At 43.9% G+C, this 144,179-nt stretch overlaps 1 protein-coding gene across 1 annotated transcript; it reads right to left on the minus strand.

Annotated features, from left to right (window-relative positions):
- Positions 1-102,645: 102,645 nt before the first annotated feature.
- Positions 102,646-103,593, minus strand: LOC140127863 (vomeronasal type-2 receptor 26-like). The gene has a single exon (XM_072149049.1). The coding sequence runs from the start codon at positions 103,591-103,593 to the stop codon at positions 102,646-102,648; it is 948 nt and encodes a 315-aa protein (XP_072005150.1).
- Positions 103,594-144,179: the final 40,586 nt, after the last annotated feature.

Raw genomic sequence — 144,179 nt, forward strand, 5'->3', positions numbered from 1 at the left:
AGAGCTCAGCAGCAACCTGACAAGTGGTTTGTGACTCTGGGAAGGGTCCAGAAAACAGTTCCTCAGAATATGCCGGTTCAAATGCCAAATTTTCCTGGGAGGGGGCAGACTGGGGGGAAGGAGGCTGAGGTGGAGGAGCTGCAGGAGTGCCGATTTCGGTGACATGGGTGGACTGCGTGGAAGACTGACTGGTGGACAAATGGCTAGAAGCATTGTCCGCAATCCACAACATCACCTGTTCGCACTGTTCTGGCCTACCACGAGTCCCAGTAACTTGAGACATGAACCTAGGGAGTGTAGCTCTGCGGCGCTCCCCTGCTCCCTCATCAGCAGGTGGTGTCTCATCCCGCCCAGGACCACGGCCTCTGACCCCTGCAGTAGTTGGATGCCCATGTCCACGCCCTCATCCTCTACCCCTAGCCCTCGGGTTAAACATTTTCAAAATTAAAGTGTAAACTTTTTTTTTTTAACAAAACGATGCTATCCTATTGCTATGGCTAGTTTCTAACCTACACTGACAGCACACAACTGGATTTTGTGCTGTGCCTGATGACTTTGAGTTATAAAATTAAATAAACGTAAAAAAAAATAAATCAGCAGACTCTGCCTAATTCTAATCAAACCCCTAATAAATTGTCCCACTTCAGTGTTTGAGATGGATATGTGTGTCACTAAGAGCTAAACACAACAGTCGCAAGTCTCCCTGCAAATTCCTCACAATATGGTACTAGCTGCACTACTAGTGCCAGCAAGGCCAGCCACAAGTAAATAAACAAAAAAAATAAAATATATAACACTATTGTAGGCCAAAGTAAGCCGTTTGGGTTCTCCTATGGCTATTTTCTAGCCTACACTGAGAGCACACTGCTATGCCAGATGACTTTGAGTTTTAAAAAAAAATAAACGTAAAAAAAAATAAATCAGCAGACTGTGTCTAATTCAATCAAACCCCTAATAAATTGTCCCACTTCGGTGTTTGAGTTGGATATGTGTGTCACTAAGAGCTAAACACAACGGTAGCAAGTCCCCCTGCAAATTCCTCACAATATGGTACTAGCTGCACTACTAATGGAAGCAAGCCCAGCCACAGGCAAACCAAAAAAAAATAAAATATAACACTATTCTAGCCCTAAGAAGGGCTGTTGGGTTCTTGTAGAATCACTCCTGCCTAACACTATTCTAATATAACACCCTAACGCTTTCCCTGACCAGCAGCAGCTCTCTCCCTAGCGGCATCCAGACAGAGAATGATACGAGCAGTGTGGGCAGCGGCTAGTCTATCCCAGGGTCACCTGATCTGGCCAGCCAACCACTGCTATCGACGTGTAAGGGTACCACGTCATGCTGGGTGGAGTGCAGAGTCTCCTGGCTTGTGATTGGCTCTGTTTCTGGCCGCCAAAAATCACAACGGCGGGAGCTGCCATTTTCTCGAGCGGGCGAAGTATTCGTCCGAGCAACGAGCAGTTTCGAGTACGCTAATGCTCGAACGAGCATCAAGCTCGGACGAGTGTGTTCGCTCATCTCTAGTTCCCAACTAAAACAGTTTTACTCTTAGATAAATATAAATATGATAAATCTCCCCAACAGCACATATGCAAGCAGGGGAAATGAATGACTATGAAACCTTTTTTCCACACTTTATGAAAAGTCACAAGTTATAATTCTGGCTAGAATTATGTTGTATTGGAGGATGAGGATGTGGACAAAGGGCCATCACAGGTCATCTACCATGATGAGGATGAAACTTAAGTGCTGCAGCTTTTGGCAATGTGAAGTAATGATGATGTCCTAGACCCTACATGGATATAAGGCAATGAGAGCTCAGAGGAAGAGGTGATGGTCATGAAGATGCAGGTAGCCAGCAGAAGATATGGAAGGGTGAAAAGGTGTAGCCTATTACCGCAATGATGTCTGCTACTGCCTACCCTTTCCAGGCACTGAGCATTCAAAGGCTGGCCCCTGGGTGTTTGTATTGTGTAAACGCAATGCTAGTGCCAATTGTGACTACAACCTTTAGATGCTTTTTAAATATTTTTTCTGTTAATTAAGTGAGCAGAATATAGCATGGGGTATAGGTAGACAGCAGGAGGGGCGGCATTTTCATTTTCACCTCAGACAGTAAAAAGGCTAGAATCTTCCCTGACCTCTACCACCACCTCACGAGTGACAAGTCCATTTGTCTCCCTGCAAAGAGAGGGTGTGACACCAATTGCAGCAGCACCACCATCACCAGGCTGCCCACACCATCCCAGGGTAGCATTCAGCCTTTTTTATCCCTCAATGGATAAAAAGCAGATCCATGAGCCCTGATCCTCACTTTGAAAAACTATGAATCCGGATGGTGGAGATAGAAAGCTTTAAAAATCTTATGACGGTGGCTGTCCCACAATATGTCACTCGCACTCTCTACTTTTATCTGGAGGCCAACCCTGCCCTGTACCAACAGGTTGTTAAAAAAATCAGGAGTGCACTGTACAATGTCAGAGGTCAGAAAGCATGGGAAGGGAAGTTGCATCCCTTTAACTGCTGTGGGAGATTTGGCCCAGTAGAGACCGTGGTAGCGGGGTGCTGTGATGCAGTTCAAGACAGTGACACCAAAGTACAGTCCAAAACAGGTCTCGCCTGCGTTTATTGTAGCAGCAAAATAAAACAGCCTTTACATTCAGGCATTAAATAAACAAAAATCCTACCCGTCAGGGTGCTAACTATACAGGTGTTCACTAACTCACCACTATACAAAATCACTTGGCTGCTCCAGGCACAGAGGTCAGGGCTGTGTGCTCTCCAGCCTCCTTCCAGAGAGAGACAACACTTCCAGCTCTGCTGAGCGGTTTAAAAAAAAGACTGATTAGGCTGCTCCCATCACCTGTGTCCAAGGTGCTGGACACCCAACCTCAGCACTAAGGCCTTGCATAATAGCAAAACCTAGGGGAAACATACCGCCCATCCACAGTTAACCCCTTCAGTGTCTCACATACCCTCCCCCTCTGTTTGACCCTGTGGGGGCGAACACTTTTGGCCATCAGACAGTGGGTACGAGACAGGGCATCGGCATTCCCATGCAGCTTTCCTGCTCGATGTTCTACCGTGAATTTGAAATTCTGCAACATTAGGAACCACCTTGTGACCCTGGCGTTCCTCTCTTTGGCCTGACTCATCCAGGTGAGGGGAGAGTGATCGGTCACTAGTGTAAACTGTCGCCCTATCAAGTAGTATCTCAGGGATTCCAGAGCCCATTTTATCGCCAAGCACTCCCTCTCAACTATGCTATAGTTCTTCTCAGGAGGTGTGAGCTTGCGGCTCAGGAATGTCACGGGATGTTCTTCACCCTCCACTACTTGGGACAGGACAGCCCCTAAGCCCACGTCAGAAGCGTCAGTCTGCACAATAAAGGTCTTGGTGAAGTCAGGGGTGATCAGTACCGGTCCCTCGCACAAAACCGTCTTAAGTCGCTGAAACGCCCCCTCAGCCTCTTCACTCCACTTTACCATCACCGCCCTGCTACCCTTGGTCAGGTCAGTCAGGGGTGCCGCTATGGTAGCAAAATCGGGGATAAATCGGCGATAATAGCCCACTATGCCTAGGAAAGCCCTCACTTGCTTCTTGCTCATAGGTCGTGGCCACTGCTGGATCGCCTCCACTTTATTTACTTGGGGTTTGATGACACCTCGCCCAATACGGTACCCCAGGTAACGGGCCTCTTCCAGACCCAGAGCACATTTTTGGGGGTTCGCTGTCAACCCTGCTGCCCTCAGGGAGTCTACCACTGCTTGCACCTTGGCCAGGTGACTCTCCCAATCGTTACTATAAACTATGATGTCATCCAGATAGGCCGAGGCATATCTCCGGTGAGGTTTTAGCACGAGATCCATTAACCTCTGGAATGTGGCGGGAGCCCCATGTAGCCCAAAGGGGAGTACCACGTACTGAAAAAGCCCATCAGGAGTAACAAAAGCGGTCTTCTCTTTTGGCCCTGTCAGTAAGGGGTACCTGCCAATACCCTTTCGTCAGGTCAAGGGTGGAGAAGAATCTAGCCTGTCCAAGTCGTTCTATCAACTCGTCAACCCTGGGCATGGGATAAGAATCAAATTTGGACACCTCGTTCAACTTCCTAAAGTCATTACAGAACCGTAGGGAACCATCAGGTTTGGGAATCAACACAATAGGACTCGACCAGTCACTTTTAGACTCCTCGATAACCCCCAGGTCTAACATCTGCCTGACTTCTTCGGATATGGCAAGCCGGCGCGCTTCAGGGACCCGGTAGGGTTTTTGGTGTACCCGGATGTGGGGTTCGGTTATGATATCATGCTTGATGACTGAAGTACGTCCCGGTAACTTAGAGAACACATCCACATTTCGGAGCACAAACTCCTTCGCTTCCTGAATCTGGGCCCTGGAGAGGGACTCCGAGATCCGTACTTCAGGCACCTTGGCATCGGGTACACCTACCTCCGGTGTCCCCTTCTTGGAGACAGACGCTTTTTCTACTCCCACGGCCATCAGGGACTCCCTTTCCCTCCATGGCTTTAGGAGGTTCACGTGGTATATCTGTTCGGGTTTCCTCCTCCCCGGCTGAGATACCTTGTAGTTAACCTCCCCCACTTTCTCCATGACCTCATATGGTCCTTGCCATTTTGCCAAGAACTTGCTCTCAACGGTGGGCACCAGAACTAGCACTCTGTCGCCTGGGTTAAAGGTCCTGAGTCTGGCTGACCTATTGTAGACCCTAGACTGGGCCTCTTGTGCCCTTGTCATGTGCTCCTTTACAAGGGGCATTACCGCCGCTATGCGGTCCTGCATAAGGGAGACGTGTTCTATCACACTACGGTGGGGGGTCCTCTCCTGTTCCCAGGTCTCCTTGGCTATATCCAAAAGCCCACGTGGGGAACGGCCATATAACAGCTCAAAGGGTGAGAAACCCGTGGAGGACTGGGGAACTTCACGTATGGCAAACATCAAATAGGGCAACAAACAATCCCAGTCCTTCCCATCCTTGCTGACCACCCTCTTTAGCATCCCCTTCAAGGTCTTGTTAAACCTCTCGACTAGGCCATCTGTCTGAGGATGATACACAGAGGTGCGGAGCTGTTTAACCTGCAGTAACTTACACATCTCCTTCATTACCCTAGACATGAATGGGGTACCCTGGTCAGTCAAGATTTCCTTGGGGAGGCCTGTGCGTGAGAATACCTGGAACAGCTCCCTAGCAATATTTTTGGAGGAGGTGTTCCTTAATGGAATCGCCTCGGGATACCGCGTAGCGTAGTCCAGGATAACCAGGATGTATTGGTGCCCCCTTGAGGATTTGACTATGGGGCCAACCAGATCCATTGCAATCCGTTCAAATGGCACCTCTATGATTGGTAGCGGGACCAAAGGACTCCTGAAGTGGGACACCGGGGCAGTAAGTTGACACTCAGGGCAGGAGCTACAATACCGGTTTACCTCCTCCCACACCCCGGGCCAGAAAAATCTCTGCAGGATCCTCTCCCGGGTCTTCTCAGCACCTAAGTGCCCTCCCAGCACATGTTTGTGTGCCAACTCTAGCACCAGCCTACGGTGAGATTGGGGTACTACAAGTTGCTCAACCTCCTCACCCCGTATCTGGTCGACCCTGTATAACAGCTCCCCAACAATCACCATTCGGGGGTATATTTTGTCAGCCCCTGGTATTTGGAGTACCCCATTTATCACCTTAACATTCTCCCGTGCTTTAAACAAGGTAGGGTCCTGTAGCTGTGCAGCCCCAAAATTCTCACGGGAAAACTCAAGGTCCGGCATGTCGGCCACCTCCTCGTGGCCCTCGACCTCACCAGCTAGGACCTCTAGGGGAGAGAATTCATCACATGGGGTCACCCCTACTGCTGGTGTGGGTACATCGGCCTCAAAGGGTTCAGGGGCCAAGGCCGGACATACCTGACGTCCATTATCTGCAACAGCACCTGAGGTGGGTCTTCGTCTCCAGAGGTCCCAAAACACCGGTAAGTCTCTGCCGATAATAGCCTCATGAAACAGGGTCCCCACCACCCCCACTTCATGGGTAATAGTACCACAAGGTGTATGTAGGTTGATGACAGCAGTGGGATATTCGCGAGTGTCCCCATGTATACACAACTCTCCCACTTTACGCCCACTGTACAGTCCAGGATCAACCAAAGTTCCCCGCACCAGGGTAACCAGACTCCCTGAGTCTAGCAAGGCTTCCACCGTGTGACCACCGATTGTGACCATACACACTTGGGGTTCTGCATCCGTGACTGACTCGGCAGCCAGAACCGGCCGGGCAAACAGGGACATTCGCCGGGTCTGGTTGCAGTCCATTGGCTCCACTGACAGGGGACAGTTGGCAGCAATATGGCCCATTTCATGGCATCGCCAGCACTGGATACGGCTATGACCTCTGTCACGAGCCTCACTGGGTTTCTGTGTATCCAAGCCCCCCAGTGTACCCCCTCCCAACCTGACCTGTTTCCCTTTTTCTGCAGTAGCAGTCCTACCAGATGGTTTAATGGCCTTGTCACTGGCACTGCTTCGTGTGGGAGGGATAAGTAGAAGATCCTCCGTAGCCCGATATCTCTCTACTAGGGACACGAGTTCCTCAGCATTTGTGGGACCGGCCTGTCCAACCCACCGCTGGAGCCGAGAGGGCAGAGAACGGGTGAACTTGTCAAGAACCACTCTCTCGACCATCTGTGCTGGGGTGCAGTCATCGGGTTGTAGCCACTTCCGGACAAGATGGATCAGGTCATGCATTTGGGAGCGCGGGGGTAGTTTTTCAGAGTATGCCCACTGGTGGACCCGGCTGGAACGAACTTGAACGGTGACCCCAAGACGAGCCAGAATCTCCGCCTTTAGCTGGGGGTACTCACGGGCCTCCGTTTCACTCAGGTCGTAGTAGGCCTTCTGCGATTCGCCTGTCAGGAACGGCGCCAGGACATCTGCCCACTGCTCAGCAGGTAACTCCTCTCGCTCAGCTACTCGCTCGAACACAGTGAGATAAGCCTCCACGTCGTCGGTCGCCGTCATCTTTTGTAAAGCCTTCTGCACTGCAGCCCGTGCGGAATGCTGGACAACCGGGTACCCTTGCAAACCAGTATGGGACCCCTCAGTAGTCGTCGCTTGCGGTGCTGCCATAACGCCAGAAAACTTTTCCATCATCAGCTGGAACATGGCTCGGGACTCTGCCTGCTGTTGCTGGAGCATGGCTTGCTGCTGTCGGGACCTCTCCTCCTGCTGCTGGAGCATGGCTTGCTGCAGCTGTCGATTAGCCTGGGACTCTTCCTGCTGCTGCTGCCGATTAGCTCTGGCCTCCTCCTGCTGCTGGCGGGATCTCTCCTCTTGCTGCTGGAGCATGGCTTGCTGCAGCTGTCGATTAGCCTGGGACTCCTCCTGCTGCTGGCGGGACCTCTCCTCCTGCTGCTGGTGCATGGCTTGCTGCAGCTGCCGATTAGCCAGGGACTCTTCCTGCTGCTGCTGCCGATTAGCTCTGGCCTCCTCCTGCTGCTGGCGGGATCTCTCCTCCTGTTGCTGGAGCATGGCTTTAATAAAGTCCTCCATCTTGGCTTTATCCTGCAATTTGCCTGCTGCTTTCACCCAGGCCATGCAATGTTGCAGGATGTAGCGAGCCTTTCAGGTGTGTGTCTTTTGAACTGCCCGCAATCCAAAGCACCATATGTGGGAGATTTGGCCCAGTAGAGACCGTGGTAGCGGGGTGCTGTGATGCAGTTCAAGACAGTGACACCAAGGTACAGTCCAAAACAGGTCTCGCCTGCGTTTATTGTAGCAGCAAAATAAAACAGCCTTTACATTCAGGCATTAAATAAACAAAAATCCTACCCGTCAGGGTGCTAACTATACAGGTGTTCACTAACTCACCACTATACAAAATCACTTGGCTGCTCCAGGCACAGAGGTCAGGGCTGTGTGCTCTCCAGCCTCCTTCCAGAGAGAGACAACACTTCCAGCTCTGCTGAGCGGTTTAAAAAAAAGACTGATTGGGCTGCTCCCATCACCTGTGTCCAAGGTGCTGGACACCCAACCTCAGCACTAAGGCCTTGCATAATAGCAAAACCTAGGGGAAACATACCGCCCATCCACAGTTAACCCCTTCAGTGTCTCACACTGCCTAATTGGTTAATGTGGTAACAACTGGTCCTAAGGCAGGAAGCCTTATACTGCCCCCATACTGACACAGAAAGCTCTCCTGGTCTGGCCCTCCTCCTCCCAGGTCTAGCCCTTCCTCCTCACAGGCAGCAGCAGCCCTGTTACCTTGTTGTTCTACATTGTAGAAGCTGGCGAATCATGTGATCATCAGTTCAAAAAAATGTAAAAAGTCTGCTCAACAATACCAGCTTGTGAGTCTTGGTCCGTGCTGAAGATCCCTCCTGGACTGGAGATGAACCACAATCAAAACTCACATTTGTTGATCCAGCAAACAGGACACTTGTACTCAAATCTTTGTGCAATTAAACTTCATGCTTTATTTCTGGACCTTGATCCCGTTACAATCTTTCCATGTTACAGCTTAAAAATTGCATGTTCAGCGACGCGTTTCAAACGCACTATGCGTTCTTCTTCATGACTGTGTTGCCATTAGCTAGCAAGCTACACATATGTATTCCTCTATAGCAGTGATGGCAAACCTTTTAGATACCAAGTGCCCAAACTACAACCAAAACCCATGTATTTTTCGCAAAGTGCCAATGCGACAATTTAAGCAGCAACTTATTACTCCGTGCTGTGTCACAGGTTTGAATTGTGTAGGCATCTGATGACACCAATACAGAAGAAACAATGAGAAGAAGTTTGGATTATCATTGTAGCTTCCTTCTAGGGTCCTGGGCTGCCTGGGACCGCAAGAGGCCTTAAGTCCTGTCTGGCGAACTCTGCCATTGGGTGATGGCAAGGGTGCCCATAGAGATGTCTCTGAGTGCCACCTCTGGCACCCGTGCCATAGGTTCGCCACCACTGCTCTATAGGAATACAACTGCTACCGCACCCTGTGCAGCAGGACTTTGAATGATGCGTGGGCAGCAGGGTGTGGTCTACAACTAGAGGCTCTACAAACCACCGGTTGGGCACCACTGCATTAGGTGGTGCTGTTGTTACACACATATGCATGCTACTCGGGAGGATATCTAGACATTACATTGGACAGCTGGATTAAACTTTAGGAAAGCTGGGCTTCCTGAGTTACAGATAATGAAAGGTTGATCAGGTTTGCAGTGTCCACTCCAACCAGATTACCAGGCAGAAAATTTGTAAATGTCCAAACTCCAGGTCATTACATAGCAGCCACTGAAACTGGCCACAGCTGCCGGTCTCATCAAGCAATTGTATTCTGGAAGCTAATCCTGTATTTGTGAAGTGGTTGGTTTGGTCTTCCCCATTACCTCAAGTGCCATCGGAAGCAGACAGCCAGAAACTGGGGAGTTCATCACGCTTATTTGTCAAGGCTCATGTACAAGTTCTAGGCCCTAACATGTCCTTCAACTGTTCATAATTTAAAATGTGGTAAAATTGACAAAAAAAACACATTTGCACCATTTTCTTGTGGGCTTTTACGTCTTTCAATGTGACCCAAATGGCATCTCGAATATATTATTTGGTTAGGTACGATCACAGGGATTCCAAATTTATATAGGATTTATTAGGTGTTAATAGATTTTAGAAAAATAAAAGCTTTTTAAAACCAAAAAAAAAACTTAAAAACCTTTTTTAAAGCAAAAAAATCTTCATTTTGCCATATTCTGACTCCAATAACTTTTTCATACTTAATAGTATGGAGTTGACTAAGGTGTCATTTTTTTCTGGAACGAGCTGATGTTTTCATTGCTACCATTTTGGGGACTGTGCGACCTTCTTTTTATGTGTTGCAAATCTGCCAAAAATTGGCGATTCAGACATTTGGGTGCATTTTTCTGTTATGGGGTTCACTGCCATCAACAACTGTTTTTATATTTTTATAGATTGGGAAATTTGGGAAGTGGGAAAACCTAATATGTTGTGTTTTTTTTTCCCTTTTTTTAAACTTTTTAAAATTATATATTGTTTTATATGTGTTGGAAGCTTTTGGGACATAATAATGAATTTTATTTTAAATTTCTATTTATTTTTAATTTTTTCGTGTGTTTTTTTACATTTTTTAAATTTTGATAATGGGATCACTAGTTCATACTAATGCACTGCAATAACCATGTACAGGCGGTCCCCGGGTTACATACAAGATAGGGTCTGTAGGTTTGTTCTTAAGTTGAATTTGTATGTAAGTCGGAACTGTATATTTTATCATTGTAATCCCAGACAGAACTTTTTTGGTCTCTGTGATAATTGGATTTTAAAAATGTTGGGTTGTCATAAGAATCAATATTAACACTAAAGCTTCATTACAGACACATTTGATAACTGTTATAGCTGATTATTGTAGTCTAGGGCTAAAGTACAGTAAAATACCAATATCCAGAGATCCGTTTGTAACTAGGGGTCGTATGTAAGTCGAGTGTTCTTAAGTAGGGGACTGCCTGTATTGCAGTGCATTCGAAGTGTCAGTATATGCTTAATCGACCAGGTTCTGCCTTGGACAGACCCAGCAACCTTCATTAAGTCCTCGGCTGTCCAGCAAAGAAGATGGCACCCAGCTACTGCATCGCTGGATCCCGATAGGATAAGGAAGGGAGCGCCCTCCTTCGGCTGTGTGCCGGGATCTAAGGGATTAAACAGGCTGGGGACTGTTAGAGCAGGGGCCCAGCTGTCATAGGACAATTGGGTCAATATTTTTCTGTTTCCCATGCAGAACTTGGGTTAGGTCACCAGAAAAACTTGTCGGGCTAGCCCAAGGCCCCTTAGTGACCAATGTAGTAACTTAAGGGGTTAACACTTGTCTTATGACATTTTCTGATCACTTTCCAGATGATTTAGGTCGAAATACCCCTTCTGCATCCTGTATCAAACAGCTTTTAAATTTTAACACATTTTAGGATCTCTATCCCGATTTCTTTGATTTGAACTCTTTTCAATTTTGAGTTGTCTTACGTTATAAGTAACGTCTTCTACTACCTGTATTACACGATCATTACAAATTTAAAAACTTGTCTAATGACATTTTGGGATCAATATTTTTAGGTTTAGAACTCTTGATATACTTTTGGCCTGTGAGCAATTCATAAAGAAAACTTAGCACCAGTCTACTGCGGGGACTTCATAGGGACTTCATGATTATTGGCTATTGTGGGCACCATGACTATTGGCTACTAGGGGCTGTGTGACTATTGGCTACTGTGGTCTTCATGACTATTTGTTACAGGGGGCTGTGTGACTATTGACTACTGTGGGCACCATGATAATCGGCTTGCAAGGTCTGCAAGACTTTTGGCTACTGTGGTCTTCATGACTATTGGTTACTGGGGGCTGTGTGACTATTGGCTACAGTGGTCTTCATGACAATTGGCTTGGAAGGTCTCCATGACTATTGGCTACTTAGCACTATATTAGCACTATATTAGCACTTTATTGATTGGGTTATACACCATTTGAAATTTATTTTATATTCAAGACCTATAAGTTTATTGTATTATTTATTGTATTATGATGTTTTCAGTCCTGACCTATAAGATTATATGTATAAATTACAGTACAAGTTCATTACATTATTCACTGTATGAGATGTTACACTGAATCCTCCTGTATAACCAGATGAGAGATCAGAGCTGCGGTCCCAGCTGTCGCACTGCGCCCCCCCCCCCCCTCGCTACACCGATAGATGTGTAATACATCCAGCAGTTACCTGGATACATAATTACACAGGACAGAGAGTGACCTAATAGTAAGAAATAACCAGAGGAGCGGAGCGGCCCCCTCCTCACATCTCAGCCCCGGTGCCGCCCCGTGTAGAATTATCCTGCTCCTACTATTCATTCACAATCATAATTACAGGATAGAACCGAAATGTCGCTGACATCATAGACTCCAGAGAACACGAGAAACTTTTAGTTATTTACAACTGGTGGGAATTAGTCTCTGAATCTTTCCTTAACCCATCAGTAACGAGAGAGAAATTGATGAATGAGGCTTTACAGCAGAAATCAATGTAATGAATAGGTTTTCATCTAAATGTAAGGATCCTATTGGACATGAACATAAGGACCGCCTGCAAATAATATTCTATGTTTTATAGTATATATACAGGAGAATTCAATTCACATATAAAAAAAAATAAGGGAAACAAAGACAAATTGACACAAAACACAGCAAGACTGATTCCATGCAAACCCCTGCATCAAATTTATTTTTATATTTTATTATTAAATTAATATTAATAAAAAATAACCAGAACATCCAAACAATATGATATGAATGTGCGGCTGCTTTGGGTGAAGTGCAAAGAGTTATGAAGTCACAATATTCCTATAATTTTTATGGTATGTGCAGTATCTACAGAAAAGGATGACTGGCTGATTGTTGGGTTTCCATCCGAACCCCTTCCTGATATACCCACAAGAGGCTAAAAGAGGCTTGTGCACACCATAAAAGTATTGAGCAGGAAACACTGGACTTGGTCAACTGTATATTGTCAGAATACTGGAGCTAATTTTTTAGTCACTTCTAATAATTATAGTGAACCTGTCAACAGGAATGTCATTCTAAGCTGGTGACAGGTTTCAATAGCCCTATGTTATGCTGATTACCTTTGTCAGTATTCTAAATATTCTCATTGCTTAATAAAACTTTTAGTTCACATTACCTGACTCCCTACAAGCAGTGCGGGGTCTCCTCATATATTCTTCCTCTCCTCCAAACCAACCCCCTTCCTCTCCTACCTGTTCAATACACATGACAGGTAGAGGGGAGGGGAAGGGAGGTGGATGAGTACGGAGGAGAAATGTATGAGGACATTGAGACACATGTCCCTGCCCGGGACTCAAAACATGTTGCTGGCAGGGAGCCAAGTAATGTGAAACAAAGTTTTATAAATTAATGGCCATATTCAGAATGAGCTGAGCTGAACTGAGTGATGTGTTTGGCATTGAATGGGGCAGCAGGCTGCATCATCAAACTGTCACTTTCTCATGCCCATTCTCATGATCGTGAGGATCCAAGTAGTTGGACACCCACCAATCACTAGCAGTTCTAAGTGTTTAACATGTTTGCCGTTCTCCATTTGTGTGTTTTCATCTCTGTCCACTCCTCCTACATTGGATCACATTCATCCAGGATCATTAAAGAATTGCATGGCCAAGAAGCAAGTTTACACAACCAGCAATTCAATGGTGTGCAGATTTATCTCCTACCTGACCAAGTTGTGAGAGCTCCAGTCTCTGGTTCACTGCATATTTTATCTATGCTGGAAAGGTTAAGGAGGCTGTAATAACAGGGCAAATGATCTGCTAAAAATGGGCTTGTAAAATACTTAAAATAATAACAATAGGTAAAAATGTAATAAACAAAGAAACTACTTAAAAAAATAAGTAGACACTTGATCCCTCTGTGCTATGAGATGCTGTGTGCTGATAGTATGCATTGATTATCAGGGTACAGGGTTTATCTACACTTTCATTTAGCTTCTAAAGATTCTGCTAATGTCTGACACATGGAAAAAAAAGAGATGAGACAGTTCAGAGTTATGAAATGGATATAAGGCACAATGGGGGGGATTTAACAATGTGTCTCAGGTTCCGCCAGTTTCTAGCTCAAAAACACTAGCCTTTTGTTGCGCCAGATTTATCACTGTGATGATGAATTCAGGTTCAGTATAAGACTGTCGTTTCCTACTTTAGACCTACTTTTAGGAGGATTACCTGCACTCCCCTTTCTCACAACCCCACACACATTTTACTGAATGCCACGCCTCTTAATCAACCAAGTCGGAAAAGTGCCAAAAAAAGTCTGAAAAAGTTCAATGCCCTTTTCCAAGATGGCCGCAGCAATATCGGGGGAGGTTTGCACCATCTCACTTCGGCAGTGTACCACTTCAGGATGCTGGGTCGAGATGAGAGGACCACGTCACTTACGGTATATGCACGAACCTCCACCGAGATTGCTGCGGCCGTCTTCGAAAAGGGCAATTGAACTGGCAACCTTATAATTCATATAAATATTATATATGGAAACAGCTGGATACAAGGGTAAGCTATCATTTGTCATTATAAATCGTATAAACTGATGAAACTGATCGTGTATACCATATTATGGTGTTTATTCAAATTCAGACAAAACATCTTTGTAGAAACGTAGATACACAACATAATGGGGGTCATTTACTAAGGGCCCGATTCGCGTTTTCCTGACGTGTTACCCGAATATTTCCGATTTGCACCGATTTCCCCTGAATTGCCCCTGGGATTTTGGCGCATGCGATCGGATTGTGTCGCATCGGGCACAGGCATGCACGCATCAGAAAACGTGGGGAGGGGGGCGTGGCCGAACGAAAACCCGATGGATTCGGAAAAACCGCCGCATTTAAAAAAAAAAAAAAGTGTCGCTGGACTCACGCTTACCTTCACCAGGAATAGGCCGGTGAACTCCAGTGCATTCCGGCGGGCCTCGCTGGACTTCAGCGCAGCAGCGACACCTGGTAGACGTCGGAGGAACTGCCTTAGTGACTCGCAGGAAGACCTGAATCCACCGCAGAGAACGCGCCGCTGGATCGCAAAGGGACCGGGTAAGTAAATCTGCCCCAATATGTGAAGAATAAGAACACGAGAAGATATATGATGCAACAATAGGTAAAAATTAAAAATTGATTATTAATAAATAATAAACTAAGAAAACTATAACTATTATTATAAAAATGTACGAGCATTTTAAATGTGGACAGTAAAAGTGCATGTTTGAAAAGTGCAAATGTGCCTAATAATTAAATAGGTGTCATTATGATGAACAATGAGTTCAATAAATACAATACCCACTATAGTGTACATTGCCAAATAATATAAATAATATTGATAATACCTGTGGAATTTTTTGATTGCAGTTTATTGGGCAATCCTTACAAGCCAGTGGGGCAGATTTACTTACCCGGTCCATTCGTGATCCAGCGGCGCGTTCTCTGCGGTGGATTGGGGTCTTCCGGCGATTCACTAAGGTAGTTCCTCCGCCGTCCACCACTGGATTTGTTTGACATAGATTTTAGAGCCCACACATGGAAAATCTTGTTGCATTATGCTTATGTATGACACATTAATCTATGACATATTGGGGCAGCTGTGTTAATGTATCTGAGCCAAAAAGGTGTCGGAAATAGGTTTTTTTTGTAGCGCATAATGTATGCGGATCATTTACAACACGTTGACGCCCAAAAGAATGGTTTCTAGTCTGGGTTTTTTTGGGCACAAGTAGGAGTGGCCCGATATCCTGCATGTGTCACTTCCCTGCCCAGGTCCCACCGAGTCCACCTTCTTCTCCCTGTTGCATGTAAGTGCTTGGGCTTGCAACACAATTCGAAAGTTAAATCCCGGGCTCGGTCCATTTTGGAATTTATGTTGCTCTACTTTGTCCTCCTCCACAGCAGTAATCTGTGGAAAAATTAACATCATTATTAAGTGATTATATTCAGTGTCTAAAAACATTAAGAATTTTTTGGTTTACGTTCTAGCCATGCGGCTCCAGGTTTGGTGGAGTGGGCCATATCCTTCTTTTTCACCGCAGCATCAGCAGAGGCACCTTTCATGGAAATTTCCATTCCTTGCTCATCTAAGATATAAAACAGTAACGGTGCGTTGTCTGATGAGGATTCACTAAGATTATGAGCCCAAGCTCCTGCATCCATCGCTTCTGTGCCGAGGTCCGCCGGAGTTTACCTGCTTCTTCCAGGTGCTTGTGAGTGCTTGATCTTGCGACACAATTCCGTTTTTAAACTCCACAGTTCAAATCCGTCGGGTTGTCCGACGACCACGCCCCCCGATTTCTATTGCCTGCAAGCTGGCGCCGATGCGCCACAATCTGATCGCGTGCCCCAAAACCCGGGGCATTTTGACGCAAAATGAAAATAATCACAAAACCCGGCGAAAGTGCGGCGTTCGGACCCTTAGTAAATGTGCCCCACTGTTTTAGTTTCTTTCCTTTGCCTTCCGACATTTCTCAGGAACTTCTTTTCCCGGACATAAATGTCGCTGAACCGCTTTTGTAGTTGCCTGGCAGAATGGAAATTTTCGTACTTGCCTTTCTGATGGGCTGAGAGCTGCTCCATGATTTTTGTTTTTGTGTTATAACTTCTTGCATCATGGAGCAGCTCATGGCCCTGCTCATCGACAAAGGTTATTACATCAATGAGCTCTGCACGATGAAATGGAAGGGACCTACGCTGGATGGTGCTGCCACCCTGGTTGTCATCTGTAAAATTCAATAAGGCACAATATGTGTTAATGGTTTGTGTGCATGATTTGTGATGCAATGTTCCCACTAACTTTCATTTCTACTTTCCTGGTCTTATTTTATAAAGTGAATGTGAACGGCAGATTCTTGTTGCTTTGAAATTATACATTCACAGCTAAATAAAATTAGTGTCATCCATTATGTTTCATGACACAGGTTTGCGTTCCTCTTTTTATTCAATTAAAGGAAACTTACCGTCACGGATCTACATAATAAGGTAGGTCCGGTGGCAGGTTCCTGTAATACATTGCAGACGTGTCCTTTTTTTATAAAACTTTTAGTGGCCCAGAAATTTAAAAAGTCTTGTTTTATGTATATATTCAAATTTACTTGAGAGGTTACTGGGGCGTGGAGTAGCCACATGGTGGAGCTGTGGCTACTTCATGCCTCAGTAGCCTCTTTCGATTCCACCTATTGCTTCTTTTCAGCATGCAGCTCACAGTAGCTGTGCACACTTGTCTGTGAAGCATGAGTTCTGTGCAGGCTACTCTATTTAGGCCATAAGCTCAGGGCAAGGACCTCAAAGATAGCTTTCTCTGAAATGCTGCCTGTACCGTGTGCCACACCAGAAAGGCAGTGGGAGATCAGGTAGGTAAATAAGTGGCTCAAAAGTTGGTGTAGGAAGGAGGGTTTTGGTTCATGGAGAACTGGACTGACTTTGCTGACTGCTACAGGCTGTACAGTAAGGATGGGCTGCACCTCAATGCCGAGGGTGCAGCTGTTTTGGGGGAAAAATAGTTACAGGGTTGGAGGAGTGTTGGGGGGAAGGCAACTACAGTGTGCATAACAGGAAGACAGTGTAGATAGTGACCTGGAAAGCATCCTAGTACATGGGGGAGGAAGGGGGACCAGTATAAGGGAATTTCAGGGAATAATAAACAAAGGAATAGGGAAGGCCATATAAAGTGCATGCACACTATTGTATATACAGTACTAATATATACTGGGATGGAATCATTGCTTCCCACTCTTTAGTCTCACACAACTTGAGAAAGGAGTCTTCGCTACTCCGAAACGCATTGTGATCCGTGATTATCAATAAATGTTAACCTTAATATGATGTATCGTTTCTGAACCTGTGTGTGCGCCGCAACAGACAACTCCTGACCCTCTGCATATCCATGATTGTGACAGTCTTGGCAACCGTGTCTCGATATTCACTGTCTGAAGGCAGCACCTCTACACTCACCATACTTAACATACAACCAAATGTTAATTAGTGTTGTGCCTAATATAGCACAACCCCATCTGGTGAGCCCCAGTACAATTGTCTATATTTATCACCTCCATCCATGTTTGAATAAGAATACTACTCTATGAGCGCTATTCAGTCTCCCCTTGTTTGCCTTTCTATCCTCAGGCTGCTACTATAGACAGCCATGGGGTCCTTATCGGAGGGTCAGATCGTCTATAGACTTAAACAGGTGTAATTGCAACAGTTGCGATCCTGGCAGATACTGTGGGATCCCGGCTACTGTGTACTGCCGGGTTACCATGGTGATCGCACTAGCTCAGCTTTTGAGCCTGGGTGATCACCATGACATAATTCTACATCAAGGTGGGGGAACTACCCGCATCCTATGACGTAGAATCACGTCAGGGTGCCGGAAGGGGTTAAGGACACCACTAGTTACAGACTGCCCCCTCTGCCCCTCTGCCCCCTGTGACCTCTGGTAAAGCTCTCTGGATGTTACTATAGTCCCAGACTGCAATGATCCGCTGTAAGGAGTCTGTAATGAAGCTTTTTTGATAATCCTTGGTCCCATTACAGAGAAACATTTTGAAACTCCAATTTTCACTGGGGCAAAAAAAAGAACTAACCTATGGAACCTATCTTGTATGTAACCCCTTTGAGGAAGAGGGGGTTCAGGTTTCTGGTGTATTGTACCAGACCTTTGTATTTGCATGTTTCTTTCATTCGTTTTTTAGGAGAACTTAAGTTTTGTATACCCATTTTTTATTGACTTATGTTGGGCATTGCATATACACACCAGTCTTTTTCTTTGTATTTTTGGCATATTCATTTATGGTGTGTGCCCACATAGGTATCTTTGGTTCAGCCATTTTTGCATATAAAAGACAGAATACTGTAGATACTGAGGGAGTTGCATCAATCTGTCCTTTCTGGTGTAATTTCCACCTGAAATGCAGTGCTCCACATGTGTTATGGGTTTCTGACCATTTTTGACTTGTCCAAAAAAAAGCGTGGCCTCGGGAAAAGAGGGCATGGCCTAGCTTAAATGCCAGAAAATTTTGTTGGGTGCCAGATTCAGGAATAGGCCACAAAATTCTGGTGTAAACTAGACCAAATAATTGCCGGTCTTAAGCCAGACTCCACAGTTTTAAACTGCACCAGATAAATCAACCAACGTGATTTATCTGACACAAAATATGACTGTGGAATCAGATTTTGTACAGATGTATTCAATTACACCTTTGATAAATCCCACCCTCACTGTGTAGCGTCTAGTGTATGACATTTAAAGGGGTTTTCCCACAAAGAAAAGTTAGGCCCTATTCACGGGAAAGGGCCTAACTTGTGGGGGTATCAGTGCCGAGCTCTGCGTTCGACGATCTCCGAGATTAATGGAGCAGAACGGTCATGCGCAGCGGTCTGGTCCATTAGTCTGATGGAGCAACAAGAGGTCCAACGGACACCTTGTTTTAGCGATCTCTGGGGGTATCAGCACTGAGACCCCCCACTGATCAGCATGTTAGGCCCTCTCCTCTAACTTTTCTTCATGGTTAAACCCCTTCAAAGCATATGGAGCTGCCGTAGTGACCTCTTCCATAGATGATCTATCATAGAGTTAAAATACATGGATTTTGATTGAAACTTTAACTAATTAAGTAAGGAATTAAATTATTGAAGAAGAAATTAACACATCTACTTTATTCTTATAAAGAAAATTTGTGAAAAAAAATTTACCAACAAAAAATAATGGCTTCTCCCACAAATGTTTTAGCACATTATAGATGGTTCCGCTCCAACATTGATTTCCTGGAGTTTAAATTAGGTTTGCAAATAAGAATATATAATTTTGGAAGAAATATACAACCAAGAATGCCGGCACATGAGGTCAGGATGGCAAATATCTCCACAGCCACCATGTATTTCCCTCTGGTGCTCAGATAAGCCGGGATCATAGCGATCCAGACACTGCAGAACAGCAGCATGCTGAAGGTGATGTACTTGGCCTCATTAAAACTGTCCGGTAATGTCCTCACCATGAAAGCCAGAACAAAGCTCACAGAGGCCAGGAGACCCAAATAACCCAACATGGAGTAGAACCAGATATCTGACCCTTCATTACACTGGATGACGATCTTCCCAGAATAAGTTTGAAAGTCAAATTCTTGATATGGAGGTGAAATTGAAAGCCAAGACATGCAGAAGAGAATTTGTACTGTAGAACACACAAAGACCACATAATAGGACACATTGAATGAGGTCCACTTCACCCAGAGACTTCCAGGCTTGGTGGCTTTGAAGGCAATGCAGACTGTGATAGTTTTAGCCAGAACAGAAGAGATGGAAATGGTAAAGAAAATACCAAATGATATCTGTCTGAGTAAACAGGTTATGTCTGTGGGACGACCAAGGAAAAAGAAGATACAGAGGAAGTTCATCAGGATGGAGACCAGAAGGATGAAGCTCACAGTCCGGTTATTGGCTTTCACAAGTGGCGTGTCCCAGTAACAAATAAATGTTATTAATACAAACAATGTTACAATAGAAAAAAATATGGCCATTCCTAAAAATATTGAGGAAAACATTTCCTTTTCATAAGATAGAAACTCATAAGCTTTGGGGATACATTTCACTTTCTTCTCATCCGGCCAATCTTCTTCTGGACATTTGTGGCAAATTTCACTGTCTAACATGTAATATAAAAAAAAATACTTTTGAAGATGATTATTATCATTTGTTAATTTATAGCTAATGATAATACCTGCTATAGCCATCCAATTGAAATACCTTGTTACCATTTATTGCCCCAAAGAAATGTGCACATATATTTGAGTATGCCTGCCACTGAATAGTTAATGTGTTGACACAATTGTATTCTTTCCTGCAGAAGTAGGGTATTGATTGGTTTGTATCTTGGGGGGTCAACGTCTGCAAATAGTTTGAATGTTCTCTCCGTGTTTGCGCGGTGTTACATATTAGATAGCTACAATATTCATTAGTATTAGACTATGAGGAGTTAAAGTGATAGCACCCTGCTGACAAACACAATCTATATCGGGGTAAGGGATGTGCTACTGTAAATCACATCAAGCCTAAATATATAGGAATACCATATAAGAGACACAGAATATCCAACACTCCAAGACACACCTCTAGGCTTACTATATATGACAGACAATGTTATAGAACGGAGAGGCTGGTACGACGAGGCTACAACAGCTAGGCCAGCTGGACGTCTCTCACTGCTAGAACTCCTGTGCTCTCATTTCTCGAATGTCTCTCACAGACATTTGGAGAACATACACATACAACAGGTGAATAAAGACAAATGAAGAGCTACTGGAGAAGATGGAAACCTCCCGGCCACCTCCAGAACATAATCTCATGGAACGACTGACCGACATGGACACGTGACTGATAACATATTTATTTTTTATCATGTATTCTTCAACCTGGATGACGGCAATAAAGGACACTTTTTATAAGAATTACCCTGAGTCCTTCTGGTGTCACCAGTGAGGTAGTTTGGGAAGAATCAGTTTGACACCATAAAGTTATCTGTATCAAATTACATTTAACTATACATAGAATAATAGAGATTTTTGACATCATTTAACACGTGAGTTTCCACCAGGTCCTCCAGTTTCCTCCAACACTACAAAACATACTGGTATTTTTATTAATATTATTATTGGAAATCCTCAGAAAGTCTATAAATTACGTCTCTGCCTAGACTTCTCGGTTTGTTCTTCTTTTGTGTCACCATGACTAGATTTTAGCCAGCATTGCTGTGAATGATGTAGAGCCTCATTGCTCCTATTGTCAGCCATCTTACATCAATCTCATGACTGAAGTACTCCTAAATACTCCAAAATTTCTCCTCCCCAATCTACTATTCCTGGCCTGTCTCTAACATCTTGGGCTTCACCTTCACCATCTGCATTTGGATCTGTTACCAAGCACACACACAGTGTCCTGAGGGGATCCCTTATCTACATTGCAGCCTCCTTCTCTTCTTGCAACCCCCTGCTGGGCTTAACTGGCTTTGATGGGGCATGTTCCTGTACCAAGCCACAGTAACACACTCTGGCACTAGGCCACAACTACAGCCAGCAACTCTGGTCCATCAGACTTTAGCCCTCTCCACACTGAGTTTGGGCCCTGGTGGGGTAATGTTGCACCCTTTTATTCCCATCTGTTCTATAATGAGGCTTGTCCTATGATATTCCAGGTAGTCATATTCCTCTATCCACAGCGCACCATCAAAGTCATTCCTTCTGTACCATCTCTCACCTTTTCTTCTTTTGAGATCCACTCCCTCAGGATATTCTGACTTTTCTCCCTTTGTGTGGCTATAGTTAAGCCTCTTCCCTACCAGCTCCACGACCACTTTGCTTCTTGGCTTCCTAATTTTCTATCCAGTGATAACACTCATCATGGAAGACTTTAACATTCCCATTATTCTCCCCTCTTTGCCCCTTTCAACTTTTATCACTAAATACCATTTTGGGTCTCTTACAAATTTCCTAGTGTGACTCACTCACCTATGTGTCATTTGAGTCACCTCTCGTGATCTGCCCCCTCATACTATGGCCCTCTTTTTCTGCCCATCTCATCTCCTGCCTCTCATAGTGAGCCCCCTCTTAGTGTGGCCCCATATCCCTTTGCAGTGTAATTAAAATTAATAAGCACTATGTACTCACCTGCCCATGTACCCCAGCAGGTCTTCTCTCCTTTTCTTTCTATGCTGTTGTGAACAGGCCAACAGGAGATGACTAGAGATGAGCGAGCACTAAAATGCTCGGGTGCTCGTTATTCGAGACGAACTTTTCCCAATGCTCGAGTGCTCATCTCGAATAACGAACCCCATTGAAGTCAATGGGAGACTCGAGCATTTTTCAAGGGGACCAAGGCTCTGCACAGGGAAGCTTGGCCAAACACCTGGGAACCTCAGAAAAGGATGGAAACACCATGGAAATGGACAGGAAACAGCAGGGGCAGCATGCATGGATGCCTCTGAGGCTGCTTAATCGTACCATTATGCCAAAATTATGGGCAACAGCATGGCCATGACAGAGTAACCGAATGAGGCTAAATAGTATCTAAAACATGCAATAATTGACCCTTACACTATAGGGGACGGCATGCAGAGGCAGCGGCAGCAGCGCTAGGCTAGAGAGTGTCATGGCGACATACCCTAAATGGACTCAGGCTTCAAACCAATGGGTGGCAGAGAGGAACCAAAGGAGGTGAGCAAGAAGCGCTGAAATGATTTCCTATGTCAACAAAAGGTTGACGGTATATTTAGTTGATAACACAGCAAGTTCCATAACTTGCCGCTCCATAACGTATCTGGTGACGAAATGGGGACGACATGTGGAGGCAGCCATGGAGACGACTTCCATGATTAAGAGCGACAGTATGGGGCATCCATATTGCGCTGCTATGATTGCAACTTCAGGTCTCCAGCATGGCGGCGAAAGATGCGCCGAGTTCCATTATGTATCTGGTGAAACACCTGAAAATTCTGCCTGACACAGCTCGTTTGATAAGGGGATGATGTGCTGCATATCCACTCGTGCTCCAGCGTCTGGGGTATAGAGAGTTGAAAATTGCGCATGGAGACATTGGTGGACGCTGTGAAGGATCGTGGAGGCAAAATGGACAGGAAACAGCAGGGGCAGCATGCATGGATGCCTCTGAGGCTGCCTAATCTTGGGATGGAGCTGGCGGTCCGCTGCCAGGCGAGCTTTCGCCTGTCCAAGCCCCTGTCTCTCGGCTCCTCCCCACCAAAAATGGGCCTGGGGGCCAGAAGCGTATACTTTGAAAAAATTATAATTTTCAAAGCAGACGGGGTCGTTTGAATATTTCACCTAGGAATAATGGAATAGCATAGTGGTTCTATTTTTAATTGTTTTTTTGGAAATGGTTCCATGATTAAGAGCGACAGTATTGGGGATCCATATTGCGCTGCTATGATTGCAACTTCAGGTCTCCAGCATGGACGTGGAAGCCATGAAAACAACCCAAAATTCTGCCTGACACAGCTCATTTGATAAGGGGACGATGTATGGAGGCAGCTATATGGACAACGTGTGGAGGCAGCTAAAAAGACGACGTGTGGAGGCTGCTATGGAGACAATTTAATTTGGATAGTGCCTGTATGTGGCAGTCCAAAAAGTTTTCAAACCAGAGGAGCAGGTAGGTGGTCCTGCAGAAAAATTTAGTAGATTGAGTGCCTGTATGTGGCACTCCTGAAAATTGTTTAAAACAGAGGACCGGTTAGGCGGCCCTCCAGAAAAATTAAATACATAGAGTACTATAGCTAGAGCCAGTTGGGCCTGGCAAAAAATAGCCAGTTTCCTCTGCTTTAGTGTACAAAGAGGAGGAGAAGGAGGAAAATGAGGAGAAGGAGTGCATAAATTATACAGGTTAAGCTTCCTTCACCTGGTGGAGAAGGGAAGTCCTGAGAAATCCAGACTTAATTCATCTTGATAAGCGTCAGCCTGTCAGCGCTGTCAGTCGACAGGCGTGTACGCTTATCGGTGATGATGCCACCAGCTGCACTGAAAACCCGCTCGGACAACACGCTAGCGACAGGGCAGGCAAGAATCTCCAAGGCGTACAGTACCAGTTCGTGCCACATGTCCAGCTTTGAAACCCAGTAGTTGTAGGGAGCTGTGTGATCATTTAGGACGATGGTATGGTCAGCTACGTACTGCCTCACCATCTTTCTGTAAATATCAGCTCTACTCTGCCGAGACTGGGGACAGGTGACAGTGTCTTGCTGGGGTGACATAAAACTGGCAAAGGCCTTGTAAAGCGTACCCCTGCCAGTGCTGGACAAGCTGCCTGCTCGCCTACTCTCCCTCGCTACTTGTCCCACAGAAGTACGCCCTCTGCCGCTAGCGCTGTCAGAAGGGAAATACTGTTTCAGCTTGTGCACCAGGGCCTGCTGGTATTCATGCATTCTCACACTCCTTTCCTCTCCAGGGATGAGAGTGGAAAGATTTTGCTTGTACCGTGGGTCCAGGAGAGTGAATACCCAGTAATCGGTGCTGGAATAAATTCTTTGAACGCGAGGGTCACGGGATAGGCAGCCTAGCATGAAATCTGCCATATGCGCCAGAGTACCAAAGCGCAAGAATTCACTCCCCTCACTGGCCTGACTCTCCATTTCCTCCTCCTCCAACTCCTCTTCTTCTGCCCATACACGCTGAACAATGAAGGACTGAACAATGGTCCCCTCTTCTGTCTCGCCAACATTCTCCTCCTCTTCCTCCTCATCCTCTTCCACCTCCTCCGATATGCGCTGAGAAACAGACCTGAGGATGCTTTGGCTATCAACAACGGAATCTTCCTCCCCCATCTCTTGTGACGAGCGCAAAGCTTCCAACTTCATGCTGACCAGAAAGTTTTTCAACAGGCCAAGCAGCGGGATGGTGAGGCTGATGATGGCGGCATCGCCACTGACCATCTGTGTTGACTCCTTAAAGTTACTCAGCACATGACAGATATCAGACATCCACGTCCACTCCTCATTGTAGACTTGAGGAAGCTGACTGACCTGACTACCAGTTCTGGTGGAAGTTGACATCTGGCAGTCTACAATCCCTCTGCGCTGCTGGTAAACTCTGGATAACATGGTTAATGTTGAATTCCACCTCGTGGGCACGTCGCACAACAGTCGGTGAGCGGGCAGTTGGAGGCGGCGCTGCGCTGCCCTGAGAGTGGCAGCATCTGTGCTGGACTTCCTGAAATGCGCACTTAACGACGGTACTGCTGCTGTGCCTAGAGCTACCGACTGATGGCGCCATGCCCGCGGATGGTAATTCGGAGGAGGAGGTGGAGGAGGGGTGGGAGGAGGAGGAGGCATAGTAGACCTGAGAGACCTGGACCGAGGTAGGCCCCGCAATTCTCGACGTCGGCAGTATATGACCAGCTCTAGGGTCAGGCTCGGTCCCAGCCTCCACCAAGTTAACCCAATGTGCCGTCAGCGATATATAGTGGCCCTGCCCAGCAGCACTCGTCCATGTGTCCGTGGTCAGGTGGACCTTGTCAGAAACGGCGTTGGTGCGGGCACGGATGATGTTGACTGATACGTGCTTGTTCAGGGCTAGGACGGCACATCAGGAAAAGTAGTGGCGGCTGGGGACAGAATACCGAGGGGCGGTCGCCGGGATGAGGTTTCGAAAGGCCTCGGTCTCTACCAGCCTATAGGGCAGCATCTCCAGGCTAAGCAGTTTGGAGATGTGGACGTTGAGGGCTTGGGCGTGTGGGTGGGTTGCACTATACTTCCTTTTGCGCTCCAGCGTGTGGGGTATGGAGGGCTGAACGCTGGTGGATGCTGTGGAGTATCGTTGAGGCGAAGATGGGGTTTTCGCACGGGAGGTGTTTGGGCCGGGTCCTGGGCAGGGGGCTGACTAGCAGATGACACAGGGGAAGGAGCAGGGGTGTGCCCGGCCGGAGGTGAACGGGCTTGTTGCCATTGAGTGGGGTGTTTAGAATTAATATGCCTGTGCATACTGGTGGTAGTTAAGCTAGTAGTGGTGGAACCCCTGCTGATCCTGGTTTGGCACAGGTTGCACACCACAGTCCGTCGGTCATCCGGTGTTTCTTTAAAGAACCTCCAGACTTCGGAAAATCTAGCCCTCGCCACGGGAGCTTGACAACGTGAAACATTTGGCGCTGATGCACCAGCTCTGGCCCTGCCTCTCCGTCTGGCCCCACCACTGCCTCTTCCAACCTGTTCTGGTATAGGACTTGCCACCGTCTCAGAAGCACTGTGTTCACCCGGCCTATCAACCCAGCTTAAGTCTGTCACCTCATCATCCTCCGATCCCTCAGTCTGCTCCCTCCTCGGACTTCCTACCCTGACAACAACTTCACCACTGTCTGACAACCGTGTCTCCTCATCGTCCGACACCTCTTTACACACTTCTTCCACTAAGTCAACAATGTCATCATCACCCAAATACTGCGACCGGCGGAAAACCTGGGCATCGGAAAATAGCTCAGCAGCAACCGGACAAGTGGTTTGTGACTCTGGGAAGGGTCCAGAATACAGCTCCTCAGAGTATGCCGGTTCAAATGCCAAATTTTCCTGGGAGGGCACAGACTGGGGGGAAGGAGGCTGAGGTGGAGGAGCTGGAGGAGTGCTGATTTCGGTGACATGGGTGGACTGCGTGGAAGACTGACTGGTGGACAAATGGCTAGAAACATTGTCCGCAATCCACAACATCACCTCTTCGCACTGTTCTGGCCTCAACAGTGCTCTACCACGAGTCCCAGTAACTTGAGACATGAACCTAGGGAGTGTAGCTCTGCGGCGTTCTTCTGCTCCCTCATCAGCAGGTAGTGTCTCACCCCACCCAGGACCATGGCCTCTGACCCCTGCAGTAGTTGGACGCCCACGTGCACGCCCTCGTCCTCTACCCCTAGCCCTCGGGTTAAACATTTTCAAAATTAAAGTGTAAACTGTATATTTTTTTTGTTTTTTTTGTGTTTTTTTTTTTTTAAACAAAACGATGCTATTTTATTGCTATGGCTAGTTTCTAAACTACACTGACAGCACACAACTGGATTTTGTGCTGTGCCTGATGACTTTGAGTTATGAAAAAAAAAAAAATTAGCAGACTGTGCCTAATACAAATCAAACCCCTAATAAATTGTCCCACTTCGGTGTTTGAGGTGGATATGTGTGTCACTAAGAGCTAAACACAACGGTCGCAAGTCTCCCTACAAATTCCTCGCAATATGGTACTAGCTGCACTACTAGTGCCAGCAAGCCCAGCCACAAGCAAACAAAAAAAAAAATATAACGTTATTGTAGCCCTAAGAAGGGCTGTTGGGTTCTTGTAGAATCACTCCTGCCTAACACTATTCTAATAGAACACCCTAACGCTTTCCCTGACCAGCAGCAGCTCTCTCCCTAGCGGCATCCAGACAGAGAATGATCCGAGCAGCGTGGGCAGGGGCTAGTCTATTCCAGGGTCACCTGATCTGGCCAGCCACCCACTGCTATCAACGTGTAAGGGTACCACGTCATGCTGGGTGGAGTGCAGAGTCTCCTGGCTTGAGATTGGCTCTGTTTCTGGCCGCCAAAAATCAAAACGGCGGGAGATGCCATTTTCTCGAGCTGGCGAAATACTCGTCGGAGCAACGAGCAGTTTCGAGTACGCTAATGCTCGAACGAGCATCAAGCTCGGACGGGTGTGTTCGCTCATCTCTAGTGATGACATATCATGCATGATAATACTCCGCTTTCTGCACACAGCAGCATGGAGGCACAATCAGGTGTGTAACTAAAAGAGACAGGGCCCCATAGCAGACTGCTGAAGTGGGCCACCCTACCTCCACAAAAAATATTCATATCTGCATACTCACACATTTATACACTCACACACATATTCATGCACTAATATATACATTTATAAACTTACACAGATCTCTCCCAGTAGCTGATGACCACATGAGGGAAGTACAAGGCAGGAATTAGACATAAGAGCTCCCTAGTCTTGTCATTTTGCTGTTCCGTCCCTTTACCACATTTCTTATCTGAGCTGTAGCTTCATGTTGTGTACTGTGGAAGATGTGTGTCAGGTTGGATGCCGAAGCCCCCTAACACTGTGGGCCCCATAGCAGCTGCTACGGTGGCTACCGCTGATAACCACCAATAATGACATTGACAGCAATCTGCAACATTATTGTTTCAACTCTCTCTGTGGAGTTTGGAGGGGGTGTAATCATCACAATGGGGAGGAGTATGGGGGGGCAGAATCAGTGGGTGTTGTGGACCCACCAGTGGTACTTTTATGAACTTAGATTATCTTAAATATACTACGTGTAGTATTTACCTGTAATATTGGACACTTCTCCCTCAGAGCACGGGACACAGCCATAGCAGCATTCTTTATATCCTCCATTCAGAGCTTTCCTTGTTCCAGGAGAACATGGATCATTACACCGAGACTGAGGCATCTCAAATATAAAGTAAAACATAAGTAGCATATTAAGTCTAAGAAAATCATTATCATTTACATTGTTCTGAACTTCCACAAATAAGGGAAAACTCATGTTTAAGTAAAATTTATAACACAGTAGAGGTCCATGCTGGCTTAGGGTCTGTGCCGTAGATCAGCAAGTTATTCGGCCTTTGGATTCAGCGTTCAGTAATGTGGGGAAAAGCTGGTTACCCAGTATGATCATGGCTGTGATTGGACGGGATGGACAAATAATCCTGCTGTATAACAGGCAAGTTTTCATGTCCCAGAACCACTACAGACAGGAGACAGAGAGGGATATGCTTCTGCTGGAGATAAGGACAGTAAAGAAAAATTTAAGGAGTTATAATTTAATAATTAACCTTTTGAAGGAAGGTAGGGACGGAAGGCTGTGAGGGACATATAAAAATAATTGCCCTTTTCAGGGCAGTCTGAAGAACTGTGACAGTGAGATAACTTACTGCATCCATATATTCCTAGAGTGCAGTGTCTGTGTTAACTGCATCTGTTTTCAAATAAGGTAGGCAAGAATTAAGGGACACGGGCTTGACTGTGGTGCTGCTGATGCTAGTGATAGCTGACGCTGCAGGGGGAACACTTATTATGTCTGCACCTTCTACAACTTACTTTGGTACAAGCAAAAGCCAGGATGTGTTGCATAAACATGTAAGTTGAGGCATTGGTCAAATACTTGGTAGACGGTGCCTCAACTTCCATCATATTATTTTTTGTCATGCTCATTCTCAGTTGGAAGTACAGAGCCCTCCATCTCACCCCCCTTTGAAATAGTAAAGCCATTTCAGATAATAGAGCAGTCACTAATGCTCTGTAAAGACTCTCCTAGCTGGGATTCAATAGGCCATCCATCAGTATGTAATTTCCAGCTAGTACCCCCGCAGGAGGTGGTACTAGACAACACCTTGGACCGGAATCTCAGTGGCACCTGGTCTTCACAAGAGCCCGCCGCAAAGCGGGATGGTCTTGCTGTGGCAGGGTACCACCAGGTCATTCCTCAGGTGCCACTAGCCCGCGGGGTTAGCCGAGGTCAAGGTAACTTAGCGGAAGACAGTCTCCTGGTCAGGTTCAGGCACAGGGTCAGGGCACGCGGCAAAGATGCGGGGTCAAGTCCAATCTGGGGTCAGCAACGGGAGGTCCAGGCAGATGGGAGTGGGAACACAGGAACCCAAGACACAGGAACATTGGCACACAGGAATGCAGGAACCCAGGAACACTCGCACACAGGAACACATGAACACCAGAACACCGGAGCAAGAACACAAAAGAATGCATGAGCAGGAACGCAGGAGCAGGAAAACACAGGAATGCAGGGATATTGCATGGGAGCTTTCTCTATGGTGTAGGCACAAAGATCCGGAAAGGGCTGGAATTTAACTAGAATGGCTGGCCGGCTAGCGCTAATTATTGGTGCGCTGGCCCTTTAAATTTCTTGAAGCAGCTGCACACAGGAAATGAGTCGCAAGAGCACCCGTAACACCAATGAGTGGGCCAACAATAGGCTTTAAATATTATGAGCTTTAATGATGCCACCATCAGTGCTAACATCACCTTATTTTGCCTGCTCATAAAAGCTCTTCAGGCCATAACGGAGGATGTATTGTGGGCATAGGAGGAAGAAGAGGAGAAACAGGTTTCCGTCCATACAAGGCTGATGGATTGGGTTTTTGGACCAACAGTGATCAGGCACTGGCCAGATAGAAGATACTTTTGAACAGGGGTTTCCACACAGCAAGGTGACACCCAGAGAAGCGGATTTCCTATCAGACATTGAAAGCTCGGTGGCAGCACAAGAAAGAGGAGGAGGGAGTTGTCATGATTATCAATACTATGGTTGTCAATGCAAAACGGGCATTAGCACCACCTCAGGAGAGTTAGCGTGACCACAATTTGGAACATCATGTTAAAAAAAATTAAAATTTGGCATGTGTCCACATCTTGCCCTCTATTCCTTGCAGATGCTTTCCTTCCCTGTAGAAAGTGTGCTGTCAGAGGACATGTGCAACACTTCTGGGGGTGGCATCATAGACAAGAGGATCCACCTATCTGCATCCTAGTTGAAAAGGCTAAGCATTGGCTAAGTCTCACTTTTTGTGTAGTTTTAAGTTTAATGTATTTTGTAACGAATACACTGGACCAATATTATCTTGACGTGCCACATTAGTCCATCAGATCAATGAATATAGATTATTGCAAGTCTATCCACCTGGGATTAAATTATGTGCCTCTACTGAATGCCCTAAGTGAAGTAAAACTTTTGGGGAAATCAACTCCTTGTTGGGGAGGACCTTGTTATAGATTAAATAATAGCATGCATTGTCAAGCAGCCGATTCTCAAATCAGAAGGGTTGTTGCTGCTGTTGTTACATTTTATATGTATGATTCTTGTTGATCAGGATGTAATATTACTACTTTACAAATTAGTGGCTTGGCCACATGAGGAGTACGTGGCTTATTTTATGACTTCAAATTGAAAAAAGGTTTCTCTTAGATTTAAGAGGGCACAAAGGATAGCTACACAAATCATAGTATCATGGCTTATACGGCTGAAAAAAGACACATGTCCATCAAGTTCTACCAAGGAAGGGAAGGGATTGGATGAGGAAGAGATTTAGGGGAAAGAATTCTATATAAGATAACTGTCAATGTTATTTAGGTGTAAAAAGACATCTAGACCCTTCTTGAAGCTCTCTACTGTCCCTGCTGTGACCAGCGCCTGAGGCAGGCTATTCCACAGATTGACAGTTCTCATAGTAAAGAAGCCCTGTTGTCCCCGGTGATTAAACCTTGTTTTCTACAGATGGAGACAGTGCCCCCTCATCTTTTGATTTGATTTAATCTGGAACAACTTTCCACCATATTTTTTGTATGGACCATTCATATATTTATATAAATGAATCATTTCCCCTCGTTATTGTCTCTTCTCAAGTCTAACATGAAAGGATGTTCTCAATTATGAGGAAATATGAAGAGAAATAAATTGTTAGTCTTGAGAAGAGACAACTATGGGCCATTCTGATCAAGTCGGATGCAACTAATATGCATCAAAAGGCCTAAATGATTTATAAATATAAATGGTTCATACATAAAAAATAGTGAAACGTTGATGCATGTTAAGTTATCAGCAGACAAGAAGAAACTGTCTCTCTCTGTGGAAAAATGGTTTCATCTGCAGAATCCTGTGATTGATGCCAGACATTACAAGCAGAACAGTCCCTTCAATCATGATCAGATCACATATGATTGCAGAGGACGGGCTACATGTATTTATCTGATTGAAAGATCGGCTAAGACATTACCTAGATTGTAAAAAGATATTCAACAGCCTGCCTTTTGTAGATAGATATTAAAAAATGTTAAAATTATTATTTAACATTTAACATTTTTAACACCTTACCAGCATGTATATCTCTACATCACATCTCTGTTTAGTATGTATGGATCGGGCTCGTAGGCTGAATCCGCTCTATACTCATCGGGTGTTAGCTGCACGGCCCCTCAAGTCAAACATGATGACACTTAAGTGATGGCACTGCATGAGCGTCACCATCTTGGATCCGGTTGGTGCCGCAACTGACCTCATAGGTGGACCTCTGCTGGTTGCTATGACAGCCAGGACCCTAACAGAGGGTTCCCTGGCTGTAAAAGCAGGATCTGTGAAGAAACCTGCCATCAGGAGGTCCTTATACAGATCCAGTCAATTTACACTGCTGTAGAAATTCAGGACATTTTAAAGTGATCATATCCCCTAGGGTCATCGAAATTTAAAAGAATATAGATAAAACTTTAAATCTTCCCCTTCCCTTATAAAAGAAAAATAAAAAAAATTAACTTGTGAGGTATTGACACCTCTCAAAATGTTGCTTTATCAAAATATATAAATGTTTATGATGAAAGCCGTAACAGAAAACACCTCCCAAAGGTCAAAATCGACACTTTTTTGCCATTTAACAAAACATACAAATCTGAATAAAAGTCAATCATAAGGTGGTAAAAATGCTAGATAAACATAAGCTTGTTCTGCAATTACGCCTTGTACCTGATTAGGGTGAAAAAAATAAAATCTAATAAAACCTTAAAAAAACCTATACAAATCTAGAATATACATGTTTGTAGCAACTCAAGGATTAAATTAGAGATGTCATATGGAGCTTACAGTAAAAGAAATATAAAACAAAATGGCACAAATGTGTTATTTTGTGAATTAGAATGATAAATTATCAATTATTATTATTTGGCATTTAGAATTATTTTCCAGTTTTCCAGTGAAGGGCAAAATACATAAAATGATGCCAATGGGAAGGACACTTTGTTACTCAGAAAATAAGCCTTCATACAGCTCCGTACATGGAAAAATTAAAAACGTTATGGATTTTCAAGGTGAAGAGTGAAAAACAGAAACAGAAACAGTCTATTGGTGGGAAGGGGTTAACAATTGCATTAATTCATTTTGAGAAGCAAACCTTTATTCGATAGAAAAAAAAAACAATTCATTGCCATAACCATAATTCTAAACCTATTTTGACATTAAAGGGGTATTCCCAAGAAGACAAGTTTCTAATGTGTACTCAGAGAAGCAAATAACACATTCTCTAATTCACTGTTATTAACAAAAATACAGCATTTTTTTCTGTATAAGTAAGACTTTTGTTAGGTCTTTTTTGCACCTTATGTATTTTCTTGTCTTTTTGCAAATGTCCCAGAGAACATCTGGAAAACAAAGCTACATAAGGCACATTGCGCAAAGTGCCTACCAAGGTATACTTGAAAAATGAAAGCAAAAGTGGCAGTGAAAAAATGCAAAACAAGGCAAAGTCAAAAAAATTTAAGAAAAAAAACAGACAAAATAAAGAAACCTGTTCCCCAATGTTTCCTAAACCTGTTAGCATGGGTAGAGGAGGATGCTGGAGAAGATGTGACAAATTATTTCCCTAAATAGATATACTTTTTAACTACCCCATGAATGTGTAACTTGGGCGTATGTTGGCATCCTGTTTTTAATAATACACTTTTGACACAAAATCATAACAAAACATTCCGATTTATTGTAAATTTGATGACACTGCACCAGGATATCACACAGCAATAGCTACTGAAATCAATTGAAATATTTGAGCTATGTTGGTTCTTAAAAATAATGTCAAACTTGGGTCAAATCTTTATTATTTTTCATTTATTTAATTTAAGTTGTTTTTTTCCCCTTTTTTTTTCTTTTTTGTGAAAAAAACTGATGTTTAATATTGTTTTCTAGAAAGCATTTTGCTTTTAAAGATAAAAGCGATTTTCTGTGTCATAAGTGGGTTATTGCTCCCAGGTAACTCAGATTTCCACGAAAAGGTTTAAAGACAATCTACCATCAAAGATCCAGGATGTGGTAATCATCTTATCTTTGTCATTCACGGCCTCCTTTTTAAATAATAAACTTTTAAAATGATGAGCCAGAATGGCTATGGGCATGTTATAGGAGATCCTCTATGCTGTAGATTCATAGACTGCTTCATTCTGAATGAGCACGGCCCCCACCCACTGTGTGCTTATTGCTGCTAAGGTTACAGGATGTGGAGGGGGGAGGGTGAGACTCAGGCGTGCTTCTTCTGTGTAAAACAGCTTGTGAAACCAAAACAGGGAGGACTTCTGTATTGTGCCCAAGGCTTTTCATTAGCATAATTGTAAAAATTTATTAGGAGGACTTCCAGTCTAAACCAAAACAAGAACCGCCAAAAAGTGCCCCTGCTTACATTATAGGGTCAGGGGGACTAGCTCTTATCATCTTTGCAAATTTTGAGTAGGTAGGACTACTGGACTCGACTCTTGTCTGAGGTAGAGGGGAAAGGTAATGAGTTGCCCAGTTAATTGGAGGCAATTGTGCAATTATGCCAACCTTCTTCAAAAAAGTAACTTAATAAGAGTAGGGGTACCATGTGTACACCCTCCCATCATTGTCATCACAGTCATGGGGTGAGAGCAAAAACCTACTGCATTTAAAATTCTATGAAACCCTCTTGGTCAGTCATTTTGGAACTTCATCACCACCTGGAAAGCTGTCCGAAAATTCTACACCAGATACTAGTGAGATTTATCATTTTTTATCTCTTTTTATTTTTGTAACTGTTTATGTATGTATTGTATGTATTTTCTTAACATTTTATGTTTGCACTGCACATCCATGTATTAAATGTTTAAAAATTAAGTCTCAAGCTTGTAACCTTATAAAACTTAAGTTTCCAAACAGATAGAATTACCAATATTGATTTAAGGACTTATTTAACTTATTGCCTTTAATTGACTGTAAACTGCTGAAGGAATTGTGTAGAAAAGCCCCTTTTTGCCTTCCTATTATATAATAATAAGGAAAGTTTAGGAGGTGGCAATTAATATTTGTGTGTATCAGTGCTAGGAGCTTAAAATTTAAGGTGCCATCTTGCATAGGTGGGCAGGGCTTTTCATAAAAACTGTGTGCCTCTTTAGCTTAAAGGGGTTTTCCCATGAAAGAAAATTCTCACATTTCAATCCCCTAGTGACACAATAAAGATCAACCCATTACTTTACAATGTTACTCAGTGTTATTGCTGTTTTTGCTCCTATCACTCCTTCGGCTGCTCAGTGCAGAATTCAAGGGTGTGGGCGGGGCCTCTCTAAGCAGACACATTATGATCCATCTAGTTCTGTGGGGTGACAGTGTGGTTACATTATCAGAGTACAAGTGTATTTGCACTTTCATCTGGTTTCTTATATTGTACTAATATCTGACACATAGAAAGCGAGTTGAGACAGATGAGAGATGCATGCGATTACACAGAGGCTGACATACTTTTACATTGTTACACTGTGAGCACTGCTACATTTCACAGATATGGGCCTTCCTCCCCCTTCCCCTGAATCACTTCTCTGCTCACGATCTTCTGACAGGATGTGAATCATTCAGTGTCTCTGAGCTCCTTGGAGGAGGCGTGGTTACAGGCACTGAGAAGAGAGGGACACAAACTCAGCTCCTTGATCTCACACAGAAATCCAAGATTATGCCTGACCCGAAGTCAGAATTTACAGGGTCATGTCTAGGTCAAAATTAAATTGTGTACACCAGGATTGATAGAGACAGGTTGGACTAATATCTGTGAAATGTTGCATTTATGTTAATAACAGTGAATTAGAGAATTAGAATTTAGAATTAGAGTGTTATTTTGTTATCCTGAAAACATACAAGAAACTTGTCTTTGTGGGAATACCCTTTTAAGTGTACAACGTGACGGGGGTTCATTTTACTAAACTAGGAACAGAATTCACACAAAAAAGTGCAGAGCACAGTTAATCAGTACAGCTTTGCCTTGAAAAGAGTAACCATAATGCACAGTCATTCCCCCAAGGGTGAAGATGGTTTTCAAAAACAAGGGATATGCACTGCAACAGGGGACATAAGGGTAGAGTGCACTGTGCCTTTAAGTTACTAAAATTGGCATGACTGCAGACAGTTGGAGCCTGGAGTTTCTTGTCAGCAGAATGGAACATATGGCTAATACCCTCAAAAAACTGGCAGGGTACAACAGAAAGACATCAGGACGGGTGGGGTCCTGTGGGGTTTTATACTTATTCACACGTCAGTTTATGTTATTATTATATCATGTTTATATATTTCCGAGATTCCTTCTATAACAGTAATGTACTAATCAGTATGTGATTTCTTACCCTGCCATTTTTCCACACAATGTTTTTGAGGTCAATATCAATCTTCTTGATATGTCGTGGACAATCATCAAAGGTTGCCAAAATGGATGCATGAATGAAAAGTTCATTATTTTCATCTCTCATTAATGCCCAATTTTTTAATATCCACTTAGATCGCAAGTCACCTCTCCCATTAAAGTCAATCATATCTCCATTATCATCAGTGTAAGCCATTGTTTTCACAATTTTAGACAGCTGTGAAAAAGCAGAATAATTCTTGAGACTTTTCAGTTAAATTCTCGAAATAACAAGTCTTTAAAATTACCAAAACACAGCAATTTGAACCATATACAATGCAATATGAGGGTTACGGTGTGAACAACGGGCAGATTAAACACTTGGACATTTGTCTAGAAGGTCACTTCCTATGTTGCATGCAACATTCATAAATTTTGGACAGGCAAAAGACAAGTTATGCAATGGCGTCCCCTTTGCCCCATCCTGTGGTCATATATCAGTATTTTATTTTAGTAAATGATTGCTCTGTGCAAACCCATGCTGACATTGGCTGTGAAGGGATACTATTTTTAAGTTTTAGGTCCTGCTTTGTAGAAGGTAACTATGCTACCTGAGGCAAGAGTTTCAAATTGGAATGGTCCAAAAGATGAATTATTGTCATGGGTGCACCTGCAACCCAAGACCCATGTTCCTATACAAGCCAAGGGTTAGCTTTAACCCCTTAAGGACCAAGCCCTTTTTCGTTTTTGCGTCTTTATTTTTCACACCCCACCTTCAAAAATCCATAACTTTTTTATTTTTCCATGTAGAGAGCTGTGTTATGGCTTGTTTTCTGCGTAACAAATTTCACTTCATAGAGATGGCATTTAATTGTCTATGCCATATACTGGGAAGCGGGAAAAAAATTCTGAATGCAGTGAAAATGGTGAAAAAACGCATTTGCACCGTTTTCTTGTGGGCGTGGATTTTACGTCTTTCACTGTGCGCTCCAAATGACAGGTCTAATTTCTTCATTGGGTCAATACGATCACATGGATACCAAATTTGTACAGGTTTTATAATGTTTTCATACATTTACAAAAATTAAAACCTCCTAGCGCATTTTGCCGTCTTCTTGCGCTAATAACTTTTTCATACATTGGTGTATGGAGCTGTGGGTGGTGTCATTTTTTGCGACTTTTGATGACGTTTTCAATACTTTTATTTTTAGAATTGTACGACCTTTTGTTCACTTTTTATAGAATTTTTTATATTTTTCAAAATGGCAAAAAATGCCATTTGCGACTTTGGGTACTATTTTCCGTTACGAGGTTAAACGCAGTAAAAAAAACATTCTCATATATTGATAGATCGGGCATTTTCGGACGCGGCGATACCTAATGTGTTTATGATTTTTACTGTTTATTTATATTTATATCAGTTCTAGGGAAAGGGGGGTGATTTGAATTTTTAGGTTTTTTTAATATAATTTTTTATTTTTTATTTTTTTTTTATAAAAATTTTTTACTATTTTTCAGACTCCCTAGGGTACTTTAACCCTAGGTTGTCTGATTGATCCTACCATATACTGCCATACTACACTATGGCAGTATATGGGGATTTTGCACACCATCTATTACAATGTGCAGATCGCACATTGTAATAGATGGTCTAAAACATGATAGCCTCGGATAATTGTGTGATCCGAGGCTGTCATGGCAACGGATCGCCGCTCCCCGATGACGTCACGGAGCCAAGATGGCGGCGCCCACGCGCCGCTGGCTCGCTAAAGCTGCCGGCGGCGATGAAAGGGCTAACACCCGCGATCGGTACAAGCACCGATCGCGGGTGTTAGCAACAGGTGCTTGCTTCATTGTGAAGCAAACACCCGGCGTGTATGAAGAGGGCTCAGCCCGTGAACCCTCTTCATACTACCCCATGCGCAATAAAACGTACAGGTACGTCTTATTGCGCTATGGGGTTAAAGGACTAGCTCGCTGATAATTGGCACTGGCTGGCTGCCAATTTCTGATAAATCCTCAGCCCCTTCCTGTCTTTGTGCCTGGTTGCCAATGAGAAAGCTTGTTCCTATTATCTATGTGTTTATAGTGATTTTCCATTGTGATCTCGATTCTGTTCCTGACTCCAATCCCGTGCTGCCTGTCCAGACCTTCTGCTACGTCCCTGATTCTGATTCCGTGCCGCCTGTCTCGACCTCCTGCCTGTCCCCGACCACGAGTTGCCTTCCGATTCTCTACTTCGTCTTCAGCAAAAGTCACGCCTGTGGAACGACCTGGTGATACCACGTCACAGCAAGTCCAACCCGCTTTGCGCAGGGCCCTGGTGAAAACCGAATACCACTTACACTCCGGTCCCAGGTGTCGGCTTACTTAATCGTCCGCGGTTGTACCGAACATCCACTACCACTGATCCTGACAATTATCTCTTTTTCTTTTGTACTTATAGTTTTCTGCCAGTTGTACACCACCAAAATATGACTAAATTGTATATAGAGGGAAGGGGCAAGTAAAAGTAGCAAGAGGAAGATGGCAGTAAAATATAACTTATTATTTAAAAAGGTAAAAAGGTATGCACAGAAAAAAGTTAAAATAAAAATTTATAGGGTGAAGGGCGGGAATATTGTCCCCTTGTATGCAGAAATGGACCCCCATATGGTTTAGTATTAGAAACCAGTTATTTATTATCAGATGACGCACACACTGTTCCAATAGAAAAGTTGTACAGACATTTTTTAATTCTTAGTGGTGTTATATGTTGAGACTTAGAGCGTTTCGCTGCCATAACGCGGCTTCATCTGGGCGCCTGTTTTCTGGCGCTTTTTATTGACATGTGATTGACATGTGTCATCTCCATTCCTGAACATTTGTATGTACAATAAATTTTAATAGTGGCTTTTAGGTTAAATGTGTAATGGAAGCACAAGATAACTGACAGTATCATTAGTTATTCACTTTTTTATCTCCGTTTAGGAGATTTTGTGACATTACAGAGTTTTTTTATTGTTGGACATTATATATTGATTCATTGTGGTAGTCATTTGTCTGTCGCTTATGTTGCATTTATTTTCAAACATATATAGAGAATACATTAAATGACATATATGTGATATGCTATGTTCTTATATGTTATTTATTATTCTCTGATGCACAAAAGTCTCAGAGCACAAAGATGTATATTATTTTTTGGTTTTTATTTATTATTTTGTGCTATTTTTATTTATGTTATGTCAAGTTGGAGTCATTTATGGTCCCCTCTTGCAAGAAAATTAGCAGTAGACTGGATTGTAAAATTCCGTTATCCTACAGATAAGCAAGAGATTGTTTTTGAGAAGAGCATCCGCGGAAGCCCCATCCAAATTCCAACTCCAATCCAGGGTCAAGAGTAAAGGTGGGTTCATTTTTTATTTTTTCATTTTTATTGCTTCATTATGTATTTTCTAGTCCTATCCTAGAAAGCATCCAAAGTTAAAGGACTCGTTTGAATATCTATTCACTTTCTTTCTGATGAAGGATTCTATCTAGGTTTCCTCCTCTGATATTTAGCTTTTTTTTAAATATTGCCCATCCCTTTAGGTCCCTGAGTCTACCTTAGTGGACCATGTTCATATGTCTGGCTACTGGTGTTGGCCAAAAAATGGTTGTCAGGCTACGGGATGTGGATCCTCGAGACCACTGCAGACGATGACTCAAGCCACTACCTGGGACCGGAGTCTAAGTGGTACCCCGTTACCACCAGGTCGTTGGCTAGTCTGCAGTGGCGGCCAAGGTTGCGGTACAGAAAGAGCAGTCTAACTCGATTTCACAGTCCAAGCACAAGGTCAGTGCAGGCGGCAGAGATCCAATCCGGGGTCAGCAACAGGAGGTCCAAGCAGAGGTGTGCGGGAACACAGCACGCAGGACAGCAACACGGAGGAACACTGGTACACGGGAACATGGAGGGACTCAGGTTACACGGGAACATGGAGGGACTCAGGTTACACAGAGACACGGAAGGAGTCAGGAACGCAGGAGACACTGGAACGCAGGAGACACTGGAACACAGGCAATTCGCAACAGAGCTTTCTCTAAGGCTGTGAAGCACAAAGATCCGGTAGGGTTCGATGGGAGAGGCAGATATAAATAGCCTCATGGGAAATGATCAGCGCCAATCAATGACGCACTGCACACGGAGCGAGGCCAGGACTCGGGAGCGGGGAGCGGGGAGAGGTGAGACGTGCTGGCGCGGCGCCTATGGGGAGCGAGAGGCACAAGTGAGCCTGCGACCCACATCGCGGGTTGCCCTGTGACAATAGTTTTATCTCACTTACATTTTTCTTCATCTATTTTATAATTCTTGATCTTATTCAGATGTTCCCTTATTCTTGCTTTTAATTCCCTCTTTGTTTCTCCTACATAGTATAAATTGCATGTGTATTGTTGTAGGTAGATAATTCCCTTAGATGCACATGTGATATGTTTCTGTATTTGGATCAGGTTTCCAGTGCCAGGGATAGAAAATCATTCTTGTGTTATTTGTTGATCGATGTGTGTAATTTATCAGCTTAGGGACACAGGTGCGCTTTCACAATATATAGCGCACCTCGAAGTTGAACACTTCCGGAGCGAGTCGGGCCGAAATAGCTTGTATCTCGCCTAATCTTCATACAATACCACTCCAGCACAGGGCCAGGACAAAGGCCACCTGGTACACTAGGCAGTAAAAAATAAATGCGCTCTCCCCCACCCTATTCCTCAAACAGATAATAAATTATTATTTAATAAACATTATAGAACCAGGGAAGATTCAGTCCTGAATGAGGTGAAAAATGAAACCATGACACCCTCACCCTAATCGTTAATCAAACTGTCAATCACCATTGATGCATTTATAATAAAGGAATTCACATTCACATTTTGCAAAAAAAAAATAGAAATACACAATAGCAGTAAATATACTACACAAAATAACACATCTTTAAAGTCCGTATTCCATACATATAATTGTATCCCTGCAATCCCTATGCTGTATACATATTTCACTGCAGTCACATATCCTTACAGTCACTACATTGTCCTCACATAGGTATATAAATGCTGCCGGCCACCTGACCTGATAAGTAGCCAGCCCCTTTCTTTGACCCCTGCTGGATCTTTGTCCACTTATGCAATTGAGAAAGCATTCCCTGACTGGTTGTATATTATCCACTGTGACCTCTGCTATGTTCCTGACCTCGATTCTCTGCCACCTCTCTTGACCTTCCGCTATGTCCCCAACTCCTGTGCTTCCTGTCCTGACCTTCTGCCTGACTACATCACTCAGTATTCCCTGCATGTCGAATTTATTGCTACACAGTTCCCCATGGAATGGTCTAAGGTGGCATTCATGATCAGTCTTATGGAAAAGCCCTGGCATAGGTTACCCCTCTCTGGGACAGGAAGACTTTGGTCACAGCAAATCTCAGTGTATTCCTTGCTGTCCATCTTTGAGGAACCAGCCTGGGCATCTTGTGCTGAAATCACCTTGCTGCATCTATATCAAAGGGACTCTTCTGTTGGTGACTACGCATTTCAATCGGGCACCCTTGCCTCCGAGCTCTCTTGGAATGAAGCAGCCTTGGTTGCCAACTTTATGAAAGGTTTGGCCTGTCATTAAAGATGCTATCTATGCACGGGACCTGCCATTTACTGAGTGACCTCATCTCCCTGGCCACTCAGATCGACACCCGGTTCTCTAAGCGCTTGGAGAAGCAGCATCTAAAGCAAGCGCAAATCAGGACCGGTTGACTGCCCTGCTTGTCTCCAACTATACAGAGACCACCTCAGCTGCCCTCCGAGTCTGCTGCAGAGGAGCCCATGCAGGGAAATAAGGCTTGTCTGACACATCAAAAGCATCATTTTGCCACCCCAGAGCTCTTCCTCTGGACTTTTCCACTCTGTTCACAGTGAAACACACCTAAGGTTTACTGGGAGAAGCGTCTCTAGGCGAGATCAAAGGTTTTCCACACCTGAACATACCTGTGCTACTCAGCTCTGGGACAGGTAGCCAGTTTCAAGTTTCTGCCTTCCTGGATTCCAGCTCTGCAGAAAACTTCATGGATGCTGTCTTGGTCTCCCAGAATTGTCTTCCTTTGGTCCGTCTCGAGAAGCCGCTGATCATCTCCTCCATTAGTGGGCATATCCTTTGCAACCTGGTCCAGTACCGCACGAGCCTCTGTGCCTGCAAATTGGGGAATTGCATATGGAGACACTGTCGTTCTATGTGCTACCTTGGTCTATGTCTTCCGTTATGTTGGGTCTTCCGTGGTTGCGATGACAAGCTCCTGTGCTCCTGTGGACCGGTGAAATTCTTCACTGGGGACTAGAATGCCAGTCACACTGTTTGGTGGCACTTCATCCTGTATACAACATGGCTCTTCTGGTGTCCTCCAAGCCTGTGGTGGGTCTCCCCGCTCTATATATGTACTTTGTGGATGTCTTTTTGTAGAATCAAGCGGAGACTCTGCCACCACACCATCCCTACAACTGCCCTATTGACCCAATGCCGGTAATGTCTCTTCTCAGAGTTGGGTGTATCCCCTTTCTGTGCCTAAAACTGCGGCTATGTCTGCCTAAATGAAGGAGAACCTACAGAAGAGGTTTAAATGCAAGTCCTTTACTCCTGCTGGTTCAGGTTTCTTCTTTGTGGCTAAAAAGAAGAACCTGACCATGCATACACTATTGTGGTCTTAACCCCTTAAAGACCTTTCCTATTTTTGTTTTTTCATTTCCATTTTTCACTCCCCACCTTCAAAAATCTATAACTTTTTAATTTTTACAGGTAAAAAGCTCTCTGACAGCTTGTTTTTGTATAACAAATTGCTCTCCATAGTGATGGTATTAAGTATTCCATGCCATGTACTGGGAAGCGGGAAAAAAATTCCAAATGAAGCGAAAATGGTGAAAAAAGGCATTTTGCATCATTTTCTTGTAGCCTTGTATTTTACGGCTTTCATTGTTCGCCCAAATGACATGTCAACTTTATTCTTTGAGTCGGTATGATCACAGGGATACCGAATTTGTATAGGTTTTACAATGTTTTTATATATTTACAAAAGTTAAAACCTCCTATAGAATTTTTTAAAATTATTTTGTCATTTTCTGGCGCTTATAACTTTTTAATTAGTTATTATATTTTGATAGATCATGCATTTTCGAATGTGGTGATACCTAATGTGTTTATGATTTTTACTATTTATTTATATCAGTTCTAGGGAAAGAGGGTGATTTGAATTTTTAGGTTTTTTTATTATAATTTTTTTCAAACTTTTTTTTATTTTTACCTTCACTACAATATGCAGCAAAGAAGCTCATGAGCCCTCTCAATGTACTCGATGCGCACCGTACTATTACGGCACATGTCGTGAAGGGTTTAACAAAATTACCATGAAGAATCGCTACCCATTGCCTCTGATCACGGAACTTTTTGAGCGCCTATGTGGAGCCAAGGTAGGGGAAGGTATAACCTGATCCGCATCTCCGAAGGCGATGAATGGAAGACCACCTTCAATACTCGTGATGGCAGTGTCATGCCGTTTGGACTATGTAACCAGCCATCTTCCAGGAGCTTGTCAATGATATATACCTGTGTTATGGTCTACCTGGACGATATCCTGGTGTTCTCTATTGACCTTGAGTCCCATTAGACCCATGTATGACAAATCATGTCTAAGTGCCAATCTCCTTAATGCCAAACTCGTGAAGTTCCAGTTCCACCAAAAGAGTCTTCCTTTCCTCGGGTAAATGATCTCTGACAAGGGACTACAGATAGATCCCACTAAGTTGTCTGTGGTACTTCAGTGGCCTTGCCCAGTAGGACTTTGTGCTATCTAGAGATTCCGGGGCATTGCTTATTACTACCGGAAGATTTCTCCAAGCTCAAGTCTGCCAAGGCTATGCTCCCTTTCTCACCTGTCCTGATACTGACAAACTGTTCTTGCTAGAGGTTCATGCCTCCTCTGTTGAGGCTGGAGCCATTCTTACTCAGAAAGGGCCCAAAGGTGGAACCATGACATTTATTGAGGATCTTTTTTTTTTTTTTAATTTCTTTTTAATGAAAATTTCAAAACACTTTACAATTGAAGCATCTTCTTATGACAAACTATACATTAATACGTTTATAAATACTATAATACATTAACGTAACAGTTCCATCAGTTTAACTAAGTAGCCTCTATAATCCTCTATATATCATTTGCCATATATAATTCCAAAAACAGGCAGCATTGCTTGAGAATGGCTCTGCGTGAGCTGAAACATAGCACATGGAATAAAGACACCCCATCTTTTTGAACACTATCTCAGAGTGCTGTCTGTTTTTGGAATTATACATTTGGGGCACTCCAGTAAGAGTGCTTATGGACTTTGCACCCAACAACAATTTGCTGTGCTGCTCTGAATTTTCCGTTTTTATTCATTTGCCATATAGAGATGTGCTGCTTTACACAGGTACATATTTCCAGTTACAATTATACATACCCTGGCCCTCCAACCCCCCCCATAACTCCCACTCCACCGTCTCCCTAGCTGGAAGGGGACCCACTGCCGGGTCTGTCGTTAGCTCCTCTGGCCAGCCAGTTCTTCCTCCACGTCTTCTGGCTTCATGGACTTTCACAACACATCGCCTCGTACCGAAGGGGCCAGTTTGCTCCTTACGCGGCCAACTGCAAGATAAGCTGGACTTCTCCTCTGCATATCATCTGCAGACTAACGGACAAGTGGAAAGGGTCACCTCTTGTCAGGACGATTGGTCTACCCTCTTAACTGGGAGGAATTGCCATAGAATTTTCTGGACTCTGAATCTGCCGGTGCTGCTCCATTCTTTATTGTCTATGAACAACATCCACACCCACCTCTCCATCTGTCAGTGCCTTCTGATGTTCCTGCCATGTAAGAATTGGTTCAAGACCTCAACTCCATCTGGGATCAAATGCATCAGTCTCTATTTCAGGCGTCCGCCCGCACCAAAACCCAGGCCGACAAAAAGTACAGGCCCCCTCCGATCTTCTATCCAGGTGATAAAGTGTGGCTGTCTTCTAGAAACATCCAGTTGAAGACTCCTAGCTACAAACTTGGTACACATTTCTTGGGTCCATTTGAGATCCTGAAGCAAATAAACCCTGTGGCTAATAAGCTTTGTCTTCTTCCCACCATGTGCATCCTGAACTCACTCCACGACTTTCATCCTGAACCACCTCCTCCTCCTCCTGAGGCTGATTCCACCAATGTCTTAGAGGTAAAGAAGTTCCTGGACATGAAGTCAGTTAGAGGGAAGCGGTTCTTCCATGTCGACTGGGAGAGATCCTGTGAGCATGAAGACAATATTCTGGACTATACTTTTCTTCAAAGATACCTTAAGGCCAAGAAGAGGAAGAGGCCGAAGGCTGGGGGATACTGTCAAAGGTGCCCCTGCGACCAATGTGTCGGGTCACAGGCGCACACGTGTTCTTCAGTGTGCCCCTCCATGCCAGCAGCAGTGTCACTCACCTGTCCACACTCCAGCAGCGGCTCCTGCAGTCTGGCAGATGCGCCCCTACCTCCTAGTGTGCATGCACGCCCGCTCTGTGAGATTTTAAGATCCAGTGCGCCCCTAATTAGTGCTGTCGGACTTCTGACCTGAGTAGCCTGTCCCTAACTTTGACCCCTGTCTGATCTTTGTGTCCTGAGAAAGCGTCCTCTAAATGTCTGTATATTATCCGTTATCCTGGTATCCTGGTACATTCCTGACCTCGATATTGTGCTGCCTGTCTGGACCTTTCCTTCAATCCGGATTTGTCTGCCGATCCTGTACCTCGCCTTGGCCACCATCGCGAGAAAAGTAATACCTGTGGAGTGACATGGAGGTATCCTGCCACAGTAATTCCAACTAGCTTGGTGTCGGGCGCTGGTGAAAACCAGGTACCACTTAGATTTCGGTCCCAGGTTATAACTTATGTCTTAGCTCATGGTGGTTGAGTGGGTCCACTAACCCCTGATCCTAACAATATCCCTGCAGCCACTATATACTGTACACATAAAAATATTCCTGCATTCACTAAACTGTACACATAAACATATCCCTGCAGTCACTATATACTTTACAGATAAATATTTCCCTATAGTCACTATACTGTATACATAATTATATCCCTGCAGTCATCATACTGCACACATAAATATATCCCTGTAGTCTTTTGATATATGATGCACAGAGTTCTTGCTTTGCCAATATGCAGGAGAGCCGCCACTGCAATTATGACAGTTTTTGCTCTGCTGCATATCAGGGAAGCTGAAACTCTGTTCACATTCAGTGATCACAGACTGTTTAGTGAAAACGTAAATCCACCCTAGCACACATACATTACATGTTGAAAACATATATGCCCATGTTAAATACTTATATACACATTAATAAATGTTATGTACAGAAACACATGCACTGACCTTACATTTGAGACCATGTGGAAGGACAGGAGATCAGGAAGAATACCCTAGGGACAAGCTTGACAGATGAACAAAAGGCAGAAGCGGCTATGCTTCCTATGTGCAGCCCCTCCCCTCCACTCTGGCCCGACTAGACAGGAAGCAGGAAGAGATTGATTCCAGGTCCCAGGTTGGTGGGTGGAACTACGATCCCCATTTCAGCTAATCACAAATGACTGTCTGGCAGCCCAGCTCTCCAACTCGGAGCAAAAAAGAATCACACCTCCCCATCACTGCACTGTCTCTAAGAATTTCTGCCTAGTGCAGAAGCATCTGCCTTTCCTCTCCCCTGCTTTTCCATCCTTCAATGCAGGGGACACAGGTAAAGCAGAGCCCTGTAGAGGAGGAAATGTCTGTCAGCAATATGGTGGCTGGGCCACCAGTTGGACCCAGGCAAGTGACAGTGAGTCTGGGCGCTGCATTGTCATGTTTCTCCACATTGCATCAGAATGGCTGCTTTGTTCTTCGGCAGGTGGCGCCAGTGCACACTGAAAGTATGTGATATTTTTTTTCCTTAGAAGTTTTAATTCTGTCCCCTACATCGCCTATCTTTGCCTATCCCTCCTCCCCGATCCTGCTCCAGCATCTCACAATCATATCTCTAACATTTACTGTGACAAGAAATTCAGTAGACACAGGAACTCTACAAGTACCAACCATAAACAAAAAGATAAAAAACATAAACCACTAGAATCAGAAAATGGAGAATTTCATTGTATGTAGAAAAGGTACAGAAAATGTTACTTACTTCTTGTCTTAACCCATTTGTCCGGGCATTAGTTCTTCTTTGGGTGATTATGCTCAGTGCATAGGCCAGGATATTGACTGATGTGTACACAAAGAACAGATTATTATCTTTGTACCTTTCTTGTGGGAATGCATAAATCTCAGTGCAGTTAATTGCATTAGTAATTCCATAAAATATTTGAAAAAACTTGTTTTTAATTGGATTTTTTGTCAAGCATCTAAAAATAAAGTACCACAGATCTTCTAGCAGTGGGTCGTTTGGATAAGTCATGGGGTTAAAATTGTGAAATATATTCAAATTAGGGACTCCTCTCCATGGTAACATAAGCATAAAGCTGCAGTTGATCAATTTGGAATATACTATCCCAAAATCTAGGATACCAATCCAAGACTCATGAATGATCAAAGTAATATTTTCTGTTTGCATTGTATAGAGAAATTGTGCATACCTGATATGATAAAGGCCACAGACCACTACAACTTCAGCACGTGATTGCCTGATCTTGGCAATCCACATTTTATTCTCACTGGGGTCACGATAATCAAATTTAATGATGAAGTCAACACAAATTCCCTGCTGCATCATCATTTTACTAAGTATTTCTGACTCTATTTCACCAATTCCATAGTTTGGTGTAATGATCCCAACCCAGTTCCATCCAAAATATTGTAGACATTTAATAATAGCTTCATAGCGAACCAAATCATCAGATGCAATTTGGAATAGTGTTGGATGCGAGATTCTATCACTCAGGAGAGGATCAGCAGGTCCATAATTGATCTATGGAAACAACATACATATTAAAGGTCCTTATATTTGAATGGATAAGCAAATAAAGTTACTAGTCCATTAAAATTCACATTTTCATAGTATATAAGGCTGGAAAAAGACGCAAGTCCATCAAGTCCAACCTCTAAGAATTAAATAAATGTTTTATCCCCATAACCCGTAATATTTTTTCTCTCTTGAACATGTACATAGAGTCCGCCATAACAACCTCCTGTGGCAGAGTTCTATAGTCTCACTGCTCTTACAGTAAAGAACCTTTCTCTATGGTGATAGTGGAACCTCCTCTCCTCTAGGCGTAAAGAATGCCCCCTGTCTATGGTGATGGTAGAACCTCCTCTTCTCTAGGTGTAGAAGATCCCCCTGTCTATGGTGATGGTAGAACCTCCTCTCCTCTAGGTGTAGAGGATGCCCTCTGTATATGGTGATGGTAGAACCTCCTCTCCTCTAGGTGTAGAGGATACCCCCTGTCTATGGTGATGGTAGAACCTCCTCTCCTCTAGGTGTAGAGGATGCCCCCTGTCTATGGTGATGGTAGAACCTCCTCTCCTGTAGGTGTAGAGGATGCCCCCTGTCTATGGTGATGGTAGAACCTCCTCTCCTTTAGGCGTAGAGGATGCCCCCTGTCTGTGTTGATGGTAGAATCGCCTCTCCTCTAGATGTAGAGAATGCCCACTGTCTATGTTGATGTTAGAATCGCCTCTCCTCTAGGTGTAGAGGATACCCCCTGTCTACGGTGATGGTAGGTCTAGAGCAGTGATGGCGAACCTTTTAGAGACCGAGTGCCCAAACTTTAACCAAAAACCGCTTATTTACCGTTAAGTGCCAACATGGAATTTTATACAGTAACTTATTGCCCCCTGTTCTTTCAATTGGCCCCCTAAGGCCAACAGTACAGGTGAAGGAAGGCAAATTCAAACTATCATTGTAGCTTCTCTCCATGGCCTCTCTGTACAGGAAGAACAGTGGGTCCAGCAGGAAGACCTACAAAGATAATGCAGTTCTGTCAACACCTTCTTACTTTCCCTGCAGTTCCAAAAGTGTTGCTTTAAAATAGCACTGAGAGCAGCATCTCTTAAGTTGCCTGGGACTGTAGGAATATTCAATGTTTGGTGAACTCTGATGGCCTGAGTGCCCACAGAAAGGGCTCTGAGTGCCACCTCTGGCACCCGTGCCATAGGTTCGCCACCACTGGTCTAGAGGATGCCCCCTGTCTATGGTGATGGTAGAACCGTGTATCTTCTAGGTGTGAAGAACTCCCCCTTGTCCTGGTCCCAGGCCTAGGTATAAAAAGATCTTTGAAGAGATCCTAGTACTGTCCGTTTCGGTATTTATACCTTGTAATGAGGTCTCCCAATTTTTGTAGTCTGTCATTGTATTCTAGTCCCCCATTCCCCTAATAATCTTGGTTGCTCTCTCTGTACCTGTTCCAGCTCTACTATGTCCTTTTTATACACTGGTGCTCAAAATTGTACACAATATTCCATGTGTGGTCTGACCAGGGATTTATCTAAGGGCAAAACTATGGGGCACATTTACTTACCGGGTCCTGTCCACTATGCTCTGGACAAGGTCTCCATTCCCTTATACCAAGCACTGCGACCATTGTGTGCCTAAGGCCACAACAATCAGCCACTCTGGTATTCAGGGCCCTGGCTTTATCCAGGACACAAGAAAGGCTAGGTCCCAGCAGGGGATGTTGCACAGGTGACTCTGCCCCCTCCTGTTTTTATCCCTCTGCATGCCCCGTGTGGTATTAACTGAAGCAAGGGGGAAGCATGACTCCCTGTATGGAATCACATTGTGGCATACCTGTAGTGGCAGCTAGCCAGCATTGGCAGTATTGACACGGCTAAGGGGCTGCTCCTAAAGCCGGGATCAAAGGTCTTTTAAACTGTGGTCCCTGACACGAGCCACAGCTAGAACAAAGTAGTACCAGTGGAGTAACTCTTTCTGTTGCTAAACACAGCAGTGGTATCCATATACCAGGCCACACTGCCCTTCACCATGCCCTGGTAGAAGCAGTCATAGGCAACAAGTTTTTGGTGTAAAGTAGCTCAGGATTTGAGCCTGTTATATGTACATACATTTCTATACACAATAAATAATTTTAAACAAGTAACCAAGTGGTTGGCACTATGGTTTACAGCTTATATCTACAGCGTCCACTTGCCGTATTCTAACTCCCAGTTCACACAAATATTCATTGAGAAAGCACACGTGGAGAGGATACTGTTCCAGATCTATGTGGAGACAGAACAGTGTGAATACCATTAAGAACGTCTAAAATGCGGAACTGTGGAGACCTTTTCCTTCCTTCATTTGAGGTACTGCACCACGTGGATGTGGTGAGATGGAGTGGAATCTTTGATTATATACTGTTTAAGGAGTTGAGCAGCTTATATTTTAGACATTGGCTTTGGATATTGGTGCATTTGGAAACGTACCAAATGCTCCTCCAAAATAACTTTTCACCGTATGAAAAGACCACATCAGGACTAAATATTTTGATGTTTTACTGCATGATAAATGTGTTGCATGGTCCAACTGAGCACCGGAGCGCCCCGATAAGTGCAGAATTTTGTGTTGCGTCGGGTATAGTGCAGCTGCGACACAAATGTGTTGTGTGTAGAGATGAGCGAGCACTAAAATGCTCGGGTACTCGTTATTCGAGACGAACTTTTCCCGATGCTCGAGTGCTCGTCTCGAATAACGAGCCCCATTGAAGTCAATGGGAGACTCGAGCATTTTTCAAGGGGACCAAGGCTCTGCACAGGGAAGCTTGGCCAAACACCTGGGAACCTCAGAAAAGGATGGAAACACCATGGAAATGGACAGGAAACAGCAGGGGCAGCATGCATGGATGCCTCTGAGGCTGCTTAATCGCACCATTATGCCAAAATTATGGGCAACAGCATGGCCATGACAGAGTGACAGAATGAAGCTAGATAGCATCTAAAACATCCAATAATTGACCCTGACACTATAGGGGATGGCATGCAGAGGCAGCGGCAGCAGCGGCAGGCTAGAGAGTGTCTTGGCAACATACCCCAAATGGACTCAGGCTTAAAACCAATGGGTGGCAGAGAGGAACCAAAGGAGGTGAGCAAGAAGCGCTCAAATAATATCGGTAAATGATAAAAGTTTGCCAGTATATTTTGTGGATTACACATCAGGGTGGCAACAAAGTTAACAAGTTTGATGTGGAAGCCATGAAAACAACCCAAAATTCTGCCTGACACAGCTCGTTTGATAAGGGGACCATGTATGGAGGCAGTGAACTAGTAGTATATTAAAGGTGCTGCAGTTAAAACTATGTTAGTTGGATCTTGGGATGGAGCTGGCGCTCCGCTGCCAGGCGAGCTTTCGCCAATCCAAGCCCCTGTCTCTAGGCTACTCCCCAAACAGCACTTCTAAGAACCTTTTGTATAAGATCAAGTGTAGTAGCGTTCTTATAAGTTTAGGATATGGCGGGTGAGGGGAATGTAAACAGATGCGCAAGAAGCGCTGAAATAATATTGGTAAATGATAAAAGTTTGCCAGTATATTTTGTGGATTACACAGCAGGGTGGCGACAAAGTTAACAAGTTTGTTGTGGAAGCCATGAAAACAACCCAAAATTCTGCCTGACACAGCTCGTTTGATAAAGGGACCATGTATGCCTACAGTTCATGCCAGTCGCTGCACTGGCTGCCAGTCTCCTTTCGAATACAGTTTAAAATAATAACCCTCATCCATAAAGCTCTGTATAATGCTGCACCCCCCTACCTCTCCTCTCTTATCTCAGTCTATCGCCCAACCCGTGCTCTTAGATCCGCCAGTGATCTTAGATTAACCTCTACCCTAGTGCGGACCTCCCACTCGCGTCTCCAAGACTTCTCTAGAGCTGCACCAATTCTATGGAATGCTCTGCCCCGGACTATCAGACTAATACCTAACCTCCAAAGTTTCAAACGTGCTCTTAAAACCCATTTCTTTAGGCAAGCCTATAACACTCATTAACTGCATGAAGTTTTAACTCTTCTACTAACCCGTCCTGTGTCGTCCTCCCATCTGTTATCCAGCAACCAACAGGCACCAGACTTCTCTGCAGTCCCATTCACCCTGGACCTGGTATATAAGATGACGGCTGAGTGGTTCAAGCGACAGCAATTCCATTTATTATATTTTGTTCTATTCCCTAAGAAGAATGGCTTGACCATTAAATATTCTTTTACCTCGTGTTACCCCATCATCTTCATAAACCGTAAGCTCTGGCGAGCAGGAACCTCACTCCTGTTGTTCCATACAAATGTTGTGCTCTGTTACATTACATTTGTATTTGTTTCCTATGATTTGTAAAGCGCTACGGAATATGATGGCGCTATATAAATAAAGATTATTATTATTATTATGGAGGCAGTGAACTAGTAGTAGATTAAAGGTGCTGCAGTTAAAACTATGTTAGTTGGATCTTGGGATGGAGCTGGCGCTCCGCTTCCAGGCGAGCTTTTGCCAATCCAAGCCCCTGTCTCTAGGCTACTCCCCAAACAGCACTTCTAAGAACCTTTTGTATAAGATCAAGTGTAGTAGCGTTCTTATAAGTTTGGGATATGGCGGGTGAGGGGAATGTAAACAGATGCGCAAGAAGCGCTGAAATAATATCGGTAAATGATAAAAGTTTGACCGTATATTTTGTGGATTACACAGCAGGGTGGCGACAAAGTTAACAAGTTTGATGTGGAATGCCCTGTAATAGCTCTTGGGCGGTGTGCCTTTTATCGCCTAGGCTCAGCAGTTTGAGCACCGCCTGCTGTCGCTTAGCGACGGCACTGCTGCTGTGCCTAGAGCTACCGACTGATGGCGCCATGCCCACGGATGGTAATTCGGAGGAGGTGGAGGAGGGGTGGGAGGAGGAGGAGGTATAGTAGACCTTTGAGACCTGGACCGAGGTAGGCCCCGCAATCCTCGGCGTCGGCAGTATATGACCAGCCCCAGGGTCAGACTCGGTCCCAGCCTCCACCAAGTTAACCCAATGTGCCGTCAGCGATATATAGTGGCCCTGCCCGGCAGCACTCGTCCACGTGTCCGTGGTCAGGTGGACCTTGTCAGAAACGGCGTTGGTCAGGGCACGGATGATGTTGTCTGACACGTGCTGGTGCAGGGCTGGGACGGCACATCGGGAAATGTAGTGGCGGATGGGGACCGAATACCGAGGGGCGGCCGCCGCCATGAGGTTGCGAAAGGCCTCGGTCTCTACTAGCCTATAGGGCAGCATCTCCAGGCTAAGCAATCTGGAGATGTGGACATTAAGGGCTTGGGCGTGCGGGTGGGTTGCACTATATTTCCTTTTCCGCTCCAGCGTCTGGGGTATGGAGAGCTGAACGCTGGTGGATGCTGTGGAGGATCGTGGAGGCGACGATGGGGTTTTTGTGCCAGGGTCCTGGGCAGGGGGCTGACTATCAGCTGACACAGGGGAAGGAGCAGTGGTGTGCACGGCCGGAGGTGAACGGGCTTGGTGCCACTGAGTGGGGTGTTTAGCATTCATATGCCTGCGCATACTGGTGGTAGTTAAGCTAGTAGTGGTGGAAGCCCTGCTGATCCTAGTTTGGCAAAGGTTGCACACCACAGTCCGTCGGTCATCCGGTGTTTCCATAAAGAGCCTCCAGACTTCTGAAAATCTAGCCCTCGCCGCGGGAGCCCTCGCCACGGGAGCTTCACTACGTGACACATTTGGCGCTGATGCACCTGCTCTGGCCCTGCCTCTCCGTCTGGCCCCACCACTGCCTCTTCCAACCTGTTCTGGTCGAGGACTCTCCTCCGTCTCAGAAGCACTGTGTTCTACCGGCCTCTCAACCCAGTTTGGGTCTGTCACCTCATCATCCTCCGATCCCTCAGTCTGCTCCCCCCTCGGACTTCCTGCCCTGACAACAACTTCACCACTGTCTGACAACCGTGTCTCCTCATCGTCGGACACCTCTTTACACACTTCTTCCACTACGTCAAGAAGGTCATCATCACCCACAGACTGCGACTGGTGGAAAACCTGGGCATCAGAAAATTGCTCAGCAGCAACCGGACAAGTGGTTTGTGACTGTGGGAAGGGTCCAGAAAACAGTTCCTCAGAGTATGCCGGTTCAAATGCCAAATTTTCCTGGGAGGGGGCAGACTGGGGGGGAGGAGGCTGAGGTGCAGGAGCTGGAGGAGTGCCGATTTCGGTGACATGGGTGGACTGCGTGGAAGACTGACTGGTGGACAAATTGCTCGAAGCATTGTCGGCAATCCACGACATCACCTGTTCGCACTGTTCTGGCCTCAACAGTGCTCTACCACGAGACCCAGTAACTTCAGACATGAACCTAGGGAGTGTAGCTCTGCGGTGTTCCCCTGCTCCCTTATCAGCAGGTGGTGTCTCACCCCGCCCAGGACCACGGCCTCTGACCCCTGCAGTAGTTGGATGCCCACGTCCCCGCCCTCGTCCTCTACCCCTAGCCCTCGGGTTAAACATTTTGAAAATGAAAGTTATAACTTTAATTTTTTTTTTACTTTTTTTTGTGTTTTTTTGTGTTTTTTTTGTGTTTTTTAGTTTTTAAAACCAAACGATGCTATCCTATTGCTATGGCTATTTTCTAGCCAAGTATGATAGCACACTGCTATGCCAGATGAGATGACGCTGAGTTATTAAAAAAATAAACGTAAAATAAAAAGTAAATGGCAGACTGTGCCTAATTGAAATCAAACCCCTAATAAATTGTCCCACTTCGGTCTTTGCGATGGATATGTGCGTCACTAAGCGCTAAACACAACGGTCGCAAGTCTCACTACAAATTCCTCACAATATGGTAGTAGATGCACTACAGCAAGGACAGCCACCAGCAGATCAACCAGAAATAAAATATATAACGCTATTGTAGGCCTAAGTAAGCCGTTTGGATTCTCCTATGGCTATTTTCTAGCCAAGTATGAAAGCACACTGCTATGCCAGATGAGATGACGCTGAGTTATGAAAAAATAAACGTAAAATAAAAAGAAACGGGCAGACTGTGCCTAATTGAAATCAAACCCCTAATAAATTTTCCCACTTTGGTGTTTGAGGTGGATATGTGTGTCACTAAGAGCTAAACACAACGGTAGCAAGTCCCCCTGCAAATTCCTCACAAAATGGTACTAGCTGCAAATAAAAAAAAAAAATGTATAACGTTATTGTAGCCCTAAGAAGGGCTGTTGGGTTCTTGTAGACTCACTCCTGCCTAACAGTAAGCTAATAGAACACCCTAACGCTTTCCCTGACCAGCAGCAGCTCTCTCCCTAGCGGCATCCAGACACAGAATGATCCGAGCAGCGCAGGCAGGGGCTAGTCTATTCCAGGGTCACCTGATCAGGCCAGCCAACCACTGCTATCGACGTGTAAGGGTACCACGTCATGCTGGGTGGAGTGCAGAGTCTCCAGGCTTGTGATTGGCTCTGTTTCTGGCCGCCAAAAAGCAAAACGGCGGGAGATGCCATTTTCTCGAGCGGGCGAAGTATTCGTCCGAGCAACGAGCAGTTTCCAGTACGCTAATGCTCGAACGAGCATCAAGCTCGGACGAGTATGTTCGCTCATCTCTAGTTGTGTGTTATCCATTTTTGTCAAGGACACTAATTAAATATCAGTGAAAGCAGTTTGCACTGAAATGAATGTGCAAAGTTAGACAGAAAACTGGCGCACAAGCTTTAATATATCTGGGCATTTGAGAGCATACACTTTTCCCCTGATTTATAGTAATTTTACTGGCACATATATCCTCACAATTGTTTTTTAAACGTGTGGATCTCCTTATCCACTGCTTTAGTCCCCCCACCGCCCACCTCACCACATACCAATATAACCTACCCCCTCTCTGACCTGTCTACCCCTGGAGTGTTCACCTTTTCCTCCTCCCCCAATCCTAGTTTAAATACTCCGCCACCCCTGCTAGGATGACAGCAGCCCCCCTTCAATTGAGGTGCAAGTTATCTGTGTAAAACGGCTTGAACCGCAATGAAAATTCATCCCCTTGCTCTAGGAACCCAAATCCCTCTACTTTACACCAGGATCTGAGCTCCCGCTGTCTGCTCTGTGTAGCGCATGGCACTGGTAGAATTCCAGAGAATATAACTTGGAGGTCCTTCCTTTAAGCTTTGAACCTAATCTATCTATTCTGTCATTGATACCAACATGGACCACGACAACTGGGTCATCCACAATCCCTCCCATATACATCACTTATACATACGGCAGAGTGTGCACTGCAGCATACCTCCAATCTTGCTAGTCATATCCTAGTTACAAAATTGTGAAGAGTGTATAAATCAAAAGTTATAAAATGCGGATAACTTACAGTTCTGTGGTACCCTTTTTTTTCGAACTCTGCTTGTTTTAACTCCACTTATGCTTAAAAGCCACTTAGAAACCCAAGCCAAAATAAGAAAGCGCAAAACTGAGTTGCTATCCTTTAATTTATCAGCTGTGCATACTAATCCCTCCTCCCAATTAGCAAGTCAGGCAACGAAAGGAAAAAAACTATTTAAATGATGACACTAAGAAAAGTGACTTGCTATTACTTATATACTCAATCCACAATCACCCAGACCACAGATTCACTGTTAGCACACAAAATCCGATTGGTTTAACTCCACTTATGTCCTCAAGCCACGTAGCCAAAGTATGCAACACAAGCCAAAATATGCAAGCTTAAGATATGTAAATAAAATGTGAATATTTTTTAGAATGGTGTATTACAGTGATGGCGAACCTATGGCACGGGTGCCAGAGGCGGCACTCAGAGGCCTTTCTGTGGGCACCCAGGCCATCACTTCAGCACACCAGATACGACTCAAAGGATCTTCCTGCAGTTCCAAGCAACTTGAAAGATGCTGCTTTCAGTCATATTTTGATACTTACTTCACTACTTGGGACTTTAGGAAGAGGGAGAATTAGACAGGGTCGAATTATTTTGTGACCCCCTGCTGGCCCCACGATTCTGTGTACAGAGGGAAATTGGAAAGAAGCTAAAATGATGAAAATGTTCCATCTTTCTACTGAGTTGCTGTCCTCAGGAGGCCAATATGATTGAAAGTTGTTGAACAGGGAGCAATAGGTTACGACTTTAATTTTTTGTAGGCACCTCGCAATAAATAAGGGGGGTTTTGGGTTGCAGTTTGGGCACTCGGCCTCTAATAGGTTCGCCATCACTGGTGTAGTATATGACTGTAGTTACTTTGCGATATAAAAAAAACAAAGAAAAATTGTGCATACTTCCTGAGCAGTGCAGGGGAGCCAGATTCATGAAAAGTACCAGTTTTGATGAATTTGCTGCACTCTGCAAACTCCACAAGCAAATTGTGCTAGTTTTGATAAATTTGTGCCATTGTGTTTTCCGGACTTCTATAGATCTTCCCAGTTGGGAAGAAAGAGTTATACGGATGTGCAACTAAGAATGAAGAAAGCTGAGCTTAAATATTCACTATTTCCAGCAAAACTGCAGGTCATCTCACAGGAGAAAAACTTGAAGAAGGATTTTATGCAGTAGTTAGACTCTTTGGATTCTGACTGACATCTGGATTTGTATTATGGCATTGCGATAATTTAACAGTAAATAGAGCCAGTTCCAAACTCAGTGTAAAGGCTTTAGTAGAATAGAATCATTGGGGAAATATGAGATAAAGAATATAGTTGAATCATTTAAGGGTTAATTATTGAATTTTGTAAAGGGCATCTCCATTGTTTTTTTTTTTTAATTGTTAGGAGCTGTGGTAGGGGGAATGGAGGGGAGTTAAGGTGTTAGAAGAAACCTATATAGACCCGATGTTCTATGGTGGGCCGTAGGGATAATATTGGGTAAATAATAGCCAGGGTTTTTTTTGAGGAGGGGAGCTTTGTTTTATCCAATACCTCCATGGGGGACATGTATCCGCTAGTTCATTTATCTCACTTTTGTCGTTTTTGTGACTTTTCACTGCTATGTTTCCTGTCGTTATTCAAGTACACCTTGGTCTGCACATTGTGCCTTATGTATCTTTGTTTTCCGGATGTTCTGTGCGATCTTTCACTTATGTTACTTTTTTTTTCTTATTTTTGTGACTTTTAGGCTCAAATCTGCACTTGTTCCAGGGCAGGCTTGTATGCTCTTCTGCATTTAACACCCTCACATAGCTTGTTTCCTCTCCTGTATATAAATCCTCACATGGCTTGTGTCCTCTCCAGTATATAATCCCCTCACATGGCTTGTATCCTCTCCTGTATATAACCCCTTCACATGGCTTGTATCCTCTCCTGTATATAACCCCCTCACATGGCTTGTGTCCTCTCCTGTATATAACCCCTCACATGGCTTGTATCCTTTCCTGTATATAACCCCCTCACATGGCTTGTGTCCTCTCCTGTATATAACCTCTCACGTGGCTTGTATCCTCTCCTGTATATAACTCCTCACATGGCTTGTGTCCTCTCCAGTATAAAATCCCCTCACATGGCTTGTATCCTTTCCTGTATATAACCCCTCACATGGCTTGTATCCTCTCCTGTATATAACCCCCTCACATGGCTTGTGTCCTCTCCTGTATATAACCCCTCACATGGCTTGTATCCTCTCCTGTATATAACCCCCTCACATGGCTTGTGTCCTCTCCTGTATATATCCCCTCACATGGCTTGTATCCTCTCCTGTATATAACCCCTCACATGGCTTGTTTTCTCTCCTGTATATAACTCCTCACATGGTTTGTGTCCTCTCCAGTATATAATCCCCTCACATGGCTTGTATCCTCTCCTGTATATAACCCCTCACATGGCGTGTATCATCTCCAGTATATAACCTCTCACATGGTTTGTGTCCTCTCCAGTATATAATCCCCTCACATGGCTTGTATCCTCTCCTGTATATAACACCCTCACATGGCTTGTATCCTCTCCTGTATATAAACCCTCACATGGATTGTGTCCTCTCCTGTGTATAACCTCTCACATGGCTTGTATCCTCTCTTGTATATAAACCCCCACATGGCTTGTATCCGCTCCTGTATATAACCCCTCAAATGGCTTGTGTCCTCTCCAGTGTAAACCCCTCATATGGCTTATAATATCTCCTGTATATAACCCCTCACATGGCTTGTATCCTCTCCTGTATATAACCCCCTCACATGGCTTGTGTCCTCTCCTGTGTATAACCCCTCACATGACTTGTATCCTCTCCTGTGTATAACCACCTCACATGGCTTGTATCCACTCCTGTATATAACCCCTTCCCATGGCTTGTATCCTCTCCTGTATATAACCCCCTCACATGGCTTGTGTCCTCTCCTGTATATAACCCCCTCACATGGCTTGTATCCTCCCCTGTATATAACCCCCTCACATGGCTTGTATCCACTCCTGTATATAACCCCTTCCCATGGCTTGTAATCTCTCCTGTATATAACCCCCTCACAAGGCTTGTATCCTCTCCTGTATATAACCCCTAACATGGCTTGTATCCTCTCCTGTATATAACCCCTCACATGGCTTGTATCATCTCCTGCATATAACCTCTCACATGGCTTGTATCCTCTCCTGTACATAACCCCTCACATGGCTTGTATCCTCTCCTGTATATAACCCCTCACATGGCTTGTGTCCACTCCTGTATATAACCCCTCACATGGCTTGTATCCTCTCCTGTATATAACCCCTCACATGGCTTGTATTGTCTCCTGTATATAACCCCTCACATGGCTTGTGTCCTCTCCTGTATATAACCCCTCACATGGCTTGTATCCTCTCCTGTATATAACCCCTCACATGGCTTGTATGCTCTCCTGTATATAACTGCCTCACATGGCTTGTATCCTCTCCTGTATACAACCCCCTCACATGGCTTGTATCCTCTCCTGTATATAACCCCTCACATGGCTTGCATCCTCTCCTGTATATAACCCCTTCACATGGCTTGTATCCTCTCCTGTATATAGCCCCCTCACATTGCTTATATCCTCTCCTGTATATAACACCCTCACATATCTTGTATCCTCTCCAGTATATAATCCATCACATGGTTTGTATACTCTCCTGTGTATAAAACATCACATAGCTTGTATCCTCTCTTGTATATAACCAACTCACATGGCTTGTATCCTCTCCTGTATAAAACCCCCTCACATGGCTTGTATCCTCTCCTGTATATAACCCCTCACATGGCTTGTATTCTCTCCTGTATATAACCCCCTCACATGGCTTGTATCCTCTCATGTATATAACCCCTCACATGGGTTGTATCCTTTGCTGTATATAACCCCTCACATGGCTTGTATCCTCTCCTCTATATAACCCCCTCACATGGCTTGTATCCTTTCCTGTATATAACCACTCACATGGATTGTATCCTATTCTGTACATTACCCCTCACATGGCTTGTATCCTCTCCTTTATATAACCCTCTCACATGGCTTGTATCCTCTTCTCTATATAACCCCCTCACATGGCTTGTATCCTCTCCTGTACATAACCCCTCACATGGCTTGTTTCCTCTCCTGTATATAACCCACTCACATGGCTTGTATCCTCTCCTGTACATAACCCCTCACATGGCTTGTATCCTCTCCTGTATATAACCCCATACATGGCTTGCATCCTTTCCTGTATATAACCCATCACATGGATTGTGTCCTATTCTGTACATTAACCCTCACATGGCTTGTATCCTCTCCTGTATATAACCCCCTCACATGCCTTGTATCCTCTCCTGTATATAACCCCTCACATGACTTGTATCCTCTCCTGTATATAACCCCTCACATGCCTTGTATCCTCTCCTGTATATAACCCCTCACATGACTTGTATCCTCTCCTGTATATAACCCCTCACATGGCTTGTATCCTCTTCTGTATATAACCCCCTCACATGGCTTGTATCCTCTCCTGTATATAACCCCCTCACATGGCTTGTATCCTCTCCTGTATATAACCCCTCCATGGCTTGTATCCTCTCCTGTATATAACCCCTCACATGGCTTGTATCCTCTCCTGTATATAACCCCCTCACATAGATTGTATCCTTTCCTGTATATAACCCCTCACATGGATTGTTTCCTATTCTGTACATTACCCCTCACATGGCTTGTATCCTCTCCTGTATATAACCCCCTCACATGGCTTGTATACTCTTCTGTATATAACCCCCTCACATGGCTTGTATCCTCTCCTGTATATAACCCCTCACATGGCTTGTATCCTCACTTGTAAATAACCCCTCACATGGCTTGTATCCTCACCTGTAAATAACCCCTCACATGGCTTGTATCCTCTCCTGTATATAACCCCCTCACGTGGCTTGTATCCTCTCCTGTATATAACCCCTCACATGGATTGTGTCCTATTCTGTACATTACCCCTCACGTGGCTTGTGTCCTCTCCTGTATATAACCCTTCACATGGCCTGTATCCTCTTCTGTATATAACCCCTCACATGGCTCGTATCCTCTCCTGTGTATAACCCCTCACATGGCTTGTATCCTCTCCTGTATATAACCCTTCACATGGCTTGTATCCTCTCCTGTATATAACCCTTCACATGGCTTGTGTCCTCTCCTGTATATAACCCCCTCACATGGCTTGTATCCTCTCCTGCATATAACCCCTCACATGGCTTGTGTCCTCTCCTGTATATAACCTCTCACATGGCTTGTGTCCTCCCCTGTATATAACCTCTCACATGGCTTGTATCCTCTCCTGTATATAACCCTTCACATGGCTTGTGTCCTCTCCTGTATATAACCCTCTCACATGGCTTGCAACCTCCCCTGTATATAACCCTTCACATGGCTTGGACCCTATCCTGTATATAACGGTGGTGATGAATACTTTCGTCCAACCACCCACTACCTGTAAAGTGACATGTACCACGCCCCCTTCGATTCTGCCCGATTTCCCCTCCCTCCCTTTTTATCGAGTGTTCCTGTATTGGTTTAAATTCATGTATAAATTGAATGCAAGTATACATTTAATGTTAATTGAAATTGTGTGGGATCTGTAGCATATTTATATTACCTTGGTTGTAACGCAGGGTTTAATATGAACTTTATTGTGTGTGAAGAAAAAAAACATTTTTATATAATCACAGATAAAATAGCAGAGTAAAAGCTTTATTTAGCAAAAATGGTGCTATGTTAGCAAAGCTTTGCAAAAACAGATAAGTGGTGTTTAACCCCTTAAGGACGCAGGGTTTTTTCGCTCATTTTTAGCTCTCCACCTTCAAAAATCCAAAACTTTTTCATTTTTCCATGGTCATAGCTGTGTGAGGGCTTATTTTATGCGTAACAAATTTTTACTTTTCCATGACATTTTTTATTATTCCATGTACATATTGCATATCAGGTCTACATTGTTAGAGCCTGGGATCACCATGTATTCTGAAAGAACATCAATTACTGTTAAAATACATTTCAGGCAATCATTTTCTTATGAATAGTCGATCATGCTAACAAGATCAGCTCGTTATTGAGCATCTATATCTGAAACAATAACCTTGTTTCTTACAGATTTATGCAGGTTTACCCATCTTGATACGTTAGCCATGCTTATAGTTCTTTTCTGTTTGTTCTATATTTCTTTACTTTTCTGTATAAGTTTTCAACACCCCTAAAAGAACCCACCGCTTTAGGGTCAAATAATGTTCACACAGTGGGGGTCATTTACTAAGGGCCCGATTCGCGTTTTCCCGACGTGTTACCCGAATATTTCCGATTTGCGCCGATTGTACCTGAATTGCCCCTAGATTTTGGCGCACGCAATCGGATTGTGGCGCATCGGCGACCGGCATGCGCGCGACGGAAATCGGGGGGGCGTGGCAGAGCGAAAACCAACGGATTCGGAAAAACTGCCGCATTTTAAAAAAAAATTGTGTCGCGAAAATTTCACTCACCTTCATCCAGGATAGGCCAGTGTATTTCGAGGCATTCCAGCGGACTTCAGCGCAGCAGCGCCACCTGGTGGACGGCGGAGGAACTACCATCATAAATCCCGGCCGGACCCGAATCCAGCGAAGAGAACGCGCCACTGGATCGCGAATGGGCCGGGTAAGTAAATCTGCCCCAGTATATTTTCATAGCGACTGTTTAACATATTCCCAGTGTAAGTAATAGTTCATCTGCTATATGATTGTATATCACTGATACACCTTCTATACACGGCTTTATAATATATGATATAATTCTGCATAGTATAGGATTATATCCAATAATGTCTATGACACGCAATTACTCATTGGGGCTTTTTTAGTAAGGGTTCACGGAGCGCACTATCGTTATTCTGACTTTTTCGGGTTTCTCACGGCTGGGACAGGTATTTAGAAGTGGATTTTGGCGCACGCGATCAGATTTTGGCGCAATCGCTCCGGCTTTCATGCGACAAAAATTGGGGGTGAGGCATCGGACAATCAAACTGATTCGGACCGATCGCGGGATTTAACTTGTTTCGCAAGACAATGCACTTACATGCACCAGGAAGAAGAGGGTGAACTCCAGCGGACCTGAGTGGGGAAGCGACACATGCAGGATATCGGGCGCACGATCTAAGTAAATCACGGCACAGTGCATTCCATTCGGACATTCCGGATCGCGGAACGCACCACGGACTGGTAAGTAAATGTGCCCCATTATGTTATTAACAGACACTTCACTCCACCCCGACCTCTTATTAGCTGAATATAAGGTCATACAATACAGAAGGAAAGCTTATTTAGACTCTTGTCTTTAGACAACTTGTCAAGACCTCCTACAGAATACATCCAAAAAGTTGACGCTACATTTTTTATTACTTGTTATATTACATTATAAGTTGTGTCTGTGTATATTTTTAACTTAAAATTATTTTTAGTTGGAGAATCAGTATAATATTGCATTTGTCCCTATCTGATAGAATCACAGATACTCAATTACGTAAACAGAATGTATATATTTTTATATATTTTCAATACAGGCAGTCCCCGGGTTACGTACAAGATAGGGTCTGTAGGTTTATTCTTAAGTTGAATTTGTATGTAAGTCGGAACTGTATATTTTATCATTGTAATCCCAGTCAAAATGTTTTTGGTCTCTGTGACAATTGTATTTTAAAAATGTTGGATTGTCATAAGAACCAGGAATAACAATAAATCTTCATTACAGACGCCTGTGATAACTGTAATAGCTGATTATTGCAGCCTAGGACTACAGTACAGTAATTACCAACATCCAGAGGTCCGTATGTAACTAGGGGTCGTCTGTAAGTCGGGTAGGGGACTTACAGACGACCCCTAGGGGACTGCCTGTAATTGATTGCTGTTCTATCACCTTGTTTAAGTGGAATTTCTGAATGCCGAATTTGATGACGCATTTATGTCGGCGCTGTATTTTGATCAGCCAGCGGCTCAAGAATGTTTTGTGCCAATGATTTAGCAATGATATTTCAGGAATTGTGTACATTATTATTAAATATACATTTTTTGTGTAGAAAGAAAGGTTGGTGTAATAGATGCCACCCATACTTCTGAGGACAAGAAGAAAAAGCTGAGCGGCGAGCGTAGAAAAGGTAATAAAGATAAAACTTTTTTTGGAATCAAAATGTAAATAACAATTTTTTCAGCGCGATCCAGGAAATTGAAACCTAAAAAACTGGACTTTAAAGAGTATATGCAACCCAGCATTGCTAAACCTGCGTATCTCAACAGATGCCTGTCTACGATATGTTGTCAATAGAGATGAGCGAGCAGTAAAATGCTCAGGTGCTCGTTATTCGAGACGAACTTTTCCCGATGCTCGAGTGCTCGTTTCGAGTAACGAGCCCCATTGAAGTCAATGGGAGACTCGAGCATTTTTCAAGGGGACCAAGGCTCTGCACAGGGAAGCTTGGCCAAACACCTGGAAACCTCAGAAAATGATGGAAACACCATGGAAATGGACAGGAAACAGCAGGGGCAGCATGCATGGATGCCTCTGAGGCTGCTTAAATGCACCATTATGCCAAAATTATGGGCAACAGCATGGCCATGAACGAATGAGGCTAGATAGCATCTAAAACATGCAATAATTCACCCTGACACTATAGGGGACGGCATGCGGAGGCAGCGGCAGGCTAGAGAGTGACATGGCGAAATACCCCAAATGGACTCAGGCTTCAAACCAATTTAAAAATTCCTTTTGGCGAGGATAACATGTAGCACTGTACGTATCAGCATTTGGCCTGGTTATGGCGGCAGACAGGAACCAAAGGAGGTGAGCAAGAAGCGCTGAAATGATTTCCTATATGAACAAAAGTTTGACGGTATATTTAGTCGATAACACAGCATGGCGGCGACAGAGCGACCAAGTTCCATAATGTATCTGGTGAAACACCCGAAAAATTTGCCTGACACAGCTCGTTTGACAAGGGGACGACATGTGGAGGCAGCTATGGAGACGACTTTTGGAGGCAGATATGTAGACGACATGTGGAGGCAGCTATGGAGATGACATGTGGAGGCTGCTTTGGAGACGGCGTGTGGAGGCTGCTGTGGAGACGGCGTGTGGAGGCTGCTGTGGAGACGACGCGTGGAGGCATGTGGGAGGGGGGCGCGCACTCAGTCATACAGCTTTGCATCCATTGTTAAAATGAGTGACCCTTATAAAACCCTAGAAAATCACAGCCGGTAAAACACCCGAAAATACCGCTCATGTGTGGTGTGCCTTTTATCGCCTAGGCTCACCTGTTTTATATCTTTATGAACGAAACATGCAGAAGAAATCAGAAAGCAAACTAAAATGTGGATTGCTAAATGTCCCGGTGCTAATGTGGACAAAAAAAACATATTAGATTACGCCACACATGACGTACAGTGGATTGGGATTTCTGGAGACTAGCTTGCTAAACAGTAGCAGGCAGAGTAAGCTAAGATTTTGTGCTGTGACTTTCACTTTCACTTTTGCAAAAAAAAAAAATTTGGCACACTGTGCCTAATTCAATCAAACCCCCAATAAATTGTCCCACTTAGCTGTTTGAAATGGATATGTGTGTCACTAAGAGCCAAAAATACCGTTTGCAAGTCTCCCTGCAAATTCGTCACAATATGGTACTAGCTGCACTACTAATAGCAGCAAGCCCAGACACAAGCAAATAAAGAATAATAAATAATAAATAATAATAAATAATAAAAAAAAAATAATGCTATTGTAGCCTTAACAAGTGCTGTTGGGTTCTTGTAGACTCACTCCTGCCTAACAGTAAGCTAATATAACACCCTAACGCTTTCCCTGACCAGCAGCAGCTCTCTCCCTAGCGGCATCCAGACACAGAATGATCCGAGCAGCGCAGGCAGGGGCTAGTCTATTCCAGGGTCACCTGATCTGGCCAGCCAACCACTGCTATCTACGTGTAAGCAGGGCCGCTTCTGCCATGAGGCGAGGTGAAGTCCCCGCCTCAGGCGGCAGATAGCGGACCCCATTTAAAAGCGGCATTTTGCCGCTGGTAGCACGGACTTGCCAATGGCTGGCAGGTCCGTGCCACCTGTAAAATAAATTACATCGCCGCCTTCAAGGCAGTGATGTAATTTATAGGCAGAGCGGTGCAGCACATCGCGACTGTGTGCACCGCTCTGCAGGACACAGGTCGGCGTGATGACGTCACCACGTGCCCGTGCCGACCTGTGTCCCCTCACAGAGGGCTGCTGTCTGGAGGAGTCGAGGGAGCTGCGTGGGAGCACGGAATGGTGAGTGCAGCAGGGGGATCGCTAGATCTTCCTTCCCTCTCTCATAACGATCTGTGTCCTCAGGACACAGATCGTTATGAGACCATGTACAGGGACTGCTTTCCCCAGCAGTTGCTTCACCCTCCGGGAGTAGAAGACTCCCGGAGGCTGAAGGCTGACGGACCTTTGATGATGCAATGGTCACATGACCTGCCGGGGAAAGCAGTACACACACAGAGAGCTGCCTGAGTGAGGTGAGGGGGGAGACATGGCAGGGGCCAGGGAAGAACATGGGGGACTGTGTGTGGGCACATTACTTACTGGGGGGGGCTGTGTGTGGGCACAGTACTTGCTGGGGGGGCTGTGTGTGGGCACAGTACTTGCTGGGGGGGGCTGTGTGTGGGCACAGTACTTGCTGGGGGGGCTGTGTGTGGGCACAGTACTTGCTGGGGGGGCTGTGTGTGGGCACAGTACTTGCTGGGGGGGCTGTGTGTGGGCACAGTACTTGCTGTGGGGGCTGTGTGTGGGCACAGTACTTGCTGGGGGGGCTGTGTGTGGGCACAGTACTTGCTGGGGGGGCTGTGTGTGTGGGCACAGTACTTGCTGGGGGGGCTGTGTGTGTGGGCACAGTACTTGCTGGGGGGGCTGTGTGTGGGCACAGTACTTGCTGGGGGGGCTGTGTGTGGGCAGAGTACTTGCTGGGGGGGCTGTGTGTGTGGGCACAGTACTTGCTGGGGGGGGGCTGTGTGTGGGCACATTACTTACTGGGGGGGCTGTGTGTGGGCACAGTACTTGCTGGGGGGGCTGTGTGTGTGGGCACATTACTTACTGGGGGGGCTGTGTGTGTGGGCACAGTACTTGCTGGGGGGGCTGTGTGTGTGAGCACATTACTTACTGGGGGGGCTGTGTGTGTGAGCACATTACTTACTGGGGGCTGTGTGTGGGCACATTACTTACTGGGGGGGCTGTGTGTGAGGCACATTACTTACTGGGGGGGCTGTGTGTGAGGCACATTACTTACTGGGGGGGCTGTGTGTGAGGCACATTACTTACTGGGGGGGCTGTGTGTGTGAGCACATTACTTACTGGGGGGGCTGTGTGTGTGAGCACATTACTTACTGGGGGTAGCTGTGTGTGTGAGCACATTACTTACTGGGGGTAGCTGTGTGTGAGGCACATTACTTACTGGGGGGGCTGTGTGTGTGAGCACATTACTTACTCGGGGGGCTGTGTGTGTGAGCACATTACTTACTGGGGGGGCTGTGTGTGTGAGCACATTACTTACTGGGGGGGGCTGTGTGTGAGGACATTACTTACTGGGGGTAGCTGTGTGTGTGAGGCACATTACTTACTGGGGGTAGCTGTGTGTGAGGCACATTACTTACTGGGGGGGCTGTGTGTGTGAGCACATTACTTACTGGGGGGGCTGTGTGTGTGAGCACATTACTTACTGGGGGGGCTGTGTGTGTGAGCACATTACTTACTGGGGGGGCTGTGTGTGTGAGCACATTACTTACTGGGGGGGCTGTGTGTGTGAGCACATTACTTACTGGGGGGCTGTGTGTGTGAGCACATTACTTACTGGGGGCTGTGTGTGTGAGCACATTACTTACTGGGGGTAGCTGTGTGTGTGAGCACATTACTTACTGGGGGTAGCTGTGTGTGTGAGCACATTACTTACTGGGGGTAGCTGTGTGTGTGAGCACATTACTTACTGGGGGTAGCTGTATGTGTGAGCACATTACTTACTGGGGGTAGCTGTGTGTGTGAGCACATTACTTACTGGGGGTAGCTGTGTGTGTGAGCACATTACTTACTGGGGGGGCTGTGTGTGAGGCACATTACTTACTGGGGGCTGTGTGTGTGAGCACATTACTTACTGGGGGTAGCTGTGTGTGTGAGCACATTACTTACTGGGGGTAGCTGTGTGTGTGAGCACATTACTTACTGGGGGTAGCTGTGTGTGTGAGCACATTACTTACTGGGGGGGGGCTGTGTGTGAGGCACATTACTTACTGGGGGGCTGTGTGTGAGGCACATTACTTACTGGGGGGCTGTGTGTGGGCACATTACTTACTGGGGGGGCTGTGTGAGGCACATTACTTACTGGGGGGCTGTGTGTGGGCACATTACTTACTGGGGGGGCTGTGTGAGGCACATTACTTACTGGGGGGGCTGTGTGTGAGGCACATTACTTACTGGGGGCTGTGTGTGTGAGCACATTACTTACTGGGGGTAGCTGTGTGTGTGAGGCACATTACTTACTGGGGGTAGCTGTGGGGGTAATTACTGGGAGTCTGTGGGACATATTACATTGGGGTTGTATGGGGGAAATTTTGGGGGGTTGTATGGGAGACATTACTGGGGGTAATTGTGTGGGGCATGTATACAGCTGAGACTGGATACAGGTGGTGGGGGAGCTGAGACTGTATACGGGGTGTGGGGGGGTGTAGGCTGTGTATACAGGGGGGTAGAAGAAAGGCTGTGTATACAGGGGGATAGGGGAGAGGATGTATATAAATGGTAGAGAGGAGAGACTATGTATACTCGGCTGTTCATTATTGGGGGAGGCTAAATTAGGGCACCTAATTGAATTGCTCTATATGCTCTAATTTGGGTGACTAAATGATGTTTTATGTTGAGAATAGTTTGTTCAGTCATGTTGTGAGGATAATATATATTGGAATCACAATTCATTATACTGTGACTGTGGTATTTTTAGGGGCGCCATGGGTAGTTGTGCTGCATGGAGTTGAAGACATTTCTTTGTGAATTCGGAGGAAAACCAAGGCCAGAAGAAAGCGTAAAGAAGTACCTTCCCGATGGAGTAGATGGTCACCTGTAAGGTACTAGAGGTCACTAATATCTGTGACTAATGACTACTAGTGTGTAAGGTAGCATCATCAGGGGCACGCACGTGCACGCGTACATGGGGGGGGGGGGGCAGCATTTTAAAATTTCGCCTCAGGCAGCAAAAAGGCTAGAATCGGCCCTGCGTGTAAGGGTACCATGTCATGCTGGGTGGAGTGCAGAGTCTCCTGGCTTGTGATTGGCTCTGTTTCTGGCCGCCAAAAATCAAAGTGGCGGGAGATGCCATTTTCTCGAGCTGGCGAAATATTCATCCGAGCGACGAGTATGTTCGCTCATCTCTAGTTGTGTCTTTGTCAAGCTGGGAATACAGCCGAAACATTGCTGGAGGTGGAATAAACCCTAAGCTTGTTTTTTCACTGAATTAGAGTGCTGTCGTTTTCCTTTTTCGGAATATTTACTGAACTCTGACTGGTGAGAGTTGAGGATAGCACCCACTCAAATCTACGTTAAGGACTGTGCTGCTGTTTTCTTTCTTTATAGATAGATCTAGATATAAGCAGGGTAGCTAGAGCAAATTTGAGTTTAAAATGTGTATTGAGTTTAAACCTTGTGTATTGGTGGTGCCAGGCAATAGGCCCGCACCTGGTGAGGAACCTCTATTCCTGTTTAGTGAGTGACAGAGAGGCTTTGGATTTATTTTTGCTGCTGTTTATTTGAGATCCTGCTCAATAAAACTGTCTGAGGGCAATTACACTGAAATTGCAATTGGTGGATAGTGAAGCTACTTCTATGCTGGCGTAGTGTGCCCGTCTTCCCCAGGAGACGATGATACTGTACCTAATTCCTTACAATACATATTACATAAAGGGAACACTAAACTCAGACCTAAATAAATGAAACATTTCAGTTGCAATTCTTCATTCATTACAGAGTGAAATGCATTTACAACAATAAAATATAAAACAAAATCAATAAAAATCATGATACTCAAAATGATGGGAAAAATAACATTTCTGGCTGATCCAACTAAAGACAAGCAAATATTCTTTTTGGCCTCCACATGCCTGTATGACCTCTCTACAATGCCCAGGAATATTCACGATCAGATGACAGATGTTCATTTGAGTGGTCTTGGACCCAGACCTGCTTTAAGACATCAGTCAACTCCTAGATGTCTGTGGTGCTACGTGATGAAGGTAAATGGAATGAGACATGATGTTCTTTATGTGTTTGATTGGATACAGACTGGAGAACAACAAAGCCGGTCCATAGTATCAATGAGGCAGATTTACTTACCCGGTCCATTTGCAATCCAGCGGCGCGTTCTCTGCGGTGGATTCGGGTCCGGTTGGGATTCACTAAGGTAGTTCCTCCGACGCTGTGCTGAAGTCCGCTGAAATGCACTCAAGTACACCGGCCTATTCCTGGTGAAGGTAATTGCAAGCTCCGCAACACTTTTTGATTTTTAAATGCTGCGTTTTTTCCGAATCCGTCAGGTTTTCGTTCGGCCGCGCCCCCTGATTTCCGTCGCATGCATGCAAGCGCCGGTGTGCCAAAATCCGATTGCATGCGCCTAAATCCCGGGGCAATACAGGGAAAATCGGCGCAAATCGGAAATATTCGGGTAAACACGAATCGGGCCCTTAGTAAATGACCCCCAATGACTTCATCATGCAGGAACTGCTGACACATTGATGTATTGTCCTGCATCAGAACATGCCTAGAGCCCACTTCACCTATCTATGATCTTACACCGTTGTGAGGCCGATTGGATGCACATCCAAATTTTCAGAAGCGTCTTTAGAGAAGGATTCTGGTAGAGAAATACTGTAATTTTTCATGTTCACAGGCTATAACTCTGGTGCATATTCCAATGAAGTTAGCGTGCCAATGATATGCTCCTTCAAAACTTGTGACATTTATGGCATCGTGTTCTGTGATAAAACTCACATTTTAGAGAAGCCTCTTATTGTGGCCATCCTAGGACATACACCAGTGAAATTATGCTGTGTAATCAGGATTTTGATGTGTCACACATAAGGTGAATGCATTATCTCAAAAAGTGTTTGCTAAGGCTGCGTTCACATGTGGTGTTTATTTTGTGTTTTGAAATGGAATGCAACAGTTAACATTTGCGTTTACAAAACTGAACAGTAACGCAATCTTAATGGTTGTGCTAAGATCACGTTAAAGGAAATCAACCTCTGCAGAAACATAAAAAATCCTAGAAATACTCACGTCCTCTCCTTTACATCCTCATCCCAGCTTGTCTGTCGCTAGTCTTGACATACTGGGATCACCTAGAAAATGTATTTATAAATGAGCACGGGGTGCAGGGACAAGAAATCCTGTGTTCTGGACTGCTAATTATGCACAACCTCGCCACCTCCCTCTTCCATACTGGGAGCATGTGAGATAGAGGTGACTTCATGCGAGAGGGGTGTAATTGTGGATGTGGAGGGGTGCAAAGTGGGGCACACCTCATGGCAGAGTGGGCTGTCGGCAATAATGCCTATAGTCTGCTCTAGAAGATGGTACAGGCTATAAAAAAATTCTATGCCAGGCCGGCCTAATGAGCAAGCAACCATCATGCATGTCCTAGTTTATTTGGTGGTCACTGTGGCCATGGACTGTGTTAAGGAAGCCAACACTGGCCAGTTGGAAGTGTGAGCAATAGATTTAAAATGTAACTTAAAAAAAATAATAAAGTTGTGAAATTCGAAATTTTATTGATGTTTTCTGATGCCGTGAAGACCCCACTTACCTGTGTAAACTTATATAGACTGAGGAATTGTATCATCGCGCTATTTGAATGAAATCCAGAATTAGCTATGAAACCGGCCACTTCCCCCTCATCCACACGGGAGTAATTTGGAATCTCCTGGTCTTTTCCAGACATTATTTGAATGGCAGATTTTATGGATTTTATTGGATGTCCACATGTATCAATTATGTGATAACCAAGTGTAATATTAGGTAACAATTCAGGAGTTTTATTAATCTCGTTGATTGCAAAAATTAAAGTCAAGATTTGTTTATATTGATCGAACTTGACACTAAAATAGAAGCGAAAGTATGGAAATAAATAACTATTATTCTTAACACAACTTACAAATATCATCATTCTTCCATTAGGAAACTATACCCCATATTTATATAAATAAAAAATTAATTGCCTCCTATACTTCTTTTAGGTGACGGTTCATGTGATCTCATGGTGACTTGTTAGTAATTAAATAGGGGGATATATGACTATGTTGTTTGGTTTCTTGAACTACTTATTTTTTAGACTTTTTTGTTTCACATGAGACATAGGGGGGATATTTATCATACGCTGGCGCTCGTGCCGCTGCAAATTCGCAGCCCGATACATGAAGAGGCTTCCGCAGTGTTTATCCTACGCCAGACAGGGCCTGGCGTAGAAAAATACGCAGCCGGCGACTTTTCACGTATGAAAAGTCACCGGCAGCAGCGAGTGCGCAGGCGCGGGGACAGTAACGCCCCACGCTGGCCCACTCCCAGCCGGCAGCGCCCTCTGCTCGGCCGGCTGCGCCACTGTCGTGAAGGTGGCGGATTGGGAAAAAATAATCGCAAAAGCTAGCAATAAGCTAGCATTTGCGATTATTTCAGGGCCTCTGCGCCACTGGCGATGCGGAGAGGTCCTGATAAATATCCTCCAAAATCTTAACTGAGGCAAAAAGATCTTAAAAATTCATTCAAGAAACCAGATAGTGTAGTGATACATCCATCCCCCCCAACAAGTTTACTTTCTCCCTAGAAGACTACATCTCAAGCACCAAGCTTTGATGTAAGAAAACACTACTTGGACCATACCAAAGTTGATCTCCATAGGGTGGTTTGCATGATGGTTGAGTCTTCTTGGGGGACATGTATCTTTATATTTGCTTGCATTTTTCTTTTTCAGTGTAACTTTTGTGTAGTTTACACCTTTGTCTGCACCTTATGCAGTGTACCATGTGTTTGTTTATTTTCCAGGCGTTCAGTCCAACTTTGTTTGCTCACTTTTGCAACTTTATAGATGCAAATCTGCACCTGGTAGGTGTAACTGGCAGGTGCAAAGGAAAGATTTATTTTTTTAACCCTTTTTTAAAATCAAACATTGCTTTATTGATGCATGTACCACAGAATGTATCACAGTGATATACCATGTCAATAACAATAATTACAGCAATATACATGAAACCACTTTTTTGTCAGGTTTGCTGGACGAGTAAGCAGCTGTGAAAATGGTAACAAAAATGCTTTTAAACCAACCAAACGCATGGTAACATGTGATGCTTTGAAAAACACATCCCAAATGTAACATGTGATGCATCTGTCGTCATCTCCCTGGGGTGTGGATAGAGTGCTTAAAAATGAAGGCCGTGGCCTCAAATCCAAAATTTACAATAGTGTCCACTCCTGTACACAGGGGAGCACCACCCATGAGGGTTGATTGGTGGGTGCAGCATGATGGGACATTTTATTAAGTAGTAGTGGCTGCATTTCACACCCTAGGGTTTATACTAGAACATGTGAAATCATAAAGATAATATTGGAAAACAGAAACCTGTTTACATCTAATCATCTTTGATAAAAATTAAATATGACTGTGAAACACAAAAATTTCAGACAATTTGAGTTTTCAATTTGACTACACTTCACTGCTATGGGTATGTTGGTGCACGAGTAGGGTACCACCCTAGCATAAATATATAATAAATCGGAGGGAATATCTTTTTTCCGTTCTGGTGGTGATTTTAGCTTTTCCCTTTTTTGTCTATGTATAAGATGGTCTTGGATAACTGGTATGGGCAGCATTTATATATACCTCCATGTGCTTTTTGTTTCTTTTCTTTTTTCTTCTCCTGTACGGTGTATTTCATTGGATCCTTTATAACGGGACTGACTCCGCTATTGTAGTGTCATGAGTTGGCAAGACAACGACGGAGAACACTTCCGGCAGGAGTGTCCAACAGTAACTTCCGGGTGATCGCTTGCACAGCATTGCACGGATCAGGTAATTACCACCGAGTCGGCATTGATATTAAATGTCACATATTTTCATATACTTACCTTCACCCTGGATGTGTAATACTGACTATCGGAATATATATGTACTATTGGCAGCGCTTATTAAGGTTTTTATATTATGATTTTTAGGGTTGTGGCTCCACCTCCCTCTCCACATACATATGATTGCGTGTTGGGGCGGGAGATAATGGGGGTATATACCTATGTCTCATTATCACAAAAATTAGCCATGAGTAAGGACGCTTTGTACGTCCGAAACGCGTAGGCTATACTGCCATACATTCTTTGTTACTCTTTGTCAATCAGGATGCACTGCTGCAGTTTCTTTGTGTTTTCTTCACTTTTTTAATCAGAGAATTGGAATTAAAGAATTACGTTTTTATCTACACCTGGTGTGGCATGCGATTTCTTCTGCTCCAATATGCTAGAGGGTATGCAGACAGAAGATCATAAAGAAGCCGGCCTGTGGCTTAAGTATCAGCGTCTTTTAGAGTCAAACTGTAAAATGACGCCCGCTGAGCATTTGGCTCCTATGTAGCCTCCAGCAATCCATGTCCGAGGAAGGTCTACAAAAAAGGTTGAAATTAGGTATCACCTTTTCGATCCAATGCTGCACTTCAAGTCACTGCTGAGGTCAGTTATAGGCTGTGGAGGTCATGTGCTGTCACACACCACTGTAACGTCTGTGCAAACTGAGAATGCGGGTGACCGGAGCTGCCATGTTGGAACACATTTATGAAACGGGAGTATAGTTGCCATTTATAATTGATGATATCACAATGGCAGAAGATTTTGTAAAACTATACAGTAATGATGGTATGCATATCATTCTATATTTATCAATCAAATCTCAGTGTAAATTCACCTCACATGAAAGTATGTGTGCCGATTACAATTGATATCCCAAGATAGATTCCATAGGTTTGTTCTTAAGTTGAATTTGTAAGTCGAAACTGTTTATTTTATCACTGTAGATCCAGACACAAATTTTTTTTTGCCCCAGTGACAATTGGAGATTCAAAATTTTTTGCTGTAATTGGAACAAGGATTATCAATAAAGCTTCATTACAGACACTTTACAACTGATCATTGCAGTCTGGGACTATAATAAAGCATTCCGAGAGCTTCACCAGAGGCCACAGTGAGCGGAGGGGTCCGTCTTTAACGAGAGGTTGTCTGTAAGTCGAGTGTCCTTAAGTAGGGGACCCAATGAATTTTAACCATATAGTAATGTTTGTTTTAATGATCACCAGTAGAAGTAATACTATATGAATAGTAAGTATAAGTAAATTCAAATAAATTTAAATTTGTATACCTTATATGTTTATTTGTATAATACCTCCATATGAGACATAAACAATATGTGTATTTAAGACAGGTTAATAAAGAAAGCTGAAACTATGAATCCCTCTTTCAGGTTTCGGGATGCGTGGATCCACTGGACCACCGCGGGGGGTGGTACTAGCCGACACCTGGGACCGGAGTCTTAGTGGCACCTGGTCTTCACCAGAGCACACCGCAAAGCGAGTTGGACCTGATTCGGCGGGGTACCACAAGGTCATTCCACGGGTGTGACTAGCCCACAGTGGCAGCCGAGGTCGAGGTACCTTAGGAGGAGACAGTCTCGTTGTCAGGTCCAGGCACTAGGTCAGGGCAGGTGGCAGAGATGCAATGTCAAGGTCCAATCTGGGATCAGTAACGGGAGGTCAGGCAGATGAGATTGGGAACACAGGCACACGGAAAGTCAGGAGCAGGTACACATGGGAGCAGGAACGCAGAATTCACGGGAAGACACAGGAAAGCTGGGGACACAGGAACTCAGGATAATCGCTAGGGAGATTTTTCTAAGGCTGTGGGGCACAAAGGTCCGACAGAGTGTGATGGGAGAGACAGGTTTAAATAGCCTGAAGCTGGTGCTCTGCAGGAGATCATGGTCCAGGATGTTGTCCTCGGGCTCCCAAAATCTCTCCTCTCCTCAAGAAGAACCACTTACCCTTCACCATCTTCATATCGAGGATCTCCTTTACTTCATAGATGTCAGAGGAGTCACCCCCGGGAGAAGGAGGAGATACTTGTTGGGAGAAGCGGTTCAGGATGACTGGCTTGAGTAGGGAGACATGGAAGGAGTTTAGGATGCACATGGTGGGAGGAAGGCGCAGCTTGTAGGACACTGGATTATGTGAGTCAGGAATTCGAAAAGAATCGTTGACCAAGCTTGTACCCGGGAATCTTCAGCCGGATGTACCTAGAGGATAACAAGACCTTCTCACCAGGAGAGAAGACAGAGGTCTCTTGTCAGCCGGGAGCTTGGTACGGGCCGAAGCCTGTAACAACGAAAGGCGAGTCTGCTCCCAGATAGACTTCAGATCTCGTACCAACTCCTCAATAGCAGGAACATCCAAGGACACAGGCAGAGGAAGAGGAGGGCATGATTGCTGTCCAAAAACAATGAAGAAGGGAGGGGAGCAAGAAGATTTGGAATCCATGGAATTATACAAGAGTTCTGCCCATAGCAACAGAGCGGACAAGTCGTCTTGTTGGGCAGAAACAAAATGACGGAGGTAACATCCAAGAGTCCAGTTAACCCTCAGTCCATTTGACTGAGGGTGGTAGGATGGGGAGAAATCCAACTTTACCTGCAGTTGCTGCAGAGAGCACACCAGAAGCAGGAAACAAACTGAACTCCATGATCAGAGACTATGTGTAGAGGAAGACCATGTAGCTGGAAGATATGTTGGAAGAAGAGGCTGGCAAGATGTGGAGCAGTCGGCAGACCTGGAAGAGGGACAAAAAGAGACATCTTCGAAAACTGATCTGTCACCACCCAGATGACGACGGTATTGCCCAAGGAGGATGGTAGGTCCGTGACAAAGTCACGTGTGACCACGGGCGACTTGGTATCGGCAACGGAAGCAAGAGATGGAAGCTTATTACGGGCACAGGATGTGCAGGATCCACAAAGTCCTGAACATCCTTGACCAAGTCAGGGAACCTGTAGTAGCGGGAGATGAGGGGCATGGAGCGTTGCACCCCAGAGTGCCCAGCCAGGCATAAAGAATGTCCCCAAAACAAAATCCTCTTCCGCAGAGCTGGTCGGACATCCGTCTTGCCAGGGGAGAGCTGCCGAAGATCCCCTGGAGCGGCAGCAACCAGTTGTTCAGGAGAGATAATATGCTGAGGAACCGGCTCTTCTCCAACGACATCTAAGGCATGGGAAAGGTCATCTGCCATGATATTCTTCACTGCAGGTCGGAAGTGGATCATCAGGATGAAGTGGGATAAGAAGAGTTGAGCTTTCTGGAGGTATGAGAGGTTCTGATGATCTGTGTAAACCCAGACTGGATGGCGAGATCCCCCAAAAAGATAGCGCCATTCTTCCAGGGCAAGCTTGATTGTCAAAAGTTCCCTATCCCCTATATAGTAACTCTTCTCTGCGGGAGAAAATGTTTTGGAAAAGAAGTATATGTAATAGGAGGGGAGGTGGTGTATGTGTATATGTAATAGGAAAGGCCCTGAGGAAGTTGCCTTTCGAGAGAGAATGGGATGCCACAAGCCAAATGTGTCTTGTTTTCCTTTAATATGCATGACAAAATATGGATGGACCTATAGGTTTGGGTCATTGGATTGAATTATATTTGCAGATTGCTCATCTGTGGTATATCACTTCTTATTAGTGGTGGATAACATTTGGCAACTGGATTAAAAACTGGCTGAAGGATCGTATCCAGAGAGTTGTGGTCAACGATTCCTACTCGAAATGGTCAGCAGTTATAATTGGTGGACCCCAGGGTTCTCTGCTTGGCCAACTTTTATTTAGTATATTTATTAATGATACTGTATATGTCTATTTTTGCTGTTGACACCAAGCTGTGTAGTGTAATACAGTCTATGGAGCATTTCCATAGGCTGCAGGGTGACTTGGAGAAAGGTTATCTGGGGCTGATAATCCACATGCAACATATGTCCTTGGGGGACTAAATCTGGGAGAGTTTGAGAAGGACCAGGGTATAATAGTGGATTACAGATTAAATAGCAGCATGTAATGTCAATCAGCTGCCTCTAAAGGCAGCAACATCTTGTCATGTTTCAAAAGTGGTATAGACTCTCGGGATAGGGATGTAATTTTGTCACTGTACAAGGCATTGGTTCGGCCTCACCGACAATATGCTGTCCAGTTCTGGGCTCTGGTCCATAAAATGGATGCAGTGGAGCTGCAGGGGGTACAAAGAAGAGCCAAAAAAAACGATAAGAGTTAAGGAGGGTCTCAGTTATAAGGAAAGATTAAAAGAATTTGATTTATTTAGTCTTGCAAAGAGATGACTACGAGGGGACATGATTCAGTTATAAAAATATATGTATGGTCCTTACAAAAAATCTGAGGGAAATTTGTTCTAGGTTAAATAAAATCAAAAGACATGAGGGCGTTGTGTGTGTCTGGAGAAAATAAGGTTTAATGTCCAGGGGCGACGGGGCTTTTTTACTATGACAACTGTCTATCTGTGGAATAGCCTGCCTGAGGCGCTGGTCACAGCAGGGACAGCAGAGAGCTGCAAGAAGGATCTAGATGCCGTTTTTACAGCTAAATAACATTGGTTGTTATGTTATATAGAACTGTTTCCCTTCCTCATGCAATCCCTTCCCTTCCTTGGTTGAACTTGATGTAAGTATCTTTTTTCCACCATGTTAACTGTGTTATATGTAACCGTCTTTATCAGACTAAGGTAATTAGGGTTTTAAACTTAGGCAGTGTTCATTCAATGGTCATCTTTTTTGGGGGCCGAGTGCCCAAACTGCAACCCAAAACCCCCCTTATTTATTGTGGAGTGCCAACAAAAAAATAAAGCAGTAACTTATTGCTCCCTGTGTTCTTCAACAACTTTCGATCATATTGGCCTCCTGAGGACAAGATGGAAAATTTGCATCACTTTAGCTTCTTTCCATTGTCCCTCTGCACACAGAGAATCGTAGGGCAGCAGAAGGTCCTTCAAAGATAATTCAGCCCTGTCTACTCATTCTCTCTCTTCCTACAGTCCCAAGCAGTGAAGCAATAACTTTAATATATGACCGAAAGCAGAATATTTTAAGTTGCTTGGAACTGCAGAAAGATTCTTTGAATCCTGTCTGGTGTGCTGGGGTGCCCACAGAAAGGGCTCGTAGTGCCACCTCTGGCACCCGTGCCATAGGGTCACCACCAATGATCTAGATAGATTGACCTGTAGACACAAATGATACAATAATGATTATGAAGGTAGCTAGTTACCCATATAAAGGGACAGATACCATGGCATAGGAGAGGAGGCAATTTGAATGTTTTGTTGCCTTAAAAAGAAGATCCAAATAATAAAAATAACGATAAAGCAAAACATTTTGGTAAACTATGGAGTATTTTTGGTTCTAAATTCGCATTTAAATAGATATGTACCGTCTTCTCTTGCAGACATCTTCACAGTTTTAAAATGCTTTAAAATATCAATGTGAAATACCTCCAGAATAAGACCATGTAACTGTTATTTGCCTAAATTTTCCAAAACATTTCTTACACTATGCACAATCTCTATAAAATGACGTATAGATCCTCTGCAGCTCCAGATAAGTCCGATCTGCACCTGAGATGTCTCTGTATATCATCGTCACCGGGTCATTTTTTATCCAGATGGAGCTTAATCATCAATAAAATAAATATATTACAGGGTATACAGCAGATTCACGCTGTAATATACTCACTCCATACAATAAAAGTGCAAGCAACTATTATCAGAGAATTCTGGCTGAAGTATAGAATCATAATGAGCAGAGATCAGTCCTCCGATGATGATGTCTCCTTCCTGATGATATTTGTAATCAAAATCCACTCTCAGTTTTGTCAGGACACATCTTGATGTTATGTGACTACAAAAAGTAACAGGTAGAAATATAATCACAATATAAGATCCGAAATGTGTGAGGGGCCCATCCATTCCTGACAAGGTCTCACACAGCCCTGATACCAGAGATCACGCAGCTTCTTATATACAAAACCTGTCACTGATTTATATCCAAGGACTGCACAGGGGAATCACCAGGAGATGTAATAATAAAAGTCATAAAGAATAAAACTGACTATGAAGAATCCTCATATTTATTCATAGATATAAGATTCAGAGAAGATTTGCTTAACAACAATATATAGATATAGGGTATATATGTGATCAATAGCAGTCCCTAGAAATGGGAGGAGATAAGCTGTGACATCATCTATTGTCAGTAGTGATGTAATGATGGGTCAGTGTTATCTATATAGAGGTCATTGTACAGGGAGGGGGAGGAGATAAGCTGTGACATCATCTATTGTCAGTAGTGATGTAATGATGGGTCAGTGTTATCTATATAGAGGTCATTGTACAGGGAGGGGGGAGGAGATAAGCTGGGACATCATCTATTGTCAGTAGTGATGTAATGATGGGTCAGTGTTATCTATATTGAGGTCATTGTACAGGGAGGGGAGGAGATAAGCTGTGAAATCATCTATTGTCAGTAGTGATGTAATAATGGGTCAGTGTTATCTTTATAGAGGACATTGTAAAGGAAGGGGAGGAGATAAGCTGTGACATCATCTATTGTCAGTAGTGATGTAATGATGGGTCAGTGTTATCTATATAGAGGTCATTGTACAGGGAGGGGGAGGAGATAAGCTGTGACATCAACTAGTGTCAGTAGTGATGTAATGATGGGTCAGTGTTATCTATATAGAGGTCATTGTACAGGGAGGGGGAGGAGATAAGCTGTGACATCATCTATTGTCAGTAGTGATGTAATGATGGGTCAGTGTTACCTATATAGAGGGCATTGTACAGGGAGAGGAGGAGATAAGCTGTGACATCATCTATTGTCAGTAGTGATGTAATGATGGGTCAGTGTTATCTATAAAGAGGTCATTATACAGGTAGGCGGAGGAGATAAGCTGTAACATTATCTATTGTCAGTAGTGATGTAATGATGGGTCAGTGTTATCTATATAGAGGTCATTGTACAGGGAGGGGAGGAGATAAGCTGTGACATCATCTATTGTCAGTAGTGATGTAATGATGGGTCAGCGTTATCTATATAAAGGTCATTGTACAGAGAGAGGAGGAGATAAGCTGTGACATCATCTATTGTCAGTAGTGATGTAATGATGGATCAGTGTTATCTATATAGAGGTCATTGTACAGGCAGGGGGAGGAGATAAGCCATGACATCATCTATTGTCAGTAGTGATGTAATGATGGGTCAGTGTTTTCTATAAAGAGGCCATTGTACTGGGAGGAGGAGATAAGCTGTGACATCATCTATTGTCAGTAGTGATGTAATGATGGGTCAGTGTTTTCTATAAAGAGGCCATTGTACTGGGAGGAGGAGATAAGCTGTGACATCATCTATTGTCAGTAGTGATATAATGATGGGTCAGTGTTATCTATATAGAGGTCATTGTACAGGGAGGGGGAGGAGATAAGCTGTGACATCATTTATTGTCAGTAGTGATGTAATGATGGGTCAGTGTTATCTATATGGAGGTCATTGTACAGGGAGGAGGAGGAGATAAGCTTTGACATCAACTATTATCATTAGTGATGTACTGAGTGGTCAGTGTTATCTATAGAGGTCATTGTACAGGAAGGGAAGGAGATTATCTGTGACATCATCTATTGTCAGTAGTGATGTAATGATGGGTCAGTGTTATCTATAAAGAGGCCATTGTACAGGGAGGAGGGGATAAGCTGTGACATCATCTATTGTCAGTAGTGATGTAATGATGGGTCAGTGTTATCTATATATAGAGGTCATTGCACAGGGGGAGGGAGGAGATAAGCTGTGACATCATCTATTATCAGTAGTGATGTAATGATGGGTCAGTGATAGCTATAAAAAGGGCATTGTACAAGGAGGGGTAAGAGATAAGATGTGGCATCATCTATTGTCAGTAGTGATGTAATGATGGGTCAGTGTTATCTATATAGTGGTCATTGTACAGGGAGGGGGGAGGAGATAAGCTGTGACATCATCTATTGCCAGTAGTGATGTAATGATGGGTCAGTGTTATCTATATGGAGGTCATTGTACAGGGAGGAGGAGGAGATAAGCTTTGACATCAACTATTATCATTAGTGATGTACTGAGTGGTCAGTGTTATCTATAGAGGTCATTGTACAGGAAGGGAAGGAGATTATCTGTGACATCATCTATTGTCAGTAGTGATGTAATGATGGGTCAGTGTTATCTATATAGAGGTCATTGTACAGGGAGGAGGAGAAGATAAGCTGTGACATCATCTATTGTCAGTAGTGATGTAATGATGGGACAGTGTTATCTATATAGAGGTCATTGTACAGGCAGGGGGAGGAGATAAACTGTGACATCATCTATTGTCAGTAGTGATGTAATGATGGGTCAGTGTTTTCTATAAAGAGGTCATTGTATTGGGAGGGGGAGAAGATGAGCTGTGACATCATCTATTGTCAGTAGTGATGTAATGACGGGTCACTGCTATCTATATCGATGGCATTGTACAAGGAGTGGGAGGATATATTCTGTGACATAATCTATTGTCAGTAGTGATGTAATGATGGGTCAGTGTTATCTATATAGAGGTCATTGTACAGGGAGGGGGAGGAGATAAGCTGTGACATCATCTATTGTCAGTAGTGATGTAATGATGGGTCAGTGTTATCTATATAGAGGGCATTGTACAGGGAGGGGGAGGAGATAAGCTGTGACATCATCTATTGTCAGTAGTGATGTAATGATGGGTCAGTGATATCTATATAGAGGTCATTGTACAGGGAGGGGGAGGAGATAAGCTGTGACATCATCTATTGTCAGTAGTGATGTAATGATGGGTCAGTGTTATCTATATAGAGGTCATTGTACAGGGAGGAGGAGATAAGCTGTGACATCATCTATTGTCACTAGTGATGTAATGATGGGTCAGTGTTATCTATAGAGGTCATTGTACAGGAAGGGAAGGAGATTATCTGTGACATCATCTATTGTCAGTAGTTATGTAATGAGGGATTAGTGTTATCTATATAGAGGTTATTGTGCAGGGAGGGAAAGAGATTAGCTGTGACATCATCTATTGTCAGTAGTGATGTAATGATCGGTCAGTGTTATCTATAAAGAGGTCATTGTACAGGAGGGGAGGAGATAAGCTGTGACATCATCAATTGTAAGAAGTGATGTTATGATAGGTCAGTGTTATCTATAGAGAGGTCATTGTACAGGGAGAGGGAGAAGATAATCAGTGACATCATCTATTGTCAGTAGTGATGTAATGATGGGTCAGTGTTATCTATAAAGAGGCCATTGTACAGGAAGGAGGGGATAAGCTGTGACATCATCTATTGTCAGTAGTGATGTAATGATGGGTCAGTGTTATCTATATATAGAGGTAATTGTACAGGGGGAGGGAGGCGATAAGCTGAGACATCATCTATTGTCAGTAGTGATGTAATGATGGGTCATTGATAGCTATAAAAAGGTCATTGTACAAGGAGGGGTAAGAGATAAGATGTGGCATCATCTATTGTCAGTAGTAATGTAATGATGGGTCAGTGTTATCTATATAGTGGTCATTGTACAGGGAGGGGGGAGGAGATAAGCTGTGACATCATCTATTGTCAGTAGTGATGTAATGATAGGACAGTGTTATCTATATAGAGGTCATTGTACAGGCAGGGGGAGTAGATAAGCTGTGACATCATCTATTGTCAGTAGTGATGTAATGACGGGTCACTGCTATCTATATTGATGGCATTGTACAAGGAGGGGGAGGAGATAATCTGTGACATAATCTATTGTCAGTAGTTATGTAATGATAGGTCAGTGTTATATATTTATAGAGGTCATTGTACAGGGAGGGGGAGGAGATAAGCTGTGACATCATCTTTTGTCAGTAGTGATGTAATGATGGGTCAGTGTTATCTATATAGTGGTCATTGTATTGGGAGGAGGAGATAATCTGTGACATCATCTATTGTCAGTAGTGTTCAGTAGTGATGTAGTGATGGGTCAGTGTTATCTATATAGAGGACATTGTACAGGGAGGGGGAGGAGATAAGATGTGACATCATATATTGTCAGTAGTGATGTAATGATGGGTCAGTGTTATCTATATAGAGGTCATTGTACAGAGAAGGGGAGGAGATGAGCTCTGACATCATCTATTGTCAGTAGTGATGTAATGATGGGTCAGTGTTATCTATATACAGGTCATCATACAGGGAGGGGGAGGAGATAAGCTGTGACATCTATTGTCAGTAGTGATGTAATGACGGTTCAATGTTATCTATATAGAGGTCATTGTACAGGGAGGGGGAGGAGATAAGCTGTGACATCATCTATTGTCAGTAGTGATGTAATGATGGGTCAGTGGTATCTATATAGAGGTCATTGTCCAGGGCTTTGGAGGATATACAGGAGATCCTACTGTATGAAGCCACAGAACAGAAGGAGCTGATGCAGGTAATAGAGATTGATACATTTAGCCAATTGGCTCTAGGGGGGGGGCATCGTCAGCTGAAATTAATTGCCCAAGAAAGACTACTGACAGTGATAAGAGTCCCAAAGCGACCGGGAGAGATCTGGTCCAGGGTTACTGTATAAATTGAGACAAGGCTTTAAGCTGCAAGTAGGCTACAACTCACGGTTTCCTCCAGGAGCAGAGGGAATGTAATTCCAGAATGCTGGTGTAGGTACCACTGACCTGCAGTGAGCTTGGACGGGGGGACCTGCTGCAGGATGGCAAACCGTGAAGGAGGTAAAAGACATGGCTTGGCAGATTCCCATTGGTAGGTTCCTACAAATGTGGTATGGGGAGGAAGCAGACAGTAAAATTTCATTGATGTGGCTCTTCTGGAGAGATAAGATGGATGCTAGGCCATTGGAGCTTTCTAAGTACCATCCTGTTTTGTTTGCAGGTTAGCCACATTCCCCCAGTGGCTTTCATCCTTTCAAAAAAATCTGTTGTCAGGGTAGTTCTCAAAGGAGAGCGGTCAATTTATTAGAGAGCAACCAAATTTTGATGGAATTCAAGCTAGGGAGCAATAATCACCAAGACATCAAGTTGTTTCTAAAACCCGCTCATCCTTTATTCAAATGTGAGACTCTACTAACCTCATTGATTGTACATGCCCTCCAATAGGGCTATTCTGCCTGAATTTTTTGCCTGAGTTTCCTCTTTTTCGTCTGTTTCCTCATAATCTAAAACCATAAGTCTCAGTTTCAAATTGATCCAATGTATTTTTGGGTTTGAAAGATAAATTGGGGATTCTCCATCTCGCTCATTACACCATGCATGTAGACCTTTTAGGAAGTGTATTCATGATTCTATAGTAAGGGTATACTGGCTTCCCAATGGGTAAACTGGGTTGTATAGTTTCCCCCCTTCTCTATTCTCCATTGCTTCCATAACTGTTTCTGTTCTAGTTTCACCAACCAAGGGATCTGGGGCATCTTTGAGTATTGCCATTTGGTTTTTTGGACCCCATGGTTTATAATGGGAGATAGTTGTTGTTGGCAGTGGTTGTAATCTAGGGGTGGATGTTATATCTGGAGAGCCAGGAGCAGCTGAAGCTCCCACCACATCCATAGTTCTATATTCGGCAGAGTAGCATTTCTCTTACTCTTCTATTATAACTACAGTTGCCTCTTGTTTTATTGTAGAGGCAGTGGGTTCAAGTTCATGTTCCGTAGTCTGGGTGTAAATGACAGGATAAATTCCCATCTGTTCTTGGGGTTTGGGCCTCCCACAGGAAGAACATTGTTCCCTCCAATCAGGATTATGCTGTCCACATACACAGGTCCACCATTCTGGGCCTCTTGGAATGGAAACTGTAAGAAGGGACTGTACTTGAGCATCATATTGGTATGCCACAGCATTTTTGCTTTCTTTGCTTCCTGGGTGAGAAATGACACTTTGGTACTAGGTAAAACTTAGAATGCACAAATATCTTATACAACAGCCACTGCTACCCATTAATATGCTGTAATATATACTACCATATCATTTCCCCCTCATTAATCTGGTAGCCACCGCACACTTCCCCAGTATATAGGTAGCCCTTGTCCTCAGTAGCCAGCCAATATATATTGAGCCAGCCTTATAGTATATAGCCAATCCCCTGCCTCCCCAGTATGCTTGCCGGTAGGATATAGACAGGCTGCCCACCCCATAGTATATAGTCAGTCAGCCAGCCCCTTTTAGTATATAACCATCCTGCCCCCCTGTTATATATATCCAGCAACATGTAGTATATAGGCATCCTGCACCCTTGTAGTATATAGCCACCCTGCCCCCATATAGTATATAGCCATCCAGCCCCATGTAGTATATAGCTACCCTGCCACAATGTAGTATATAGCCCCTCAGCCCCCTGTAGTATATAGCCATCCTGCCCCCTTTAGTATGTAGGTAGCCCCATGTAGCATATAGCCAGCTCCATGTAGAATATAGCCAGTTCCCCGCTGGCAGGGCACCACCATCTTGGTACACCTCCAAGGGTAACTGCAAAGGAAGAAGATGAGGTTGGCGCGCATCGGGGTAACCGAGGAAGGTGAAGTACAATTTTATTATTTTACCTTGGACTGTATATAGTTATTAAGGGGGTGGGGGGTATATAGCTATAATACGGGGACTGTATATAGTTAGTTATTATCGGGCTAGAGAGTAATAATAGGGGGACTATATATAGTTAGTGATTATAGGGGGTGTATATAGTTATTATGGGGGTCTGTACATAGGTAATATTGGGGGAGACTGTATATAATGCTGGGGGTGCATATAGTGCTTACTATAGTGATTGGGGGTTGTATATAGTTATTGTTAGGGTGCTGTATATAGTGATTACTGGGAGAGCTGTATATACTGATTGCTGGGGGACTGTATACAGTGAATACTGGGGGGCTGTATACAGTTATTGTTAGGGTGCTGTATACAGTACTTACTGGGGGCTGTATATAGTTATACAGTTTTCCATACAGTGGGTATACATTATAATTCATAAATACATTATAAATAGAGTATAATGTTAAAAAAATGAACATTGAAAATGCTAAAAAATCATCTTGGTGGTGGATATGGCAATGTCTAGAAATACCAAGTTTCATGTTTCAGATTTACTTGCCCAGTCCTGTCACGCACTCACGCAATTCATGAATCCTGCATCCATTGCTTCTGCCCCGCGGTCCGCCAGAGTTCACCTGCTTCTTTCCGGTGCATGTGAGTGCTTGATCTTGCGACACAAGCACGTTTTTAAATCCAGCGCATTGTCCGAATTCGTTGGGTTGTCCAATGGCCCGGACCCCGCGAGCAAGCCGAAATCCGACCGCGTGTGCCAAAATCCCGGGGCATTTCAGCGCAAAATAGAAATCGTCAAGAAAACCCGATGAAAGTGCATCCGACGGACCCTTAGTAAATGAGCCCCAATATTTTCCGTTTTCAAAAAAAAATCTACAGGCAAACTAGGGGCAAGGCGCCCCTATGTTCCCCCGAAGTATCCTCCAGGAACTAAGATCTATTACCATAACACAATAATCAATTTATTCCTCCACTATATACAATGGGGCTTATTTACTAAGGGTCCACGGCCGCATTTCCATTAGGTTTTCCGACTTTTCAAGGATTGCGCTGCGCAGGCATTTAGAAGGGGATTGTGTTGCATGTGATCGGATTTTGGCGCATCAGCGCCAACTTTCATGTGGCAGAAATCGTTGGGTGGGCCGCTGGGCAATCCTACTGATTCAGACAAACCGTGGAATTTAACTTTCATTTTGTGTCGCAAGATCAAGCACTTACATACATCGGGAAGAAGAAGGTGAACTCCGGGGACCTGAGTGGGGAAGCAACACATTCAGGAAATTGGGCGCACGATCTTAGTGAATCGCAGCAGATGTGCATTCAGGTCGGCCAATGCACTTTCGGGGATCATGCAGGACCGGGTAAGTAAATGTGCCCCAATATCTGCATTTGCAATATCTTTAAATAATACTCTTCACTATACATCTGTCCAATTATTATTAATTCTCTATAGGTTTCAATTCTTTGCATCTAGGTTTAAAAGCCACGCAGGGTAAAAATCCACATATATGTTTACTAACTTTTCTCTCACTTTCATTTTCTTGCATGTAATGATTGCCTTTCATTTAAGGATATCTCATACTAAAATTCCTAGAAATAAAGACATCCAGATTATAAAGTTCATACAATCTATATCACTTTACACAGTAACTACGTCAGTTTATACAAATCGCTCTTCCAACCAATGCATCCACAATCTCTCCGTCTCATTTACTAAGGGTCGCAGATCGCATTTTTCGAACTGTTCGCCATTTTCAGGGATTAAGCAGCTTGGACAGGTATAAAACAGGTGTCTGCACTGGGATTGTGTTGCACACGGACGTTTTTTGGCGCAGCTTCACTGCTTCCATGTGACACAAATTGGAGGGGCGGGCCGTCGGACGTTCCCAATGATTCGGACTGAGCGCAGTCTTTCAAATTGTGTCGCAAGTTCAAGCACTTACATGCATCGGGAAGAAGAAGGTGAACTCCGTTGGACCTGAGCGGGGAAGCGACACATGCAGGATATTAGTGAATTTTCGGTGAACTCCACGGACAGATAAGTAAATGTGCCCCATAAACTTTGTGCCCTGCTCTCTACTTTGTCCCTAGAGACCAAGTTGTGAATTGAACATAGGTCTATTCGGATGTGCTCTATTATAATTAACTATCTATATTCATTAATGCATGCATCGATATGATTTGTACTTAATTTTTATTCTTATATTTGTTTACATTTATTTATGTCTACTCCAAAACCTTCTCCTATGAAATACCGATATCTTTTAGATCCAATATATTTGATTTTATTAACATTGTACTCTATTTATAATGTATTTATAAGTTATAATGTATACTCCCTGTATGGAAAACTGTATAATTTTTATAGATACTGCATCATGAATTTTTGTATATTACCTTGTGCCTATATATATACTCTCTGCTAATAAGGGCTAATCTATTCTCTTAATTAAAAATCCAGTTTTAGACCTCTGCGCCATTCAATTAGCAAAAATCATCACACAAGTGTTGCACCTTCTCAGTCTATGAGCTATAGCTACGGTCCTGGATGGGTCCCACAATCATCCAACATGTAGTTTTCAAAATCCAAAGGTTGTACGACCGGAGCTCACCAATAAATTTACTTTGTTTTCCTTTGCCCTTCTGCATATATATAAAAGATTTTCCTGTAACCATGAAAACTTAGTACAACCTGAAAACTTCAACGAGAATAAGATGCCATTCAGACACGAAACCGCTGCAGTCCTTCCTCTTCAAATATCCTCCATAATTCAAACTACTATGTAGAGAAGATACTCACGAACATAGGGGCAGATTTACTTACCTGTCCCGGCGCGATACCCAAGGTGCGTTCCCCGACGAGAATGAATTGCTGCCACGATTCACTACCAGTGTGTGCCCGATATCCTGCATGTGTCGCTTCCCCACTCACGTCCGCCAGACTTCACCTTCTTCTCGGTGCATGTAAGTGCTTGGCTTGCAACACAATTTTAAATGTTAAATCTCGCACGTTGTCCAAATCCGTCGGATCGTCCATCAGCACGCCCCCATGATTTGTGTTGCTTGAAAGCCGGCACGATTGTTATACAATCCAATAGCGCGCAACACAATCCCCTGAGCGTTTCCTGAAAATGTCGAAAAACCAGACGGAATTGCAGCCGTGGGACCTAAGTACATAGTGTAGACGGTTTCAAATGATCATAAAAATGTATTCCTCAATATACTCCACGAGGACGCCAGTCTTTGCCCGACTCCGGAAGAAGCTGTGAGGTGTAACCCTGGGTTGCGCGATGAATGGAGTCCTCGTGGCGTACTAAATATGCACATTTTTTTATTTTTTTATGCGAGTAGATTGAAAAACTTCTACACTGTGTCCGTGTGCATCTTCCCTACATATATATGCAGAAAGACAAAGGAATAAAAAAGTAAATGTTATGTTGGTGACCTTTGGTCGTACAAACCCCATTCAAATAGACAAAAACTTCAAAACATTATCCACGTATCCTGTACAATGTGGCAACTCTTCACAGGAGATCTGAAGGCAACACCAGAAAATACCCGTTTGATATTCCATATAGCGTTGTGCCTATCTTTAGCACCACACGGTGAGCACACTCCCATCTCCACTTTATATTTAACCTCAATGATGTTACAGTATTAGCGCTTCCTCCCTGTCCTCTCTTTTGCCAATATTCAGATTGCTAACAAAGGTATTTTTAATGTCAGCATAACATAAGCTACAGGAACTGGTCACGAGTTGAAAATGACATTCGTGTTGATTACTATAAGTGACTGGAAAATTAGCCCCAGTATTTTGACCTGTAATATACAGTGGATCAAGTCAACTCTTTCCTGCTCGATAGTGCACACAAGCCTCTTTATTCATTTGGGGATACAAGGAGGGGTACTAATGGATGGATACCCAACAATCAGCCAGGTACCATCCTTTTCTATAGATATAACACATAACATAAAAATTATTTAGAATTTTGTGTTTATATAACTTTTTGTACTTCACTCAAAGCAGTTCTAGTTATTTTTTTATTATTATTAATTTTATAATATTTGATGCAGGGCTTTGCATAGAAACAGTATGGCTGAGTTTTGTGTTTGCTTTCTTTGATTTTTTTATATATTTTATTGGATTCTCCTGTATATCAAATGTAGAACTTTGAATATTATTTTAACATTCAGACATGTAGGTGTTCCTTATGTTCCCGTCCAATAGGATCCCTATGTTCGTATGAAACCCTATGGCATGTATAACCTGATCTGACCATGTAAAAAGATATTCATTACATTGGTTTCTGCTGTAAAGCTTTATTCATCAATTTCTCTCCCGCTACTGATGGGTTAAGGAAAGATTCAGAGACTAATTCCCACCAGTTGTAAATAACTAAAGTTTCTCTTGTTCTCCGGAGTCTATGATGTCAGAGACATTTCGGTTCTTCCCTGTAATTATGATTGTGAATGAATAGTAGGAACAGGATAATTCTACACGGGGCGGCACCGGGGCTGAGATGTGAGGAGGGGGCCGCTCCGCTCCTCGGGTTATTTCTTACTATTAGGTCACTCTCTGTCCTGTGTAATTATGTATCCAGGTAACTGCTGGATGTATTACACATCTATCCGTGTAGCGAGGGAGGGGGAGCGCAGCGCGACAGCTGGGACCGCAGCTCTGATCTCTCATCTGGTTATACAGGAGGATTCAGTCTTACATCTCATAGAGTGAATAAAGTAATGAACTTGTACTGTAATTTATACATATAATCTTATAGGTCAGGACTGAAAACATCATAATACAATTAATGATACAACAAATTCTTGACTATAAAATAAATTTCAAATTGTGTATAACCCAATCAATAAAGTGCTAATATAGCACTAAGTGGCCAATAGTCATGCAGACCTCATAAGCCAATTATTATGGTGCCCAGAGTTGCCAATAGTTGTACAGCCGCCAGTAACCCATAGTCATAAAGACCACAGTAGCCAATAGTCACACAACCCCCAGTAACAAATAGTCATGAAGACCAAAGTAGCCAATAGTCACACAACCCCCAGTAACTAACAGTCATGAAGACCAAAGTAGCCAATAGTCACACAACCCCCAGTAACAAATAGCCATGAAGACGACAGTAGCCAATAGTCACACAACCCCCAGTAACTAATTGTCATGGTGCCCACATAAGCCAATAATCATGAAGCCCCCAATAGCCAAACGTCGCAGTGCCTCATAATGGAACCGCATCAGACCAATCACCAAATAGTGTATCATGAAATTTTAAACCTGAAAAATCTATATAGTGGTCCCAAAATTTAAAGTTTAATGACTGTGTGATACAGGTAGCAGAAGCCATATTTCCACCCAAACTAGAACTGAAAATGACTGATAAAATAACACAAACTTCTTATTACTTAAATTAGCTGAAAAAATAATTCAAATCAAAGAGAAAGGGCAGAAAGGGGTACTCTTCCCCAAAACGTGTTGTGACATTAACCCCTTAAGGACGCAGGGTTTTTCCGCTCATTTCTCGCTCTCCAACTTCAAAAATCCATAACTTTTTCATTTTTACGTGTACAGACCTGTGTGAGGGCTTATTTTGTGCGTAACAAATTTTACTTTCCTGTAATGTTATTTATTTTAACATGCCATGTACTGCAAAGCTGAAAAAAAATTCCAAATGTGGAAAAACTGAAAAAAAAAACGCACGTTCTTGTGGGCTCAGTTTTTACGACTTTCACTCTTCGCTCCAAATAACACGTCAGCTTTATTCTTTGGTTCGGTGCGATCGTGGTGATACTAAATTTATATAGGTTTTATTGTGTTTTAATACATTTTCAAAAATTAAACGAATGTGTACAAAAAAGAAAAAAAAATTTTGCCATCTTCTGAAGCTAATAACTTTTTCATACTTTGGCGCACGGAGATGTGTGAGGGGTCATTTTTTGTGAAATGATGCAACGTTTTCATTGCTACAATTTTGAGGTCTGTGCGACATTTTGATAATTTTTTATTTCATTTTTTATGTGATGTAAAAGGGTGTAAAAGTCGCATTTTGGACATTTGGGCGCCATTTCCCGCCTCGGAGGTCACCGCCGGCCGTAACCGCTTTTATATTTTGATAGATCGGGCATTTTGGGACGCGGCAATACCTAATATGTTTGTGATTTTTACTGTTTATTATGTTTTATATCCGTTCTAGGGAAAGGGGGGTGATTTGAACCTTTAATATTTTATAATTTTTTTTTATTTTTTAAACTTTTTTTTTTCTTTTTTTTTCATTATTTTTTAGACCATCTAGGGTACATTAACCCTAGATGGTCAGATAGCTCCTACCATATACTGCAATACAACTGTATTGCAATATATGGTATTTTTGCAGCACATTCATTACAATGAGCCACTGGTCAAAAGAAAACCCGAGGCTACCATGGCAACCGATCGACACCCCCCGATGACGTTCGGGGGCACGGCGATCGCAATGAAGATGGCGTGTTTTAAACGCCACAGGCGACTTTGCCGGCGGCAATGACATGGTTAATAGCCGCGATCGGTGCAAGCACCGACCGCGGTTATTAGCGGTGGGGGTTTTCTTCAAAATGCAAAAACCCCCACCTTTGTATGAAGAGGACTCAGCCCGTGAGCCCTCTTCATAAACTCCTTATACCTCTGCGCCGTAGAGCTACGGCGCAGAGCGTTAAGGGGTTAAAGGGGTTATCCGGGTTTGAAAAAATACTGAGGGCCGGGCTGGGGTGGGCTAGTTAAACATAATAAACATCTACTTACCTCCTCCGGTGCTGCCGATGTCCCGCGCCGCAGTCCGTTTCCTCTGTGCGCCGGTTTGTATACAGGGGCGCACAGGGAGCTTCCGGCCGACCAGAAGCTCCCATCCAACACCATCTCTCAACGCTTACAACGCTGAGAGATAGGGACGGATTGGAGGAGCCGGCCACAACGCGGACCGGAAGCTCCCAGTGCACGGCTTCTGTACACCTGTAAACAAAGAGGGGACAGAAGGACCACGGCGCGGGACATCTGCAGCGCCGGATGAGGTAAGTACACGTTTATTATGTTTAACTATTCCACCCCAGCCCGGCCCTCAGTATTTTTAAAAACCCGGATAACCCCTATAATAACTTGATATACAATAAAAATCTAGTTTTCGACCGATGAATGCGCCATTCAATTAGACCAAATTTTCAAAGCATTTTGAATACTGTCACTACTTTATAAAACTTTTATTTCACATTACCTGACTCCCTGCAAGCTGTGTGTGGTGAGTCCGGAGGGAGGGAGTTGGAGGTGAGCAGCAGAGGCAACCTGTGTATATTCATCCTCTCTACCAAACCATCCACCTTCCGCTCCTGCCTGCTCAATGAACATGACAAGGAGTGGGGGCAGGAAGCTGGATGAGTGTGGAGGAGAAAAATAATGCATGAGGCCATTGAAACGCTGCCTGCTGTGGCTGACTTCAACCCTCCCTGTGACTCAACATATGCTGCTGGCAGGATGGTAAATAATGTGAAACAATTTTACAGAGTAACGGCTATATTCAGAATGATCTGCTTGGCGTTGCATGGGGCAGCAGGGTGCATCATCAAACTGTCACTTTCTCAAGCCCATTCTCATGATTGTGAGGTTCCCAGTAGTTGGACACCCACCAATCACTAGCAGTTCTGGGTGTTTTACATCTTTGCCGTTCTATATTTGTGTGTCTTCAGCTTCATCTTATGGTGGCACAGGAGAAGAAAACAAGGAAATGGTTTGGGGCCCAAATCTTCCGCGGTTGAACAACTGATCTAGAGCAATAGTCGAAACCGGGCATATTTAAAATTTGAAATAAAAACTTTAAAAAATTATAGGAATTACCGAATCTAAGCATTTCGGGCATAAAGCCCTTCTTCAGATTCCAAAATGACAATAAAAACAAATAGCCCAATAAACGATAGCACAGGAGGAAGCAGATGAGTAAGAGGTGTCAGGTCAGTCCACAAATGACATTCAACAGTGGCTGGGTACTCCATTGTCCTGGCAAGGGACAAATGGGAGGAGGAGTTTTTCTCACAGCCAAGTGACACCCAACACAGCTCATGGATGTCACTGGATCGTGGCTAGTAATATGCGAAGGAGGAGGCACCTCCAGTCCTGTTTTCTCTTCTTTGAGGGCAGTTAGAGGAAGGGTCTGTTTCTTCCATTGTATCATTATAGGCAATGAGAGGAAGGGTATTTATTTTCAATAGTCACCAGTGCCTATTACTGGTTGACCACCCTGCTGGATCCATGCTATAATTATAAAGTAATATTCTTGATTCCCCTACTGAAAGGCCCAGTAAGAGGAAGTTAAAACTGCAGCTATGGTCATTGCTATATTATTGGATGCCATAAGTATGAAAATGTAGGTACTGTCACTACACCATATGAGGATATAGATGAAATTAGTACTCCCACGGGCTCCCAAGCATTGCAGTATATTGGTGTACAAATGCGGTTTTTAGAATGACAATTTTTAGAATATTTAGAATTACAGGTAATGAAAGTGTATACCAAAATTCTGACCAAAATTCACAAGATGTAAAAAAACATCTAGTTCTAAGCCGATTACCTTGAGTATTATCATCCTGTATAAACAAAGAAGGGGAAACAATGTTTCCAATGGTACATGCTCTACGGGATATAAATTTACATCCAGGCTTAAGGATTGTGGCTAACTTTCATCTGCATGTAGCATAGGTAAGTATTTACTATGATGCCAGTATTCCTGATACCTTGTGGCCTCTATAAGTAAATCTGGGTCGGTGGTGTCTTTTTGCACCTTCTACGGATGCTACTCAGTGTCTATGGTTAATAGTGTTTATCCTATCTGTAGTGTCGGACTGGCATGTGTTGGGCCTATCAGAGGTGGTGATATTGAGGGCCCACCCTTGAACCATAAAATACCATTAAAAAAATCTTATCATGTCGGATGTATCTTCAAAAAGATCTAATAATCTATAATATCGGAAATTGCCCTTTATGAAATAGATCATAATATCCGCTGTGAAAGAGAATAATGACGGCACCACCTCTATCACAAAAATCTGCAATACTTCAAGCTATCAGAGGAATAAGATCCTCAGGAAAAAAAGGATATGGATCCTTCACTCAAAAGCTATGGGTCCCACTGGGTTGAATGATAAAATTGATCTGGGAATATTCCTGTAATACTCCAAGAATAGAGAAATTGTAATCTCTTTATCTGACCAGATATATGTGTATTGTAATAAGATCTGGATACAAGAATTGCCATGAATGTGTAATATGTGATAAGTGATTTCTGTTAAGGTTTATTTTACCTGTTGTTTTTAAAGAGTTTGTTTATTGGGGAATATGGGTTACAACGCAGTACAGTGGGAACACCTATGCAGCACACACTCACCGGCCACTTTATTAGGTACACCATGCTAATAACGGGTTGGACCCCCTTTTGCCTTCAGAACTGCCTCAATTCTTCGTGGCATAGATTCAACAAGGTGCTGGAAACATTCCTCAGAGATTTTGGTCCATATTGACATGATGGCATCACACAGTTGCCGCAGATTTGTCGGCTGCACATCCATGATGCGAATCTCCCGTTCCACCACATCCCAAAGATGCTCTATTGGATTGAGATCTGGTGACTGTGGAGGCCATTTGAGTCCAGTGAACTCATTGTCATGTTTAAGAAACCAGTCTGAGATGATTCCAGCTTTATGACATGGCGCATTATCCTGCTGAAAGTAGCCATCAGATGTTACAGGGTACATTGTGCTCATAAAGGGATGGACATGGTCAGCAACAATACTCAGGTAGGCTGTGGCATTGCAACAATGCTCAATTGGTACCAAGGGGCCCAAAGAGTGCCAAGAAAATATTCCCCACATCATGACACCACCACCACCAGCCTGAACCATTGATACAAGGCAGGATGGATCCATGCTTTCATGTTGTTGACGCCAAATTCTGACCCTACCATCCGAATGTCGCAGCAGAAATCGAGACTCATCAGACCAGGCAACGTTTTTCCAATCTTCTACTGTCCAATTTCGATGAGCTTGTGCAAATTGTAGCCTCAGTTTCCTGTTCTTAGCTGAAAGGAGTGGCACCCGGTGTGGTCTTCTGCTGCTGTAGCCCATCTACCTCAAAGTTCGACGTACTGTGCGTTCAGAGATGCTCATCTGCCTACCTTGGTTGTAACGGATGCGATTTGAGTCACTGTTGTCTTTCTATCAGCTCGAACCAGTCTGCCCATTCTCCTCTGACCTCTGGCATCAACAAGGCATTTCCGCCCACAGAACTGCCGCTCACTGGATGGTTTTTCTTTTTCGGACCATTCTCTGTAAACCCTAGAGATGGTTGTGCGTGAAAATCCCAGTAGATCAGCAGTTTCTGAAATACTCAGACCAGCCCTTCTGGCACCAACAACCATGCCAAGTTCAAAGGCACTCAAATCACCTTTCTTCCCCATACTGATGCTCGGTTTGAACTGCAGGAGATTGTCTTGACCATGTCTACATGCCTAAATGCACTGAGTTGCCGCCATGTGATTGGCTGATTAGAAATTAAGTGTTAACGAGCAGTTGGACAGGTGTACCTAATAAAGTGGCCGGTGAGTTTATATGGCACACACAGCCCTTTACATCCACAAGCGTTGGATTTCCCTCCTTCTGATGCGCTACACGGCCAGCTCCCTGTGGTTGGGCTTTGAATCTCCCCCCTGCATTCGGGATGTAGTGACGCTGTGCCTTGTTGTTGGGAGTGTTAGGGTAATACCAGTTGGTGCAGCTGAATCCCTTTCTTTCTTTTTTTTTTTTTTTCTTTCCTTTTCTCTCTTTTGTTTCATAATGGGGAGTAAGAAGCAGTTAAAAATGCTATTAATTGTAGATTCTCTGATGTGGGAAGCCCGTCTAGGGAAAATAAAAAGGATAGCAATATGGAGGGCATATTGCGATCCCCTGTTACTGTTCAGGGTAAGGGAAAAGAGAATGGATAAAGATATAAGGGCTCAGCTGCAATACCGGCGGCTGGTGATGAGACTATGGATAAATCCAGTGATGATGAGAGAACTGCCAGGGGCAAAGAGGATATATCAACCCACATAACACAATGGGGCTTATTTTCTAAGGGTCGCGGATCGCACTTTCGTCAGACTGTTCACCGTTTTTAGGATTTGCACATCTTTGACAGCTATTTAACAGTTGTCTGCGCTGGGATGGTGTCGCACAAGATTGGTTTTTGGTGCAGCTGCTCTATCTTTCAGGTGACATAAATCGTGGGGCGAGCCGTCGGACGATCCAACAGATTCGGATTAAGTGCAGGATTTAAGATTTAAATCGTGTTTCAAGACAATGTACTTATATACACTATGAAGAAGAAGGTGAACTCCGGCGGACCTGAGCGGGGAAGCGACACATGCAGGATATCAGGCGCACGAATCGTGGAAGAGTGCATTATACACGGACAATGCACTTTGTGTGAACTCTGTGGACTGGTAAGTAAATGTGCCCCAATGGGTTTCTTAAGAGAACATATTAATAAACTCTAGAACTGGGTTAGAACTGAGGAAGTAGAGGAGAGAGTGGGTAGAATATAGGATTCGGCTGTAGGTTTTGGGAGAAGGATTTTAGCTCTGGAAAAGAAAGACCTGTGGCCCAGTATAAAATACTAGATTTAGAAAAAAGCTCTAGAAGAAATAACCTCCTTTTTGTGGGGTTTTCAGGAGGTTCGGAAGGAGAGGATACCACAAAATTAATTTCAGATTGGGTGGAGGCCACTTTCCCTGAGGGGGTCATATCAGAGTTTTTTCGGTGCAGCAAGCGCATTATGTCCCCCAAAGATAGGGGTAATATATCAAGGAGCGCAAAATCTACGGATCATTTGAAATATAATAACACAAGATTGTCTGAGGAAATATTTCATGGAGAAAGCTACCTTTGAGTTAAGAAGGAAAAAAAATGAAGGTCGATTTTGTGGCAGCATACATCAATGAAAAAACTGGCAAATCTGCTGAAAAGTCAGAATTTGAGGAATTCTATGTTGGTGATATCTCAAGAAGGAATTACAGAATACTTTAGGTTTTTCTTTGAGAAGCTTTACGCCTTAGAGTTAGGTGTGGGGGAAAAAGAGAATGAAAATGAAACCTTGTCTATGGAACTTGTTCCTGGTTTATCCACAGATGAGACGGATTTCTTTTAGGAAACAGCCTTTAGGAAGATTGTTAACCCTCTGAGATCTTCATAGTAATTAGTTCAAAATGGAGGCGAAATTTAGAATGCTCAAATTTTGTCTGTTATACATTCATTTAGCCCTAAAATTTACACATTAACAAACGATAAAAAGAGAAAACCTATCTTAAAATTTGTTATGCAATTTCTCCCGAGTACTGAGAACCCCCCACATGTGGACGTTACTTGTTTTATGGGTGCACAGCGAGACACAGAAGGGAAGAATTGCCCCCAATGGCTGCCAGGAGTTTAGTTTTTCTTATTAACCACTTTTGTAGGCTATAAAATTTTAGCTTTTTCGTTATTGGGGCCATGTGATGCGATTTTTTTGCGAGATGAGATGTGTTTTCCAGTGTTACCATTTTGGGGTTGGTATCATCTATTGTTGAAAATTTAAGAATTTTTTTTGAGGGGGGGGGGGGCATCAATTGTGTACTGGATTTTTTTTTGGGTGTTCACCGTATAGCTTAATATTCATATTATTTTTATTCCATGGATCGTTTTTAACATTTCTACTTTTTTGGCTACGGAACGGCTTGATGGCTTGTTTTTTGTGGGACATGTTGTACTTTGCAACATTATCGTTCTGGAGTAAATATGTTTTTATGATCACTTTTTATTGCATTTTTGTGGGATTAAATAGGTAAAAATCATAATTTTTGGCAGGTTTTTAACAGTTTTTTATGGTGTTCATCGTGCGGGTTAAATAGTTATTTACTTTTATCCTACGGATTGTTACAGACGCGGTAACATTTTTTTTTTTTACTTTTTTATTAGTTCCAACATGTGAAATGAACAAGCAATCATCGGATGCATGATAATACCCCGCAATACTGATGTAATGCAGGGTATTAGCTGTGTCAGCCTATGCACATGCATAGGCTGACACTGTGTGGCTTCTTTCCTAAGGGTCGCGGATCGCACTTTCGTCAGACTGTTCGCGGTTTTCAGGATTTGCGCAGCTTTGACAGGTATTTGACAGGGGCTAGCACTGAGATTGTGTCACACGTGATCGGATTGTGATGCAGCTGCACCGGCTTTCAGAAATGGAGGGACGTGCCGTTGGACGATCCGACTGATTGGGACTGAAGGTGGGATTTAAGATTCAAATTGCTTTGCAAGACAAAGGACTTACATGCACCAGGAAGAAGAACCTGAGCGGGGAAGCGACACATGCAGTATTTCACTTTCGTGAACTCTGCAGGACCGGTTAAGTAAATATGCCCCTGTGTCTTTAAGATGATGTCATAGACGCCATCTTACAAGTACCACCTGCAGACAGCCCTGCGGTCCTGATCGAACCTCAGGGCTGCAATAGGAATGTTTGGTGCCCACCGAAGACCAATTGTGGGGCAGAGACCCCTAAAAGGCAGTATAAATTCTAAGGTCACGCTGACCGTGGCATTTAATGGGTTAATCAACAGGGATCGGAGCCCACTCCGACCGTGGGTGTTACACTGGTGTATCGGCTGTTAGTTACAACCATCACCCCGTGTATCTCGATGCTGGTTCGGCTCACTGCGCTCAGCGGTGGATACATCCAACGTGGAGCAGGAAGGGGTTAATGGCCTTTTGTTCCCACTGTGATTGACACATGCCAATCAAATCCATGCTGTCCAACTTCTGCCCAGTGATAGAAAAAGCTGTCAGTAACTCTGGAAAGTAAAATCAGTAAAACCGATGAGAAAAACAAGCACATAGAAGCCCGCCAACCAACAACTCAATTAACTCTATGGGGCACATTTATTACTGTTATTGCCCCAGTTCCGATCTACAAAGTGTCTGGACAATAAAAACCTCAGTTTACTGACACATCTTTTTTTTTCACTTAATTTAGGCGCAGCTTTTAAATCCCAACACTTTTTCTCCACCAACTTTTGAAGCCCTTCATCAATGTGGTTTGTCATTTCTAACCTTCAGCTGACCAAATTCAGAAATTTATGAAAAACTGTTTTGCGCAATACTACAAATTGTGTTTGTGGGAACCTGGGCACTACTAAAAACTGCCTCCTCTAGATCCCCTGAAGGCTGTGTGCCACATTATAAAATCACAGTCCCCCCAAAAAGCAAAGGACACAAAAATAATCGATGAAAGAGAAAGGGAACTGAAAGGTGAACTGTGCAACCATGTGCATCCCAGTATATAAATGGGGGTCTTTTTAAAAGGGTTGATGTCTATGGAATATTCAATGGAAATTGTGAAAGATCACCATATAATGGCTGAGAAATCATCAGTTTAGTTCCTGATGAGGGTCTCTGGATGCTTTACTTTAGTCCCAGGCTGCAATGATCAGGCAGAAGGTGTCTGCAATGAAGCGTTTCTGATAATCCTTGTTCCCAACACAGCAAAAATGTTGGAAATCCAAATGTAACAGGAACAAAAAAATAAATTGTGGAGTCTTTTTCTGACTTACCTACAACTCCAACTTAAAGGGAACCTGTCATTAGAAATTGGCCAAATAAACCACTACTAGTATTTTGTCAGGTACTATAATACCTTATAGTTTTTGTTTCTTTTACGGTCCAATGCGGAGGCATCATCCAGAAAACCAACTTTGAAGTGAGATGCAAACTGGTTGTATAAAGTCAAGGAGGCAGAGAATTTAACACTGAAGTCAAGGTGGGGAGCTCTGATCAGTGATCAGGGGCTTCCTGCAGAAGAGAGAGCTTGACTTTAGCTTTAAAGTCTCCACCTCCTTGACTTTATACAAACAATTTACATCACACTTCAAAGTTGATTTTCTGGATGATGCCACCACACTGGGCCATGAAAGAAACACAATCTGGAAGGTGTTAAGTTGCTTAACAATATACTGGCAGTGGATGATTAGGTCAATTTCTGATGACAGGTTCGCTTTTAGTAAAAACCTAAATAACCCATCTTGGACGTAATTTGGGGACCACCATATATATTTATATATCCATACATTTTTTGACAATAAATTTCTACTGCATGAAAATTTCTACTACATTCTTATATCACATTTAATATGGATATCAGGAAACTACATTATTTTGCAGATATTATTTGATATTTTTACCAAGCAGGGCAGTTTTTGTATTCATTTCACATTTGAACAAGATGATGTAACATTTGGGGAAAAACACACAACCTAAAAGTCCAGCACTGGAGGACAGGACAGCGAATATCTCCACGGCCACAGTGTATTTCCCTCTGGTGCTCAGATAAGCCGGGATCATAGCGATCCAGACACTGCAGAACAGCAGCATGCTGAAGGTGATGTACTTGGCCTCATTAAAACTGTCCGGCAATGTCCTCACCATGAAAGCCAGAACAAAGCTCACAGAGGCCAGGAGCCCCAAATATCCCAGTACAGAATAGAAGCCAATAACAGAACCTTCATTACAGCAAATTATGGTCTTCCTTTGAGAAGACTGAGTATCCAGGTCCTGGAAGGGAGGAGAGACTGATAACCAGACAACACAGATAGAAATTTGGAAAGATGAACCCAACAATACTATGGTGTAGGGCAGCTTCACACTCAGCCATTTTCTCCAGGAGCTTCCAGGTTTGATGGATTTAAAGGCAACACAAACCATGATGGTCTTGGCGAGGAGTGAGGAGATGGCTATAGAGAAGAGGATCCCAAAACTGGTCTCACGTAGTCTACAAGTAATATCACTGGGACGACCAAGAAACAAGAAGACACAGAGGAAGCTGAGGAAGATGGAGACCAGGAGGAGGTAACTCAGGTTGCGGTTATTAGCTTTAACAATGGGGGTGTCCCGATAAATAATGAATGTCCCAAATATCAAACCGGTAACAAAACAACCAAAAGCAGAGAGGAATGATAAAACAGAAGCAATTGTGTCGGTCTGGAAAGAGATGAATTCTATGACTTTGGGCTGACATCGGTCCCTCTTCTCATTCGGCCATTCACCACTCGGACATCTGATGCAGTTATCACTGTCTGAAAATGTAATGTTGAGAATATCAAAGTCATCCACCATATCTACCTTGTGTATTAATCACATAATTGTCACAATTCCAGGACCATGTCATTATTGAGGATTAATATTGGTTTGACTGGAATGAGGCAGTAAAAACACCTATCAATAAGTGGTCATTATGGTGAGGTAACAAGGATTTTGCTTCTACTTGATCTCATGGGACATACTGGAGCTCATTTACTAAGGGTCCGAATCACGCACTTTTGTCGGCTTTCCCGAATACTTCCGATTTGTGCCGAATTGCCTCGGCGCACTCCATCGGATTGTGGCACATCAGCGCCGGCTTTTACGCGACAGAAATCGGGGGGCGTGGCCGTCGGACAACCTGACGAATTTGGAAAAACCATGGAATTTAAAATAAATTTGTGTTGCAAGATCAAGCACTTACATGCACCAGGCGCTGAGGTGTACCCTGGCGGACCTCAGCGCAGCAGCGACACCTGGTGGACATCAGGCGCATGGACTTTAGTGAATCCCTGCAGACCCGAATCCTCGTCGGAGAACGCGCCGCTGGATCGCAACTGGACCGGGTAAGTAAATGTGCCCCATTATGTCAGACCCTATTGGAGCTGTGCTCACCTAAATATTCTATAACATATTAGAAACCATAAAATCAATAAACTAAAAATCTACTAGTATCAAGAAGAAATATATGTAGTTTTTATGAAAACTCATATTCTTATCCACCAATTGCATTCTTTGATGCAATGATTTACTTGTTTTCCCTTTTTCCCTATTTGTTTCTTATCTCCTAGGCCTGCTAAATCATTTTATAGATAGGTAGTGTATTTCCAGGAGGCTTTTTGGCACCAAACTAATCAGAATCAAACCATTATGTTATATTTAGGTTTCTTTATTGGCTTGAGTTTAACGCGTTTCAAGTCCAAACCGGGCTCTTCGTCTGTTATATAAAGCTTACATTACAATAAGGATATCTGACTTATAAACCTCTCGTCTTGGCGGGAAGGTAATCCCCAGCTGACGTCATCATGATGTCACAATGTAAATAAACACAAAGTGTCGTGTTTGTTCATTGATAAAACTAATACATGATAATGAGTAAAATGTACAAAAAACAATCTCATTGCCCATTAAAACCTATGTAATAAACATTTAATTATAGATACCCGTAAAATACCTATAAAATATAATCAAATTAATACCAGAATACCGGCACGTGAATACACAAATCAGACTCCGCGGCGATGAGCTGAAAATGAATTGATATCGGATGTAACCCTTTTTTATAATGTGTACAATTAAATAATCATATGTATTGACTCACTCTTCATATTTTGTTGATAGGATACTGTAGCGATCTTACAAGTCACTTGGACTACGGAAGCCGACATGGTCCAAAAACCAAAGGGCGAACTGACGCACATTACTTAAGTGAGTTGTGTGCGGCTCGAGGTCTCGGGAGGAGTCGGTCTGAACTAGTAATAGAATGGTAAGTATTGTTTGATTTGTTTCGATGTGGAGATATCCTTATACTGACGTATTCTACCAATTGTACAACAGAAAAAAAAAGGTGAGCACAACTAATTTTAAAATAAGTCATTACACACGAAATAAAATTGCACACATGTGGCGCCCGCACTGATTTTTTTCTTTTTTTGGAGTAAATTAGTTTAAGAACATTCAGGAAATATGTACAACACAGTAAAGGCACATGGATAACTTATTTAAAAGAGTGGCCAACCCCTTTAATATTAGGTCATGTATCACCTGTTATATGTTTTATCTCCTCATCTAGTTTCTCTGCAGTCAGACGTGCCATTTGAATTGGGTTTTGAAATGCAATTCAAATACAACAGGGTGGGCCTTGGCTCCGTTGTATATGCTTTTCCACTGAAAGAAATGCGATCTGTATGAAGCACCAGGTGCTTTGCATTGTTTACACATGTACCATTAGGCTGACCCTCTCTGCATTACATTAGAACCTCAAATGCTGCCTGATATTTTGTTGTTACTCTAGACTGACTACGCTTTGTACCACTCAGGTTCTTACCTTTTTAGGGTGCTTTATTAGCTGCATGCAGAATTCTAGTCAGAAAGACATTGCAGGGTAAAATCACCATCACTTTTCTAGTCTGGCAGCTAGTCTGGTCTGGTTGTGGAGGAGCCTTCTACTCGAAAGGTTCTGACAGTATCATTACAGTTGTCTGTACAGTGCAATAGGATGACTCTGGCATGTGGCCTTAAATTTTGAGCCATCTTATTCTCTAGAACATAGTAAATGGGAACTATAAAGTATAGAGTGTTCTCTCTCTTTCTGCTTGCTTCTTTTTTTACTGTTCTGTCTGCATTACAGGCTTCAACATATCATGGAATTAAACAATTCAAGAATCCTTTGGGGGTTTTTTTTGTCAAACTTAAATACCAGTGATATTGGAGATCTCTCCTTCGGAGCATGGCACACAGTCATAGCAGCAGGTGTGGATTGTTTCTCGAGGCTTTTTCCGACTTCCTGGTAAGCAGATCTCTGAGCAGCGGGACACCGGGATCTGGAAAAGTGAATATAACTTGTAAAGATGTGAATAGATCTTTATTGCTATGTAGCTTGTGTTACAGAAAATTGTATGGCCATAGTTTTATGGTCTTAGAAATTCCTAACCAAATGGGGACATGGATACGTGGGGATGATCAGAAGACGGTACCTTGGCGATTGGCAGCATGAAACTGACCATAACACACAGCAGTTGTATCTGCCTTGAATGGAGAAATCTTGGGTCACAATCCAGGGTGACTACAAGAGATAAGGTCTCACATAGAGGGAAACGGGTTTGTTCTAAGTTCCTATGTGTCCTGCAACCTAAGTTGACACAGCAACTGGAGACCTGATCATGGCCTCCAGATCGGCCAACTATGGAGGTCATTTGGCCCAGTATAAAAAGCCCAGTATCCCTAAATAAAATATTTTTTTATATAAAAATAAAAACATAAATTAATACATTTGTTAGTTGTTGTTATTAGGAATTTGGGTAAAAGTAGATTCTCTTATACAAGGCCTACAGTTTGCCTTTATTCAAGAAACAGAAATGTTTGCTCAGAAGGCTCATCGGTTTTCATGCCCATGATTCTCACATTTGTATGGCAGTTCTTCTTGAGACTATAAATCTAGTGGTATCAGCATAAGAAGCATAACTACCACTAGGGCTGCTTTGGGGCACGCAATGTAGGGTGGCCCAGTATGGATGCCTGATTCATAGTTTATTTATGCCGTACAGCAGGGGCGTTGTTAGGGTAGTAAAAGATCTAGGGCACGGGCACAAATTCTTATGTACCGGATTCTCCGTAGTGACCGGTCCTGCATCTCTCACCATCATACGTGGTTGCATAAAAAAACTGTTTTTATGTACGACTACAGAATACCAAGGAGAACATCTAATGACTGCTTTATGATGGCCCACATTAATTAAAGCCCCTTCCGCAGTCAAACCGTGCACCACATTTATAGATCAGATTCTGTCCGACAGAATTGAATTGCACGCCCTATGTTAAAGGTGCACCAAAAAAAAGTTGGTGCACTCTGTCAGGGCAGTGCAGGGGGCGCCAGATTCATGAAGAACGTGCGCTCTCTACACTATCTTGAGGAAAACTGCACATAGTACACACTGCATTGTTTTTGATAAATGTGGACCAACGTGTCTTCGGATTGTAGTTGTTCTTGTTTCTTATTTTCTCTATTCGGTAAAGACTACCATGTGTGACCATTTTGTGTCACAGCAGAAATTTCTGCACCGAAGGGGGCGGTCCGATGCTCAGTCGGACCGTGCGCCACATTTAACATGCAAAGTCCGACAGAAGTGTGTCGCACTCCCCATGTTAAAGGCACAACAAAAAAGTTGGTGCCCTCTGTCGGGGCAGTGCAGGGGCCGCCAGAAATCCTTAATCTGGTGCCCTCTGCAGACTAGACAGGACACTGCACAGAGTACAGACTGCACTGTTTTTAATAAACACCCCCCAATTTTATTCCCCACACTGTAAGCTCTTTATCATTCCTTCCCTATATAATGCCTGTTGTGGCCCTACACAGTATTCTGTCCTGATTTTGATCCCAAGACTTTGTAATGGCCCCCAAATATAGTACACATATATACTTCCCATTCTGGTTTGTTTATAGTACACTGTTCTGTTTCTGGCCCCCCACAATTTATAGTGAACCTGCTAGATAACAGCTCCCACACAGCCAATGGCCCCATACTTTACATTACACCGTTACAGTGCAACACATCTAGTAACATCTCTAAATGTGGCCTGATATGTAATCATGCCACCCACCCTTAATCCCTATGGCCCCTAATATGGCCTCTACTAATTCCCACTCATCCCCTATGTATGATTAAAAAACCCCAATACCCCCTCTCTTCGTCTTGCTTTGCGGTTGGAGGTGTGTTGACGTCATTATATGGCATCTTCTGTTCATGGCGGTTATGGGGAACTACTTGAAGCAGGAGATGCCATGTAGTCAGGTCACTGTGTCTCCTGCGATATGTAGTGAAGCAGGAGATGCCATGTAGTCACATCACCAATGATAAATCCTATAATGTATATGCGCCACCAGGGAAAACATCTCCAGGTCTGACCCAGTGTATTTCTGCAGGCACAGGCAGCAATGCCCCTTACCTGCCCACTCTGCCGGCAGCCTCGCCACAAGGTGGTGTTACCGCAAAAATAATCACGATTTCTTGCAGTGTGCAAGAACTTGTTATTTTAGTGCTTCTATGACAGAAACTGCCCCCTATGCATACATGTATGTGTGACATCTCGGGTCACTGAGGTACTGGAGTGCTGAGCTGTAGGTTACACTTGTGCCTGCCTCTCACTGACCTGGAGTGACTCATTTCATGTAGCTGTGAGCAGGGGGTCTGCCTGCAGACTGCACTCACTAACCTGCTCCTTGTTATAGGATGAAGGCAGCTCACCCTCACTGCAAACCTGACCAAGAGCAGGACACATTCAGGCTGAGGAAAAAGAGAGGCGGAGCTAAACAGAGGGGCGGGGCCCAAATCACACAGTGTAGGGCAGAAGCACTTAGTGAATAGAGCAGCGCTGTGACGGCCCTGAGCAGTGCAAGTGCCAGTGCAAGTACTCTGCTTTCTCAGCCAGCGGTGCCTCTGTGTAGTTGGTGTGCAGTATATTCGGGGCACTGGATAAAAGATCCGGGGCACGTGCCCCGGATCTTTTAGCCTAGCGACGCCCCTGCCGTACAGGGACAAATGAGTTGCAAATGAGCACATGTACCATAAAAAGTAACAAAAAATAACAGTTTGATGCTTGTACCCCACTGTGTGTTTTGTAATAAGGCCAGTGCCTTATGTTAGCCAGTAAAAAACGCCTACCACTAACACTCTTATTACCCCACCAGGGGTGCCAGATTGGAGCAGATGCAGGCTGCTATTATTGAGTTGTGAAAGCCCAGAAACAGTGGATGCTCCCACCCCAGTAATATCAGGTTATATATTTTGTATAACTTTTTGTATAACTTCCTGACGTGTGCAGGATCATGATATATATGAAAAAACGCTCCGGTATTTGTAAACAGAGTGTGGACACTGGTCTAATCCACCAAGCCTCTCACGCTCGGGGTATATACAAACTTTAGGAAATGACACTTAGACCATGTATAATAGCAAAAAACTCTTTTAGTTTAAATATTGACATAAGGCATAGGTACATCACCATATTTCGGCTAGCATGCCGTAGTCCATAGTAGCGAGTCCACGCTCAAACTTTTAGCTTTTCTGGCTTTACTGGCAAACCGAACGACTGGACTGAGTCTCGTGTGACGTTTCGGAGGAAAGACCTCCTTCTTCTGACATGCGCAGTGATGACAATGAACGGACTTATATACCGTATGTAATGATAAGCTAGTAAACATATTTAAACATTAAATATACATATAGGGTATTCGTTCTGTCATTATAATACATACAACAAGTTTAATAGATTACAAAAACACATTAAAATTACATTGTTCGTTAAGACCTCTCGGATATAAAGTATCCATTTTAGTGATCCAGTACACCTCACGTTGGAGGAGTCTGGATCTTGTTTCATTACTTTGTCTAACTTCCTCCAGTATAAGCCAGCGAATCTCGCTAGCATTATGTTTAAATTCTCTGTAATGTCTCGCTAGAGCTGTTTCATGTTTAGTTTTAACCTGCATGTTTAGTTCTTCTTCTGTTTTATTTAAGAATTGCCTGACCTGATGAGTTACATGTAAAAAAGCCCTTGATGGGGCTGGTGAACTAAATCACCTTTAATTATTCCTGAACAGTTCTGACAGGACAAGCATGGGTAAGTTCCATTTTTCTTAGCAGCAATAAACGCTTGGCGAGTTTTTTTCTTATAAATTTAGGGGTGTTTTAAAAAGTATCCCATATTGGCTGGCTTATACTGGAGGAAGTTACACAAAGTAACGAAACAAGATCCAGACTCCTCCAACGTGAGGTGTACTGGATCACTAAAATGGATACTTTATATCCGAGAGGTCTTAACGAACAATGTAATTTTAATGTGTTTTTGTAATCTATTAAACTTGTTTTATGTATTATAATGACAGAACGAATACCCTATATGTATATTTAATGTTTAAATATGTTTACTAGCTTATCATTACATACGGTATATAAGTCCGTTAATTGTCATCACTGCGCATGTTAGAAGAAGGAGGTCTTTCCTCCGAAACGTCACACGAGACTCAGTCCAGTCGTTCGGTTTGCCAGTAAAGCCAGAAAAGCTAAAAGTTTGAGCGTGGACTCGCTACTATGGACTACGGCATGCTAGCCGAAATATGGTGATGTACCTATGCCTTATGTCAATATTTAAACTAAAAGAGTTTTTTTGCTACTATACATGGTCTAAGTGTCATTTCCTAAAGTGTGCAGGATCACGGTTTTGGCTGCAATATCTGAAAAACATTTCATAAAAAGTGTATATATAAATAGTACTGCTCTAGTGATACTTTTATTCAATAATATTCTTGGTTGTCTTAGGGTTCGTTGGGCAACTTTTAAAAATAGTACAATGGAGGGGGGCATGTCTAACCGCCATGCAGAGAAGCCGCATGTAAGAGAGCTCCACTCCGTGCCACAACTATTAGAGGTTTGCAACCCACCGTATATGGGGGTGTCCGACACAAGAAGATCCTCTAAGAGGCTGCAAGACCGGGGAATCCCAATCACGCCCATCTGCAACTTCTACACCCCGTTACAGAACCGCTCACCTTCCCCTGGGGGCCACACGCGCCATCTTTCTCCACGTGGTGCACGACGAGCAGCGAAGAGACCCACAGCAGTAGCTGCTGCGCTCCTTCCTTCCACATCGGAAGATAAAGAAAACAAAAAGACAGGGCAGAGGGGTGAGTCAGCCACACCGCTCAGTGAGATAAGGGCTAGGCCTGCACTTCTACGCATACAAGCTCGGCAGGCACAACAAACGCCACAGGAGCTCATTAACACGAGCCTCACAGACCAAGCCAGCTATAAACACACACTTAACCCTGAGAGCTCCAATAGCCCAAAAGACTCACATAATATGGCTCCCCCACACAAGCCCCAGGAGCAAAATCCTCACTCCAACAAAAAAGGAGCAGGGAACACTGGAGGCTTAGGGAATAGTCCTCCCTCAAAGCTCACACTATTTGGCTCACCAGAAACCCCTCAAACAAACAAAAATAATGCTAGAAAGCAGGCCACAAACTGTGAAACTAATGGCAATGACAATGATCAAGGTGCACCAACAGAGATTTTAATCAGTTTCACAAAAATCAGAAACTATGCAAAGACCTCTGCAGGGTGTGCATTGTGTGGGACAGGGCTGCCCATACGGACCATATCCACCGACTACACACAATAGCGGAAGATGCTGATGCTCAGCCCGCCCTCCTTCCGCCACTGCTGTGCCGCTTCCCCAGCTCTATGCGCTTTCACATCCAAAGTATCATGAGGGTCGTAGAAAACTGGAAATCAGTAGGGACTAGAAGACTTATAGGGGCATATTTACTTACCCGGCCCATTCGCGATCCAGCGGCGCGTTCTCTGCGCTGGATTCGGGTCCGGCCAGGATTTATGAAGGTAGTTCCTCCGCCGTCCACCAGGTGGCGCTGCTGCGCTGAAGTTCCCGGAGGCGTGCCGAAATGCCCTGAAATTCACCGGCCTATCCTGGATGAAGGTAAGCGCAATTTTCACGACACATTTTTTTTTTTTAAATGCGGCGGTTTTTCCGAATCCGTCGGGTTTTCGTTCGGCCACGCCCCACGATTTCCGTCACGCGCATGCCGGCGCCGATGAGCCACAATCCGATCGCGTGCGCCAAAATCCCGGGGCAATTCAGGTACAATCGGCGCAAATCGGAAATATTCGGGTAACACGTCGGGAAAACGCGAATCGGGCCCTTAGTAAATGATCCCCATAGTGTTTCTCCTTAAGAAATCTGGCGGAGAAGCCATAATATATCTTGGCCTATGTACAGTATGCCCATCTCTCCTCAGCGTTACTGCCAAGTGTTCAGAGTAAGCCCCCAGGGACTACCCAGGCAGCCCAGAGACTACCATCTGTGGGGTAGTATAAATCAGTAATTATATTGACATCTTTGAACTTTCTATATTTCTTTTAGACTTTGAATATATTGTAGGAATCCAAGACATTTGAGAGTTTTTCACTGAAAAGTTGCAATTGTCATATTTCTAGGAAACTTCCAACTTAAGTAAATCGGGGTTGATCTAGCCACTACATATTCTTTGGATAGGTCACTATCCCCTTATCACCAACACTTGTTTTCAGCTTAACAACCAGACTCAATTTTTAGAATCTGTCATGTGTGTCAGTGACATTGGGGGATATTTATCAGGACCTCTGCGCACCGCCAGTGGTGCAGAGGCCCTGAAATAATCGCAAATGCTAGCTTATTGCTAGCTTTTGCGATTATTTTCACCAATCCGCCACCTTCACGCCAGTGGGGCGGTGAAGGGGGGGCGGCAGGCCGAGCGGGGGGCGCGGCTGGACGGGAGTGGGGCCGGCGCGGGGCTTTACTGTCCCCGCGCCTGCGCACTCGCTGCTGCCGGTGACTTTTCATACATGAAAAGTCGCCGGCTGCGTTTCATTCTGGCGTAGGTTAAACGCTGCGCTGCTGGCAGCCCGATACATCAAGAGGCAGCAGCCTCTTGATGTATTGGGCTGAGAATTTGCAGCGGCGGTGCGCACGAGCGCCAGCGTATGATAAATATCCCCCAATGTGTCATGATAATTGGTTATAACTTCGGAATGGTTCAACATATCCAGGTGATTTTTAAATAGTTTTCTCCTGACACATTGGACTTCATGTATATGAACAATGTAAGTGATAAGTTTTGGGTTTCATTCTGAAAAAAATTTAAAATGTTTAAAAAATTCATACAAATGTCTGCTTTATGATGACATGTTTTTTTACGCATCCTCTCATCTTTCTAGGATGTTATGAGGCTTTTTCTCAATTTCATGAAAATCGCTTAGACTCACGTTTTGAGGGACAACTCAGCTTTTAAGTAAATTTGAGAGGCTTAAATATCCTACACACTATACACATAGAAACTACATGTCTTATCATATGTAAAACAACTCTCGTGAAGTCTGTTAACCCTTTAAGTGTTTCACAGGGGTTAAAACAATTACAGGATGAGATACACTGATTAGATAATTCACTTTGGGGTGTCTATAGCTTATTCATGAGATTGTATTAACGATTTCAAGGTATTAAATACCACCATTTTGAAGTGTAATTTGTTACACAGAAAATAAGCCATCACACGGCTCTGTATATGGAAAAATAAAAAAGTTATAGATTTTTGAAGGTGGGGAGTGAAAAATGAAAACGCAAAAATGAAAAAGGGCTGTGGTGGGAAGGGGTTAAGACATTTTTAGAGACTGCAGTAGAGATAGCTAGAGAGAATGATCTTGGGATTTATGGGGGAACAGGTCAATGATGGAATAAGGCGAGAAGAAGAAATGAGTTTGAGGGTTTTATTTAATATGAAGTTTAATTTTATTATAATCTCTGTAACAATGGGTATAAAAATCTGACATATTTCCCTGCCTCACCTGGCTTGTATACCTCCATTTTATTGCTTGGTCGTCCACATGGAGCTGCTGTTTCTCATCCCACGGTGTATAATTCCCAACATGAACATTACGTCTAGTTTCATCATCCTCATAAAACCAGTTCACTATCTTATATGGGTGGACGGTCTCTCCATTCTCATCAAAGTAAGGAGCGGAGGTCACAGAGTCATGTGACGTCTTCATTCGTTTCAGGTAGTGATGTAACTGGGATAAAAAAAAAGGATATCAATATTATCTCAGAGGCTGCTATAGATATGAATAAGAGCTGTGTACAGAGGTGATGGCAATAAACAGGTCAGATTATTCCATGTGTGTATAGAGGGGCATGGGAACAGAGTATTTTGAGTTTTATTAACACAATGCTGACCACTGCAGCTGGTGTGGGACCAAAGGCCTTTCCAGGTCTCGTCATTAAGAGGCTAAATCCTAGCATAACCTTTGAAGCAATTATTATTATTTTAGTAAAATGGCTCCTCTGTGCTTTTTTTACTGCTTCTTGCTCCTGGAGTGAACAATGGGCCAGATGTATCACTTTTCTGGGCTTAAGTGTAGTTGTGGTGGTTATATTCTGGCACATTGTTGCGCCTGATTTATCACAAGTTACAATGATCTGTGATGAGTTGATTTCCTGCTTCTTATTAATCACTTTACTTTAGGCACAAATAAGGCGCAGTTTAGGCACAATGTTAGGTTTGGTCTCCTACATGTGATCCTCCTACAAGCTCCTCTCTGCTTCTCTGCGACACCCCAGCATGAGAATGACCCTCACAGCAGAGCACAGGTGTGTGACAGAAGTGGCTTCTCCTGGAGGGGATCCCTCAGTGCTGATCATCTGCATCCCCACTGTAGTTCTGGCCAGTATCCTCCTCAGACACCAGTGTGGTCATCCTGCTACACATGGAAATTTATCTGTAGTATCTGCAAAATCCTGCAAACTTCTCTTCTCTATTTGTAAATAGAAGGTTATGAACTGTAAACAGAGGCTGCAGGTAGTAGTCTGTAGTGTCTGTTGAGTGATCCTTGAAAAGTATTTCTTACTAATGGTGATGAGCGTACCTGATAAAACTGGGGTTCAAAATTTTAAAACCCTATTATGGTTCAGGTACTGAAACAAAACTCCACTCAATGACACCACAATTGGTGCTGGCATCAAACACGGGTTTAAACTACTTTATTTAAACTACTGTAGTTGTGCACCACCATTTTGTGAAGGATCATCACTCCCGATGACATCATGGTGGCGTCCTGCACTGCGCCTGGCAAGTTCTGGCATGTATGGCCACTGCAATTAAAATACTGTATTGCCAAGTGAAAAATTCTTTGGATTTCGTGTTATAGAAGAAGAAATAAAACTACACGGTCAATAATATTTTAAAGGTTTATTGCAAGTATATAAAGCGTTAAATATCAAAAAGGTATTACTTACAACAATGTCAACTTTCATTGATAAGCTCCGGCACACAATGGGGCAGATTTACTTACCCGGTCCTGTTGCGATCCCTTGGTGCGTTGCCTGACGAGGATTTGCGTCCGGCACGATTCACTAAGATCGTGAGCCGAGTTCCTGCATGTGTCGCTGCTGCGCTGAGGTCCGCCGGAGTTTACCTGCTTCTTCCTGGTGCATGTGAGTGCTTGATCTTGTGACACAAATCCTTTTGTAAATTCCGCAGTTTGTCCAAATCCGTTTGGTTGTCCGACAGCCACGCCCTCCCAAGATTTCTGTTGCATGCAAGCTGGCGCCGATGCGACACAATCCGATCACGTGTGCCAATTACCCAGGGCAATTCAGGGCAAAAAAATATTTGGGAAACCTAACGAAAGTGCGGCATTCGGACCCTTAGTAAATGAGCCCCAATAACTTCACTGGCTTATCAACTTACAACACTGTCCAGCTTCATTGATGACCTTCCGGCAGGTAGGGGTCTTCATGCATTATCACCAAGCAATGGAATGACAGATGTAGACAGGTATCATCAGGTTTATCACGGGCGTCCCACGTTACCAACCACTATTAGTCAATAACTTGCTCTCATCTCTACCTCCAGGTGATAGTACGAGCTTTTATACCCTATGTCTGCGTCAGCAAACTACGTGGAAACACATGTGTATGCACATGTGTATCTCATCATTCTCCTAATAGTATAGTTTCCCATGAAAGTGGCCAATTTCCATTGGAAACCTTATATGCACCATAAGCTACCGTTATATTTTGGTGCTTACTGGGTTTGAGCATTGTAAATAAGGATGGAATGCATTAGAGACAACAGTAACTTATAATTAGGAGAGCTATTATACAAATTATGATTCCTGCAATTTGTCAGAGCTACCCAATATCAGGTAAGAAGGCTAATAGCCAGTAACACCAAACCTGATTTATATCTTGTTTTCCATGGGTAATCATTTCACACAATTGCTGTAATTTACCATGAATATCTTCTGAATGGTCAGACAAATGAAAGCAACACAGTCCTGCAAGACTATCACATCCATGACCATGTTTGAGTAGTAGGTAATCTATAGCGGCTCTCTTTTGTCAAAAAAAACGTCTTGCCGTATATACTCGAGCATAAGCCGACCCGAGTTTAAGCTTAGACACCTAATTTTAACACAAAAAGCTGGAAAAACCTATGTACTTGAGTATAAGCCAAGGGTGGGAAATGAATTGGTCACAGCACCCCAGTATATAGCCAGCCCCTGTAGTATATAGCCTGCCAGCCCCCCAGTAGTATACAGCCTGCCAGCCCCCTGTAGTATATAGCCTTCCAGCCTCCTCTAGTATATAGGCTGTCTAGCCCCCTGTAGTATACAGCCTGCCCAGCCCCCTGTAGTATATAGCCTTCCCAGCCCCCTGTAGTATACAGCCTGCCCAGCCCCATGTACTATATAGCCTGTCAGCCCCTTTAGTATATATCCTAGTGTTTTATGACATATACCCGCTCGCTGACATCATAGTGTGTGCCGAGCGGTTGACAGCACGATCCCTGCAATGGACAGCGCGGGGACACGGAGCTAATGCCGGAGTATCGCAGTATAGAAGAGGACCTTCCGGGGGGGAAGGTGAGTTTGTTTTTTCTCATGACTCAAGTATAAACTAAGGTGAAGTTTTTCAGCACATTTTTTGTACCGAAAAACTTGGCTTATACTTGAGTATATATGGTATATGAATGTAAATCTAGCAAAACATCCTCTATAATAGCACTAGTAATATTTTTATTTCTTACTATAAAGCAAGCCATGGGGGCTAGTGTTTTATGATTAGCTACGGCTAAGCCGGGCACTCCTACTAATGTTACAGCTAAACTTATATATTCTGCTGCTGACTGGAGGGTTACATCATAATCGCAGTCTTCAGGTAGTTCTATAGTTCCTCTCTTTCTCAAAGCATGCTCAGGTGATATAAGTAGGGCGAGCACAGAGACATCCGGTCACATTGGCAAGTAAATAAGTATAACTGTTTTTGCTAGAAGCTAAAACCCAGTCATTGTTCTCTTACATTGTATTCACCATCAGACATGACAATTCTTGCCAGTTCTATCACAGATTTTTGGCAAACTTTTCTGTACCCCTGCCTTCGGTTTGGTGTGTGCATCTGTGGGTTCATTTTGTTTAGTGTTTTGTTTTTGTGTAGTTGTGTGCTGAAAAAGTTTATTACAAGCTGGAAAGTGTGTTTTATCACATGACAAATCAAAGCATAATTCTGCATCAGTTATAGCGCCAGTTGATATATTAATCAGATTTTCCTCTAAATTGCTGTAAGTGGGGCAGCTCAAACAAACATAGTAAGGACTTATCCAGTCTGCATGCAAATGTAACAGGAGTTGGTACAGCGATTAAAAAAGTTTCCAGGACATTCCTGGAATATACATTTTTCAGGAAAAAGTCTGTTATATTCAGTATTCAAGCTAAATACAGCCACATATTCTCCTTCATTCTCCACAGATCTTTCTCCTACTCTCTTGCTCCTCAACTTAGGTTGTTCGCGGACAAGCAGGGGTGGCTTAATAGGACTTGTAATAAGTCCACAATAGCACCACCTCAAGACATCCGCTAAGGATAAGCTGGATCCAAACCTAACAGGATACAAATTATTCACATAAGTTTGCATTTTGATAATTTTTGTATCTCCAATCAATTCTGGCTTCTACATGGTGGCCCTGGCTATTCTGTCATATTTCTCCTGGGAAGAATTTTCCTGTAAAAACCCCCATTTCTCCTGAGCCTTGTAATCGGATAACAGTGCCTTCACTTCTTCAATCAATTTAGTGCCTGTGGCATGATTTGGACAAGTTATTTGCTCTCTTCTGATGATTGGTTTGGCATTTAACTGCGGAGGGTCTATGATTGGGTCAGGGGGATCTTCCCAATCATCATTCCCCGTTGAGTCGTCCCAATCAACCCCGGCACAAGAAACTACCAAGGGCACCACGGCGCTATTTAATCTTCCCTCTACCCTTACAAATGCCTTTTCTGCCACATTTTTAAACTGAACCACTTTTTCAGCCAAAATCTGTTGTGGGCATCTTTGCATAGCTTCCTGAGACAGGGGGGTTAACAGCGGTTGTTCTAATTCAGCCGTTAAGATCCTGTAACAGTATTTTCTCCTTATGCTTCTACTTTTAGGCAGTGAGCAAATCCATCCCCTCCTACACACAGCTACATATTCATTGCCTTTACTGATTGGTACTTTTTCTAAACACTGTACAACATCTATCAGGCTACAATTAGTTAACTGTTCTTTCCAACTTTCATTTAATCTGGTAGATTTAACCCATTCCTTCGCTAAAAGAGGGCACATTAGAATTAGTTTGAGTTTTACACTTAAAACATTTTACACGTGATTATTTTTTTTATTGTATATAGGAAATCCTGCCGACTACGCCAAAAATGTCTTGCCAAGTGACAGATTCTTTGGTTTCCATGTTATAAAATAAGAAAAAAAAACGACACAGTCAACAAAATATTTTAAAGGTTTATTGCAATATATAAAAGTATATAAAGAGTTAGATATCAAAAAGGTATTACTTACAACACTGTCAAGTTTCAGTGATAAACTTCGGCACACAAAATCTTCATGGGCTTATCAACTTACTACACTGTCCAGCTTCAGTGATGACCTTCCAGCAGGTAGGGGTCTTCACGGATTATCACGAAGCAAAGGAATGACAGGTATAGACAGGTATCATCATATTTATCATGGGCATCCCACATGGCCAACCACCATCAGTCAATAAGTTGCTCTCTACCATTAGGTGATAGTCTGATGTTTTATACCCTATGCCTGCATCAGTAAACAACATGGGAACACAGTGCGCGATAGCTGGGATCCTGCAGTAACAGCCGAGATCGCGACTATTGCAATCCCGCCTGTTTAACCCTATACATGAGGCGGTTATAGTGACCGTGGCGTCTATAGTGCATCACCGCAACGATAACCGATACTTGCAATGGCAACCCTGAGGACCCATAAGGACCCCAGGGCTGCCATCAGTAGCAGCGTGCTAGGATCATGCGGAATGCACGATCTAACACTGCTAATGTCAGCCTATGGAGAACACATAGGCTGACTGTATAATATGCTCCAATTGATGAATTCAGATAAAACAAAAATGAAAATTGAACATACATAACCAAGTCAAAGATAAATTGTAATGATGAATTCCCCCCAATATGCCCATTGGCAGTCCCAAAAACGTGAAGGAGATGTGTATGGAAGACCAGGCCAAAATCCCTGCTGCAGTGTGTGCAAACTTTGTCAAGAACTACAGGGAACAGCAATTGTAATCAAAGGTTTCGGTACCAAATATTAATCCCTTAAGGACGTAGCCAGTTCATAGCTTAAGGCTTAGCCGCACTTTTTGTATTCTGACATCCCTCGCTTTACATGGTGACATGAACGCGAACAGCGGGAGCTCGAGCCCAACTAGTACAGTTCTGAGCGCTAAGGGGTTAAGTTCCGTTTTTCTACTGTATCAAATACGTAAAGAACGGACAACTCTGCTACTCTGTTTACTAAACAATACGAGCAGCAGGTGACAGTAGTGACCAGGAACACTGCCCATAGCGATCTACAAACACCGTTTTTGTGACCTGCAGATAAATTGATAATTGTCACTTGCTCTATAACATCTGCATATTGTAGCAAATACTAAATTAAATTAAATGCTATTTCATTATTATGAAATAATACATGAGATGTTTTGGATTTTTTTAAGATTCTGTCTCTCACAGTTCACATGACCTACCCTAAAAATTACAGACCTCTCCATTCTTTGTCCATGGGAAAACTTGGAAAGTCTTCCTTGTGGGGACAATGTATTTAGTTCTCACCTTTGTCACGTGATGTTTAAATTGAAGCATTATCTGGGATTTTTTATATTTCCAGCTGAGAAATAAGAACATATCATGTAGAGCGCGAGCCATGGTTTCCACACTGTGATACAATCTAGGAGTCATCCCAACAGACAGGAAATATCTCAGACTTGGATAAACATGGTAACTCGTTATTTCAGGTTCATTTTTCTTAACAGTAATAAAGGCATCATCACGATAATTTCCAGATATAAATTTTACTATGGGCAAAAATTCTGTGACATGAATTGCAATGGAAAGATTCATATAATTTTGATAGAATTCTTCTACAGGAATAGGAGATGATAAATATTCCAGAGATAAACTTCCATTTAATTCTGTGTATGGACCTTCTGTGGCGGTGGACATATAGCTCCACGAGGGAGGAAATATTAATGTTCTGTTAAAGAGTAAAGGTTCATAGTATAGGACATGGCCAAAAACATGCTCAATATATGTTCCACATAATATTACTACATGGACTCCTGAATTGTTTATAATCTGTGAAATCTTGTAAAAATAACGTGAAAATTCTTCAGTAAGTTTTATGGTGAAGGCAGCACAGATCCGGTATTCCTCCATGTACCTTTTTAGTATTTGTAGCTCCTTTTCTCCGGCGTCATCTTTTGATGTTATAATCCCGACCCAGGTCCATCCAAAGTGATGTAACAGTTTGGTTGTTACCATATTGTGGATGTGGCTGTTATGTACTGCCCGGAAAACATGTGGATAGAGGAGTCTATCAGTCAGGGAGTGGTCTGTCGCTCCATAGCTGATCTATGAAAAATGTGGAACATGGAACTTAAATAATATTGATCACGGTAGGAAATACATTGGCATAAATCATATTATTTGTTTCCCCAACTAATACCTCAGTCTTGAAGAAAAAAATGTTATTGTTAGGTTATGGCAGTACAACAATGGATCGGAATGAATTGTCCCAGAACTGAATATTTTGAGTTGTGGAAGCTTCAATGAAAAGCTTCTGCCTGCCATTTAGGGATTGTAGTGGAGTTCATCCGATGGGAACTTTGGGTTTTCTCCTAAAACTCAAAATTTCCCCTTGAATACAGGATTAACCATATGGTGCATAATAGAGATGAGCGAACATACTCGTCCGAGCTTGATGCTCGTTCGAGCATTAGCGTACTCGAAACTGCTCGTTGCTCGGACGAATACTTCGCCCGCTCGAGAAAATGGCAGCTCCCGCCGTTTTGCTTTTTGGCAGCCAGAAACAGAGCCAATCACAAGCCAGGAGACTCTGCACTCCACCCAGCATGACGTGGTACCCTTACACGTCGATAGCAGTGGTTGGCTGGCCAGATCAGGTGACCCTGGGATAGACTAGCCGCTGCCCGCGCTGCTCGGATCATTCTGTGTCTGGATGCCGCTAGGGAGAGAGCTGCTGCTGGTCAGGGAAAGCGTTAGGGTGTTCTATTAGAATAGTGTTAGGCAGGAGTGATTCAACAAGAACCCAACAGCCCTTCTTAGGGCTACAATAACGTTATACTTTTTTTTTTTTTTGTTTGCTTGTGGCTGAGCTTGCTGGCACTAGTAGTGCAGCTAGTACCATATTGTGAGGAATTTGCAGGGGGACTTGCTACCGTTGTGTTTAGCTCTTAGTGACACACATATCCACCTCACACACCAAAGTGGGAAAATTTATTAGGGGTTTGATTTCAATTAGGCACAGTCTGGCAGTTTCTTTTTATTTTACGTTTATTTTTTCATAACTCAGTGTCATCTCATCAGTGTGCTTTCATACTTGGCTAGAAAATAGCCAAAGGAGAATCCAAACGGCTTACTTACGCCTACAATAGCGTTATATATATTTTATTTCTGGTTGATCTGCTGGTGGCTGTCCTTGCTGCAGTGCATATACTAGCCAATTGTCAGGAATTTGGAGTGAGACTTGCGACCGCTGTGTTTAGCGCTTAGTGACGCACATATCCATCGCAAAGACCGAAGTGGGAAAATTTATTAGGGGTTGGATTTCAATTAGGCACAGTCTGGCAGTTTCTTTTTATTTTACGTTTATTTTTTAATAACTCAGCGTCATCTCATCTGGCATAGTAGTGTGCTTTCATACTTGGCTAGAAAATAGCCAAAGGAGAATCCAAACGGCTTACTTACGCCTACAATAGCGTTATATATATTTTATTTCTGGTTGATCTGCTGGTGGCTGTCCTTGCTGCAGTGCATATACTAGCCAATTGTCAGGAATTTGGAGTGAGACTTGCGACCGCTGTGTTTAGCGCTTAGTGACGCACATATCCATCGCAAAGACCGAAGTGGGAAAATTTATTAGGGGTTGGATTTCAATTAGGCACAGTCTGCCATTTCATTTTTATTTTACGTTTATTTTTTCATAACTCAGCGTCATCTCATCTGGCATAGCAGTGTGCTTTCATACTTGGCTAGAAAATAGCCATAGCAATAGGATAGCATTGTTTGGTTTTAAAAATTAAAAAACACAAAAAAAACCTAAAAAACACAAAAAAACACAAAAAAAAGTAAAAAAAAAATTAAAGTTATAACTTTCATTTTCAAAATGTTTAACCCGAGGGCTAGGGGTAGAGGACGAGGGCGGGGACATGGGCGTCCAACTACTGCAGGGGTCAGAGGCCGTGGTCCTGGGCGGGGTGAGACACCACCTGCTGATGAGGGAGCAGGGGAACGCCGCAGAGCTACACTCCCTAGGTTCATGTCTGAAGTTACTGGGACTCGTGGTAGAGCACTGTTGAGGCCAGAACAGTGCGAACAGGTGATGTCGTGGATTGCCGACAATGCTTCGAGCAATTTGTCCACCAGTCAGTCTTCCACGCAGTCCACCCATGTCACCGAAATCGGCACTCCTCCAGCTCCTGCACCTCAGCCTCCTCCCCCCCAGTCTGCCCCCTCCCAGGAAAATTTGGCATTTGAACTGGCATACTCTGAGGAACTGTTTTCTGGACCCTTCCCACAGTCACAAACCACTTGTCCGGTTGCTGCTGAGCAATTTTCCGATGCCCAGGTTTTCCACCAGTCGCAGTCTGTGGGTGATGATGACCTTCTTGACGTAGTGGAAGAAGTGTGTAAAGAAGTGTCCGACGATGAGGAGACACGGTTGTCAGACAGTGGTGAAGTTGTTGTCAGGGCAGGAAGTCCGAGGGGGGAGCAGACTGAGGGATCGGAGGATGATGAGGTGACAGACCCAAGCTGGGTTGAGAGGCCGGGTGAACACAGTGCTTCTGAGACGGAGGAGAGTCCTCAACCAGAACAGGTTGGAAGAGGCAGTGGTGGGGCCAGACGGAGAGGCAGGGTGCATCAGCGCCAAATGTGTCACGTAGTGAAGCTCCCGTGGCGAGGGCTCCCGCGGCGAGGGCTAGATTTTCAGAAGTCTGGAGGTTCTTTAAGGAAACACCAGATGACCGACGGACTGTGGTGTGCAACCTTTGCCAAACCAGGATCAGCAGGGGTTCCACCACTACTAGCGTAACTACCACCAGTATGCGCAGGCATATGAATGCACACCACTGCTCCTTCCCCTGTTTTAGCTGATAGTCAGCCCCCTGCCCAGGACCCTGGCACAAAAACCCCATCGTCGCCTCCACGATCCTCCACAGCATCCACCAGCGTTCAGCTCTCCATACCCCAGACGCTGGAGCGGAAACGGAAATATAGTGCAACCCACCCGCACGGCCAAGCCCTTAATGTCCACATCTCCAGATTGCTTAGCCTGGAGATGCTGCCCTATAGGCTAGTAGAGACCGAGGCCTTTCGCAACCTCATGGCGGCGGCCGCCCCTCGGTATTCGGTCCCCAGCCGCCACTACTTTTCCCGATGTGCCGTCCCAGCCCTGCACCAGCACGTGTCAGAAAGCATCATCCGTGCCCTGACCAACGCCGTTTCTGACAAGGTCCACCTGACCACAGACACGTGGACGAGTGCTGCCGGGCAGGGCCACTATATATTGCTGACGGCACATTGGGTTAACTTGGTGGAGGCTGGGACCGAGTCTGACCCTGCGGCTGGTCATATACTGCCGACGCCGAGGATTGCGGGGCCTACCTCGGTCCAGGTCTTTCAGGCCTACTATGCCTCCTCCTCCTCCCACCCCTCCTCCACCTCCTCCTCCGAACTACCATCCGTGGGCATGCCGCCATCAGTCGGTAGCTCTAGGCACAGCAGCAGTGCCGTCGCTAAGCGACAGAAGGTGCTCAAACTGCTGAGCCTAGGCGATAAAAGGCACACCGCCCAAGAGCTATTACAGGGCATCACGGCACAGACTGATCTGTGGCTGGCACCGCTGAACCTGAAGCCAGGCATGGTTGTGTGTGACAACGGCCGTAACCTGGTGGCGGCTCTGCAACTCGGCAGACTGACACATGTGCCATGCCTGGCCCATGTGTTAAATCTCACAGTTCAGCGTTTCCTCAAGACATACCCCAATCTGTCTGATTTGCTCACGAAGGTGCGCCGCATCTGTGCGCATTTAAGGAAGTCCAGCACAGATGCTGCCACTCTCAGGGCAGCGCAGCGCCGCCTCCAACTGCTCGCTCACCGACTGTTGTGCGACGTGCCCACGAGGTGGAATTCAACATTAACCATGTTATCCAGAGTTTACCAGCAGCGCAGAGCGATTGTAGACTGCCAGATGTCAACTTCCACCAGAACTGGTAGTCAGGTCAGTCAGCTTCCTCAAGTCTACAATGAGGAGTGGATGTGGATGTCTGATATCTGTCAGGTGTTGAGTAACTTCGAGGAGTCAACACAGATGGTCAGTGGCGATGCCGCCATCATCAGCCTCACCATCCCGCTGCTTGGCCTGTTGAAAAACTCTCTGATCAGCATGAAGTCGGAAGCTTTGCGCTCGTCACAAGAGATGGGGGAAGAAGATTCCCTTGTTGATAGCCAAAGCACCCTTAGGTCTGTTTCTCAGCGCATATCGGAGGAGGTGGAGGTGGAGGAGGATGAGGAGGAAGAGGAGGAGAATGTTGGCGAGACACAAGAGGGGACCATTGTTCAGTCCTTCACTGTTCAGCGTGTATGGGCAGAAGAAGAGGAGTTGGAGGAGTTGGAGGAGGAGGAAATGGACAGTCAGGCCAGTGAGGGGAGTGAATTCTTACGCGTTGGTACTCTGGCGCATATGGCAGATTTCATGCTAGGCTGCCTATCCCGTGACCCTCGCGTTCAAAGAACTTATTCCAGCACCGATTACTGGGTATTCACTCTCCTGGACCCACGGTACAAGCAAAATCTTTCCACTCTCATCCCTGGAGAGGAAAGGAGTGTGAGAATGCATGAATACCAGCAGGCCCTGGTGCACAAGCTAAAACAGTATTTCCCTTCTGACAGCACTAGCGGCAGAGTGCGTAGTTCTGCGGGACAAGTAGCGAGGGAGAGTAGGCGAGCAGGCAGCTTGTCCAGCACTGGCAAGGGTACGCTTTACAAGGCTTTTGCCAGCTTTATGTCACCCCAGCAAGACACTGTCACCTGTCCCCAGTCTCGGCAGAGTAGGGCTGATCTTTACAGAAAGATGGTGAGGGAGTACGTAGCTGACCATACCATCGTCCTAAATGATCACACAGCTCCCTACAACTACTGGGTTTCAAAGCTGGACATGTGGCACGAACTGGCGCTGTACGCCTTGGAGGTTCTTGCCTGCCCTGCCGCTAGCGTGTTGTCCGAGCGGGTTTTCAGTGCAGCTGGTGGCATCATCACCGATAAACGTACACGCCTGTCGACTGACAGCGCTGACAGGCTGACGCTTATTAAGATGAATAAAGCCTGGATTTCTCATAATTTCCAATCTCCACCAGGTGAAGGAAGCTCAACCTGAATAATTTATCCACTCCTCCTCCTCATTTTCCTCCTTCTCCTCCTCTTTGTACACTAAAGCAGAGGAAACTGGCTATTTTTTTGACAGGGCCCACTGGCTCTAGCTATAGTACTTTATGCATTTAATTTTTCTGGAGGGCCACCTACCCGGTCCTCTGTTTTAAACAATTTTTGGGAGTGCCACATACAGGCACTCAATCTATTTCATTTTTCTGGAGGGCCACCTACCTGCTCCTCTGGTTTGAAAACTTTTTTGGACTGCCACATACAGGCACTCAATCTATTTCATTTTTCTGGAGGGCCACCTACCTGCTCCTCTGGTTTGAAAACTTTTTTGGACTGCCACATACAGGCACTCAATCTATTTCATTTTTCTGGAGGGCCACCTACCTGCTCCTCTGGTTTGAAAACTTTTTTGGACTGCCACATACAGGCACTATCCAAATTAAATTGTCTCCATAGCAGCCTCCACACGTTGTCTACATTGCTACCTCCAAAAGTCGTCCATATAGCTGCCTCCATACATCGTCCCCTTATCAAACGAGGTGTGTCAGGCAGAAATTTGGGTTGTTTTCATGGATTCCACATCAAAGTTGTTAACTTTGTCGCCACCCTGCTGTGTTATCCACAAAATATACTGGCAAACTTTTATCATTTACCAATATTATTTCAGCGCTTCTTGCGCATCTGTTTACATTCCCCTCACCCGCCATATCCTAAACTTATAAGAACGCTACTACACTTGATCTTATACAAAAGGTTCTCTTAGAAGTGCTGTTTGGGGAGTAGCCTAGAGACAGGGGCTTCGATTGGCGAAAGCTCGCCTGGCAGCGGAGCGCCAGCTCCATGCGCATCATGCGCTTCTTGCGCATCTGTTTACATTCCCCTCACCCGCCATATCCCAAACTTATAAGAACGCTACTACACTTAACTTGGTGCAGGCTGGGACCGAGTCTGACCCTGGGGCTGGTCATATACTGCCGACGCAGAGGATTGCGGGGCCTACCTCGGTCCAGGTCTCAAAGGTCTAGTATACCTCCTCCTCCTCCCACCCCTCCTCCACCTCCTCCTCCTCCGAATTACCATCCGTGGCCATGGCGCCATCAGTCGGTAGCTCTAGGCACAGCAGCAGTGCCGTCGCTAAGCGACAGCAGGCGGTGCTCAAACTGCTGAGCCTAGGCGATAAAAGGCACACCGCCCAAGAGCTATTACAGGGCATTCCACATCAAACTTGTTAACTTTGTCGCCACCCTGCTGTGTAATCCACAAAATATACTGGCAAACTTCTATCATTTACCGATATTATTTCAGCGCTTCTTGCGCATCTGCTTACATTCCCCTCACCCGCCATATCCCAAACTTATAAAAACGCTACTACACTTGATCTTATACAAAAGGTTCTTAGAAGTGCTGTTTGGGGAGTAGCCTAGAGACAGGGGCTTGGATTGGCGAAAGCTCGCCTGGCAGCGGAGCGCCAGCTCCATCTCAAGATCCAACTAACATAGTTTTAACTGCAGCACCTTTAATCTACTACTAGTTCACTGCCTCCATACATGGTCCCCTTATCAAACGAGCTGTGTCAGGCAGAATTTTGGGTTGTTTTCATGGCTTCCATGTTAACTTTGTCGCCACCCTGCTGTGTAATCCACAAAATATACTGGCAAACTTTTATCATGTACCGATATTATTTGAGCGCTTCTTGCTCACCTCCTTTGGTTCCTCTCTGCCACCCATTGGTTTGAAGCCTGAGTCCATTTAGGGTATGTCGCCATGCCACTCTCTAGCCTGCAGCTGCTGCCGCTGCCTCTGCATGCCGTCCCCTATAGTGTCAGGGTCAATTATTGGATGTTTTAGATGCTATCTTGCTTCATTCTGTCACTCTGTCATGGCCATGCTGTTGCCCATAATTTTGGCATAATGGTGCATTTAAGCAGCCTCAGAGGCATCCATGCATGCTGCCCCTGCTGTTTCCTGTCCATTTCCGTGGTGTTTCCATCCTTTTCTGAGGTTCCCAGGTGTTTGGCCAAGCTTCCCTGTGCAGAGCCTTGGTCCCCTTGAAAAATGCTTGAGTCTCCCATTGACTTCAATGGGGCTCGTTATTCGAGACGAGCACTCGAGCATCGGGAAAAGTTCGTCTCGAATAACGAGTACCCGAGCATTTTAGTGCTCGCTCATCTCTAGTGCATAACATTGCATCATGGTGGGAATATGTGTAGAGAACAGGAACTGATACTTCTCTTGTAAGTGGGCGATATGAAGAAACCTTACGTGGTTGATTCTCCGTTGGCTTATTTCCAGGCCCCTGTACGGCACATTACAGTCCCCCTCCTTTGGACTCTACCCCTAGTAGTACAACAGAAAGCTGGTTTAAGCTGGTGTTTTCACTATAATGCTATTTTTATTGAACCAGAGAAAAAGGGGTTTTTTTTGCATTATAAATAAAGCAATTTTTAATTGGTAGAAACAATGACATATTTATGTCCTTTTTAAAATATTCCCCATCAAAAACAAAGATTCCAGAAAACTATGGGGACGAAGAAATAAAAAAGGCAGATCGAAGAGATCAACACAACAAACAGAAAAACAACCAGGTCATTAACCCCTTAAAGGGGTTGTGGACTTTCAACAAATAATTGATATGGTTATGTAAGGAAAAGTTATACAAATTTACAATATACTTCCTATATCAATTCCTCGCAGTTTTCATAGAGATTAATCAGAGCTATGTGATATAATGAGCTGTGCACCTGTGTGACCAAGGACAGATTTTCGTCCACTGGAATTAAACAATGAAGGTTTCTATAGAAGGAGAGCAAGTAGAGATCTCAAAAACAGTGAGGAATTGATACAGAAAGTATATTAAAAAACTTTACAACTTTTTCCTACACAAACCATATTCATTATTTGCTGATGCAGCCAGTTTGCGCGTTACGGCTCAGCCTGTATTTTTATTTTTTTTTTTAATCTGACCAGTGTCTCTTTGCGTCGTATTAACTTTTTAACTCCTTAATTTATCTAACTGATTTTGAGATTGTTTTCTCATGACACATTGTAGTTTATATTAGTAGTATAATTTTGCTGATTAGTCAAACTTTTGGGGAGGTAAAAATACAACATTTTAATAAAAATGTGAAAAGAATTACAATTTCCTGACTTTCAAATATTTTATTTGTAGGCTCAATGAAGATTTTATTAAAACAAAATATGAACATTGGGTATAAGTATTGTAATCACCATGAGACACATACATTGCATAAATATTGCAGAAAAAAGAAGCAACAATTATCCAAATCACACATAGCACTGGGGCATATGGAATAAATGAGAAAAACATCATAAAGAGGTAACCGAAATATATAACAAGATGTAGTTCCTCATCCTGCCTCCCTTTGAAGTATGCACAAACCCATAGTGGACAACCAACACATACCTTAACTAAATAGAACCCATACAAAGACTTCATACACCAACACATACAGCCATACCGACACATAAAACAACATTTACAAACTGGGGAGGACATACAAGAGGGGGGAGGGGGAAAGGGAGGGGGAGCATCCTATCGATTAACTGCAAATTACAAACCTCTAATCCAAAGACCGAACTGTGGGGACTCTCTAAACAATACCCACTGTAGCCATCGCAGATGGAATTAGTACGCTGCAACAGGCCGGAAATCATCTAGCACTGCCATCTCCTCCATCTTCAGAATTTATGCCATCTCCGCAAGCCCTCTACGTAGCACCCCATCCCATACCTGCAAGACTACACTAAACAGAGGTGATAAGCGTAGTCGCCCAGACTGAGGACCAAGCAGTTCTGATTTGGAAACATTCACATGGAAGTTCGAGACTGCCGTGTACCTGTCCAATTAGTTTAGTATCACTGGGAGACTAGATTAAGGATTCGTGACATACAGCAGTAGATGGTCTGTGAAAAATGACATTTTGTGTACAGAGTCGCCAACAGCAATCCCATTGATTTCACTATTAGGCAGCTTTGCCAAGTTCCATTCTGTACAGGGAAGACATTCCCGATAAGATACCTTTAACCCTGACCTGGGCCCTGGAATTGTGGTATAGCGCTATGATCCGGGACATCATGATCGGACTCGACCCTATACTACGCAACGTGGCTTCCAGGAAGCCCCATCCCACTCTATCGAACGCCTTCTCAGCGTCAACACCCAGAAGGCACAAAGGAATTTGTTTCGACCTGGCTCTATGTATGTGAAAGTCTTGAAAGTTTAATCCTTGGCTTCTCGTCCCGGGACAAAACCTACATGTTCCCTGTGCATTAAAACAAGGGGTTTCAATCGCATGGCCAACATCTTTGAGTAGATTTTAATATCAATATTGGTGAGGGATATGGGCCTAAATGTAGCACAATGCGTAGCATCCTTGCCCGGCTTGGGGAGAACCACTACATGGGCCAACATAGACTGAGGGTGGAACTTATCGCCCCTAGATACAGTATTGAACAGAGAAGACATTGGGACCTTCAGCTCCTCCCCGAACATCTTATAAAACCTGGCCATGAAGCAATCCGGTCCAGGGATCTTGCCTATCTTTAACCCTTTGACCACCTGGAGCATCTCCTGTTCAGAGAATTCCCCCTCCTGTTCCGCCGCCTCATCCACATGCATCCGCAGAGGTGAAGGGGGGGGGGATACCCCTGCAGATAAGCCTGTATAGCCGAATCCTCACAATTCCCCTCTACCCCCTGCTTATAGAGCTGCCTGTAAAAAGAATGGAATTTGGCCGTAATCTCAGTTGGGGAGTTGACAACTCCCCGGATGGAGAGTTGAGGGAGAGAACATGCGTTGCAGGTAGTATAGGGTGCAAAGCCCTTGCTAGCCAGCTGCCACACTTATTGCTATATTCAAAATAACCCTTATGTAGACGGTCCCTGGCACACTTGAATTTTTGATCCAAGATTTGCAAATTCTGCTGCCATATTGTGGCCGGTTGCACCCACAAAGTGTCCGTCTGCGCCCTTTTATTGGCCTCCTCCAGGGTAGCTTGAGTTTGCAATAAGGAAATCAGCCTCTCCGTTCTAGCCCACTTAAGCCTCCCCCCATGGTACATAAAGAGGCACCAAAGTCAACACTTAAGGGATTCCCACTGGAGTGGGATATCATTCCGCTCAGGGGCAAAGCATGGGAGGAAGTCTCTGATGATCTTCTTCATCTCCTCCATGCAAACCCAGTCCCTCAACAGGTTGTCATTTAAGCGCCAGGACTTAACCTTCTGGAAAGCGCCCATTACTGGTCTATGATCCAACCACAGCAGTCTATCCATAGAGCAGAGAGGAGATAGATCAAGGAGACCATGAGGGACATGTAGCATAGCTTCAGCTAGGTAAATTGCCAAATTTTAGCGACTTTTGCCATTTTTTCGCCATTTTTGCGACTTTTAACTGTTCTTTTTCAATTACGCCTTGTCTGCACCTTTGCGCAGTGTGCCTCATGTATCATTGTTTTCCAGATGTTCCATGCGACTTTTGCCATTTTTGAACCGTTTTTGGCGCAATTCTGCACCTGGTCCAGGGCAGGTGCAAAGGAAGTTTTTTTTTTCATGGACCCGATTTTAACATGTAAATTGGAATTATTTCACATGCTTTAACTGTTTAACATTTTGCACAGTAACCTATTTTGTCAAAATTTAAAAAAAATGTAATTTTTTTTTTTACTTGGTTACTTCTAAGGGTGAGGTCACACATAGCGGTTTAATTGCGTTTTTAATGCATTTTGAAACGAATTACAACAGCTGAGGAGGTGATTTGCCTTACTTCATTACTGTTAACATTTGCGCTTACAAAACACAATATAAACACCAAGTTAACACATGTTAACAGTAATGTAATTAGGAAAATCACCTCTACTCAGCTGTTGTAATAGGTTTCAAAATGCATTAAAAATGCAACATGTTAAATCCCAAATTAACAGTAGTGTCCACTCCTGTATATAACCTCCTCACGTGGCTTGTATCCTGTCCTGTATATAACCCCTCACGTGGCTTGTGTCTATGTGGATTTAAGACATTTGCAACAAAAAGTCTCAAAAAGAAGCCAAAATTTGCGCCTGCCAGGAAAGGAAAAACTGAACATGTATCACAAGTAAAAAGACGCCTAAAATTCACCTCAGAGAGACAAAAGTATGATACATGTGCCCCCATGAGACACTAACAGGTAGTCCAATCTACTGTAAGAGTTATAGGAATAAACATGATGGCTATAGTCCCTGGTCCCAGGGTGCAGGACCCTCCAAAGATCCACTAATTTTAAGCTTGATAACTCCTGTCTCCTTAAGTCTACGAGTTGCTGCAAAGGAAACTGACGACCTACCTGGGGATCGTGTCAACAGCTGCGTCCATTGGCATGTTGAAATCCCCTCCTAGGAGGCAAACTCCCGTAGATTGCATAAGGCCTTGATTCCAAAAGACACCTGCCTCGAATTCGGAAAATACAAATTAGCAAATGTCAATACTCTGCCCGCCAATTCACCTTCAAAAACAAGGATCTACTGAATGGATCTGACAGAGAATCGAGAATCTGATGAGAGAAAGAGTAATGGAAGGCAATCGCCACCCCTTTAGGTCTATGTATGGGGCTCGTGGAGTGGAACCATTTGTTGTAATATCTATTTTTACCTGCCAGGACACAGTCAGTCTTATAATGGGTCAACTGCAGAAGAAGGACCATAGCTCTCTGCCTATGGAGATGATACAGGATCTGCCCACACGTGCTAGGGCTATTTAACGCCCTGACACTGTAGGAACTAAATGTTAGCAAGGACATGTTTAGCAGTTAACACGTGGATAGGATGAGATACATAGGGAAATGAAGGAACACACCAAGGTATCACTAGACAAGACAACAAATAAACGGACAGGCAAACAGCACACCAGACACACCCACACTTTGTGTATACTACAGCGGGGAATAGTTCTTATTAGATTTCTTTGGTGGTCGAACCCAATCAACCACCCCACAACCTATCCCTACTGGGGGTAAGAGTCAAAGTACAGTGCCAGCGACCCTACGTCGCGTCCTGCGTATAACACTATAATTATATCAGTATACATTATAACACTGCCAACCCCCTAGGGACCTCCTTCGATGTAGCCTCTCATCCTAGAGACAAATCTCTCCACTTAGCATACTTTCAGAGGATTCAGAGGACCCTAGAGCATAATAAATGAAACAGTAAGAAAATATAGCAAGAAACACATGAACATCTGAGCATTAGAAAGGCCTTGAATACCCCTCTCTGCCCTACAATAACGACTGCGGCTTGAGTCACCGCAAAAAATGTTTTTTAGACAAAAAGTCATACTACAAATTTTTTTTTCATAGAAAACTTTTGCCATTTCCAGCATTTTTTTATGTTTGCTTATTTTTTACAAGTTTTAAATGGTTTATAGTTTTAGTAGAAAGTTCTCAAATTTCGTGCACCACTACCCTCTCCACACATGGCGTGCACTATTACATCCTCTACTCAAGGTGGCACTACTACCACCTACGCACACAGCATGCCTTTTACATCCTCTATACATGGCGTGCACTACTACATCCTTCACACATGGGGTGCACTACTACATGTTCCGCACACCACGTGCACTACTACATGTTCCGCACACTGCGTGCACTACTACATCCTCCACACATGGCGTGCACTACTACATGTTCCGCACGCTGCGTGCACTACTACATCCTCCACACATGGCGTGCACTACTACATCCTCCACACATGGCGTGCACTACTACATCCTCCACACATGGCGTGCACTACTACATGTTCCGCACGCCGTGTGCACTACTACATCCTCCACACATGGCGTGCACTACTACATGTTCCGCACGCCGTGTGCACTACTACATCCTCCACACATGGCGTGCACTACTACATGTTCCGCACGCCGTGTGCACTACTACATCCTCCACACATGGCGTGCACAACTACATGTTCCGCATGCCACGTGCACTACTACATCCTCATATTTACTCAATTTGCATTCCTGCAAGTGTAGGTCTTTAGACCAAATTGAAAAGATAGAGAAATTAATAAAATTTAACTTTTATTGTATTCATACTTTTTTTTATAAAAACAGAGTAATGTCTGTGTCTTGTCACTTTACTGGGGTATATGTGCTAAACCGAATAGTCTAAAAGTTTTTGTGGTGGTAGTGGGTTAATGATAATACGTATTTATGACACTTTAGATGGAGGGCGTATTGTGCTGTACCGATAGATGGTGTGTTAGTGGCTACTCTTTTGTCTCTACCAGGAAGGAGAGACGCTTCTCCGACTCTGGTGGTGGATCCTACTGGGATATGGTCCTTTCAAATTGTCCCCAAGGACTCTAGGTATCGGCACTGCCAGGTTGGTTCGGACCAGCAAAATTGTCCCATGGATCATTGATGTCCACAAGAGGAACCACTAGTTGTGACGTGTGACTGGTCCTCTCTATAATCAGCAGTAACGCTGTTGGTGGTACGTATTGTTTAAAAGCTCCATGGCTCACAGTCACACATGCTCAACTATTGGAAGTGGTTCAGAGTTCACATACACACATTAATCTACTAGCTAGTATTTCGCTAACTCCATTGCTATTTCCATTGCGTGCCCTAATCGATGCGGGATGTAGGTCTAGGGATCTAGCACTACGTCTCCTAAAGTGTTCAGCTATCAGTATAGATTCTAGATCAGATCCTAAACTATGTCGCTGCAGTCCGACACATTTGGACCATTAGGCTTCCCACTACTTTACAACACAATTGTTTTAAAAGATAAGTCATTCAATCAGCCCCCCCGACATGTTTCGCCATAGACAGGCGTCCTCAGGGGGTATCAGGGCTGAACTGATACCCCCTGAGGACGCCTGTCTATGGCGAAACATGTCGGGGGGGCTGATTGAAGGACTTATCTTTTAAAACAATTGTGTTGTAAAGTAGTGGGAAGCCTAATGGTCCAAATGTGTCGGACTGCAGCGACATAGTTTAGGATCTGATCTAGAATCTATACTGATAGCTGAACACTTTAGGAGACATAGTGCTAGATCCCTAGACCTACATCCCGCACCGATTAGGGCACACAATGGTAATAGCAATGGAGTTAGCCAAATGCTAGCTAGTAGATTAATGTGTGTATGTGAACTCTGAACCACTTCCAATAGTTGAGCATGTGTGACTGTGAGCCATGGAGCTTTTAAACAATACGTACCACCAACAGCGTTACTGCTGATTATAGAGAGGACCAGTCACACGTCACAACTAGTGGTTCCTCTTGTGGACATCAATGATCCATGGGACAATTTTGCTGGTCCGAACCAACCTGGCAGTGCCGATACCTAGAGTCCTTGGGGACAATTTGAAAGGACCATATCCCAGTAGGATCCACCACCAGAGTCGGAGAAGCGTCTCTCCTTCCTGGTAGAGACAAAAGAGTAGCCACTAACACACCATCTATCGGTACAGCACAATACGCCCTCCATCTAAAGTGTCATAAATACGTATTATCATTAACCCACTACCACCACAAAAACTTTTAGACTATTCGGTTTAGCACATATACCCCAGTAAAGTGACAAGACACAGACATTACTCTGTTTTTATAAAAAAAAGTATGAATACAATAAAAGTTAAATTTTATTAATTTCTCTATCTTTTCAATTTGGTCTAAAGACCTACACTTGCAGGAATGCAAATTGAGTAAATATATTGATCTCTAACAGGTCTTGACCATAATCCTAAATCTCTGATCTTCTCTATCAGGAGTTTATATTTTGCTACTACATCCTCCACACATGGCGTGCACTACTACATGTTCCGCACGCTGCGTGCACTACTACATCCTCCACACATGGCGTGCACTACTACATGTTCCGCATGCCACGTGCACTACTACATCCTCCACACATGGCGTGCACTACTACATGTTCCGCACGCTGTGTGCACTACTACATCCTCCACACATGGCGTGCACTACTACATGTTCCGCACGCTGCGTTCACTACTACATCCTCCACACATGGCGTGCACTACTACATGTTCCGCATGCCACGTGCACTACTACATCCTTCACACATGGCGTGCACTACTACATGTTCCGCACGCCGCGTGCACTACTACATCCTCCACACATGGCGTGCACTACTACATGTTCCGCACGCCGCGTGCACTACTACATCCTCCACACATGGCGTGCACTACTACATGTTCCGCATGCCACGGGCACTACCTACATCCTCCACACATGGCGTGCACTACTACATGTTCCGCACGCCGCGTGCACTACTACATCCTCCACACATGGCGTGCACTACTACATCCTTTGCATATGGTGACACTACTACCACCTCCGCACACTGCATGCACTACTACATCCTCCACACACCGTGGGACTACTACATCCTTTGCATACGGCTTTAACAACTATCACCTCCACACACGGTGTGCACTACTCCTATTTCTACTATTACAACACACGTACAAGTGCAGTTGGGGGGGAAGCAAAAATGGACAATAGGGGGCATAACACAAGGAAAAATGGACAGTGCTGCAAACACCACAAGGACAGGGTGACGTCACCAAAGCAGGAAGGATATATCGGGAGCTGAGCGCTAAGTCACTGCGCTCAGCGTCCAATATATTGGACTTGTAGTGCCAAGGAGTTAAAGAGTCAAAAGGTGCCATTTACTTTGCTTTCTTTAAGAGATTATATTATATAGTTTTCCATTTTACAAGTATTAAAAAAAATCTTGCTATAATAAAACCACTAAAGTTTCTTACAAGATAAGATGAAGCTAGAGACAATGGGGGTCATTTACTAAGGGCCCGATTCGCGTTTTCCCGACGTGTTACCCGAATATTTCCGATTTGCGCCGATTGTACCTGAATTGCCCCGGGATTTTGGCGCACACGATCGGATTGTGGCGCATCGGCGCCGGCATGCACGCAACAGAAATCGGGGGCCGTGGCCGAACGAAAACCAGACGTATTCGGAAAAACCGTCGCATTTAAAAACCGAAAATGTGTCGCTTGGGAAGCGCTTACCTTCACTTGGTCCGGCTCGGTGTATTCCAGTGCGTTCAGATGCTTTTCAGCGCAGCAGCGCCACCTGGTGGACGGCGAAGGAACTACCTTCATAAATCCGAATCCAGCGCAGAGAACTCGCCGCTGGATCGCGAATGGGCCGGGTAAGTAAATGTGCCCCAATAAGATGATGTTAGAGGAGCCAAAAGAAAGACATAAGACACAAAATAAAGAGAATGATGAGGTATAAACTGTAACTATCATCCAAGGTTTGTTCTAAAAGCTTTTTGAGACTGCCCTGGACTCTTACATTTTAAAACCTATGGGCCTTCTGCAACATGCCTGCCAGGGCCTAACAGGGATCGGGGAGCAATAGCCCAGGAATGGAGTGGGCTTAGTCTGGCACTCTCCTGGCTGATGTTACTTCTCCCACATTTGACAAGGCTGATGTAAAGAGGGAGGCCTCCTGCGGTTATAGTACAGGAAACTATTGGGTCAAACTCACAGTTGCTTTTTCCCGGCAAGGAAACAACAGCAATAGTACAGTTGAGTACAGAACCTGGTAGCAGTCAGGACTGCGGTAGACGTGGCTGCATGCAGGGCATAGAAGTTTAGAAGTGTCTTGTAGGCCCAAGATAATTGGTATGAAACCATGAAATGATAGTGTGGGTCTAGTAGGATGGATCTACAGTAATTATTAGTCCCCTATATTACCTATATACAGCCTTCTAAAATAAATATATACAGCCCCCTAAAATAAATATACAGCCCGCTCTAATAACTGTATACATCCCCCTGAGCAAGCCGTGATACGCAAAACACACATTAAGGTATTACACGCCCATTCAGAAACTTCAGCACTTTATGGGTAATCCTACCAAATGTATTTTTATTAGTATGACTTAAATTACTGTTCACCCTTCGGCATGTAGGGTCTGTGGCATTTGAAATTGTAAAACGCTGGCACTTTGCGCAATATTTACTATTATTTAATCATTACGATTGCAAGTGGCTACTTGGTAATAACTGTTATTTGTTTTTGACGTGGTTTGGTGCTATATGTAGCATTGGAAACAACTTACCTTGTGAGATATGTCATTGTAGCGTATATGTCGTGTGATTTTAGTGGCAATTAATAAAATGTATTATATTTTTATCTTTCAAATATATATTTTTAAAGTATTGTTGTAGTCTGTGTACTTGGACCAATGTTACTCATTTTTTTCAATTGGTTTTGACTCATAATAAATATGTAGAGCCCCCTGAAAAACCTTTATTGAGCCCACTGAAATAATTATGTACAACCCCGCTATAATTACTATCTACTGCCCCCTGTGATAAATATATACAGCCCCCCTATTATAAATTTATACACCCCCTATTATAAGTATACACAGCCCCCTAAAATAACAATATACAGTCCCCCCTATAATAACTATATACAGCCCTCCTATTATAAATATATACACCCCCTTTTATAAGTATATACAGCCCCCTATAATAACAATATACAGTCCCCCCTATAATAACTATATCCAAACCTCCTATAATGACTATATACAGCCCCCCATAATAACTTTATACAGCACTCCTATAATAACAATATACAGTCCCCCCTATAATAACTACAAACAATTCCACCTATAATAACTATATCCAAACCTCCTATAATGACTATATACAGCCCCCATAATAACTTTATACAGCACTCCTATTATAACTATATACAGCCCCCCCCCCATATCCAGAGGTGGGTGACCTTGACTTCGGCCTTACACATTTTGGCCCTGATACCCCTACACTACTTGGGGGCCTCAAATTTACAAAAGTATGAACCTCCCTCTCCTCTGCCCTTTTTTTGCTGCACACCCACTACTACCCTCCTCCTCCTCCATTAAAATAAATTACTTTCATTCCTCCACTTAGGCTCCCAGGTCCTGCCTAACACACAAACACCTTTGTACCCTTTCTAATGTGTTGTAAAAACTTCAGCTTGGATTTCAGCAAACTAATTCACAAAACACTGACCTGTGTATATCCATATAAACCAAGAATTTGTGCTGCTGGGACAGTGGTGGATGAGTGGTGGTCTCCAATAATCCCGGCCTGTGTTCTCCACTTCCCACAGGAATAGTTAGGAACCAGATTATTATATCCGGACAGAAAATTCAATATAGATTTTACAGCTATTTTCGGATCAAAACATGAGTCTGATAAATGATATCCCAGTGTGATATTGGGTAAAATGTCAGGATCTCTGTTAATTGTATCAATTGCAAAAGCAAAAACCATATAGTTAATTATTCCATGATCTTGTTTCCTGTGAATGGGAAATGTAAAAAACATGGCTATTTGCATCTGTAGAAAGTAAACTGGGTTAGCATAGACCACTGGTGGACTGAGTTTGTCACTTTGGTCCCAGTATACTGCCAGCAGTGCCTGTCTGTGACTTCCTTTATTTGTGGATAGACAAGTGGTGGCGAACCTATAGCATGGGTGCCAGAGGTGTCATGTAGAGCCCTTACTGTGGGAACCCAGGCCATCGCCCCAGCACAAAGGTCACAAAACAATCTTCCTGCAGTCTCAGGTAACTTAAGAGATGTTAATCTCAGCAATATTTTAAAACTTCACAGCCATGGAATACAGGAAGAGGGAGAAGGTGTGGACAGGGTCGGATTATCCCTGTCCTGCTCACCACACGATTCTTCCAGTATAGAGAGACCCCGGAGGGAAGCTATTATAATCGTCAGAATTTGCCCTCCTCTCAACTGTATTGGTGGCCTTAGAGGATCAATGTGATTGAAAGTTGTGGAAGAACAGGGAGCAATAAGTTACTGCTTAAAAGGTTTGCCACTCATGGTATAGATTCTGCTCCTCTCTTTGCTGTTTGGATAAAATGCTTTCTTTGCTTTAGCTTATAGATTTAGCTCATACCTTGTGATTCCAGGCCAGGCGTGAGATGGGAGCAAAATTCATACCTGACATTTAAAAGCTGTACCTACTTCCCATGTGGTTAATGTAAAAATATTGCTTCAACCGCTGAACTATGCCCCATTTGCAAGTCTTTCACCTCCATATTTCTTCTGCAGAGCACCCCTGCAGGGACACTTACTCATAGATCCAGGCACCATGACTGTGGTAACTTTTAAATTATGCTAATGAAGTAGAAGGGAGGGGCAGGTATTTTGGAGCCCACGGTGGACATGACCACCACACCCGCCCCCCCCTCAATAAAATTTAGCACTATGACCATGCCACCATACCCCGGAATATTGCATAAATAACAGTTACAACCAGACATTTAGATAAGATACAACATAAAGCATTTAGATAAGGCCTTCTGTTCATGAACATGTTAGTGTGCCCTTATAACGGTATCCAAGAGGTAACAACGGCACCATCTAGCGTCACTCCAAGTGCACCAGAAGAGCATATATTAGAATATTGTGCCTGAGGTAAATGGTCACATCTCTCTAGGGACAAAACCTGGATTTGGTGGTGCTCTGGTTCTAGGCAGGCAACCAAACAATAATTCAATCAAAAAGGTGTGAAAAAGAATGGACGGCACTCACCAATCTTCAGTAAAGTTCTTTTTCTCTTTATTCAGGTGAGAAACATAACATACTCACTTAGAAGCATGCAAGGGAGGGGGAGTGGGGACACGATGGCCATTAGAAGGCGGCAAAGGCCGTTTCACACTTCTTCTGGCCTCAGAATTAAGTGATTAAAAACAATGGGGATATTTATACACCTCTAGATTACACAGGACCCACCTCTACCCTGGAGACTATGCTCCATGATAGATGACATGCGTTGTCACATAGAACATCTTTACCCAATAAGGTTATAAGGTTCATACTCGGTACCTGTGTGGCTAAACTCACCCTGTTGTTCCGTCACTCCACCTACCAAGTTGTGATTACCACCTACCATGTGCGGGGCCTGTCTGGAGCAGCACTCCATCACGCGTGCAATGGGCGTGATACGAAGCCAAGTAATTGTGTAATAATATAATGCCGAGAAACTATGTGTACATATGGGAAGGATGAACATACATTGGGGTCCCATCATTAGTATAAAGGCATATATCCCTTCGTGCAACCAGTTTAAAAAGATAAGAAATACCTAATATGTTAATCACATATACACAATGCTTGTAGTGTGTCACTCTTCAGTTAGACACGATTAAAGTTAAACTCTGGTGAAAAGGTCTAAGTACGTCTGTCACTACAAAAAAATTCCGTAATATGTTATATTGTTGAGACCTACTGGTCCCATCTCGTTGGCCCGGAGGATCCATTTACTCTCAGCTTGTAACAGTAAGCATTGTCTATCTCCCCCTTTTGTTCAACGGCAACGGATATCGATTCTTCACGGTGATCTCATTAAGGCTGGGATAGTCTATGCATGGATGGAAGGACGTATCCTGTTTTGGCCACAAAGAAGAACCCTGCACTGGCAAGAGAAGAGGACTTAAGTATGAACCTCCTCTGCAGATTATCTTTCACAATAACATCGCAATAGTTTCTGGCACAGACAGTGGGTACACTGACTCCATGGAGGAGATGTGCCCAGCAACAGGTCAATAGGGCAGTCATAGGGATGGTGCAGTAGCAAAGTCTCTGCTTGCTTATTTGACAAATCATCAGCAAAGCCCATATATGGACCCACCAGAGGCTTGGAGTACTTCTAAAAAGAGAGACGGTGGAGACAGGACAAGGTAGCTCCAGATAAAGTGACTTGCATTCTGGTCGCCAGCAGAGAACTTCACCGGTCTGCCAGTCGAGCACCACTGTGTGGTGCTGCAACCATGGAAGACCAAGATGAACTGGTGCACCGGGTTAGCACGTAAAAGGAAAGTCTCTCCTTGTGCAAGACCCCCACTTGCAGGCATAGGGGTTAAGTTTGTACCGGATCGGGTCTTGGAGAAACTGGCTCGCTCCACAGGCATGACTTTGTGCGCGTTGGCGGCCAAGGAGTAGTACAGAATCGTGAGGCAGAGACGGAGTCATGGACAGGCAGAGGGTCAGGACAGGCAGCACGGATCAGAGTCGGGGACAGGGCAGGCAGCACAAAAGTGAAGTCAGGAATGGAATCGAGGTCACAATTGGAAATCACAACAAACACAGAAGACATAGGAAACAAGCTTTCTCTAAGGCCCAAGGCAAGAAGAGCCAGGAAGAGGCTGGCTTACAAAGAATTCCGGAAATAGCCAAAACCAATCAATGGTGCGCTGGCCCTTTAAATCTTCGGGATCCGGCGCATGCCGGAGGTGGGGATGCGCGTGCCTGACAACCGGAGCAGGAACGCAGACAGGTGAGTTGAAGCGGCTAAGAGCTGGAGCACGGAAAGGGGCACGAGTGAGCCTGCGATCCGAGACATGGGTCGCGGGAGCACCCATGACAGCCTAGTACTTAGATGCACCACTAAAAAGATGGCGAACTCTGTCCGAACTGAGCTGGGAAGCGACAAATGCATGACTTTTGGCGCACAATCTTAGTGAATCACAGCACCATGCATTATAGTTGGACAATGCTCTGCAATCTCCGGTGTAAGTAAATGTTTCAAATTATGCTCCATCGACTACTGTGAGCTGATAATGTGGTTAGATTATCAGGGTACAAGGTTTAAATACACTTTCATTTCCCTTCTGAACAATGTACTAACACACTGACACATAGAAAGAGAGATGAGACAAATAAGATCGATAAGATGCCTATTACACACTGTCAGCTCTCCTACTATATCTCTGCTATTCCACAACATACTAGACCTGCTGTGCCTCCCCAGATAAACAACTCATCTGTGTGTAGCTTGTAGTTCTCCTGTGGCTGCTGCTCAACTCAAGAGTCTCAATGTGCATGGCCGTCACATAGGAATCCAAGATAGCAGCCCCGACCCAAGTCAGAAGTTACAGGGTCGTGTCTAGGGGCAACTGAAATTGTGTACACCAGGACTGATAGAGGCAGGTTGGAATTATATCCATGAAATGCTGTATTTTTGTTAATATCAGTGAATAAGAGATTGGGGGTCATTTACTAATCACGTTTTTCCGGATTGTGGTGCATCGGCGCCGGCATGCACGTGACGGAAATCGGGGGCGTGGTCGTAAGAAAACCCCACGGATTCGGAAAAACCGACGGATTTTTTTTTTAAAAAGTGTCGCTTGACACGCGCTTACCCGCACCCAGCTTTGGACGGTGAACTTCAGTGCACTCTGACAAACTTCAGCGCAGCAGCGACACCTGGTGGACATCGGGGGAACTACCTTAGTAATTCGACGGAAGACCCGAATACACCACAGAGAACTCACCGCTGGATCGCGACAGGACCGGGTAAGTAAATCCGCCCCAATGTGTTATTTTGTTATCCGGAGTACATGTAAGAAACTTGTCTTTGTGGGAATACCCCTTTAAATACCATCCATGTCTGCAGTGCATGAGGTGACTGGAGCAGATACATGAGGAGACATGGTGACTACATGATCTCCTGTGGTAATAATTCCTCTATATATGATATATCAGCCATGTCTGCAGTGTATGAGGTGACTGGGAGCAGATACATGAGGAGACATGGTGACTACATGATCTCCTGTGGTAATAATTCCTCTATATATGATATATCAGCCATGTCTGCAGTGTATGAGGTGACTGGGAGCAGATACATGAGGAGACATGGTGACTACATGATCTCCTGTGGTAATAATTCTCCTATATATGATATATCAGCCATGTCTGCAGTGTATGAGGTGACTGGGAGCAGATACATGAGGAGACATGGTGACTACATGATCTCCTGTGGTAATAATTCCTCTATATATGATATATCAGACATGTCTGCAGTGTGTGAGGTGACTGGGAGCAGATACATGAGGAGACATGGTGACTACATGACCTCCTGTGGTAATAATTCCTCTATATATGATATATAAGTCATGTCTACAGTGTATGAGGTGACTGGAGCAGATACATGAGGAGACATGGTGACTACATGATCTCCTGTGATAATAATTCATCTATATATGATATATCAGACATGTCTGCAGTGTATGGGGTGACTGGAGCAGATACATGAGGAGACATGGTGACTACATGATGTCCTGTGGTAATAATTCCTCTATATATGATATATCAGCCATGTCTGCAGTGTATGAGGTGACTGGAGCAGATACATGAGGAGACATGGTGACTACATGACCTCCTGTGGTAATAATCCCTCTATATATGATATATCAGCCATGTCTGCAGTGTATGAGGTGACTGGGAGCAGATACATGAGGAGA

Source organism: Engystomops pustulosus, chromosome 1 (genome assembly GCF_040894005.1).
Source record: "Engystomops pustulosus chromosome 1, aEngPut4.maternal, whole genome shotgun sequence".
In the NCBI taxonomy this organism is placed as follows: Eukaryota; Metazoa; Chordata; class Amphibia; order Anura; family Leptodactylidae; genus Engystomops; species Engystomops pustulosus.

Coding starts and splice junctions, on each gene's coding strand:
- LOC140127863 (XM_072149049.1), bottom strand. CDS start 103,593: ATGGTGGATGACTTTGATATTCTCAACATTACATTTTCAGACAGTGAT.